Source organism: Hyla sarda, chromosome 1, assembly GCF_029499605.1.
Source record: "Hyla sarda isolate aHylSar1 chromosome 1, aHylSar1.hap1, whole genome shotgun sequence".
Classification (NCBI taxonomy): Eukaryota; Metazoa; Chordata; class Amphibia; order Anura; family Hylidae; genus Hyla; species Hyla sarda.
The window spans coordinates 11,272,778-11,416,956 of NC_079189.1; the positions used below are offsets into that span (position 1 = coordinate 11,272,778).

General features: G+C 43.2%; 1 protein-coding gene across 1 annotated transcript; it reads right to left on the reverse strand.

Annotated features, from left to right (window-relative positions):
* Window positions 1–18,699: 18,699 nt before the first annotated feature.
* Window positions 18,700–80,177, reverse strand: LOC130283800 (vomeronasal type-2 receptor 26-like). Its single transcript, XM_056537208.1, has 5 exons — window positions 80,146–80,177; window positions 77,386–77,677; window positions 44,689–45,711; window positions 39,154–39,277; window positions 18,700–19,622 (listed from the first exon to the last, which is right to left on the reverse strand). Exons 1-5 carry the CDS (start codon window positions 80,175–80,177, stop codon window positions 18,700–18,702), a joined length of 2,394 nt encoding a protein of 797 aa, XP_056393183.1.
* Between the last annotated feature and the right edge of the window lie 64,002 nt (window positions 80,178–144,179).

Here is a 144,179-nt window from a genome sequence, read left to right on the forward strand (position 1 = left end):
AAGAAATGATCCTTCCGAGCCTGTTTGTGGCTGATGAAAGGGAGACCTCCTGTGCATTCCTACACAAGCCCAATTGCTGACTACAAAGCCCAGCTAGCGTTTGTCAAGGCTCATAGTGTGGCAAGCTTGTGGGGGTGTAGGGTATATGGGGTGTAGCTGTGCAGTGACTAAAGAGTGCTTGGTTAACCCTTAACACTCGTGACGCCAGGGTGGGGCTCCTCTGTATATACTTGTCCTATCGCCACCCATTCCAAGAGCGATAGGGAGGGATAATAAATGATTGTCCACAACCGGAGGTTTCAGAAAACTGTCGGAACTTTTACTGCAGGTTTTATGCAGGGTTAAACAGGAACAGTCTTTGTACAAGAAGAGTCTACTAGGATCCTGAGAGTTGGTTGGGACCTTTGTGAGTTTTAAGCTCTTGAGATTTATATGCGCTGTTCCAGTGGATTTTGGGGATTGAGTTTAGGTCCAGCGGTCACGCAGACTTTAGCAGGGAGTTGTATTGTAACTCACGATTTGGTAAGTTGCGGTATTATCAGGCTTTGTCCTGGTCTTGTCTTTGAAAGTTGCACGGATCTCTCCTCTCTGCTAGTCCGGAACCCAAGAGAGCAAGGATTGGCTGGCAGCTCCCTTATATGGGCAGGGGCTGGCCTTGAGCTCATTGGTCCATACCATCTTGTCAGTCACTTTACACAAGGGATTATGGTCTAAACATGTGACCACACACGTGACCTAGGAAGGTCCTTTAGCATACTCTAAGAGAATTAACATTTAATCACATGACCGAAGGTCCTGTGACCCTATATATACACAATTAAATATACACACACACAAGCATCACAAAATTAAAGAAGGAAGAGGTGACTAGGGGCTATCCCACCAGGAGAACCCTAGCTGAACGGAGTAACTCTGGATTTGGGGATCACCATAAAAGGTACGGTATACTATACGTTACCGGGACACCACAATAGAAAAAAAAAAGACCAGAACTAGTACTAAACAGAGCAAAGCTGTGCTGAGGCAGACCTATCTGCTAGAAAAATCTATGCAAAGTGCCCAAAACGCAGCATAGAGCCTTCACCCACCTCTTAGCAGACTAAAAAGCATGTGCAAGTAAAATGCATCAGCCTTATATAGATACTGTGGGGGATGTTTATCAAAGGATTTAGACTGGTTTTTCTTGTCTAAATTTGTCGCACAGAAAGTCTGTCTAAATATGTGCGACTTTTGCTCTAGAGGATTTTTAGAACATGATGCATTCTAGTCTATTTTAGACAGAAATGCATTGAAAAATGCATTGGTGCTGAATTTATCAAAATCGACTTTTCAGCAACAAGTCGCATTGGCTGAAAGTACGCCAAAATGTCAGACCATGTTGGAGCAGGTTTAAATACAGTCTAAAGCATAGATCCTGAAATCTGTGCGCAGAATTTATCAAGAGCCGTGCACCTTTTGATAAATTAGGCGCACAATAGACCGGACTAACCCTCTGTAGTTTGGTCTTTATTGATGCCGGACATAGACAACTTTGATAAATAGCCCCCTGTACATTTAATTTCCTGGTTCAATTAAACACGTATTATATCTTCCTAGTTGTGTCATAACAGAAAAGTAATAAGCGCCTTCAAGTCACACTAAGAAAACTAACCCCCAAAGCCATGTTTAGCTAAGAAAATGTTGGACAGTGTAGAGAACAGAAGACCCATGCCATGTCCTCTGCCAGTAAGAATGTTGGTGCTAGTACCAGCACCAGTATAGGTGGCAGCCAGGTTCCTGGTGGTAGTAGGAGCAGCCAAGTTCTCACTGCCTGACAGAGGTAATGTGGTTTCCCAGGATAATCTGGCTTTTCTGGACTGGATGAATCCTCAGTATTCTGAGGAGTCTTACCATATAGAAGGCTTGATTCACTGCTGCTGTTATTGATGCTCCTTCAGATCCTTAATCACCAAACAAAAAGCGGCTATATGTGGTTTATCTATGGCCACCCAATCAACACCAAAAATAAGGCCACAGAAAAAGTGATATATCAAAAAGTCTCACTATCTCTATTGAACGTGTAAAAAATACACACAATGTTAAAATATAATAGAATACACAAATGGAACAGCAGAAAAACAAAAGAAAAATAGAGGCGGCATATCATACAAATAATTAGTAGTCAGAGATCACAGATGAGTATAATAGGTAGAGATGTACACATCACTGCAAGTTAATATAATAAAGTGTGTAAGAAACTGGATAACCATACACTGCTATGAATATACTAATATGAATGAATGGACAAAGGAATAACATACAGTAAAGCTGTGCAATCTGCCGGGAGATACCTCATCTCCTACCCTGAATGCACATTTTCACCCTTCACTTCATCAGGGGGCGTGTACCAAACATAGGACTGAGGAGGTTATATATCTACAAAGTAGCCAATCTCGTTACTCATCCACTGGATAGACGTCTCTATCCACCAATCACACACACACACACACACTCATTCAGTGTCAGCTGTGTTCCATATAAGGTTACCTACAAACAGGTGAGCAGGTATCATTGCTCACATAATGCAGCCCTGTCCACAGATTGCTTGACATCATCACTCTGTGTCTCGAGATGCCGGAACGGCATCAAAGCAGTGGCGCTGTTAGAGTGCGTCAGTGACAGAGAGGGAAACTGCTGCGTCGCCGTCACGTGACTGCAGGTCACATGACGTGCGTACACTGTGCGCCATCACTCTAGTGCGGGCGGAACTAAGAGTCGCTCAGAAGGCCAACGGGCAAAGGTGCATCACCTGGGAACCGTCATCAATATGTGATCATATGACCAAACAACATAGTGGCCATCTGATCGACCGTGCTATCAAAGTGAGCAAGCCGTGAATAGAAGGTATAGGAGATAGGCTAATGCTGCGCAGTTTTGACCCTACAAAATAGAGAAATAGAAGTATAACACCCAACCATATTGATAAAACGGATCAAAAAAGTAAATATAGGAATGGCCATAATTTAGACAGACAATAGAAGACTCAGTAATAATTAGATTTTGCTGAGAAAAGACAAACACCCAGCGCATAAGTGCAATAAATAAAAAAATTAAAAAAGTACAAAAAAGCAAAGTGACACTTACCCACCACCAGTGCAGCACAAAGGAGTCAAAGTCAGATCCTTCCCAACTGTCTAGCAGCCAGGCCTCGTCCACAGGCAGCATTTTATCTGTCTTGACCTCATCATTGTTGTCTCCTCCTTCCTAATGCAGGTGAATGACGATTTTTTCCAGCCAGTGTGACTGTCAGCTGAGGGATTGGCAGCTAATCAGGAACACCAGTCACATGTCCAGACCTTTTGTGATGGCTACCAGCTTTGTCAGCAAATAGAACAGTGAAATTAGTAATAAAATGCCGCTGATATTCCTTTTAGAGCAAATGCTAAAGGTGATGATTGAAGGAAGCATGGAGGAGAGTTCCCATCTGGCTGGCAGCAGTACGGATGTTCTCCTCAAGGAGGATGACTTGGATGAGGAGGTAGAGAAAGTTGGACCTGGGAGGAGGAGGAGGATTTGGTAATGGACTCTCTGGAAGGGATAGGGGATCAAGACCCCTCGCAAGGCGGCATGATGATGAGGAGGACCACGACCAACCTTGGCAGTATGGAATGGAACAAGGATGGTAGCTGGATGCTTTCTTGTGTGTGCAGAGACAGCCATATTGTCATTTTAAAGGAAAGAATTTTCCCGTAATCTGAAAAGGAGGCTGAATTGGAGTTCTTTAAAAAGAAGCTACACAGCCAATTTGCACATCTTTCCAGTACTAAACACCTACCGAACGGGAGTCAAGTCTCCGCTCTCCACTGAGTTAACCCCAGCAAGAGAAAGGAGCAGTAGCAGCAGCACCAGCAGCATCTTCATACTGTGTGAATAAGCCTAAAAATCTGCCAGCTCATTTAAGAAGCTGATAGTTACCATGGGTTACTGCCTGTTGCCATAACAGCCATAGAAACTATTAAAATATATTCCTAGCAGTGTTGTACAGGGCCTTAGAGCTGATAGGCAGGGTTACAAACATGTTTGTGGCTTACTTCAATTGCTGGTTTGCGTCAAACAAAGCCGATTTGAACTGACAATTTTGAAAAAGTTGCCAAAACTGGTGTGTCGAACTTTTAAAAAGTTCGCTCAACTCTAATCATTATCATCAAACTCCTTATTGTCCCCGACACTTCTCTCTGTAAGATCTTCTAGGGCTCCTTGCTTCCCTTCAGTATAGCCACCATGACACCTTACAGTATCCCCAAAACATCTACCACCACCAGTCTTGCTAGTGTTATGCTCAGCCATAAATTCAACCTCCACCACCTCGGCAACACACTCTAATGGTTGTCTGTCCTCAAAAAATCCTCCTCTTGGCTAGTGCTATTCTTCTGCATAGCAGTAGAGGGCTCAGAAGCAAATACAGAGATGAGGAAAGGAAACAAACTGTCTACAATGGACAACTCCACCACACCATGTAATTGTAGACGATGAGGAATGCACAGCTGGTTCACCATCATAATGTCAGACTCTTCTTCTTCCTCCTGAGAAGACCTTGAATGAGTCAACCAGTCCATGTGGGCCTTACTATCCTGTGAAACCAGACAACCCCTGGCAGACAGTGATAACTTTGGATGACTGACATGGCTGATACTACTATCATCAGACACCTGGCTGCTGCTGCTGCCTTTACTGGTGTTGGTACTGCCACTTACATTCTTAATGGCGGAGGACATGGCAGGGGTCTTATGTCTCCAACAATTCCTTCACCAGATATATTTTTTGAGGTTATTTTGATGAGGTGGTTTTTCACTCACCTACTATTTAACTTTAACTTGGAACTGCGTTTGTTATCACACATTAAAATGCTAATGCTTGTTAAATTTTGGCGATTTTAATTGTCCTGTTACCTTACAACCAGGTAAAATTAATGTACATGCAATTTTAGAATGTTAATAAATATTAAATGTTCCTTGATTTTTATTGTGCTGTTAGCTTAAAAACGGTGGATATACTGTGTGTGCGCTTAAACCCTGTAAATGCAAGTAAGTTGCTTTTGTTGGCTATGCTGCATTTATGAAGATTTAAATACTTATTGCTATAATAGGTCAGCCCACAGATTTGCTCAGTTGGACAGATATTTATATGTGCCTGTACCAATGCTGGCTGGGATTTATAGTGCACAATAAGGCTTCTGCTGCAAGCGACAGGGGTTCCTTGAGATCAGCCCACAAATCAAGGCTGCGCTCAATTTGCTGTGGAATTATATAGCCCATGGTTTGTGCTCAGCCAGCTGAGGAGGTTATTGTGCGATGAGAAGGCTTTTTGGGATTCTGCAGGATCTCTGGTTCCTGCTCACACCATCTGTCTCTCTCCCTCTATCCAGAATGCTGCAGTGGCGCGCAACAAGCCTTCAAAAATGTGTAAAAGTCCCTTACCCCTTTGATGTCTCCCATTATCCTGGAAGTTGATTGACACACAAACCATCAAATCATTGTAAACCTCTTGCTATCGTGTGATAGTTGCAAGGAATGCGGGTCAACCTGATGCCATTTCACTGCACCTGTTTTTCCTTATTCCTCAGGGCACCAAAATGTCATGTCTTCCTCATCCCTCATGTTAATGATTTCACAAATTTTCTGGTTCATCCGAATGGAACTTGGAAATGTTCAACAGTTCTTCCTCGGTTTGCTAATATCTAGTATGAACATTCATACTATGGAACCCCTACTTGTAAGAGCAGTCACATTATGGAGCCTCTACTGTAAGAGTAGTCACACTATGGAGCCTCTATTGTAATAGCAGTCACATTATATTGTAAGAACGGTCACACTGTGGAGGCTCTACTGTAAGAGCAGTCACACTATGAAGCTGTTTCTGTAAGAACAGTCACACTATGGTGCCTCTACTGTAAGACCAATCATAATATGGTGTCTCTACTATTATAAGGGAATATACATTACGGAGCTCTGCTTTAATAGCAGTCACACTATGGAGATCTCCACTGTAAGAACAGTTACAGTATGGAGCCTCCACTGTAAAGCAGCCTTACTATGAAGTCTCTACTATAAGTGAAGTCCCACTATAGAGCCTCTACTTTAAGAGTAGTCATGCTATGGAGACTCTACTGTAAGATCAGTCACACCTTGGAGTCTCAACTGTAAGATCAGCCACACTATAGAGCCTCTACTGTAAGAGCAGTCACACTATGGAGATTCTACTGTAAGAGCAGTCACAGTATGGAGTCTCTTCTGTAAGAGCAGTCACAGAATGGAGTCTCTTCTGTAAGAGCAGTCACACCATGGAGTCTCTACTGTAAGATAGTCACATTATAATGTCTCTATTGTAAGGGCAGTGTGCAGTAGTGCCAAAAGTGGCCACAATGCTGCAAGATGTCTCTCCAAAGAGGTTGGAAAACCATTCAGAACACACACAAATTATATTGTAAGATCAGTCACACTCTGGAGCGTCTTCTGTAAGAGCAGTCACACTATGGAGCCTCTGCTGTAAGAGTACTCACACTATATTGTCTCTACTGTAAGAAGTCACTCTATGGAGTGTCTACTGTAAGAGAAGTCAAACTATGGACCCTCTATTGTATGAACAATCATAATGATGACTGAAGATTATCAGTAACTTGTCCATAGCTCATTACTGTTAAATGAATACATGAGCAGCATTTCCTATGACCTGTGATATCATGCTTGTTACTATTATAATAACCTGCACTATCTCCTCTGAAATCAGACAAATCTTTTTTTCTTCTTTGCCAACCCTGGACCCATAAAACTCTTCATTTATTACTGGGACATAAACAGAAAAGTCTGAACTGTGTCTATAGATCTGTGAAGCTTTGTCTGCAGCAGTCACATTATTCTCATCACTCTTCCTATAGACAATACTTACATGAGATATGACTTACTGCATACATAGTATCCCTCTCCAAGATGTCCTTTGATTATTTCTAGATTCTAAATGTTTACATATTGTGATCAACTCCCCCAATCATAAGTTCTTTATTCCGGTAACATTCCTCTATGCCATGAACCTCTTTTATCAAGCGATTACAAGCTGACTGTGTTGAATGAAGCCATGGAAGAACCAACATAAGAAGGAAAAGATATGTCTCCTTACAGTGATGGGTCGATAAATTATAAAGTATTCTAAGTAATATATGATGAATGGAAGTAAGAAGAACTATAGCGAACTACAGAGAAAATGATGGATCATAGTATCGGTGATATTATGGTGACTGCTCACATCTCTCCTCTTCTTAACCCCTTAAGGACCAAACCCATTTTCACCTTAAGGACCAGGCCAATTTTATTTTTGCATTTTTGTTTTTTCCTCCTCGCCTTCTAAAATCCATAACTCTTTTATATTTCCATCTATAGACCCATATAAGGGCTTGTTAATGAAACCTCTCATGTTACCATAAAATGTATGGCGAACCCCCAAATTTTTTTTTTAGGAAGGAAATTTAAATTAAAACCTCAATTTTGCACATTTTGGAGGGTTTCGTTTTCACACTGTACAATTAAAGGTACAAATGACATGTGTTCTTTATTCTGTGGGTCAATATGATTAAAATGATATCCATGGCTAGATACTTTTTATATTTTTGTACTGCTTAAAAAAAATGTAAAACTTTTTGTACAAAATCGGTAATCTAAAATCGCCCTATTTTGACCACCTATAACTTTTTTTCATTTTTTCGTATATAGGGCCGTATGAGGACTCATTTTTTGTGCCATCATCTTTACTTTTTATCGATACCACATTTGCATATATAAAACTTTTATATCCTTTTTTTCATTTTTGGACTCTTTATTTTTTTACGTTTACGCCGTTCACCATACGGGATCATTAACCCCTTAAAGACCAAGGACATACCAGTACATCCTGAGTCCTTTCCCTTTCTATAACGCGGGGCCACGACGTGGGTCGGGCCCAGCCTCTAACAACAGCCGGGACCCGTGGCTAATAGTGCACGGCAGTGATCGTGGTGCCGTGTGCTATTAACCCTTTAGACGCGGCGTTCAAAGTTGAACACCGCGTCTAAAGTGAAACTGAAACCATGCCAGTTAGCTCAGGGAGCTGTTCGGGATCGCCGCGGTGAAATCGCGGCCTCTCGAACAGCTGTTAGACATGAGGAGGGTCTCCTACCTTGCCTCCTGGTGTCCGATCGCCGAATGACTGCTCAGTGCCTGAGATCCAGGCATGAGCAATCAAGCGGCAGAATTCCTATTAGAAACCAGTGATCAATGTAAAAGATCAGTGTGTGCACTGTTATAGGTCCCTATGGGAGCTATAACACTGCAAAAAAAAAAAGTGAATGAAGATCATTTAACACCTCCCCTTTTCCCATTTTCCCAAAAGTTTGAATCACCCCCTTTTCCCATTTAAAAAAAAAAAAAAAACTGTGTAAATAAAAATAAACACATGTGGTATCACTGCGTGCGAAAATGTCCAAATTATAAAAATATATAATTAATTAAACCGCACGGTCAATGGCGTACGCGCAAAAAAATTCCAAAGTCCAAAATAGTGTCTTTTAGGTCACTTTTTATATCATGAAAAAATAAATAAAAAGTGATCAGCAAGTCCGATGAATACAAAAAGGATACCGCTAAAAACTTCATATCACGGCGCAAAAAATTAGCCCTCATACCGCCCCATATGCGGTAAAATTAAAAGTTATAGGGGTCAGAAAATGACAATTTTAAACATGTAGTTATGATTTTTTCAGAAGTGCGACAAAATCAAACCTATATAAGTAGGGTATCATTTTAATCGTATGGACCTGCAGAATATAGAGAATGTGTGTCATTTTTACCGAAAAATTTACTGCGTAGAAACAGAAGCCACCAAAAGTTACAAAATGGCTTTTTTTTTTTTCAATTGTCTCACAATGATTTTTTTTTTCCGTTTCGCCGTAGATTTTTGGGTAAAATGACTGATGTCATTACAAAGTAGAATTGGTGGCACAAAAAATAAGCCATCATATGGATTTTTAGGTGCAAAATTGAAAGGGTTATGATTTTTTAAAGGTAAGGAGGAAAAAAGTGCAAAAATGGAAAAAACCCTGGTCCTTAAGGGGTTAACATTATATTTTCATAGTTTGGACATTTATGCACGCGGCGATACCAAATATGTTTGTAAAAAAATGTTTACACTATTTGGGGGTAATATGGGAAAAAACGGACCATTTTCATTTTTATTGGGGGAGGGGATTTTTAAACTTATTTTTACATTTTTCAACTTTTTTTTTAACAATTTTTATGTCCCCATAGGAGACTATCTATAGCAATCATTTGATTGCTAATACTGTTCAGTGCTATGCATTTGACATAGCACTGATCAATATTATCGGCCATCTCCTGCTCTGGTCTTCTCAATCTCAGACCAGAGCAGGAGACACCGGGAGACGGACGGTGGCAGGTGAGGGGACCTCCATCCGCCGTTACAGGTGATCGGATCGCCGCGGCAGCGCTGCGGGCGATCCGATCATCAATTTTATCATGCGCATTGCCGCAGATGACATGATCTGTACAGATCACGGCATCTGAGGGGTTAATGGTGGACATCCTTGCGATTGCGGATATCGGCCCTTACCGGCGGGTCTCCGGCTGCTGATAGCAGCCGGAACCTGCTGTGTATGACACGAGCACCGCTCTAATACTCGCGGTCATACACAGGGCGTAAATGTACGTCCTGGTGTGCGAAGTCCCGCCAAACCAGGACGTTCATTTATGTCCGTGGTCGTTAGGGGGTTAAACAGTATGATGGGATCTATTTTTACATTGTCTGACCTCCTCACACATTATTATGGATCTGCTCCCAGATGGTTGAGATCTGAAATGTCTTGCAGAAAAAGAAGATAACTTTTCTTACACTTCTTTCTTTCCATATTCCACATTTTCATACAGAGATTATCCCTTGTCACATAAGCCTCTGTCTCCAGTAAGCCTGGGTTCTCACATAGTATTTTGGTCATTGTTTGGTCAATATTTCGTAAAAAACTCCAAATTATTATATGTCAACCCAGATTAGGAGAGGAAAGAACCTCCTGAAACTCTGTTTCCCAAAATCAATCGGTTGGCTACAACTACCTGCAACTCTTTTGCAACTCTTTTCTGCCATATTAGAGGCTGGCTTTTAGATTCTAAATGGTTTTCCAACCTCTCTTTGGAGAGACATTTTGCAGCGTGGCTGCTTTTGGCACTACTAGACACCAAGTACAAATATCTATCACACCGTGTGATCTTACCTGGTTCTCATGGATACCATAGGAGCTTGGAAAGCTATCAGAAAACCCTACTGGTTCCCTTTTTGTGTATCCAAACATATACCACTGTGTGATCTTCCATCCTTTCCTCAAGGACACCAAAATCAACTTTATGCCACGTGGCGAGTCTGCTTCATATGTTGAGTAGGGGATCTTAATAACGATGTAGAGGAGAACACTCTCTCTCCTGAATTGATCTAGGTACCCTCCTCCTTATTATTTCCAAAACACCCAGCTTCACTCCAACTGCAATTTCCTGGTAAATTGAGTTGCGGTGGTAGTAAAAGAAAGGACTGTTCGATAGCAGAGATGTCATAAATCACTCTCTGATTTATATAGGCTCACTGCGGATAGAGGCACTGAAACAGGACTTTTCAAATCAAAGTTCAGTGTTTTATTCACACTTGGCAAACCGCAAAGCAGCAGTCTTAAATGCAGATCAAAGAAAAAGTAGCAAAAGTCCAACTGCGTTCCTTAGGTGTTTGTTCACACCCGAGTCAATGCAATGCAGCATGCCTTTAAGTGGTCTCTGATGCACAGTTTGCCCATCTAGAACAAAGGACTGGGGAAAACAGGAGTGAAAGATAAATTAATACCGGGCCTCTCCGAAATATGTAAATCTATGGTAAACAAAAACTAGAGGGGAATATATCTTAAGATTTTACACAAAGCATTTACTTCATTAAATGCTTTTAGATGTGACCTTCGACACTGGCTACAACCTACTGTCCCTTTCGTGTCGGAAATTATTTACACATTCAACACCTCTTATTTTTGGACAGGCTAGACAACCTTAGTTCCCTAACCAAGTCCACCTTCTAGGAAGGGTATGCCTGGAAAGATCAGGGGAAGTTGTAATTTTGCCTCTTCAAATTCAATCTCACAAAAGAGAAGTAGTGAATCTGGCATATCACATCTCTGGATCTTGAGCTTGGAGGCCAAAGAGCTCTGCGAGCCCTATCAATTGCAATCAGAGACTGTGCAGCCCTGCCAAGGACAAAGTTAAAATGTCCCTCTGTGGAGGCAGGTCTCTGCATAAAAAGGCGGGTGCTACACAGTATAGGGGACCCAGGTGTCTCCACCTCAGGTAGGGGAGCAGGGAGGGAGGCCCCTGAAGCACCCCAGTCTCCATGACAGGAGGAGACTACTTTATTGGACAGGATGTCTAAGAGGCCAAGCATGGAGGCTCCATGGCCCAGGGTCCTTGGCGTAGATGTTACCAAGTGCTCAGCTCCACAATAAGGAGGGTTTTTATAGCAGGATGGAGGCAGTATGCTGCATCCTGGGCACCTGGAGTAAAAAGCACAGTTGCCAATGAGAGTAGAGCTGGGGATGTCGGGCTGAGAGCAGACTCCCCCAGAACCAGATCTATCAGGAGGAGGGGAGCAAAGGAAGGCCGGGGTTCTCTGGTCCTACCCCACCATTGGCTGCAGAGCTGGAGCCTGGAGAGACGTTCACTGGCGTAGGGCTGGTGCAAGGATTATTGCCACCCTAGGCAAAAACTAATTTTGCCGGCCCTTTGACACATCCCGCCTTACTACTGGAGTGTCACACTGTAACAAACCTCTGCATGTAATCTCCTTACTACTGAGGTGAAACACTGTAACAAACCTCCTCCTCATATAATCACCTTACTACTGGGGTGACACACTGTAACAAACCCCCTACTCATGTAATCTCTATACTACTGGGGTGACACACTGTAACAAATGTCATCCTTATGTAATCTCCTTACTACTGGGGTGACACAATGTAACAAACCCCCTACTCATGTAATCTCTATACTACTGGGGTGACACACTGTAGCAAACCGCCTCTTCATGTCTTCATGTAATCTCCTTACTACTGGTGTGTGTGAGAAGGTAAAGGGCATTGTGGTTGATGGTTGGTTTGTGTCACCAGTGCCCCTGGCCTTGGTAAAGTAAGAGCCGATAATTGTCCACTGTGCTGTGATGCAGACTGACACTGTTTCTGTAGTATGGCTGGAAAGCCAATCAGAGATGGCTCTTACTGGGAGTGGTCAAGTGTTCGGTGGGGGCCATTCCCCACAATCCAGGCCGCCTTTTGTTGGCCTTAAAGGCAGACTGCTCCGCCAGCTGAGGGGGATTTGTATGTTGCAGCTCACACTGCCAGGGAGCTGAGTTTTGAGATCTTCCTTGTGGAGTGTGGAAGCTGGTGAGCAGACTGCCTGGAGGCTTGGAAAAGACTTGCTTGATGCTGCATTGCATTGACTCGGGTGTGAACAAACACCTAAGGAACGCAGTTGGACTTTTGTTACTTTTTCTTTGATCTGCATTTAAGACTGCTGCTTTGCTGTTTGCCAAGTGTGAATAAAACACTGAACTTTGATTTGAAAAGTCCTGTTTCAGTGCCTCTATACTGCAACCACACCTGTCTGCAAGAGGGAGTCATCACAGGTGAAGCACTGTAACAAACCTCCTCCTCATGTAATTTCCTTACTACTGGGGTGACACACTGTAGCAAACCCCCTCCTCATGTAATCACCCTACTAGGGTGACACACTGTAACAAACCCCCTCATCATGTAATTTCCTTCCTACTGGGGTGACATGTCTTTGCATTACGTGCAGAAGCATACACGCTCATGATTTTTAAAGGAGTTCTCAACTGCCCTGCCTTCCGGAGCTCCGCTCGCAGCATCTGGAAGTTTATTACTCCGAACGCTGTGTGCGGGCTTCCAGCTTCAAGGCCGCCTCCACGTGACGTCACGCCCGCCCCCTCAACGAAAGTCTATGGGAAGGGGGCGCGACCGCTGTCACGCCCCTTTCCCATAGACTTTCGTTGAAGGGGCGGTTGTGACGTCACGAGGGGACGGCCTCGAACCTGGGAGACCGCACTCAGCGTTCGGAGTAATAAACTTCCAGACGCTGCGAGCGGAGCTCCGGAAGGCAGGGCAGTGGAGAACCCCTTTAAAGGGCCCGAGCCTGCATAGTGTGTGTGTGTGTGTGTGTGTGTGTGTATGTGTGTGTATATATATATATATATATATATATATATATATATATATATATATATATATATATATTTATTATATGAAAATCATAAAATGTTGCAGTATCTTGTAATACCTTTTCTATTTAAACAGAATTTTGTAGAGAAGCTTTCGGGATTCCTCCCTTTACCAAGTCTAAAGAAAATCTAACCTCACTAGCAGAAGACACAGGTTACATCTCACAAATATGCAGGGGTTAAGACAATAGATGTGGAGAATTCACACTAAGATGGGCCATAAATTGCCCTGCTATAGGAACATAGACTAAAAGGTACTACAAGATACTGCAACATTTTTTTATTTGCATCTGCATCACTGGACTAATACGGCTACTCAATTTTACTACTATATAGTGTGGTGTCAAGGGGGCTGCTAGGGCCCCTAAGGCTATGGAGGCAAGGTTGTGATAGCGATCACTGCAATTGCGACTGCTGCCATCTCTATAGCTATGCCACTGGCTGGAGGCACTCTGGGGAACACTGTTGTATATGTGTGTGTGTGTGTATGTGTGTATATATGTATATATACAGTCTTCCTCAACCAGGGTGCATCCAGCTGTTGCAAAACTACAACTCCCAATTGCAGTTTTGCAGCAGCAGCTGGAGGCACCCTGGGAAGCATTGGTGTATAATTATATTTATTTATATATATTTGTACACATAGACACTTATGTACACCCCCATCCCCACCCCAGGCAGGGCCGTGATAAGGGAAACTTAGGGTGCGCTCACACAGCCGCCTGTTCCCGTTTTTCTATCCCTGTTTCGGTTCCGTTCTTGCACCCTGTAAAAATATATATATTTTTTTTAACATGGGAGTCAATGGGAACCGTACAGAACCGTATGTGCGTACGGATCCATACGGTTTTTGACTTTGCACAGTTATTTTTCTTGAAATTTCAATCAAACAAGTGAAACTTGGAGGGAAAAGTGGAAAACGTATACGTTTTTTTCTTAAAAATCTGATGCAACTGGACATCATTTTTCAAACCGTATACGGTTTTTAACCATATATGGGTTGAAATTTGTACACACATTTTGATACAGTTTAGTCAGGTTTTGAGGAATCCGTTCTTCATCAAAAACTTGATACGGGAACTGTATTGCAAAAACGTTTGTTTTCACCCTATACACGGTAAAAATTAACTTTCCTTTTTTTTTTGTGGGTCAAAACGAATAAAATGATTACATGCTTTTCTATTATTGTACTGCTTTTAAAACAAACTTTTCACAAAATAAGTAAGTTTAACATCTTAAGGACCAAAACAATTAGGTCTGGACGCCCCTTAAAGACCAGGCCTGTTTTTTCAAATTGGGGATGTCTGACTTTATCAGAGAATAACTCTGGTAACATTTTGCCAATCACGATAATTCTGACATCGTTTTTTTTGTCATAAGTTTTCCTTCATGTACATAGTAAAAGTAAACCGATATGATTTGTAGTTTTTTTTTTTTTTTACAATGCCAAAAAATCACGACATTTAAAAAAAGATCTTTTACCTTTTTTAACACTAATAGGTTGCATATATTCATACTTACTGACCAAATAGTTTATGAAACTTATACTTTCAGATGTCTACTTTATTTTGAAAGCATTTTTTATTAACATTTTAAATGAATTAGAAGCCTAACAATTTTTTACTTGAAAATGTCAAAATGTTGAAAATTTGAAAAGTACATATTTTTTTTACAGTATGTGCTATGCAAGGTTTGCAGAAATTTGAAGGTGGTAGAACATAGGACCCCCCTCCCCCCCCCCCCAAATGAGGCTGGGTTCACATCACGTTTTTCAACTACGGTTTCCGCATACGTTTTCATTAGTGAAAACGTATGGAACGGTATTGAAAACAGTATACATAGGCAAAGCATTGCAAACCGTATGCACCCTTATGCATACGGTTTGCTTGCAATACGGTTTTTAACAGTACTCCAAACCTTGTTCAACCACGGTTTTGACTCCAGTTTAAAAACCGTATTGCAACAGCATACCTTTTTTTTTAACATGAACGTCAATGGGAAACGCACATTTATACGGTTCCATACGGCAAAACCGTATGCGTTTTTTCTTTGCACATGCGCATTTGCATCCTAAAGTCCCCACCCAAGACCCCTCCCATTAAAAATGGACAGAATTTTCAAAAACGTATGTTTTTTTTATAATAAAAACGGACGGAACTTTATGCACTTTTTTTTAACCTTTTCCCATACTGTTCCATCCGTTTTTTTCCCATACGCTTTTTGATAGAAAACGTATGCAGGAACTGTAGTTGAAAAACGTGATGTGAACCCAGCCTGACCCCATTTTAAAAACTAGACCCCCTCAAGGTATTTGCTAGGGGGTACAGTGAGTATTTTAACACCATAGTTTTTTGTCAGGAATTATTAAAAAGTCAGTGTTAAAAAAAAATTCAAAGTTTGCTTTTTTTCACAAATGCATCATTTGTGGGACATATTTTTTGTACATCACTTCTGATATTGCAAGAAATGCACCCTATATTTTATTGAGCTGCTCAGCCCGTGTTTGGAAATACCCCCACTTAGGCCATATTTGATTCCTTGGCTGCGTGGTAGGACTCAGAAGGAGAGGAGCGCCATTTGGCTTTCAGGACATCATTTTAGGGCGAATGGATTATAGTCCGCACTTCATGCCTGCAAAGGGTTTTAGCTGCCAGAACCATACAGAACCCCCACAAGTGACCCCTTTTTGGAAACTACACCCCCTAAAGTATTCATCTAGACCAAAAGTGAGTACTTTCAGTCCTTTTTGAGTGGCTGGAATGGTTATAAAGTCAGTGGAAAAAATGAAAATTTTCTTTTTTTTGTTCATAAATGCATCATTTGTGGCACATATTTTTTGTACATTGCATCTGAAAAGTGGAAAATGCGCCCCATATTTTATTACTCTATTCGTCCCATGTTCCGTAATACCCCCACTTAGGCCATATAGGGTTGCATGGCCACATGGTTGGACCCAAAAGGAGAGGAGCCCCATTTAGCTTTCAAGATATCATTATACACATTATAGGTTGCACTTCATCTTGCAAAGCTTTCTGTCAGAACAATACTGCACCTCCAGAAGGGACCCCATTTTTGAAACTAGACCCCCTAAAGTATTCACCTAGGGCAAAAATTGAGTATGTTGAGCCCTTATTGTGTGACTAGAATAATTTCTATTATATTCGCTTTTTTTCCCCACAAATTCTTTTAGTAAGTTGCTTTTGAAATGGAGGAAACGTGCCCCATGTTTTATCACGCTGTTCATCCCGGGCTAGGCAGTACCCCATATCTGGTTGCCTGACTGCCTGGCTTTCAGGACATCATTATATAAATTATAGACCCCACTCCATGCCTGCACTGATGTATATACACCTATTCATATTTCCAACAGAGAGCTGTGATTGGCTGGAACCATCTGGCCAATCACAGCTCTGTGGGAGATATGAATAGGTGTATATATACGTCAGTGCAGGGGACCATAGGAGAGCGGCCGGCCACATCTATAAATTATACAGGAGGATCGCAAAGGGGAGATCTGTCAATTAGTACATGTACTACTACTCCCATCAGGGAACAGTGTGTTCCATGCTGGGAGTAGTAGTACTACCTTACAAATTGTAAAAAATAAAGGAAAAAAGTGAAAAACACACACACACTACATTTTTTTTTTTTTTTTTTTTTTTTTGGATACATTTTTAGGTCCCCGGCCGCCCACATAAATTGATCCCTGTTTTAAAAATTTATAAAAAGAAATGTTTTATGAAAAAGATACATTTTGTTAGATGCAATTTTTTCCTTCACAACTGTATCTTTTTTTTTTATGGTACCCTACAAAATTTTATTAAAAAAAGGTATCTCCATCACTTTTTTGGATCGCTAAAGTCCAAAAAAGAATAAAAAACTGTTACGCCGAGCGCTCCGGGTCCCTGCTCCTCCCCGGAGCGCTCGCAGCGTTCCTCTCTCTGCAGCGCCCCGGTCAGACCCTTCTGCTACGTCTGACCTTGCCTCTGTCTAGTCCTACTGTGCCACGCCTTCTCAGCAGTCAGCGAGGTTGAGCCGTTGCCGGTGGATACGACCTGGTTGCTACCGCCGCAGCAAGACCATCCAGCTTTGCGGCGGGCTCTGGTGAATACCAGTAGCAACCTAGAACCGGTCCACCGACACGGTCCACCGACACGGTCCACGCTAATCCCTCGCTTACACAGAGGATCCACATCCAGCCTGCCGAATCGTAACAAAAACCCACATCGCTTTTCTTGGCGTTCTTTTTTTCACTCCCATAGACTTCTATGGGAGAAAAACGCCACGTTTTTGACTAAAAATCGCCAGTGGCTCAACATGCTGCGATTTTGGAAAACTGCCAAGGAGCTGAAAAACACCAAAAAAGAGTGAAAAAACGCCAAAAGGGTATAAAAAAACACGCCAAAGTGAAAAACGCCAAGTGAAATAAGAATTTTGCGATTTCTCATTGATTTACAGCTAACATCTGGCCGCAACGTTTTTTGCCCGAAAAAAATAAATATAAAAATAAAAAGAATTTAAAATTTTTATAGAAATTGTGATCAGTCATTTGATGTTCAAATAAATGCAGAAAATACTGGAGATAATGGAATAATAATCCTACAATTCAATAGTTTTCACTAATATTTAGTCTTCATTACTATTGCCCAGATTTATAAAAATGTGTGCGAGAAAAAGTGGAGAGATTTTCCCACAGCAACCAATCACAGTTCAGCTTTCAAAGTTTGCTAAAACTGGGCCATATGGTTTCTACATGTGTAAGGTTTGGGTCACACCGTGTTTTTTCAGGCCAAATTATTTCCACATTGTTAGGCCTCTTTCACACTATGAAATATCTCCGTTTAGGAACTTCCATCAGAAGTTACGTCACTATATCGACAAAAAACGGCCGTTACAAAACCCCTGACGGCCGTGACTAAATTGCATTGCAGCCTATGGGGTTTTGTAACTGCCCGTTTGCACCCGCATATGCCCGTAATTCATTACGGGCGTTATATAGTGACGGGACATCGTGGCGTAAAAATTACTGCATGCAGTAATTTTTCCGCCACGATGTCCCTCCATTATTTAACGCACGTAATGAATGGGCAGTTACAAAACCCCATAGGCTGCAATGCAATTTAGTCACAGCCGTCAGGGGTTTTGTAACGGCTGGGTTTCGCCGATATAGTGACGGAACTTCTGACGGAAGTTCCTAAACTGAGATATTTCATAGTGTGAAAGAGGCCTTAAGATTAATGTGCACACAATATTTTAAAATAGTAGGCACTTTTTATAAGTGAAAGACTCCTGCAAAAAAAAAAAAAAAAAACCTCTGGATTAACATATACAAACATTCTCAATCACTATTATCAATGATGGGGATTAATATTTCCTAGTCATTCCTTCCTTTTTCCCCAGTAGGTCAGTTTTTCTGTTCATTTCAGATTTAAACAAAATGATAAAACATTTTGGAAAAAACACACACCCTAGAAGTCCAGTACTGGACGCCATCACTGCAAAGATCTCCACAGCCACCATGGATTTCCCTGTGGTGCTCAGATAAGCCGGGATCATGGCGATCCAGACACTGCAGAACAGCAGCATGCTGAAGGTGATGTACTTGGCTTCATTGAAAGTGTCCGGTAATGTCCTCACCATGAAAGCCAGAACAAAGCTCACCGCTGCCATGAACCCCAGATAACCCAACATGGAGTAGAACCAGATATCTGAACCTGTATTACACTGAATGATGATCTTCCCAGGATAAGACTGAGTGTCCAGGTCCTGGAATGGGGGAGAGATAGACAACCAGATAACACAGATTACAACTTGAATGGAAGAACACAACAACACTATGGTATAGGGCAGCTTCACACTCAGCCATTTTCTCCAGGGACTTCCAGGCTTGGTGGACTTAAAAGCAACACAAACCATAACAGTCTTGGCAAGAAGTGAAGAGACGGCGACTGAGAAGAAGACTCCAAAACTGGTTTCACGTAACCTACAAGTGACATCACTGGGACGACCAAGAAACAAGAAGACAGAGAGGAAGCTGAGGAGGATGGAGACCAGGAGGAGATAACTCAGGTTTCGGTTATTAGCTTTAACAATAGGAGTGTCCCGGTAGGAGATAAATATTCCAAATATGGAGCCAGTCACAAGACATCCGAAGATGGAGACACATGAGAATACAGAAGCCATTGTGTCATTTTGGTAAGAGATAAAATCCATGACTTTAGGCAGGCATCGGTCTCTCTTCTCATTTGGCCATTCATCACTTGGGCATTTCATGCAGAAGTCAGAGTCTGTAGGAAGATTTTATATTACATATTAAAAGGTTATATTATCTATCTATCTATTTATCTAGACAAAGAATAAGTCAGCAAGCACTTTAGTTGATACCAAACTATTATGGATGCAGGCCAGGTCCATATAATAGTTTGGTATCAACTAAAGTGCTGGCTGACTTATTCTTTGTCTGTATTACACATAGGGTGAGTGGCTACCTCCATGTTGGCCTTGCACCTCACCCACCTCTATCAGGTGTGTATATAAGGTGTCTTGGATGTTCCAGACCCTGCCATGCTTACTGAACTGTTCACACAGAGGCATATTCACAGTGTAGGGTCCGTCCCAATGAGGCCACCTTATCGCGGTGGGATGGTCCAAGCTATTTGACCGCCGGCGGAGACAAATTTGCGAGCTAAGTGCCTCACTATCTTATAGTTTCACATTTGCATCTCTTACACCATAGCTGTATAGCTCTCCATGTTTTATCTGCATGTTCATGTTTCACCTATATCCTTGTGATGGCAGTGTGCTGCTGCATTCTTCTGTTGCTATCTATTTATCTATCTAGATTCAAAGCAAAAGGACGACTGCAACACAGCAGAGTATAAAAAAAAATAGGGTCGCTTTAATCCAACAAAAGACAGACAACATTTCTGGGGTCTCACTTCACCATTTTCAATTGAGTTAAGAGTGGAGGAGTGTTGTTCTTCTGTTATTTTGTACTAGCTATTCTTTCTATCTATCTATAAGCCGAAGGGAGCAGCACATCCTTACAATAATAGTAAAGGTGCCAGAAGGTCAAAGAGGCCTCAGTCCAAGGCCTAAGTGCAGATCCAAGCAAAAAGGTGACTGCAGCACATGGGAGTATCAAAAATGTGCAAGTAACTTTTATTCCATGAACAGGCAAGTGCGACATTTCGGTGTTCTCACAACACCATTCTCAAGCCAATGATAGTGATCACAGCAAAGTATATTTAAGAGAGAGCATCAATAAATGCATAATTACAAGTATAAAGACATTATTATCACATAAAGATGACCGTGTGTAGATAAATATATACAAATGTAAAACTGTGAATAAAGGGGACACATCATGTCCAATACATATGTGCGTCAGATTAAAACATGAAGTACATAGATTACAGATAATGCAGAGAATGGACAACCATAGTTAATAACTAGTTAATAAATCCCGTCAGCTGAAATCAATATAAAATCAAATACTCAAGGCGGGTGTATGGCAAGACTCACCAGAAATAAGTAGATGCCACTCCGGCACCTGTCAGCATGCGCGCCTGAGTCGTATCTAGTTCCGATCACGTGACCATATTGTCATCAGTCACGTGAGCCCAGTTACTCGGAATGTGATCGGTCAGTTTAATTCTGATGCAGTACACCCTGCAATGCAGCCGCAGTGACTATTTTCCCACGTTTACCAGCACCATGACAGCTGTATTATGATTATTTCTGGTGAGTCTTACCACATACACACCTTGCCTATTTGATTTTATATTGATTTCAGTTGACGTTAGTTATTAACTAGTTATTAATTATGGTTGTCCATTCTCTGCATTATCTGTAATGTATGTACTTCATGTTTTTAATCTCACGCACATATGTATTGGACATGATGTGTCCCCTATATTCACGGCTTTACGGCTTTACATTTGCATACATTTATCTACACACTGTCACCGTTATTTAATAATGGTGTCTTTATAATTGTAATTATGTATTTATTGATGCTCTCTCATATATATACTTTGCTTTGATCACTATAATTTGGCTTGAGAATGGTGTTGTGAAATCTCTGTAACGTCGCACTTGCTTGTTCATGGAATAAAAGTTACTTGCACTCTTTGAAACTCCTGTGTGCTGCGGTTGCCTTTCATCTATCTGTCTATCTCTCATATTTCTATAATAAGGTCTATGTATTATTTGATTAATTACGCAGAAGGCCAGCTTTCTTGGTGATGGTTGGGTGGTGCCGGGGCTGCCGTCAAGGGGGTTCAGCCAGTACTCCAGTAAGCCTGGGCCCCTGCTGCACCCTTTTACAGCAGCCCCAGCACAGAAGCAGAAGACCACTGTTTAAACAGCGATCCCCTGCTTCTGTACCTACAGTCAGGGCTGTCATTAAGGCCTGGATACAAATTAAGATGGTGGGGCTGGGTCGTCCACCACATTATGTAGAGGAGCCGGAAGGAGATCATTTGCCCAGGCAGCCACTATGGCCATTTAACCCCTTAGGGACTCAACCCATTTTTACCTTAAGGACTCGGCCCTTTTTTGCAATTCTGACCACTGTCACTTTATGTATTGATAACTCTGAGATGCTTTTACCTTTTATTTTGATTCCGAGATTGTTTTTTCGTGACACATTCTACTTTAACATAGTGGTAAATATTTGTCGTTACTTGCATCTTTTATTGGTGAAAAATCCCCAAATTTCATGAAAATTTAGAAAAATTTGCATTTTTCTAAATTTGAAAATCTCTGCTTGTAAGGAAAAATGGATATTCCAAAAAAAATTAGATATTGATAAACAGATACAATAATACAATAATATTTTACTTTTTGAAATACATTAGAGGGCTTCAAAGTAAATTAGCAATTCTCCAAATTTTCTCGAAAATTTCAAAATCTGACCCCGTTTTAGAAACTAAACCCCTCAAAGTATTAAAAATGACATTCAGAAAGTTTTTTTAACCCTTTAGGTGTTTCACAAGTATAGCGGCAAAGTGGAGGAGAAAAATCTAAATTGGCATTTTTTTACACTAACATGTTCTTGTAGCCCCATTTTTTTTGGGGTGTATAAGTGGTATAAGGAGAAATAGCCCCCCAAAATTTGTAACCCAAATTCTCTCAAGTATGGAAATATCTCATATGTTAACATAAAGTGCTCTGTGGGCTCACAACATGGCTCAAGAGGGAAAGAGCAACTGTGGTATTTTTGAAAACGATCTTTGCTCTGGAAATGGAAAATTTGATTTTTAACACTAAAATGATGGTGTTACTCCAAATTTTTCATTTTCACATGATGTAATAGGAGAAAATGGACCCCAAAATTTGAAGCCCAATTTCTCCCAATTAAGAAAACGCCCCATATGTGGATGTTAAGTGCCCTGCTGGCGCACTACAGGTCTCAGAATAGGAGCACCATTGGACTTTTGGAGAGAGAATTTTGCTGGAATTAAAGTCGGGCCATGTGCATTTACAAACCTCCCATGGAGCCAGAACAGCAGAAACCCCTCACATGTGACACCATTTTGAAAACAACACCCCTCCAGGAACATAACAAGGGTTATAGTAAGTACTTACACCTCACAGGTTTTTTGAACAGTGGGCCGTGAAAGTGAAAAATTAGATTTTTCGCACTATATTGATAGTGTTACCCCAAATGTTTCATTTTCATATGGGGTAATAGGGCAAAAGGCCCCCAAAATTTGTAGTACAATTTCGCCTGAGAAAGAAAATACCCCATATGTGGATGTAAAGTACTCTGCGGGTGCACTGCAATGCTCAGAAGAGAAGGAGCGTCATTGGACTTTTGGAGTGAAAAGTTTGTTGAAATTGAAGTCGGGGGCCATGTGCGTTTACAGAGACCCCATTGTGCAAGGACAGCAGTAACCCCACACATGTGACACTATTTTAGAAACTACACCCCTCAAGAAACGTAACGAGGGTTATAGTGAGTACTTACACCTCACATGTTTTTTGAACAGTGGGCTGTAATATTGAAAGAATTGTTTTTAAACACTGAATTGCTGGTATTAACCCAAATTTTTTTAGTTTCACACGTAGTAAGAGAAAAAAAGCTCCATAAAATTTGTAGCCCCATTTCTCCAGAAAACGGAAATACCCCATATAAGGCGGAGAAGCACTGTGCAGGGGCAAAACAGGGCTTAGGAGTGAGACGGCGCCGATGAGATTTGAGGCCTAAAGTGGTGTTTTGCACTGCAATGGTTGAGATTCTGACATAAAATCTAAAAAAAAAAAACCCGGCAAGAGACCACAATTTTGAAACTGCACCCCTCAAGGAAGGTAACAAGAGGTACAATGAGTACTTACACCTCACAGGTTTTTTGAACAGTGGGCCGTAAATTAAAAAATTAGATTTTTTTACACTTAAATGCTGGGATTAACCAATTTCTAAAATTGTCACAAGGGGTAATGGGAGAAATTGGGTTACAAATTTTGGAGGTTTTTTCTCCTGACTATGGAAATACACCCACATATGGAGTAACGTGCTGGGTGGACGCACAACAAGGCTCAGAAGACATAGAGGTCTGTTTGCATTTGAGGCCTATGGCATATCAGTAGCTGACTTTTACATACATTCAGAGGAAAATACAAAAATGAAACACCCACATGTGGCACCATTACAGAAAGTACCCACCCTGAGGAATGGGTATAGGGGTAAAGAGGACATTTTGAACGCACAGGTGTTTCCTACATTTTTTTTCCAGGAATGGATGAAGTGGAGCTTTTGAAAATTGCAATTTTCAACCTATCCTCTACTTCATCATTCTATGAACAACTAACATGTGACTCCGAATTGTCGCCTGGAAATACGACAGAGCTCCTGAGCGAGTACTCTTCACATTTAAGGCCGATGTTTCTTACAGACCTAAAAGTTACATACATTCAGAGGAAAATACAAGAAAGGAACACCCACATGTAAGCCTATTACAAACAGTACACCCCCTAGGGAAAGTGTATAGGGGTGAAGCGGAGATTTGGAACAGACGGGTGTTCCCTAAATTTATTTTCCAGGAATGGATGAAGTGTAGTTTGGTAAAAATGAAAATTGCAATGTTAGTACTGATATGCCAATTATATTCCTAATGCTGTTGACTCTGTGTCCCATGACCCTTTTTTTTTGGGGGGGGGGGGGGGGGGAGATATTATCAGGAGTATTGAGAATTTTTTTTTCTTTTGGGGGGGGGGGGGGAGGTTTGGTTTTAGAATCGAATTCTGGGGAATTAAAATCAGGAAAAAGGATACAAATTTAGTGCTCCATGGAAGTGTGGTACTCCCTGAAGCAATTAACCCCTAACGACCAAGGACGTATATTTACGTCCTTGGCCGGCTCCCACGATATATCGGGTCGGTCCCGGCATGTATCTGAAGCCGGGACCTGGGGCTAATAGTGAACGGCAGCGATCGCGGTGCCGCGCGCTATTAACCCAAAGTTGAATTCCGCGTCTAAAAGGAAAGTAAAAGCTGCCCAGCTGCTCAGTGGGGCTGATCGGGACCACAGCAGTGAAAATGCGGTGTCCCGATCAGCTGGGACACGAGCGGAGGTCCTCTTACCTGCCTCCGGCGTGTCCCCTTGGCGATTGATTGCTCGAAGCCTGAGATGCAGGCTTGAGCAATCGACCGCCGATAACGCTGATCACTGCAAAGCGCTGGCAATTAGTGTTTGCAGTGTTGTAGGTCCCTATGCGAGCTATAACACTGCAAAAAAAAAGGTGTAAAAAAAAAAGTTAATAAATGTGATTTAACCCTTTCCTTAATAAAAGTTCAAATCACCCCTCTTTTCTCACCATGTAAATAAAAATAAATATAAACATAGGTGGTATCGCCGCATGCGTAAATGTCCGAACTATAAAAATATATAATTAATTAAACTGCACGGTCAATGGTGTAGGCGCAAAAAAATTCCAAAGTCCAAAATAACGTAAAAAAATTCCAAAGTCCAAAATAACGTAACTGTTTCAGCAGTATCAGGTTAATTGGGCCCTGTCTATTGGTATATCTGTTCTACTGGATCCCTTTCGGCTTCAGATCCTACCACATTCGGCCCTGAAACCATACAGTATTAGAACGAAGATGCTGTAATGTTCTAGGAGGGTACATTGCTGGATTCTTATATTTCTGTTTTGGGTGGCCGTCTGGGGCTTCATAGGGGCCTATCATCACTGAAAAAATGACCTATACTTTTTGTGCTGCTAAAGTATAGGAAAAAAAGCTGCGATGGCGCTCCCGAGGAAGTAACCCGAAGTCGTGGGTATTTGATGAAGAATAAATAATTTATTTACAGCATAAGAAATCAAAGAAAATAATAAATAAAGCAAGACGAGTTTCGGGAGTCACAGCTCCCTTTCTCAATTGCAGGTGGTTGCAGCAACCATCTGCAATTGAGAAAGGGAGCTGTGACTCCCGAAACACGTCTTGCTTTATTATTTTCTTAGATTTCTTATGCTGTAAATAAATTATTTATTCTTCATCAAATACCCACGACTTCGGGTTACTTCCTTGGGAGCGCCATCACAGCTTTTTTCCTATACTTTTGCATTACTCTACGGACTCTCCCCTGGGCTCCGTCCACACGCTGCTGGCCTGCATACCAAGCTACCATCACCGGCAAGGGATACGCTACCCCCACCCGGGTACTCACCTACACCGGCTCAAGACCTACACCGCACCTGGCGCCACCTCCGCTTTTTTCCTTCATATTTTGCTTTTGTGCTGCTAGGCTTTCCTACTATGTCGAAGTTTGCGCAAAGAAAGCATTTTTAATGTGATTTTACACAAATCGCAGCAGGACTGCAGCAGGGAGGACATTCGTCAAGGTTTAAGCAGACTTTGCATGACATTTGACTTGTGACTATGATGTCTCTACAGGTCCTACAGAGTCAGTATGAGAAGAAGCTATAGCTGGAGGTGGTGGCATTGGAGATGTGCCCGTGGATATACAGATGAAGAAAGGAAGGGATCCCGGCACAGCTTATCTTTTTTCAAATTCTCTTTAAATCTTTATTTCAACATAGCAGTATGCAAAACGCGTTTCGGCTATTCACTTTTTTCAGTTGCATAAGGTTACAGATCAATAAACAGTATATATACACGTCACATCCTAGGTTCAATTAGGATAACAGCTGATAATAAATCCTGATTGACATGTACAACGTCATGGTGACCGGGAGAAGCCCGAGGGGGAAAAAAAGGCAACATTAAAAAAATACACGTGGATCACATAGTAAACAGTGCAATGAATGAATGAGCAGAACATAAACAAAAACTAAGACAGATTAATAAAAGCACTTTTGATAATATGAAAAAACGACAAAACTTGAATAAATAAACAGTTACATAAAAAAAAGCAGATGTGGGCACTCAGAAAAAGACCTCTAAACAACAGTTTCTTATGAGTAAAAAACATGGTGCTTTTCCTTGTAACAGTGTGCACAGTGCACCAATATCATTAGGGGGGGGGGGGGGGGACAGTCAATACCAGTGAAAGGTTTTTTCACCTGCAAAAGTAGAAATGTGATATATGTTATCAAGTGTCTGTTAGTGCTGGGCGGTATGACCAAAAATGCATATCACTGTATTTTTGTACGTTATGGCTGTTCCACAGTATTTAACGGTATACCCCCCCTCCCCCCGTCGCTGCACTTTAAATGAATGAGATGCCGGTGTGAGGTTGCAAAATTCCACCTCACACCAGCCGCGGCGCTGGAATTGATTAAGTTGCGAGCCGGAAGCTGTCACCTCCTCCTGCAAGCGCTAAAAGCCAGACTTTTAGCGCTTGCAGGGGGAGGTGACACCTTGCTGCGGCTCGCATCTCATTCATTTAAAGCTCCGCGGTCGGCAACTTAACCATTTAAAGCGCAGGCGGCTGGCAAATTAACGATTTAACCCCTTAACGACAATGGACGTAAATGTACATCAAGGTGACGTGGTACTTAACGCACCATGACGTACATTTACGCGCCGACATGATCGCGGGCACCGGAGCGGTGCTCTCAGCAGGTCCCAGCTGCTATTAGCAGCCAGGGACCCGCCGTTAATGGCGGACCCTCAATACAGATCACGGCATCTGTGCAGTGCGGTATTTTGAATGAATGATCGGATCGCCCTCAGCGCTGCCGCGGGGATCCGATCATCCAGCATGGCAGACGAAGGTCCCCTCCCCTTTTTCCACATGTCTCCTGGGGTCTTCTGCTCTGGTCTGAGATTGAGCAGACCAGAGCAGAATATCACCAATAATACTGATCAGTGCTATGGTTTAAATAATTTTATTAGATTTTCTTTTTTGAGAAATTTACAACAAAGGAAAGATTGGCCAAAGAAAACAACGTGGCCAAGGAACAATACATAACAAATATAACACATTTATATAAATATTACTAAAGCAATCACTCAGCTGTATGTAGAAATATTAATTTGCAGATTCATGTCTTTGGATGTTGCGGATATTATAGACATATCCGGTAGATCATTATAGGTCATCTTGAAAAATAAAAACGTCACATAAGCAGTTTTAAAGTATTTTATAGTCATTTTTTGTCACATTTTATTCCACAAAAAATTGATTAAAAATGTATAAAAAGTAACACCTAAGCAAACGTGGTACTGATAAAAACTACAGATCATGGCGCAAAAAATGAGCCCTCATATCGCCCCATATACGGAAAAATGAGAAAGTTATAGGTGGTCAAAATAGCGCAATTTCAAACATACTAATTTTGTTAAAATGATTTGAGATTTTTTTTAAGTGGTACAATTATAGAATAGAATATAACATGGTATCATTTTTTTTTTTTAAATAACTTTATTTTCAATTTTTCAAGACGTTTTACATAAACGTAAAATATAATAACAAATACAGTAAACAGAAAGATATACTGATAACGATGGTCTCCATTATATGCAGCTTCATATCGTATTCGAAGACTAGGCGACAGAAGCAAATCTAGAAGGATAGCTAGAGTATCAACTATTAAATATGCAAGAAGTTATTAACTAACAATTAAAGTATGATATCTAAGAGATAGTAGCGAAATTGTTACATTAAAGTTGCAATTAAATTAAGTAAATATGATACTTAATTTGGGAGAACAATGAAAATGAAATGTAAAATATGGAAAATCATAAGGAACAAGACATGAGAGAAGACGAAAAAGAAGAGACGAGAAGGAAAGAGGAAAAAAGGATTAACACAAGTACAAAGAAAAACACGGATGAGTGTATCCATGTCACGGCCGCATCTCCAGCACAAGGGAGATACATTGGTTAAAAACCTGTTTAGTTTAACTGGCGTTTGATACCAATGCATCAACAGTTTAAATTGGTATTCTTTGTGAGCAATACAGGACGAAGACATCATATGGAACACCATTGATCAAAGTCAAGTGATCTGCCTACATATGCCTCCCATTTTGTCATGTATGAATGGTATTTGGAAGTTTCATAGTTCGGTGTCATTAGTAAATTGTAGATATCTGAGATCAATCCTCTTGTAGACATACTACTCCTACATATATGTTCAAATGTAGTCGGAGGGGGAAAGGTAAACTCACTTGTATGTAGTGATAGACTATTTATCAGACTTTGGTAAAAGGGGTAGGATGAGTTGGGCAAAGCATATTTACTTTGTAAATCTGTGAATTGCATAAGGACCCGCCTCAATGGGTCTATTATGTCAGCTAGATGGAATATTTTAGCATTAATCCATGGAATGATAGTTGATGTATCTTCGCTATATAGAATTTGTGGATTGAAAAGCAAAGGGGTGAGCAATGAGGTGTTTGATTTTAAGGGGAATTGGGAAATTGCTTTGTTCCAAATAGAAAGTGTGAGTTTTATAGGACCCAATAGGTTATTAGAAATTGCATGTGGTGTATTATTAAAGAAGAAGGATGTACGGGTTTAAGCCACAGTTTTTCGATCTCTACCCATTTGTTGAAGGCTAAAAAGGATGTCCAAGAGGTAAGTCTACGAAGGTTTGCGGCTAAATAATACTTGTGGATATCTGGAAAAGCCAGGCCATCATATTTTTTTAGGGAAGTCAAGACTGACAATGATATTCTATGACCCTTGCCTCCCCAAACAAATTTTTAACATATAAGTTTGTATTTTTTTATGTGAACCTTTAGGGATGGGGATAGGAAGGGTTTCGAAAAGGTAGACCAGTTTCGGCAAGACAGTCATTTTCAGTGCATCAATCCGTCCCATAAAAGAAAGAGGGAGTGAAGACCATTTGTCAAGTATGGACTTAATTTCATGTATAATATAGGGAATATTATGTTTAAACAATAGTCCATACTTGGGGGTGATCCTAACCCCTAAATATTTCAAAGTTACTTCTTGCCATTTATATGGATAGTTGGTCTTCAAGTTTTGTAAAAGGGGATTAGGAATGTTGATAGGTAAGGCCTCTATTTTACTAGCGTTTATTTTATAACCCGACAACTTACTGTATGTGTCTAGGGTAGAATGTAAATTTGGCAGGGATGTATGCGGATTTGAGATGGTTAAAAGTACGTTGTCTGCGAATAATGAAACTTTAAACTCCCTATCCTCAATTTTTATACCTTGAATGTCAGGATTGGAACGAATAGACCTAGCCAACGGTTCGATACGGAGTATAAACAGGAGGGGTAATAAAGGGCATCCCTGTCTCATACCGTTAGAGATCACTAATTTAGGGGATGTGGCGTGAGGCATTCTTATTTGAGCTGACGGTGAGGTGTACAGGGCGGAGATAGCAGTGAAGAAAGGTCCCACTATTCCATTTGCCTTCAAGACAGACAGTAGGAATGACCAGTCGAGCCTGTCAAAAGCTTTTTCAGCATCAAGATCTAATATCAGGCCAGATGATTTTGTTTTGTTAATTACGTCTATCAGGTCAATATTTCTCCTAGTGCTGTCCCCAGCCTGTCTAAATCGAACGAATCCCACCTGGTCTTTGTGTATGAGGCCAGGGAGAACATTGCTTAGCCTATTTGCCAAGATTTTGGTGAAAATGTTTAGGTCTGTGTTTAATAAGGAGATAGGCCTGTAGCTGGCGCAATTCGTAGGGTCCTTTTCGGGTTTCGATAATACTGTTATATATGAATTTAACATTGTTGGTGGAATAGGCGAGCCTGATCAAAATTAATTGAACAAAGTGGTGGGGGTTAAGTAAATCAGCAAATGTTTTGTAGTAAAAATATGGCAGGCCGTCAGGCCCTGGGGATTTTCCCTTAGGGAGATTTTTCAAAGTGTTAAGGAGTTCCTCAGATGTTATGTGAGTATTTAGTAGATTAAGCTCTTGTCCATCAACTTTGGACAAGCAAGGTATGTATTTATTTGGGTCAATTTTTCTGCGTCACTCATGGAGGGTGATGAGGGTAAATTATACATTTTAGAGTAAAATTCATGGAATGAGTCCGCAATCTTGGTTGGATCATGTGTTAGGGACCCATCGCTCTATTTAATCGCAAAGGGGTTTGTTTTAGACAATTGAAAATTGAGTTGAGAGGCCAATAAAGAAAGAGGTTTGTTCGCATTTGCGTAATACCTATGTTTTGAATAGGAAACTAGTTTTTATGCATGACCTATAGCAAGGTCTTTTAATTGAGTGCGTATATAAGTAATGCGTCTTAATGTGTGTAAATTGGGGTGTGATATCATTTTAGATTCTTAAGTTTTAAGTTTAAGTTCAAGATCTTTGGAATGTTGAAGGTTGTTTTTTTTTATATGAGATGCTAGTTTTATACAATGGCCTCTCAAAACTGTTTTATGAGCTTCCCAGAGAGTGGAGAACGATGATACTGAACCTAGATTAAAATCAAAAAATTCTTTAAGGCACGCTCCCAGGTCCTCTCTATACATATTCTTTTTCAAAAGTGATTCATTCAGTCTCCAGTGACAATGTCTCCGTGGAGTACTGGAATCTAAAAGATCTAAAGTCACAGGTGCATGGTCTGACCACGTAATAGAGTGTATCGTGGTTTTGGTCCACCGAAGGCCAGGGAGATTGCCAAAGAACATGTCAATTCTCGAATGAGTCGTATGTGGATTGGAATAGAATGTGTATTCCCTGCTATTTTGGTTTGAGATTCTCCACAAATCAAATAGATGGTATTTTCTAATTAGTTGTCAGAATTGGGATGAAAGGCGATGAGCTGAAGGGTAAGGGTTAGGGTGCTCAACCAAAGCTCTATCTACTGATGTGGAGAATGGCAAGTTGAAATCTCCTCCTATCAGTAAGGTAGTAGGAAGTAGTTTAGCTAATTTAGCAAACACCCTCGTTAAGAAAGGAATTTGGGAGTTGTTAGGGGCATATCTGTTACATAAAGTTACAGGGACATTGGATAATTTGCCAGTAAGTATGATGAATCTACCACCTGAGTCTATGTATGAAGATGTCACTTGAAAGGGACATGTACGTGAAATAAGGATCGCCACACCTCCCCTCCTTCGATCTTGATTCGCCACATATACCTCAAGGAAGAATCTATGTGCAAACTCAAAGGACCCAGAACTGTCATGATGGGTCTCTTGGATGAACGCAATGTCAATTTTCCGCATACGCAGCTCCTTGAGCAACAGTCTGCGTTTGACATCCTTGTTCAGCCCTTTAACGTTAAATGAGAGTAGGCACGCCATGACAGGTCATAAAGTGTGTATGTGCGCAATAAAGATAAGTCCTACCAGTTTCCAGAGTGTAGCTGGAGGATAGGTATTGCTGCCCTCCCCTCCGACTGGGGTGTTTGTGAAGGTAGGGACAAAGGAAATAGGGGTTCCAGAGTCGAGATATGGTTTTGAAGCTCCGAAAGTATTGGAAACCATGTGGGCGAGAGAAAACAAAGAGATTAGTTAAGAGACAAAACATAAAATAACACAATGACATGATAAACTATTGATTAGATTAGTTCCAGTTAGGGACGAGAACCCCTGCAGGATGTAACGAGAGTCTAGAGAAAGTGTCCGCTCCCTAGCTAAAGGAGGAAATAAGATTCTCTAGTACTGGAGAAAGAGGCTACAAGCCAACAGGAACGGCCTGTCCATTCCAACCCCCTGCTGGGACTTAAAAATGTAGAAGTAAAGGGGGGATAAGATACCCTAGATAGAATCATAAGAAGTAATACTATCACTTAACACTTCTATATTATACTAGCGGTCTAAATCAAACTATTAAGTAGATATCAGTAAGTTAGGACCTGCTAAGCCCTACTAAGCATTGAAATGATATGATAACACAACATATCTAACGCATCTATTATTCATCCAGGTATATTCAGTGGATTAGGGTCGTTGCGGTCTGGTGTGCGAGGTTGATGGCTTCTTCTCCTTCTAGGTGAGACCCTTGTCTAAATCGGTGATGGGGAGGGAGGGGGAGGTAACCGCACCCAATTGGATAATTTCGGAATAGGTATTCCCAATAAGTCGCAGAATTTTTGTAAGTCCTGTGAGGATCTGAGTGTAGCAGATTTCCCATTATGTCTAGCTGAGAGGCTAAATGGGAAGCCCGAGCAATAGGTGATGTCATGGTCTTTTAGGGTTTGAAGAAGGGGTTTCCATTGTCGCCTCTTCTGGAGTGTTAGCCAAGACAAATCTGGCATCAGTTGGAGGATGGCACCATCAAAGTCTATGGATCTCATGTTTCTGGCTTTGTACATAATTTTCTCTTTTACTTCGCAATCCGTAATACAGCATATTATATCTCTAGGGTATGAGGTTGATCCCTTAGGCTTAAGCGCTCTATGAGCATGGTCCATTTTGATTTTGTTTGTTGGTGGGACCTTCAGGACCATATTGAATATGGCCTCTAGAGTTATTTTCAGGTCGTCTTCTTGGGTCGCTTCAGGTAAACCTCTAATTCTAATATTGTGTCTTCGTCCACGATTATCCAAGTTTTCTAGGTGCCTCTGATAGTCGCATAAGGTGTTATGCTGAGCCGTGATCGTTGTTTGAAGTGATGAAATATACTGACGAGTATGGTCATGATCTGATTCAAGTGAGTCAACCCTCTGATTCACTTCTCTAATATCTTGACGAACTGTGGCAATTTCTGTTTTCAATGTGTATTTCATCTAATTTTTCATCTCAGACAGCAAGCTTTTAAAATCTTCTATAGTGGGAAGATGACATAGATATTCTTTCAGTGACTTGTCCTCCACATGCGCTGACCCTTCCATGTCTGGGTTTGGTGTCTCCATGGACCATGAAGAATGCTCTTGTCGCTTACGCAGCGGTGAGGAGGAAGTATCTGTGGGGACTCAATCCCAGTCTGAAGAGGTTGATAGGGTCCTTTTTATTTTTTGAGTGTTTGTCTTAGGCTCTCTTTTGTCTTTAGGGTTGTCAGACGCGGGGGGGGTTAATGTCTGATTCGCCTGGATTTTTTAGGAACTCTGAAGGAGAAAATTCTGCCAAATCCGTGTTCGTGTCAGTCGTTTTCTGAGTGGGAGCCATGTCTAGGTTGCGAACAGTTCGTTTTTATGTGAGGGTTCAGGTAGAGACTCAGTCGGTTTATATTTCCTTGTTGGTGATGATGGTACGCTGTGAGAGATGCAGGGTGAGTTATTTATAATAGATGAATTTTCCCGTACAGAAGAGGAGATGGATGCTGACCTTGATCTACATGGTATCATTTTAATCATATTGACCCACAGAATAAAGAAAACATGTAATTTTTACCGGAAAGTGTACAGCATGAAAACAAAACCTTTTAAAATTTGCTAAATTGCGGTCTTCTTTTCAATTTGCCCACATAAATATTTGTTTGGTTGCACCGTACATTTTTTGGTAAAATAAGTGATGTCATTCCAAAGTACAATTGGTGACGCAAAAAACAAGCCCTCATATGGGTCTGTGGATGGAAATATAAAAGAGGTATGATTTTTAGAAGGCGAGGAGGAAAAACAAAAATGATAAAATAAAATTGGTCTGGTCCTTAAGGCCAAAATGGGCCTGGTCCTTAAGGGATTAAAGCGCAGGCGGCCGGCAACTTAACCATTTAAAGCACAGCGCCCAGCAACTTAACCATTTAAAGCGCCGGCAGCCGGCAACTTAACCATTTAAAGCGCAGCGGCCTGCATCTCATTAATTCGAAGCGCTAATGGCTCACAGGAGGACGGGGAGAACATATGATTATTTCCCCGATGTGGGGACAGCCGCTGCGGCTGATAATTCATTCATTCATCTGAGGGGGGAGGGGCCCGACCGGTATTGCGGTATAGGAAAATTTATAGGAAAAATTCATATCGGCGCTCTTGAATCATTGATGCACTATTCTTCCTTGAAAGGAAGAGGGAATATGAAACCCCAACTTAATCTTTATTCAGCAATAAAAGCAGGTACAAAATAGTCACACACCATCAGATAGACATCTGGACGCGTTTCGGGTGGGTATACCACCCTTTATCACAGATAGTTTTCAAACCCCCAAAGGCTCCTTATATTAGGAGAAAATTCCAGGGGGTGGAAACTTCCTGTCTAACAACTTCACATGTGAACACAATGATGAAAAATTGCTTTAAAATGAACATATAAAAACACCACATAGAATAGTGAATAAAATACCAACATAATAGTGAAACTGTAGTTTTCTCACTTTATTTTTCAATACAACATGTATTTTGGATTAGTCTGGAACCATGGATATTAATTTATATCAATGTTTATAATCCAATAAGATTGCGGTAATCCGGCAAGAATTCCAACATACATGCCGATAGTTCGGCAAAATAAAAGAATTTTTCATGTATAAAGATATAAATGATCTAAAATATTTTTGACTTATACTATGATTAAACTATGCCATGATGACATGAATGAAAAACCAAATCATATCAATAATGCAACAGGAATTCTTGTCTGATGTTGAAACCAGCAGGGGCATGCGTTTTTAACACAAACTACCAATACGCTTCTCTATTTACTAATTTCCTTTGTGCATTGCCCCCTCTCGTACCTACAATTATTTTTTCAATTGCATAGGCTACAAACGTATGGTGTGAACCATGATGAACGTCTATAAAAGGTTCCTTTCAAGATTGATTGCGCACCTGGGTCAGTGCGAGTCCGAGCATAGAATTTGTGGGTCAGTAGAGCTGGTCTCAACCTTGCTTGTATATACGCACTATTCTTCCTGCCTGGCTTGGCCCTGTGTAACGTCCCCTTCATAAATATTCATGACCTGATCTCAATTCTATACAGGGAACATATAACTCTAGATCCTTCTACTGCTGTCACATGATCATCGTCATCACAGGTCCTTCTGCCACATTGTCCTTTATCCTGCTTTACTGGTCCCATTATTGTGACATCATCACATGTCCTACTGTGGTGTCTTGGAACGGGCTCACTTTTTGATACTCTGAAGACAATTTGGGTGGCTGTTGCCTCAAAGTGTTTTTCTGTGTCTTTTTATGTTTTTTGAATGTGCTGAGCCCTATGTAAGTGTAAGGGGTTAACACTTTCTACCTAAAAGTCTGTGTTTACTGTAAAAGTTCTGGTAATACTGTTTATCACATGTCCACCACTCAGCCAATGAGAGTTAAGGGCAGTCCTGTCTCCACCCCCACTCCCAAGGGAGAGGGGGAAGATCCAAAAGTAAATGTTCAGTACAGGATCTTGCTAGAGTTAGTTCTGGCCTAGTCGGCAAAGGAGTAAGAACACATCCTGCATCTCTCACACCTTCGGTTCACCCCAAGAAACAACATTCCAGCACACGGCATCAAAGCTGGGACCTGTTTAATGTGTACCGCTACAGGAGTATTACCATCACAAGTGGTAGCATTGGAGGTAATGCAGTACCAACGGATTCAGTTGCAAAGTAAGGACTAAGGTGTGGGTATCCTTTAGGGCCCGTATCGCCTCTGGCATCGTAGCAGATACAGAGCAAGACCTGGTCGGTCAATCACTGCTGTTGTGTTGTATGTATCTCTGCCCCTCAGTGACTGTATGACCAGGACTGGCTCTGTATCTTCTACATGCTGGAGATGTAAGACCTGTTATGATGTCACAATCATATGACCAGTATGTGTGGGGGCTGAGCTCAACAGTGTAGGATAGAAGAGAATGTGGCTGAAGGACCTGTGATAATGATCATGTGACAGGAGTGGGCGGAGCGGATCTAGAGTCACATATTCCCTGTAGAGAACAGAGCTCATGTCCTTTAAGAAAAATGAAGGGGGCATTACACAGGGAAGGGCAGAAAGATGAGTGCATCAAGGGACTGGGAACGCCCCCAATGCACCAAATCATTTCATGTGCACATTTAGATTTTTGGCCATAACTTGGGAACGGGGCCACATAGGAGAAGAAGGTTCAACAAGGTTGGAAACACGCACACTATAACCCTGTACCAGCAGGGAGCGCAGGTTACGCTGATGACAGATTCTCTTGAAATATAATGTTATATATCCTACATGATAAATGCCCCTTTATTACTGCTATAGTTATGGGGGGGACAGGTTCTGTGAACAGCCTGAGTCACTGCACTGAGAGGGTAAGGATATTCAGGAGTCTAGTCTGGTTTAAAATAAAATTATTAAGATTATCTTGCCTGGGGTCTTATTCATTTGACTGCAATCGCACATGGTTATTTTGTTTTGTAAAACTATCACTGCAGTTTTTCAGCCAAAGCCAGAAGGGGAACCATGATGACTTATGCATTTTAAATCCACTCTTAGTTGTGGCTCAAAAACTGCAGTGGCACTTTAAAAAAAAAAAAAAAAAACTTGTTTGTGGGCTGGCAGCCTTATCTGGTCTGATACATTTAACCCCTTAAGGACCAGGGGTTTTTCCGTTTTTGCACTTTCATTTTTTCCTCCTTTTAAAAAATCATAACTCTTTCAATTTTGAACCTAAAAATCCATATGATGGCTTATTGTTTGTGCCACCAATTCTACTTTGCAGTGATATCAGTCATTTTACCCAAAAATCTACAATAAAACTGAAAAAATATCACTGTTCGACAAAAAAGAAGAAACGCCAATTAGTAACTTTTGGGGGCTTCCGTTTCTACGCAGTACATTTTTCGGTAAAAATGACACCTTATCATTATTCTGTAGGTCCATACGATTAAAATGATATCCTACTTATATAGGTCTGATTCTGTCGTACTTCTGGAAAAAATCATAACTACATGCAGGAAAATGTATACGTTTAAAATTGTCGTCTTCTGACCCCTATAACTTTTTTATTTTTCCGCATATGGAGTGGTATGAGGGCTAATTTTTGTGCCGTGATCTGAAGTTTTTAGCAGTACCATTTTTGTATTGATCGGACTTTTTGATCACTTTTTATTCATTTTTTCATGATATTAGCCACGGGTTTCGACGATTGTTAGAGGCCGGGCCCAACCCGCTATGACACTGTTAAGGACCAAGGCCATCTATAGAATGGGAGCGGACCCATGGCGTACAGGTACGCCCTTAGTCCTTACCAGGTTAAAGCGTGCCCGTCAGATCCAACAAAAAAACATTTTTTTACTATGTAACTCAGTACCTAATCCTTACCATATACATTTAATTTTTATGTGTATAGCACCTTTATTTTTTTTTATTACACTTTTAATTTAGTTCACTAGTCTGAATTCCTCTCAAAGGGAGGGGGTGTGGCCTCACTGTGCAGGTCTCCGCCTCCTCCCTCAGTATGCTGTATGCTCACAACTCCCCTAGCATCAGCAAAACTACAACTCCCAGCTTGTCCTCAATGACAGTAGTGGGACACAAGCTGACAGTGGGAGGATTTTTCCTTCAGTTGTGAGCCCTGCGCTCAAAGCTGTCAATCAAGGAAGTGGGTCCATGACATAGGTGATGATGCATGGACACAGCAGGACTAGTATGTGTCCAAGCAGGCAGGGGGGGCAGTTGTTTGACTCGATTTTTCAGTATGAAATACAGAAAATGTTCTAATGAAAGCAATTGCAAAACCTATTGGTTTTGCTTGCTTTACAAAATATCGAACATTATTGTATCCAACAGTGCCCATTTAAGTAATCTGCTCTGGGTTCTGGTTCTTTTAAAAAAGTAATCTGGGATCTGATAAATTTTGTGGGTCCGTCCCCATCATGTGATTGTTTTCGCTGTGATTCCCTCTATGTGATTGTCTTTGCTATTTGCACACATGAAAGATAGTATGGGAAGCCGCTGCAGCCATACTTTTCGTCTGGATATACTGTCAAAGATTGTTGTTGCTCAACCCTTTAAAGGTGAGTTTTTCTCATGACCCCTTGAACGCTACCACCTGTATTGAAGATTCTGCCCAGGGGAGTGCTCTTGGGAATTTTTTGTAATTTCTTAGGAACTTTGTCTGCTGCCAGACAAATATGGGTGGCCTGAGATCTGACAGGAGTTGAGTCTGAGGGCTAATTTATTTAGAACTTTTACCTTAAATTATTAAAAAAGGTCTGGAGTCAGAATAGATTTAGGGATATGGAGCAGTTGCCCACAACAGCCAATCATGGCTTCTTTTATTTTTCAGAGGCTTTTTTTTAAATATTAAAGAAGCAATGTGATTGGTTGACTTGCTATGGGAACTTGGTCAACTCTTCCTCTGCACAGGTTTTGATAAATCTCCCCGATAGTCTGGTCTGGAGATATTAGAGATATGGTCTGGACCCTTATTAGTTTACAGATTCTGGGAAATAATTAATTAATGTCAGGGTAATAATTATTTATAGGTCTGAATAAATTCACCAGGATTGGTCTGTGGTTTGAATGTCTTATATTTATGGACTTGGGTCTGAATTAATGTAAACAAATATATACTGTATAAGGAATTAGACATAATCCTAATGGTAAAACTCTTACTACCATATACCGGTTATATTGGATATCTCTCCCTCAGAACATGGGACACAGTCATAGCAGCAGGTATGGATTGTTGGTCTCATCTTTTTCCAGTAACCAGGCAAACATTGGTCTGTGCACCGGGATACTGGGACCTGAATGAAAAGACAAGAACTTTTAGTGGAATGACAGATTAAATGTACTGTATGATAAAAGTGACGGGGTGAACAAGGAGACCTCACCTACAAAAAGACATTAAAGGGGTATTCCAGGAAAAAGCTTTTTTTTATATATCAACTGGCTCCAGAAAGTTAAACAGATCTGTAAATTACTTCTATTAAAAAATCTTAATCCTTTCAGTACTTATGAGCTTCTGAAGTTAAGGTTGTTCTTTTCTGTCTAAGTGCTCTCTGATGACTCGTGTCTCGGGAAACGCCCAGTTTAGAAGAGGTTTGCTATGGGGATTTGCTTCTAAACTGGGCGGTTCCCGAGACACGTGTCATTAGAGAGCACTTAGACAGAAAAGAACAACCTTAACTTCAGAAGCTCATAACTACTGAAAGGATTAAGAAGATAGAAGAGCAGCACATCCAATTGAAAGGTTATCCGTATGGGGGTGCACGCAGATCCTGGATCCTCGGTTAGAGGACCTTTAAATTATTAATACAGCAAAAAGAATCTTGTCCACAGCACCAATTCCAAAAAAGTAAAAAATTTTATTCCATAACAGGTGTCAAAACAGCAGCGACGTTTCAGTCAGCTCAACCTGACCTTTCTCAAGCAGTCTGCTTGAGAAAGGTCAGGTTGAGCTGACTGAAACGTCGCTGCTGTTTTGACACCTGTTATGGAATAACATTTTTTACTTTTTTGGAATTGGTGCTGTGGAAAAGATTCTTTTTGCTGTACTGAAAGGATTAAGATTTTTTAATAGAAGTAATTTACAAATCTGTTTAACTTTCTGGAGCCAGTTGATATATATAAAAAAAAGTTTTTTCCTGGATAACCCCTTTAAGAAATAGAGCAGGAGAAAAGGAAGCATTACATTAGGAATGAGCAAATATGTGAATTTTTGACATTTACATGACATGAACACGTAGGCACTGTGATTAGTAAAATGTAAAAATAGTTTAAAAAAAATTATCCTTTTTTGGTGCCAGATGCCTGATGTGTATCTTGTGTAAATTTAGAAAACTTGACCCCATAATGATAACAATGATGGTATAGTTTTTGTACAATGCTGTGGAATATGATGGGGTTGTATAAAGCAAGAAATAATTGTAATTAAAAAATCACTTTTAGGCTCAGTAACACTAAGACAGCGTTAGTAGAGTACAATTGACAACAACAGGTACAGTCTGATTATTTTGCTTTCCAAAACTATAAATGCTCCAAACATTATCACTTTTGGGAAACCAGTAAAAGGTTTGATGTTATTTAAAAAAATAAAAAGATATTGATATTACCCACCAGATCCACGGCCAAAACTACATGTACCTGTGACAGTGTCCTTGAAAGTGAAAAAGCTATTGAAATTGAGTCTGACTAGTAATCAGCCAGCAATATGCTTACTAGGATGCTGCCTACCATGTGTAGGATCGTGTCCCAAGACCCAGTTGGTTCTCTCTGCGACAATCGTGACAAGAATCAGGTTCATGTTTGTGAACATCATCTTTATCACCATGTTGTCTGGCTAAAGAAGTGTGCCCCTCCTCCCGTAGGTGAGCTTAAGAGAAGTCCATGTCCCCATCATCCTTTCTCTCACCCAACTTCTACTTCTTTTTCATGTCCTCCTCCATGTGATTGGGTTCAGCTAAAGGTGGAAGCTGTCCTTCTTCTTCCATCCCTTGTTCCATCATAATGAGAGTCTACTATAAGATAAAGATTAGTAAGATGACATTATTTATCCCACGGTGGTCCAAGCTGATAAAGTTTGGTTGCCTCTTTGAAGGACTGTACGTCCCCGACAATGTGCCGCTGCCTGAGCTCAGAATAGCAGTCGTTGTTGCCCTATTTGTAGCTCTGATGTATAATATACTCATTGACTGCTTTCTGCTACTTGTACAGAAGATCCAACATGTGCAAGGAGGAATTCCAGCTGGTGGCAAAGTCAGTTATTAATTTGGTGCAATAACAGGCCATCCACCAGTGAATTTTTTGCCTTATAGGAATGGTTGAAATGGTGATCATGCCTTCCTGGTAGTGGTCATTAAGTTGTCCATGCCTTTATAGGTTTTTAGAGACTGTTGGTAAAACAAACTAAACTCATGAGCCATACTAGGCGCAAAAGACTTTCGGTCCAGACATAATGCAGCAAAAAAAAAAAAAAATGTTTCCATTGTTTTGCTCATGATGGTGCCAAGTTGTGAATTGTGAGAAGACATTGGGATATTTGCTGTTTGATACAAAATAACAACAGACAGCAGATTTAAATACACTATTTCTAGGGATAAGTTTCATAAAAATTTCAAAATCCATCCTAACTACATTATGTTTTTGGTGGGTGGGCCAAAACTATAATTTATTTAGTACTTGTTGAATTCCTGCTGTTGCCCGGTCTTCCTATCTAAACCTTGTGGGAAAGGAAAGCAACAAACTATATACAGTCATGGCCGTAAATGTTGACACCCATGAAAATTTTCTAGAAAATGGAGTAACATGTGATTTGCTATACACATATTTATTACCTTTGTGTGTATTGGAACTAAACCAAAAAAGGGAGGAAAAAAAGAAAATTGGACATAATGTCACATCAAACTCCAAAAATGGGCTGGACAAAATTATCGGCTCCCTTAACTTAATATTTGGTTGCACACACTTTGGAAAAGATAACTGAAATCAGTCGCTTCCTACAATCATTAAAGGGTACCTCTCATCAAAAAAAAACTTTTGATATATTATAGATTAATGTATGCAGAATAACTTTACATTTGCATGTTATTAAAAAAATATGCTTCTTTCTATTTCATTTTACACTTTGAAGAAATGACCACTAGGGGTCTCCCTACCAGTCCTGGTAGCAAGCATTTCTGACTCATGCTGGAGTCCTAAACACTACGAGCTGCCAGTCTGCTTTGTTCACAAAGGAGAACACTCAGAGCTGCCAGCCTGCTTTGTTCACAGCCTGTTTGGCTGTGAACAAAGCAGGCTGGCAGCTCTGAGTGTTTAGGACTCCAGCATGAGTCAGAAATGCTTGCTAACAGGACTGATCGGGAAAAATACAATAGAAAGAAGCATATTTTTCATTAACATGCTATTGGAAAGCTATTCAACATTCATTAATCTAAAATATATCAAAAGTTTATTTGATGAGAGGTTCCCTTTAATAAGATTCTTACACCTCTCAGCCGGAATTTTGGACCACTCTTCCTTTGCAAACTGCTCCAGGTCTCTTTTATTGGAAGGCGCCTTTTTCCAACAGCAATAAGATCTCTCCACAGGTGTTCAATGGGATTTAGGTCTTGACTCCTTGCTGCCACTTCAGAACTCTCCAGCGCTTTGTTGCCATCCATTTCTGGGTGCTGTTTGATGTATGTTTTGGGTCATTGTCCTTCTGGAAGACCCAAGATCTCAGACACAATGGGACCCAAAATCATTTGGTAATCCTCAGATTTCATGATGCCTTGCACACATTCAAAGCATCCAGTGCCAGAGGCAGCAAAACAACCCAAAAACATCATTGAACCTCCAACATATTTCACTGTAGGTACTGTGTTCTTTTCTTTGTAGGCCTCATTTTGTTTTCAGTAAACAGTAGAATGATGTGCTTTACCAAAAAGCTTTATCTTGGTCTCATCTGTCCACAAGACGTTTTCCCAGAAGGATTTTGGCTTACTCAAGTTCATTTTGGCAAAATGTAGTCTTGTTTTTTTATGTCTCTGTGTCAGCAGTGTGGTCCTCCTTAGTCTCCTGCCATTGTGTTTCATTTTATTTAAATGTCGACAGATAGTTTTGTGCTGACACTGATGCTCCCTGAGCCTGCAGGACAGCTTGAATATCTTTGGAACTTGTTTGGGGCTGCTTATCCACTATCCGGACTATCCTTCATTGACTGCTTTCATCAATTTTTCCGTCCAAACCCAGGGAGACTAGCTACAGTGCCATGAATTGCAAACTTCTTGATAATGTTACACACTGTGGAAAAAGGCAAATCTAGATCTCTGGAGATGGACTTGTAACCTCGAGATTGTTGATATTTTTCCAAAATGTTGGTTCTCAAGTCCTCAGACAGTTCTCTTCTCCTCTTTCTGTTGTCCGTGCTTAGTGTGGCCACACACAGACACACAATGCAAAGACAAAGTGAACTTATCTCCTTTTTATCTGCTTTCAGGTGTGTTTTTATATTGCCCACACCTGTTACTTGAAACAATCTTATTTTTCCACAATTTTGAAAGGGTGCCAAGAATTTTGTCCAGACCATTTTTGGAGTTTGGTGTGACATTATGTCCAGTTTGCTTTTTTCCTCCCTTTTTCAGTTTAGTTCCAATACACACAAAGGGAATAAACATGTGTATAGCAAAACATGTGTTACTGCAATCCTTTTCCATGAGAAATACTTAATTTTCTTGAAAAATTTCAGGGGTGCCAACATTTACGGCCATGACTGTATGAAAAACTCATGGTATGTGTTTTTCTGCCACCGGACCAACATCACGGTAAGGTATGGTTTAACTATTTGGGCTCCACTGCTTTACTCTGGGGATGCAGAGGTTGTTGATATCGGGACATCCGCATGAGACTTTATTATTTTAAACAGCTTGATGATCCGTTCGTGTATGGGTAGCTGTCACTTTCACTTTTGTAAAGCTTACAAGAGGTTGAAGACAGTTGTTGGAAGGAGGGACTTCAGAATGGGCCGACAAATCAGAAATAAAATAAATTAGCTAATTTTGTACAAACAACACTGACCTCACCCACATTAGTTTTTCTTACCACTTGTGTTGGTTATATAATTTCTTTAGGACTGGTGCGGCCATCACTAAGCTATCCTAAGCACTGACAATACCTATTGGACATCTCTTCTTTTCTATACACAGAACTAAATAACTTATTTAGTAGCTCTATCTTTTCTTAATCCATTGTGACTCTCCATTAACAATATATGTGGCCCTGCATGTGCCGACCTTGTCTTTTTACTTTTAGATACTTTAAAGGGGTACTCCACTGGCCAGTGTTCGGAAGTAAATGTTCTGAAAGCTGTTTTACACGCTGCGGGGGTCGGCCACACCCCTCGGGACATCACGACCATGCCCCCTAAATAGACTTGCATTGAGGGAGCATGGCTGGGATATCACGAGGGACGTGGCCGACCCCCACAGCACGAAAACAGAGTTTGGAACATTTACTTCTAGAACGCTGGCCAGTGGAGTACCCTTTAAGATTTTAGGTTTTTTTTTGTGCTTGCTTTCTTTGGCCCCTAAATTTTATTTTGCATTTTATTCACTTTGTGAATGATAATTTCAGAACAGAACAACTGAATGTCAGCACTATATACAGTAAGAGTAAAAATTTTTATAAAAATCATAATGTTTAAAGGCAGACAGAGGCTTTGACCACATACATACCTTACCTTTGTGTGTTTCCATGTTATAGACTGGGGATTCATAGAAAGCTTTTGGCCTGTGACGGCCCAAGGTGTAAAATTTCCTACTTCGACCTTACGTATGTTTTTATGTTTTTTTTCATCCCTAAATATCCACTGTATTATCTTATATGGATGTACGGCTTCTCCTTGGTCAGTAAAGTAATATGAAGGTCTCATTGGATCCAGTGAACTCTTCATCATCTGTATGTAGCGCTGTAACTTCCGTCTGTGTTGTATAAGTCCAGTTATAAAATTTTCTTGATGATTTATAAATGAGAAGATTTCATGTAGAGACTTTGCCAGGATTTCTACTGCATCATACAAGCTTGGAGAGACACTAGATGAGAGGTAATTCCTCAGGCTTGGTCTAGTAAACGTTGCACTGGTTTTACTGATTTTAAAAGAAACAAAGGAATCTTTATCCCCAGATCCTGATATTAATTGTAAAATTGTCCAGAAATCCATACCATAGTAAATATTGGGGAGTTTTCTGTAGTTTTTCACAAAATTTTCCAATCCCGGAAAAAGATGTCGTGAAAAGTCCAATGCTAGACTTCCATTTATTTCTGGAAAGTGGAGATCTGTAATGATTTCACTAAAAGCCCAAGATGGTGGAAGGATGATAATTCTGTCCAAAAATAAATATTCATGTTTAAGTAGTAAATCAAGTCCATAAACAGAGTAGGTCCCGCACATTATGATGATACTGACACGTTGATTGTTTAAAAGATTTAATATCTGGACATTACCACCAATAGTGTTCTGTTCTGTAAGTTTTATGGTGAAGGCGGCACAGATCCCATGCTCTTTCATGTATTTTGTTAGTATCTGTAGCTCATTCTCTCCGGCATCATCATCCGATACTAAAATACCAACCCAAGTCCAGCCAAAGTACTTCAAGAGTTTGGTCATCACCATATTGTGGACGTAGTGACTTTGGACTGTGCGGAAAACATGTGGGTAGAGGCGTCTATCAGATAGTGTGGGGTCAGTGGCTCCGTAGCTGATCTGTAAAACAAGAAAAAAAAATTAACAGACCGATTCTAGTCAATAGGTTTATAGGGAAGTTCTGGGTAATCCAACTACTGTGTGAAGGCAGAAGGTGAACCCTACTACTGTTTGAGGCCTTAATTATTTATTATGACTGGAGATGAGCGAACAGTAACTGCTAATCCCGATTTCGCTCAGAACTTTACCTTAAATGATGTTCGGCACACAGTAGGACATCTATGTTTGTGCAAACCAGGATACAGCGCTATTAGGAGAAGCGATGAAGAACAAATGGTATTTTTGAGCCATATCAGCATAGGATAAGGAATTAGCAACACTAAAAGTAGCCCAGAATACTGTAGAGATCACATGACCACAGCTTAACAAATCATTGTTTGCATACAGCTCCCAGGCCAATCAGGAGACAGCACAGGGATGGGTCTAAAGGACTGATAAAACCCTAAACACTATGTTGCAGCTGCCATCTTAAAGAGTGAAACTAAGCAGTGAGCACACACAAAACTGCTCATTGTAAAACTACAGAGCCCAGCCATAGAAACATTTTACATTACAACTACAACACAAAGCAAAGTATTGTACCAGTTCAATGGGGCAGTAGGCTGACCTGTATATTACCTGGTATTTCTGGGTTAATAAAAAACGGAGCATTTCTAGCTGTGAAAGTGAAAGTTGACTGGCAGTTTCTCCTTCACTTGACTAGTTGGTGAGTGACAAATCATCCCAAAAACAAAAAAAATCACCTTAAAATCTTTTCAATAAAACACAATGTCTGGAAAAAGAATTGTTGTCAGGGAAAGGAATAAAGGAAAGAGTACACCTGCCATGCCAGTAAGCATGTTGGTGACAGTAGCAACTTTGTGGGCACATCCATTTGCCCACGCTCAGTACAGGTAACAGAAGCAGCCCGGTGCCTGGTGGTAGTAGTATCAGCAGCATCAGCAAGCAAAAGTTGCCTTTGTCTTTTAGGGGTTGTGTTGTTTGAGATGGTAATATGGCCATTGTAAACTGGTTGACTTGTTCTCGGTCAGGTCAGGAGGTGGATGAATCTGACCATATGACGGTGAGCCAAATGTTAGTTAATTTATTATAGGTGGTTTGCTCTATCGTCTCTATCTTTGCTTTCCCACTAATGCTAAGCTAAGGATATCATTAGCCACAAGGAAGAGTTGTGTGTTGAGGACAGTCAGACTTTGGAGGTTGTTGCAGAGGTGGTAAAAGTAAAAGCAGTGGCTGAGCATAGCCCTAGTGGGACTCGTGGTGGTAGGCGTGATAGTGATATACAGTGGTCCCTCAACATACGATGGTAATCCGTTCCAAATGGATCATTGTTTGTTGAAACCATCGTATATTGAGGGATCCGTTCAATGTAAAGTATAGGACAGTGGTCTACAACCTGCGGCCCTCCAGATGATGCAATACTACAACACCCAGCTTGCCCGGACAGCTGTTGGCTGTCCGGGCATGCTGGGAGTTGTAGTTTTGCAACATCTGGAGATCCGCAGGTTGAAGACCACTGATATTGGAGGTTGTCCTCATGTGTCCCCGCCGCTCCGGACCGTCACCGCTCGTCACCGCTCATCACCGCTGCCCTGGATGTCGCCTTCCATCGCTGTAGCCACGTCCCCGGGGTGTCCCCGACGCTCTGGCAAGGCCTCTGCTTCCCTGGCATCCTCGCTCTCCGTTGCCGCCATCACGTGGCTACGCACACCGCTCCTATTGGATGACGGGATGGCATGCGCAGCGACATGATGACGACGATGGAGAGCGCCGACGATGCAGGAGATCCTGAAGAGGATGCGCCGGAGCCCTGAGGACAGGTAAGTGATCGTCAGCGGACCACACGGGGCACCGTAAACGGCTATCCGGGGGCAGCTGAAGCAGTCTGCGCTGCCGGATAGCCGTTTATGCGATGGCCCCGACATACAAAAGCATTGTATGTTGGATGCTGCCTTCAACATGCGATGGACTCTGAGAGGCCATCATATGTTGAAATGATCGTATGTCGGGGCCATCGTAGGTCAGAGGGTCACTGTAGTAATGGGGGATATGCTGAAGGGAAGCAAGAAGCCCATTATCCGATATCAGAAGTTTATACTAAGAGGAGTAGTGGAGATGATGAGAAGGATTTTGATGATAAAAAGGTAGTTTTAGATGTGGATGTGGCAACCTGGTGTCAAGGAGAAGTTTTCAGTGCAGGAGGGTAGTGTTGGTACTGTTAGCAATGAAGAGTGGAACCGAAGTAAGGCCAGAACATTTGTCAAATGTACCAGATATAGGCTTGCTGATCTGATCAGCTGAAATGCATGTTACTGTGATACCTAAAGAGGGGCACAGTTGGGTGGTGGTATGCCTATCTCATTATTCTGCTGCAGAGAAATTCTTTTTACCTTACCAGAATGGGAAAACCAGGCACAGTTATGTCTTTTCAACAGAAATTAATTTATGACCAAGGCCCGAGTTTAGAGATTACGACTAGAGATGTCTCGAATTGTTCGCCGCCAAACAGTTCCCAGCGAATTTAGCATGTTCGCGTTCGCATTGCCGGGCGAACATATGTGAAGGTTGAACCGCCCCCTATACTTTAACATTGCGGTAAACTTTGACCCTGTGAGTCAGAGTCAGCAGACACATTACAGCCAATCAGCAGCAGTCCCTCCCTTCCAGACCCTCCTACCTCTTGCACGGACGCCATTTTACCCTCATTCGGCATGCTGCAGGCTTAGGAAGTGGAGGGTCAGAGAAGCTGCTCCTGCTGTATAGTGTATAGCGAAAGAGATAGCTAGGTTGCTGCTAGGTGGTGTATTCAGGGTCCAGTTTACTCCTAAAGCACTAGTGTAACATCTGCTTTAAGGAGAGCACCCAAAAAAAGTCCTTTTTAGGGTTCAAATATCAATCCGTGTGTCTTGCAACAGCTGGAGGCACCCTGGTTGGGAGGGAACCGCTGGTTAAAAGGGGTAATCCAGAATAAAACTTAAGTTCCTTCAAGCAACTAACTACTACAGTATTCAAAGGGCGGAAATATATCAGTCCGTGTGTTTTGCAACAGCTGGAGGCACCCTGGTTGGGGACCACTGCTTAAAAGGGTAACTCCGCTGGCAAGCTTTTTTTCTTTAAAGCAACTAACTACTACAGTATTCAAAGGGCTGAAATATATCAGTCCATGTGTTTTTCAACAGCTGGAGGCACCCTGGTTGGGGACCACTGCTTAAAAGGGGAACTCCGCTGGCAAGCTTTTTTGCTCATTGTCACACTAGTGCAAATCACATTTGGTGTGACCCTTTGCAAAAAAAATTTAAATACCTTTTTTGGCTGTTAAATAAAACCAGTCACTGTCAGTTCACGTCACAGTTGCCTGTTGTTTTGCCTGCAGGGCAAATTGTGTCACCCTAGTGCAAATTGTGTCACCCTAGTGCACAGCTGCGGCTGGGACAATACCCAATTTTTCATCCATGTGTACATGCCTCATTTTTCTAGCCTCTGCTGCTGCACTTGTTATGGCGCTGCAATTTTTCTGGCCGCTGCTACAGCTGCGAAAATACAACATTTTCCAGCCAGGTGTACATGCCTAATTTTTCTGGCCTCTGCTGCTGCACTTTTTCTGGTGCTACAATTTTTCTGGCCGCTGCTACAGCTGCGGCTGCGACAATACCCAATTTTTCATGCATGTGTACATGCCTAATTTTTCTGGTACTCTCTGCTGACATCTCTGTCCATTTTAGCAACCGTGGATATTAGATGTATGCTAAGGGTAGCATGGTGGCTCAGAGGTTAGCACTGCTGCCTTGCAGCGCTGGGGCCTTGGGTTCAAATGCCACTATGTGCTGCCTCAAGGGGGGCTCTAACTATATGCTTCCTAATATGTGGGAATCTTATGTGCTGCCTAAAGGGGAGCTCTAACTATGTGCTGCCTACCATGGGGGAATCTATGTGCTGCCTAAAGGGGGGATCTAACTATGTGCTGCCTAAAGGGAGGCTCTATGTGCTGCCTAAATTTATGCCCTTTATGGATTAAAATCAGACTCTGCATCAACTATGTATTTTTCCATGGGAGTTTTGCCATGGATCCCCCTCCGGCACGCCACAGTCCAGGTGTTAGTCCCCTTGAAACAACTTTTAAATGACTATTGTGCCCAGAAAGAGTCCCTGTGGGTTTTAAAATTTGCCTGCCCATTGAAGTCAATGGCGGTTCGCCGTACCAGGACCTGCGGGTCACGTGACTGAATAAACTCCATGGTATTCTGCTTAAGGACCTTCGGAGGCCCTGTGACGTAAGCAATCCCATTACTCTATGTAATGGTGAATGACAAGTGCTCGGACCAATCAGATTCACCCCGCCCCCTGCCCATATAAGGGAGCGGCAGCCATCTTATCTCTCTCTTGTTCCTGCTCCACCAAGGAAGAAGCATCTCTACAGCTGTGCTCGCAGTGAGTTAGGCACGAGCCTTGCGGCAATGGCCGGATCATTTCAAATCTTGAGTGTATCAATCCCCAGACACTCTGCAGCATCACCGAACCTAATTATACCCCTAAATCTGGACTGATCTGCAAATATATCCCTAAATTCAGAGACTGTACCTATATCAAGGTCCGCAGCAATTGTCAGTCACTACGCAACTTAAAGGACTGTTCATATTAGATTGTAACTGTGCCTTGGTTGTATCGCAACCACTTAAGTAAAGTTATTCAAGTTCAAGTTCAACTTCTTTGTGGACCTTCAGTCACTTCATGCACCTATCGTTACTGGGAAGGGCGGCGATAGGCCGGAGCATAGCCTCAGCATAGCAGCCTGGCATCACGAATTTTAGGGTTAACATCAACCCCTCATATACCGATACCATACCACCACTACCATACACCCCCCCAAGGTCTACCACAGCAACATCACTAATTACGACTCTACGGAAGCACATAGAATAACAAGACCTGGTAACAACTATCATATCACAACTGCCTCATTATATCACAACTGCCTGCTGTCCACTGGCTACAAATAACACTAGTCCACGACCCTTGCTGTCTGCTGGCAGCCAATCCACCACTCCTGCTGTCCACTGTCTACTACAACTACGACCCGTACACCAGAGCCTGCTGTCTGGCTGCAGTTAACGGGGGTCCTAGGAGAAATATCTGATCACATTGTGATGCCCGGGCACAGTTATTCTATACACAGTCCAAAGTTGGAGACAGCTTCTCCTGGGCCAGACACGGGGAGTAAATGAACACACCGATGTCAGGTTACAAATAACTGTCTTTACTGAGCTGGGTGCAGATGATATAGCACAGACAGTAGGTTTCAGGTGAGAGGATGCAGCGTAACCTCTTGGGAGCCCTGTTGCCTCACTGGGACTTGTAGTCCTTTCACCAAATAAATTGATACTGACTTGTGAGATGGGTAGATAGGGTTCTACAAAGATATATAAGCCTTTTCCGCGGGGCATGAACTTCCTCTGTACGAGTGATCCTTGCAGAATGACCAGATTAAGTAGATTTGTTCTGGGCCTTCCCTTAAGCTCTCCACACACAACATGCCTTAACCACACTGTAGCTCAGGAGCAGCACTAGGCTGAACTGGAGTAACTTATCCCCCCACTACAGTGTATGGGAAAGAATTTAGGGGTTCCTTATAGGCAGGAAGGGTCACATGGGGAATACAAAGCTCCTCTCTTAAGAGTACAATAACATGTTTTAAATCACACATAGGAACAACATTAAATAATTATTTACCCCTTAAGGACCAGGCAATTTTCACTGTAGGACCAGAGTGTTTTTTGCACCACTGTCACTTTAAGCCTTAATAACTCTGGGATGCTTTTACCTTTCATTCTGATTCCAAGAATGTTTTTTCGTGACATATTCTACTTTATGTTAGTGGTAAAATGTTGTCGATACTTGCATAATTCCAAAATTTGATGAAAAAATTTGAAATTTAGCATTTTTCTAACTTTGAAGCTCTCTGCTTGTAAGGAAAATAGACATTCCAAATAAATTATATTTTGATTCACAAATACAATATGTCTACTTTATGTTTGCATCATAAAGTTGACATGTTTTTACTTTTGGAAGACATCAGAGGGCTTCCAAGTTCAGCAGCAATTTTCCAATTTTTCACAACATTTTCAAAATCTGAATTTTTCATGGACCAGTTCAGGTTTGAAGTGGATTTGAAGGGCCTTCATATTAGAAATACCCCATAAAAGACCTCATTATAAAAACTGTACCCCTCAAAGTGTTCAAAATGACATTCAGTAAGTGTGTTAACCCTTTAGGTGTTTCACAGGAATAACAGCAATGTGAAGGAGAAAATTCTAAATCTTCATTTTTTACATACGCATGTTCTTGTAGACCCAGTTTTTTTATTTTTACAAGGGGTAAAAGGAGAAAAATCCTCTCAATTTGTAACCCAATTTATCTCGAGTAAGGAAATACCTCATATGTGTATGTCAAGTGTTCGGCAGGTGCAGTAGAGGGCTCAGAAGGGAAGGAACGACTGGGATTTTGGAGAGTGAGTTTTTCTGAAATGGTTTTTGGGGGGCATGTCACAGTTAGGAAGCCCCTATGGTGCCAGAACAGCAAAAAAAAAAAAACACATGGCATATCATTTTGGAAACCACACCCAACAAGGCACGTAGCAAGGGGTCCAGTGAGCCTTAATACACCACAGGTGTTTGACGACTTTTCGTTTAAGTCGGATGTGTAAATGAAAACATTTTCTTTTTCACTAAAGTGCAGTTTTTTCCCAAATTTAAAATTTTTACAAAGGGTAATGGGAGAAAATGCGCCCTAAAATTTGTAACCCCATCTCTTCTGAGTATGGAAACACCCCATGTTAGGATGTAAAATGCTCTGTGGGTGCGCTACAATGCTCAGAAAAGAAGGAGTCACATTTGGCTTTTGGAAAGCAAATTTTGCTGAAATGGTTTTTGGGGGGCATGTAACATTTAAGAAGCCCCTATGGTGCCAGAACAGCAAAAAAAAACAAAAAAAAAAAAACACATGGCATACTATTTTGGAAACTACACCCCTCAAGGAACGTAGCAAGGGGTACAGGGAGCCTTAACACCTCACAGGTGTTTGACAACTTTTTGTTAAAGTTGGATGTGTAAATGAAAAAAAAAAAAAAAAATCCCCAAATTTTACATTTTTACAAGGGGTAATAGGAGAAAATGACCTCCAAAATTTGTAACCCCATTTCTTCTGAGTATAGAGATACCCCATGTGTGGACGTCAAGAGCTCTGCTGGTGCACTACAATGCTCAGAAGAGAAGGAGCACCATTGAGCTTTAGGAGTGTGAATTTGTTTGGAATGGAAGTCAGGGGCCATGTGCATTTACAAAGCCCCCCGTGGTGCCAGCACAGTGGACCCCCCACATGTGACCCCGTTTTGGAAACTACTCCCCTCACAGAATTTAATAAGGGGTGCAGTGAGCATTTACACCCCACTGGCATTTGACAGATCTTTGGAACAGTAGGCTGAGCAAATGAAAAATTACATTTTTCATTTTCACGGACCACTGTTCCAAAAATCTGTCAGACACCTGTGGAGCGTAAATGCTCACTGCACCCCTTATTACATTCCATGAGGGGTGTAGTTTCCAAAATGGGGTCACATGTTGGGGGGTCCATTGTTCTGGCACTATGGGGGCTTTGTAAACACACATGTGGCCTTCAATTCTGGACAAGTTTTCTCTTCAAAAGCACAATGGCGCTCCTTCTCTTCTAAGCATTGTAGTTCGCCCACAGAACACATTACATCCACATATTGGGTATGTTCTTAGAAGAAATGGGGTTACAAATTTTGGGGGGCATTCTTCCTATTTTCCCTTGTGAAAATGAAAATTTTAGGGTAACACCAGCATTTTTAATTTTTTTTTCATTTTCCCATCCAACTTTAACGAAAATTTGTCAAACACCTGTGGGGTGTTAAGGCTCACTATACCCCTTGTTACATTCCGTGAGGGGTGTAGTTTCCAAAATGGGGTCACATCGGGGTATTTATTTTTTTGCGTTTATGTCAGAACCGCTGTAAAATCAGCCACTCCTGTGCAAATCACCAATTTAGGCCTCAAATGTACATAGTGCACTCTCACTCCTGAGCCTTGTTGTGCGTCCGCAGAGCATTTTACACCCACATATGGGGTATTTTCGTACTTTTACCGCTTGTGAAAATAAAAAGTATGGGGCAACACCAGCATGTTAGTGTAATTTTTTACATTTTTTTACACTAACAGGCTGGTGTAAATTTGTAGTGCAATTTCTCCAGAGTACGGAAATAACCCATATGTGGCCCTAAACTGTTTCCTTGAAATACGACAGGGCTCCGAAGTGAAAGAGCGCCATGCGCATTTGAGGACTAAATTACGGATTGCATAGGGGTGGACATAGGGGTATTCTACACCAGTGATTCCCAAACAGGGTGCAGCTGTTGCTAAACTCCCAGCATGCCTGGACAGTCAGTGGCTGTCCGAAAATGCTGGAAGTTGTTGTTTTGCAACAGCTGGAGGCTCCGTATTGGAAAAACTGTCGTACTATACTTTTTCATTTTTATTCGGGGGGACGACAACTGTGTAAAGGGTGTATATGTAGTGTTTACCCTTTATTATGTGTTAGTGTAGTGTTTTTAGGGTACATTTGCTTCGGCGGGCATTTCTGGTGAGTTTCCCGCTAGGAGTTTGCGATGCAGTGAAAAATTTGACACAGCTCAAACTTCAAGCAGGAAACCTACTGTAAACACGCCCGTGTGAATGTACCCTGTACATTCATATGGGGGGGGGGCAAACCTCCAGCTGTTTCAAAACTACAACTCCCAGCATGTACTGACAGACCGTGCATGCTGGGAGCTGTACTTTTGCAACAGCTGGAGGCACACTGGTTGGGAAACCTCCAGTTAGTTTCTGTTACCTAACTTAGTATTTTCCAACTAGTGTGCCTCCAGCTGTTGCAAAACTAAAACTTCCAGCATGTACTGATCGCCGAAAAGCATGCTGGGAGATGTAATTATGCAACAGCTGGAGATACGCAACTACATCTCCCAGCATGCCGAGACAGCTGTTTGGGCATGCTGGGATTTTCAGTTTTGCAACATCTGGAGGGCTACAGTTTAGAGACCACTGCACAGTGATCTCACAACTATGGCCCTCCAGATGTTGCAAAGCTACAAATCCCAGCATGCCCAGACAGCAAACTGCTGTATGGGCATGCTAGGAGTTGTAGTTTTGCAAGATCTAGAGGGCCACAGTTTAGAAATCACTGCACAGTGATCTCCAAACTGTGACCCTCCAGCTGTTGCAAAACTAATAATCTCAGCATGCCCAAACAGCTGTCTGGGCATGCTGGGAGTTGTAGTTTTGCAAAATCTGGAGGGATACAGTTTAGAGACCACTGTATAGTGGTCTCAAACTGTAACCCTCCAGACGTTGCTAGGCAACTCACCGGCTTCCGTAGGATCCAGGGATCCGTCCTCTGCTGCCACCGATCCCCGCCGCTGATCGTCGCCTCCGCCGCGGTAAGTGGACTCCGGCGCTGGTCCCTGTCGGTTTCATTGTGGGTGGACAGAACGGGGAGGCCGAAAGTTAACCCCCCCCCCCCCCCCCGCCCCCGATCTGCTATTGGTCGTCGCTTATAGACGACCAATAGCAGGGATAGGAGGGGTGGCACCCCTACCACCTCACTCCTATCCTTTCACGGGGATCGAGGGTGTCTTGGACAACCCCAATCCCCCTTATTTTCTGGGTCACATAGACCCGTATGACCCGAAATCGCGCAAATCGCCGGTGTGAATTCACCGGCGATTTGCTGCGTTCCCCGACATGGGGGGGTCTGATGACCCCCCCCCCCTGGGCATTTGCGCGGGGTGCCTGCTGATCGATAACAGCAGTCACCCCTGCCCGGTCCCTGCCTCGCGTACGTCATTGGTCCTTAACTACCAGGGAGCTTAGACGTACGTCCATGGTCCTTAAGGGGTTAAAATACATTAACTCTTTATAAAGTGCTGATACATAATAAACACAGCAAGAAGTTTTTAGTGGGCCCAACACCTTGAACTACAGGGCTGCCCGAAGTAATCTGAAGCCACAGGACAGCTATTGGTGCCGGGACACCACACTAGTCCACCACTGCCTGCTTTCCGTGGGCTACAACTAGCATTAGTCCACCACTGCCTGCTGTCCACTGCCTACAACTAGCACTAGTTTACCCCCCCCCCCCCTGCTGTCTGCTGACTACAACAACTACCACCAGTCCACCACCCCTACTGTTCACTGGATACTGAAACTAACACCAGTTCTCCACCCTTGCTCCTGCTGCTTCCAGCTAGGCCTACACAAATACAACCCAAAAGACGCCCAAAAAAGGAAAATGTTGGCTTTTTCTTCTTGACTTTTATGAGACACCAATCCTGATGCAACTCCCAAAAAGGGAGACTTTTTGGAAAGCTTTTTTTTAAAAAGCATGGCATCTTTTACCCTCTGTGTGCATAAACAATCCTATAGTGCAGTGTGTTTTTAACAAACTGTTAGTTCCTATAGGTTACCGCATGTCGCCATAACTTTGACATTTACTTAGCCTTAAAACCACTTTAAAACTACTTGATTCCTTGGTGACCCAAGCAGTGTTATACAGGGCTCCAGAGCTCTTAAGCTGTGTTATACACGAGTTTTAAGTGTTTGATTTTGGTTAGAACTTATTTGCCACAAACTAACCTTTTCAAAAATTTCTCAACTCTAATTATGTCTCTGTGTGGTACCAAGAAAGGCAATGTTACTGTTTGAGGGTTAATGAACAGAAGTTGTATAGAGGTAGCGTAGATGCTAAAGAACAGGGCTACTGTCAGGGGGGGTACAGGGAGTACTAGGGGTTATTACATTTCAGGGGACTCAAGCCAAGAAAGCAATGTTGCTTGCCTCCCTCCAGGGACATCCAGGGACAAAATAGATCTTTTCCAGGGATGTCCTGTCATGCCGTCATGGGCCCGTGGCCACTTTAAATGCTTGGACCCTGCCTAGACCAAGTAATGCAGGTGGCTGACCTGTCAGGAAGGTAATTATGCATACATAGGCCCCCTCTGTGCCCTAATAGGCCCCTCGGAGCAGTGGTAGGTGCACCGAAGTGGGGCATTACACAAACATACTGCCTGCAGCCATATATTGTAGGAGCCTACAACTATATATGGGAGGCACAGGGGACCTACAACACAATATATGGGGGGCACAGAGGGTTTACACCTACAGTCATGGCAATAAATGTTGGCACCCCCGAAATGTTTCAAGAAAATTAAGTATTTCTCACAGGAAAGGATTGCAGTAACACATGTTTTGCTATACACATGTTTATTCCCTTTGTGTGTTTTGGAACTAAACCAAAATAGGGAGGAAAAAAGCAAACTGGACATAATGTCACACCAAACTCCAAAAATGGTCTGGACAAATTTATTGGCACCCCCCTTCAAAATTGTGGATAAATAAAACTGTTTCAAGCATGTGAAGCACCTTTTAAACTCACCTGGGTCAAGTAACAGGTGTGGGCAATATAAAAATCACACCTGAAAGCAGATAAAAAGGAAAGAAGTTCACTTAGTCTTTGCATTGTGTGCCTCTGTGTGCCACACTAAGCATGGACAACAGAAAGAGAAGATAACTGTCTGAGTACTTGAGAACCAAAATTGTGGAAACATATCAACAATCTCAAGGTTACAAGTCCATCTCAAGAGTTCTAGATTTGCCTTTGTCCACAGTGCGCAACATTATCAAGAAGTTTGCAACCCATGGCACTGTATATAATCTCCCTGGGCATGGACCAAAGAGAAAAATTGATGAAAGGTGTCAACGCAGGATAGTCCGGATAGTGGATAAGCAGCCCCAAACAAGTTCCAAAGATATTCAAGCTGTCCTACAGGCTCAGGGAGCATCAGTGTCAGCACGAACTATCCGTCGACATTTAAATGAAACGCCATGGCAGGAGACCCAGGAGGACCCCAGTGCTGACACAGAGATATAAAAAAGCAAGACTACATTTTGCCAAAATGAACTTGAGTAAGCCAAAATCCTTCTGGGAAAACGTCTTGTGGACAGATGAGACCAAGATAGAGCTTTTTTTTATAAAGCACATCATTCTACTGTTTACCAAAGACAGAATGAGGCCTACTAAGAAAAAAACTAAGTACCTACAGTAAACTATGGTGAAGGTACAATTATGTTTTGGGGTTGTTTTGCAGCCCCTGGCACTGGGTGCCTTGAAAGTGTGCAAGGCATCATGAAATCTGAGAATTACAAATGGATTTTGGGTCGCACTGTACAGCCCAGTGTAAGAAAGCTGGGTTTGCATCCAAGACTTGGGTCTTCCAGCAGGACAATGACCCCAAACATACGTCAAAAAGCACCCAAAAATGGATGGCAACAAAGCGCTGGAGAGTTCTGAAGTGGCCAGCAATGAGTCCAGATCTAAATCCCATTGAACACCTGTGGAGAGATCTTAAAATTGCTGTTGGGAAAAGGCGTCCTTCCAATAAGAGAGACCTGGAGCAGTTTGCAAAGGAAAAGTGGTCCAACATTCTGGATGAGAGGTGTAAGAAGCTTATTGATGGTTATAGTAAGCGACTTATTTCAGTTATTTTTTCCAAAGGGTGTGCAATCAAATATTAAGATAAGGGTGCCAATAATTTTGTATAGCCCATTTTTGGAGTTTGGTGTGACATTATGTCTTGTTGTCTCCTTAGATATTCATGGCTGTTTAGATAAGACAGATGAGGGGGCTAATTACCTTCTCTAGTCTGTACTGGTACATTTTACCCAAGTGAAGGGGGGTTGAGATAAGAAATTGTGAAACTTATAATTATTTCTTATCTGAACGAACATTAGTTACTGATATATAAAGTAATCAATAGGACATATGATATTGTCATATTGTCAGGATCCGGATGGGTATACAGTGAGGATACTGGTGGTGGATCCTCTGTGTCAGTGGGGTGATGACGTGGGCCGTACCAGGGGAATGGAATCTAAGGGGTTACTGGTTTTCACCAGAGCCCGCCTCAAAGTGGGATGGACTTGCAGCAGCAGGTAACCCCCAGGTCGTTCCACCCGATAGCGACTCAACCCCAGCTGACTGATTAGGCAAGAGCAAGGTCGGACGTAGCAGAAGGTCAGGGCAGGCAGCAAGGATCGTGGTCAGGGGCAATGACAGAGGGTCTGAAACACTGGCTTGGAACATACACAAGAAACGCTTTCACTGGCACTAAGGCAACAAGATCCGGCAATACTAGGAAGGGGAAGTGGGTTTTTATAGAGAGGACACAGGTGAAAGTGCTGATTGGGCCAGGCGCCAATCAGTGGCGCACTGGCCCTTTAAATCGCAGAGAGCCGGGGCACGTGTGCCGGGACTGAGCCAATGGAGGACAGGACAGGTGAGGGGGTTAGGATGCGAGCCGCGAGCGGGCGCGGGTCACATCCCCGCCGGTGACACTGATGCAGCGCTCCCGATCAGCGGGTCTGACCGGGACGCTGCATGGAGGTGAATGCCGCGAGCGCTCCGGGGAGGAGCAGGGACCCGGAGCGCTCGGCGTAACACATATACTGTTAAGTATTGTAAATGTGATGTCCCGGTACCGCATCCTATACGGTACCTGCATAGAGGTCCCCATAGCCAGAGTCCCTAGGACGTCGGGGTCCTTTTTCTCTAGTCTGCCCCTTGTCACCTCTCATCTAGATATCAGTTAAACTAACAGTTTATTCAGGATTTATATAAGTATAATTGTACAAATGTATATAATTGGTTAATTACCTGTACTGAGCGTAGCAGGACCTGCGGGTCACGTGATCAGGTAAACTCTATGGTTTTTGCTTAAGGACCTTTTGAGGTTTCTATGATGTATTGCACCCATCATTCCTTGTTGTTAGCTCTTCTCTTGTTCCTGGGCTGTTGACAGGGAAGGATCTGCGCTGCTGTCATCAGTGAGTTTAGAGTTTTATCTCTTCTAAGCCGTCAGTGTATCAATCTCTAAGCACTCTGCAAGATCACCGGACCTAATCTATCCCCTAAATCCGGACGGATCTTCACAATTAACCCTAAATTCAGAGACTTATAGCACAAGTCAAGTTCCGCAACAACTGTCAGTCACTGAAGTGTATGGAGACTGTTTGAATGAGACTGTTACTGTTCATTGGATGTATCGCAAGTCTTTAAGTAAAGTTTATCCAAGTTCAAGTTCAACTATCTTGTGGACCTTCAGTCATTATTTGCAAACACCTATCGTTACTGGGAAGGGCGGCGATAGGCCGGAGAATTACCTCAGCATACTAGCCCTCAGCCTGGCGTCACGAACAATAGGGTTAACCTTAACCCCTGATATACTGAAGCAATACCCTGACTACATTACCCCTACCCCAGAGGCCTACCCCAAAGCCTTTTTGGCGTCGCACGAACAGGATTCGGGTGTGTGCCTACTACAGTCGCCACTAGTGAAAGTGTACTCCCCCCCCAGAAAAAAAACTTTATTCATGTACTGTGACTTATACTCCAGAGTAAGGGGTTGCGCGCACGGTGCTGTGTGGAGGAAGCGCGCATGTAAAGTAAGGGGAAGGTGAACAGCACAGCGGAGTTACAAGCTGTGAAAGGAAGAACTGAAGTTAGCGCGGGGCCTTCCTGTGAACGTGATCCAGAGACCCCGCCCACCGAAGCCATCGGTGCCGTGGCGGCCATTTTGTTGGAGTCTAGTGCCAAAAACCAACAAAGAGAGAGAGTTCAGCATGGGAAAAGGCACAGAGTGCGACAACGGGTTGGAAGCTGTAAGGAACCGGAACAGTACGGGACTCTGAGACACCAGATTGTCGAATTGAAATCCTATATAGAGTCACTCCAGCTGCCGATCAACGCACTCAAACGTCAATTAAAAGCTATTGAGTTTCAAGTCACCGCTCTCAAATTTGAAATCTATGCTCTCAAATTCCAGATTAGAGAACAATGGCGTATCTCCTCGGGACCTAGGAATTCAAGATCTATTTAAAGGGCCAGCATACCAAACACGAAGATTTCAGAACCTGCAGCGCCACAGTCCCCATCTGAACAGCAAGGGGGCGATGCTCCAGTGGCCCCATCAATGTGGTCTCCACCCCAAGTCAGAAAGGTGTTGCCGCCTTCACTAACACTTTCTACCTAACAAAGACATGCTCTACCTGTGATTCCAACAAGACCTCCATCACATGCGGAGCAGGACCCAGCAAGTCCACCTCCAGTCTCTTCCTATGTGTTGGGAGCCCCTGTTGCTGCACCTGTCTTCTTGGGGAATCCTGTGCTTCCCACCTACAATGGTGACCCTTTTACATTGAGAGACTTTAAAGAAAAGTTTTACAGCCTCTTTGGATTTTATCCATTACCCCCTCACCAACAGATACAGCTGCTTCTGGGACATGCAGTAGCTTTACAGAGCGCATTAGAGGCGGTACAGAAGTTGGACAGCATCACGCCCAATCAGGGCAACCGAGTACCGATGGACCATTTTATAGAAGGGGCACTGAATAAATGGGACAAGGCCCAACTAAGGATGCTGGCTGTGCAAAATCCCGATATGGCTTTCCCAGCTTTTAAGAGACTAGCGGTTAAAGTGATAGAATCAGGACCTCAGAAAGAGGAGGCTAGTGTTCCCGCTACAGAATCTCTGGGGCCCTCGCCCCAGCCGCTCGTCCCTTCTCAGTCTGCCCCGCCAACACCTTCTTCTAGCCCTTGGACAGCTGACCTACAAGACCTTAAACAGGACATTGAGCAGTTAGCCAAGGCCTTTAAAGAAATGGCGGTAAGGCCAAACCGTTCTAGATCTGCAACCCCGCCACCGAAGAAACCTGACCCCCGCCCTGCTGGTCCACCTGATAACCCTCCTGTGAGACCACCTGGAAGTCAGAGACCAGTCTGTAGTTATTGTAACAAGAATGGACACTGGAAGAGCCAATGTTGGGCTTTAAACGGGCGTCCCCTGGGGTCGAGGACCGCACCCCAGGAGTAGCAGCTGAAGGTCCAGAATCAACCAGCGGCAAGAAGGGACTGTCTATGTATGTAGCTTCTTGTCCTTATGTACAGGTGATAGTTGAAGGTATCCGGTTACAAGCTCTGATAGATACGGGGTCTCAGGTGTCCACTATTCCGCAGGGGGTTTTCTATAAGTATTGGGGCCCAGAAAGGTTGTGTGAGCCTCAGGAAGCGGAGTTTAGAGTAATTGCAGGGAACGGGAAACCAGTACCCAGGCATGGCTACTGGGAGCCCACGGTGAAGGTGGGAAAGCATGTGTTAGAAAGGCAGGGTGTGATTGTCACCAATTTTAGGGATGAAGGGGCAGCTGATTTAATCTTAGGCATGAATATTATGAGACAGTTTTGATTATATTGTCTGTGTACTGCATGCATCCCTCCCTCACTTGTCACTTCCAGGCCGGCGAGCTGCCCAACACCACCTCAAAAATCGTCCAAGCAGAACAGAAGTTTGTGAATCATCAAGAAGAAATCTGTCGAGTAAGGATTCAAGATATACGAGCCGTTAGTCTACAGTCACAGAAGGAGACAGTTATTTGATGTTGTGCCCGACCCGATGTGAAGAATCAAGATTATCAAGCGCTCTTGGAACCCATCCTACTGGAAGATTGTCCCTTGGTGCAAGCCGCTAGAAGCCTGGTAACAGTACGTAATGGGAAAGTTCCGGTGAGACTTATTAATCTCTCTCAAGTTGCCGTCCGACTACCCAAGTATACCCGGTGGCTACCCTGCACCATTTAGATGTCAGAGATGTGGTCTCGAAGTCGCAAGTGGCTCAACGAGAACCTGACCAGAATCCTGTGGTACCTTGGTGGAGCCAACTACAAATAGGAGGCGAAGATACCCCCAAGGAACAGGTGGAAGGAGTCATCCAGGTAGCTAAGAAATATCAAGAAGCTTTCAGCAAGTTCCCTACAGACTTTGGCAGGACCACCATGATCAAACATAGGATTCTCACAGGGGACAGTCCACCCATTAAGGAGAGACATCGCCCTGTGGCTCCTGGGATGTATCAGACCATAAAGAAGATGCTCGTGGAGATGAAAGAGGCTGATGTCATCCAAGAAAGCCAGAGTCCTTGGGCTGCACCTTTGGTCCTGGTGAAGAAAAAAGATGGGACTATCCGCTTTTGTGTAGATTACCGGAAGTTGAACGGCATAACTCATAAGGATGCCATCCTCTTCCTCGTATTGAAGAATCCTTGACTGCATTGGGGTCTGCCGCCTACTTTTCCACACTGGATTTGACGAGCAGTTACTGGCAGATGCCAATGGTGGAGGAGGATAGAGAAGACCGTGTTTGTGACCCCTAGTAGACTCTTTGAATTCAAAAGTATGCCCTTTGGACTGTGCAATGCACCAGCCACTTTCCAAGGCTTAACCCCTTCACGATGAGTGACGTACATGTACGGCGCCACAAAGTGTCACTTGGCGCGCGGCGACGTACATGTACGTTGCGGGGTTCCGGGAGCGTCGCGTCACCGCTAGCGGTGATCGGGCCGGGATGACTGCTGTTATTTAACAGCAGGCATCCCGGCACATCACTGATGGGGGTCCTGAGACCCCCCCATGACGGCGATGGGCGCAAATCGCAGGTCAATTCAAACCTGCGATCTGCGCGATTCCGGGTCATACGGATCACTGGTGACCTGGAAAATAAGAGGGATCGGGGGTGTCCGAGACACCCTCGATCCCCCTGAAGGGACAGGAGTTTGGTGGCAGGGGTGCCACCCCTCCTATCCCTGCTTTTGGTCGGCCGGAGCGACCGACCGAGAGCAGACCGGGGGAGGGTGGGTTAAAGTTCGGTTCCCCCGCTTTGCCCACCTATCGGTGTCCGGGCAAAACGGGGGGAACTGCCCAGGGACCGGCGCCAAAGGTCCCTTACCTGAATCCCCGAGCGCGATCCTCCATGCGGGGATCCCCCACGTGCGGCGGCGGCGGCAGCAATTCATTCGGGTCCTGCCAGGTGAGTTGTTGCCTAGCAACATCCGGAGGGCCACAGTTTACAGTGGTCTCTAAACCGTGGCCCTCCAGATGTTGCAAAACTACAACTCCCAGCATGCCCAGACAGCTGTTTGCTGTGTGGGCATGCTGGGACTTGTAGTTTTGCAATATTTAGAGGGATTCAGGTTGTAGATCACTATGCAGTGGTCTCAAACTGTAGCCCTCCAAATGTTGCAAAACTACAACTCTCAGCATGCCCAGACAGCAGTTTGCTGTCTGGGCATGCTGCGAGTTGTAGTTTTGCAACATCTGGAGGGCCACAGTTTAGAGACCACTGGACAATGATCTACAACCTGAACCCCTCTAAATCTTGCAAAACTACAACTCCCAGCATTCAGGAACAGCATAAGGCTGTCTTGTAATGCTGGGAGTTGTACTTGCGTGCCTCCAGCTGTTGCATAACTACATCTCCCAGCATGCCCTTCCGCAATCAGTACATGCTGGGAGTTGTAGTTTTGCAACAGCTGAAGGCACACTGGTTGGAAAATACTGAGTTAGGTCATAGAACCTAACTCAAGGTTTTCCAACCAGTGTGCCTTCAGCTGTTGCAAAACTACAACTCCCAGCATGCATGGTCTATCAGTGCATGCTGGGAATTGTAGTTTTGACCCCCCTCCCATGTAAATGTACAGGCTACATTCACACTGGCGGCAGATTACAGTGAGTTCCCCGCTTCAAGTTTGAGCTGCGGCAAATTTTCCGCCGCAGCTCAAACTCCTAGCGGGAGACTCAGTGTAATCTGCCTCCAGTGTGAATGGAACCTAAAAACACTACACTACACTAACATAAAATAAAGAGTAAAACACTACATATACACACGTACACTGCCCCCCCCACCACCCCCCTTCCCCAATAAAAATGAAAAAACGTATTGTACGGCAGTGTTTCTAAGATGGAGCCTCCAGCTGTTGCAAAACAAAAACTCCCAGCATTTCTGGATGGCAATTGACTGTCCAAGCATGCTGGGAGTTTTACAATAGCTGGAGGCACCCTGTTTGGGAATCACTGGCATAGAATACCCCTATGTCCACCCCTATGCAAGTCCCTAATTCAGGCCTCAAATGCGCATGGCGCTCTCACTTTGGAGCCCTATTGTATTTCAAGGCAACAGTGTAGGGTCACATCTGAGGTATCGCCATACTCGGGAGAAATTGCCTAACAAATTTTGGGGGGCTTTTTCTCCTTTTACCCCTTATGAACAGTTGGGGTCTACACCAGCATGTTAGTGTAAAAAAATAAACATTTTTACACTAACATGCTGGTGTTGCCCTATACCTTTCATTTTCACAAGAGGTAAAAGGGAAAAAAAGTTTGTAAAATTTGTAACGCAATTTCTCCCGTGTATGGAGATACCACAAATGTGGGTGCAAAGTGCTCTGGGGGCACACAACAAGGCCCAGAAGGGAGAGTGCGCCATGTACATTTGAGGGGATTTGCACAGGGGTGGCTGATTGTTACAGCGGTTCTGACAAACGCAAAAAAAAAAAAAAACATTTTGTAAACTACACCCCTCACGGAATGTAATGAGGGGTGCAGTGAGAATTTACACCCCAGAGGTGTCTGACGGATCTTTGGAACAGTGGTCCGTGAAAATGAAAAATTTTGCACAGCCCACTGTTCCAAAGATCTGTCAGACACCAGTGGGGGGGTAAATGCTCACTTTACCCCTCATTACATTCTGTGAGGGGTCTAGTTTCCAAAATGGTATGCCATGTGTTTTTTTTTTGCTGTCCTGGCACCATAGGGGCTTCCTAAATGCGACATGCCCCCCGAGCAAAATTTGCTCTCAAAAAGCCAAATATGACGCCTTCTCCTCTGAGCATTGTAGTTTGCCCGCAGTGCACTTCAGGTCTACTTATGGGGTACTTCCATACTCAGAAGAGATGGGGTTACAAATTTTTGGGGGTCTTTTCTGCTATTAACCCTTGCAAAAATGTGAAATTTGGAGGGAACCCCACATTTTAGTGAATTTTATTTATTTTTTTACATATGCAAAAGTCGTGAAACACCTGTGGGTTATTAAGGCTCACTTTATCCCTTGTTACGTTCCTCAAGGGGTATAGTTTCCAAAATGGTATGCCATGTGTTTTTTTTTTTTGCTGTCCTGGCACCATAGGGGCTTCCTAAATGCAACATGCCCCCCGAGCAAAATTTGCTCTCAAAAAGCCAAATATGACTCCTTCTCTTCTGAGCATTGTAGTTCGTCCGCAGTGCACTTCACTTCAACTTATGGGGTACCTCCATACTCAGAAGAGATGGGGTTGCTAATTTTGGGGGGTCTTTTCTGCTATTAACCATTTAAAAAATGTGAAGTTTTGGGGAAAACCAACATTTTAGTGAAATTTTTATTTTATTTTACATATGCAAAAGTCGTGAAACACCTGTGGGGTATTAAGGCTCACTTTATTCCTTGTTATGTTCCTCAAGGGGTCTAGGTTCCAAAATGGTATGTCATGTAGGTTTTTTTTTTTTTTTGCTGTCCTGGCACCATAAGGGCTTCCTAAATTCGACATGCCCCCCAAAAACCATTTCAGAAAAACGTACTCTCCAAAATCCCCTTGTCGCTCTTTCGCTTCTGAGCCCTCTACTGTGCCCGCCGAACACTTTACATAGACATATGAGGTATTTCCTTACTCAAGAGAAATTAGGTTACACATACAAGTATACATTTTCTCCTTTTACCCCTGGTAAAAATTCAAAATTTGGGTCTACAATAACATGCAAGTGTAAAAAATTACGATTTTGAATTTTCTCCTTCACTTTGCTGCTTTTACTGTGAAACACCTAAAGGGTTAAAACACTTACTGAATGTAATTTTGAATACTTTGGGGGGTGCAGTTTTTATAATGAGGTCATTTATAGGGTATTTATAATATGAAGACCCTTCAAATCCCCTTCAAACCTGAACTGGTCCCTGAAAAATAGTGAGTTTGAAAATTTTGTGGAAAATTGCTGCTGAACTTTGAAGCCCTCTGGTGTCTTCCAAAAGTAAAAACTCGTCCTTACAAGCAGAGATCTTCAAAGTTAGAAAAATGCTAATTTTTTTTCATCAAATTTGGGGATTTTTCACCAAGAAAGGATGCAAGTTATCACAAAAATTTACCACTATATTAAAGAAGAATATGTCACAAAAAACAATCTCAGAATCAGAATGATAAGTAAAAGCATTCCAGAGTTATTACTGTTTAAAGTGACAGTGGTTAGATTTGCAAAAAAGGGCTTCATCCTAGAGGTGAAAATGGGCTGCATCCTTAAGGGGTTAATGGAATGATGCTTGGGGCACCTTAACTTCCAGAGTGTTCTGTTATATTTAGATGATGTCATCATCTATTCCCGGACATATCAGGAACACCTGAAGCACCTGAAAGAAGTTTTCCAAGTCCGTATCCAACATGGGCTCAAGGTTAAACCTTCCAAATGTCACTTGCTAAAGCGACAAGTCCACTATCTGGGACATGTCGTCAGTGCTCAAGGAGTCCAGCCTGATCCGGACAAAGTGAGTGCTGTGAAAGAGTGGCCTACACCCAGGACGGTGTGAGACATCCAAAGTTTCCTGGGATTTGCCGGCTATTATTGATGCTTCATCCCCCATTTTCTCAAATTGCTGGGCCCTTAACCGAGTTACTGAGAGGGACTGCCCGGAAGAATTATAATGGGAGGCTACCCATACAGTGGGCTGAAGAACAAGAAGATGCCTTTCGAGTCTTGAAGTACCTCCTCGCGGAACCCCCCATTTTGGCGTAACCTGACTACAGCCTGCCGTTCCGTTTGTATACAGACGCTAGCTTCGAAGGTCTGGGGGCAGTCTTTTCTCAGGTGCAAGATGGCAAAGAGAGGGTGATTGCCTATGCCAGCCGACATCTCCGAGGTGCTGAGAAGAATGACGACAACTAGAACTCCTTCAAACTGGAGCTCCTGGCCCTTGTCTGGGCCATTACTGAGAAGTTTAAGGACAATCTGGCTGCTACTCCCTTCACGGTCTACACTGTTAACAACCCCTTGGCCCATTTGAACACTGCTAAGTTGGGAGCTCTTGAACAGCGCTGGGCCTCTCGGTTGGCCAACTATGATTTCAACATTAAGTACCGCAGCGGAAAAACCAATGTTAATGCGGATGTACTTTCTCGCATGGCCCCGGGAGGAGCACCTCCTGCTGACGATGTGTGGGAAGATGTGGAAATGCCTTCCTTCTACCGAAGGTTCGTGAGCCAGAGAGCTTTAACTGCCCAGGCGGGTGACGGACCTGAATCTCCCAAAGTCCCTGAAGATTTGTCTACATGGAAGACGCTTCAGGATGAAAGCCGAGTCATCGGGGACCTCTTAGACTATTGCCTCCACAAGAAAGTGCCCACTCGGGTACACAAGACACGGTGGGGACTTTGAATTGAAGCAGCGGTGGTGGCAGAGGAATCGCCTGTTCCTGCACAAGGGGTTGGTCTAGCGAAATTCCCTGGACCCAGTCTCCGGAGACTGCATACATCAGATTGTGGTTCCCAGAAGAGATGCAGCCATGGTCATGAATGCCTATCATTATCAATCCGGACACTTCGGGGTCCATAAGACAGAGGCCACCTTCAGAAGGAGATTTTACTGGATTGGGATGTGGGGAGACATCGAGAAATGATGTGCCAAATGCTCCGTGTGCAATGTGATCAAGAATCCCCGAAGGGACGCAAGAGCCCCTTTACATCCCATCTGTACGGAGAGGCCGAACCAGATTGTTGCCTTGGATCATGTGAAGCTGGCCCCCACTCGATCTGGCTACTGTCATGCTCTAACCATGGTGGATCATTATTCCAAGTGGGTGGTCGTGGTCCTTGTCAAGGATCTTACCGCCAAGACTGCTGCTCAGCTCTTCTATCATCATTGGATCCAACCTCTAGGATGTCCTTTGAGGCCCAGTTGTTCCAAGAACTTTGCCGGTTGCATGACTGCAAGAAACTCCGGACGACGGCCTACCATCCCCAAGAAAATGGGCTCTGCGAGAGGATCAATCAAGTGTTCATCCAAATGCTCAGAGCCGCCTCTGTCTCAAAGCATGAAGAGTGGCCTCAGCTGTTGCATGAACTTCTAGAAATTTACAACACCACTGTCCACTGCTCTACGGGGTATACGCCTTTTTCCTGATGATGGGCCGACACGGCCAATTGCCAATGGATCGGACCTTCGGGCTTCAGGTTTCCCAAGGTTGGGTGTCAGAGCATCAACGAAGAATTGAGGAAGCCAAAGACATTGTTGAGAAGAAAATGGATAAAGTTCATGAGTGCCAGCAGAAAGATTATAATCGACATGCTTCGGCTCAGCCCTTACAGCTTGGAGATAAGGTGTGGGTCTGAAAATTCCCTAGAACCCATAAACTGGACTCATTGTGAGAAAAGGAACCGTACACCATTACTGCGGTCCCTTACCCCGAAACGGACGTGTACAAAATACAGAAGGACGGGTTCGAGCCACAGGAATAGAATAAAAGTGTGCCTGAAAGAAGATATACTTGGCCCACCTCCTTCTACTCCTCCTGCTACTTCTACTCCACCTCCAACAAGGCCAGTGAGAGAATACGTGCCGGGAGAAGGAATTCATCCCACTATGGACGTTCCTTTGTTCCCATCTCAGCAGCCTACCATGTATTGGGGTATATCGTTTCCAGCTCCATCCAGCCAGCCGCCGCTGGTTGCTCCACCCAGACAGTTGCCAGTGGCCGTTCCACCTAGCCAGTTGCCAATAGCTGTTGCTCCCTGTCAACCACCATTGGTTGCTACACCAAACATCAGTCCTGCTCCTGTGACTGCTCCAGGTCTTGATGCCCCTACTCCACCTGTCTTTAGAGAACCCCCCAGTCCAACCAAAGATATTGCTTCTGTTTCCAGCCCTCCAGCTGGTCCCTCAGGAACTGAAGTTCTTGAAGAATCCCCAAGTGAAGGAACTCCTGATGACTCGGAGGTGGTGTTGCGGCGGTCTCAAAGGACTACACAGGGCAAACTACCCATAGTACCTTTGATAACCCACTTCAATGTGCTGCCTATAACTTTTCAGTACTTTTCAGTAGATTACTGACTTAAAGGGGTATTCCAGGCAAAAACTTTTTTTTATATATCAACTGGCTCCGGAAAGTTAAACAGATTTGTAAATTACTTCTATTAAAAAATCTTAATCCTTCCAATAGTTATTAGCTTCTGAAGTTGAGTTGTTGTTTTCTGTCTAACTGCTTTCTGATGACTCACGTCCCGGGAGCTGTCCAGCTCCTATGGGGATATTTTCCCATCATGCAAGGGATATTCTCCCATCATGCACAGCTCCCGAGACGTGACATCATCATTGAGCAGTTAGACAGAAAACTTCAGAAGCTAATAACTATTGGAAGGATTAAGATTTTTTAATAGAAGTAATTTACAAATCTGTTTAACTTTCCGGAGCCAGTTGATATATAAGAAAAAGTTTTTGCCTGGAATACCCCTTTAAATGTACTACCTCAAGTTTCTCTAGTACATACACCAAAATAAATATCTCACTTAAGAAAACACTTTAGGGATTGTAGCATATTGAAATTCAATTCCTGCTACTGTTAGGTACACTTCTTCTCCTTTGCATGTGTGAGATGCTCTACCTGGCCAGTAGGTGCTCTTGCGAGCTAACAAATTAAACACGGAATTCTTAAAGTAACCTAGGTAGGTTATGTGAAGTGCTCTAGGGAGAAGTAGCGTGTAGCCGATAGACCCTAGCAGCCAATCTTACTGTGACCTAGCTTCCGGCTAGCCAGTATACCTTATGTGTACTAACAGGAAACTCATTGTTGGCGAATAAAATGTGTGAGATAATAAAAATGTCTAGTCAGCTTGACGCTAAAGGTATATAGAGCTGTACTAATGTCTAGTTAGTCTCATAAAGATGTGTAGAGAGCTAATAAAATGTCTTAGGAGCTAGCATGTTAGATAGCTGCCTAATTATCTAGTAAGCTTTAAAATGTATAGTAAGCTTAATAAAAATGTCTAAGAAGTTAGAAACTAAAGGTTAGATAGCTTCATTAATGTCTAGATAGCATTAATGTCTAGATAGTACCCATGTCTAGATAGATTTCTATTGTCTAGTCTGGATACTAGTAAGAGTATCAGAGAATGTAAATGTGTTCAATGTTTACTTAGCATGTATAGCAAATTTATAAGTATCATCCTGGTCTAGTCCTAGTCCCTCTGTCTTAGGGGACAGGCGCCGAGGTTGACTTATCTTAAGTAAGGGGGTTTGTGGTGTCCCGGTACTGCATCCTATATGGTACCTGCAGAGAGGTCCCCATAGCCAGAGTCCCTAGGACGTCGGGTCCTTCGTCTCTAGTCTGCCCCTTATCCCCTTTAATCTAGATATTAGTTAATCCAATCACAAGAAGAAATGAATAGAGTCGCAACTCACCGCACTGTTAAACTTCAGGCTTTAATGCATAATGCCACAGGGTCCAAAGACAAAGACATCCAACATTGGCAGCAGGCCGGGGGGGGGGGGGTTGTGCAGGGGAACAACAAAGTTGTATATAGTAAACACAAACCTTTCCAAAAAAAACACCCATATAGTGCAAGTTAAGGTCAAAATAGGATCTAAACCTAGCGTACAGCGGTTATATGAACGATGAAAGATCATTCCTTTCATTAAGTCCCATTGGACCTATCGCATTTAGTCTACTTATCTAGTAGACTTCTCGCTGTGCAAGCCGTAGCTCCTTGTTCACATCGCTCATATTGTCAAACATGCGTTCTATGCCCGCAAAGTGAAGTGCTCTCGGGTCATTATTATGTACAGTACGCATGTGAGCAATAAGTCGGGATGCTCCTACTCCTGTTTTTAGAGAGTACAGATTTTCTCTAATACGTTTAAACAAATGTCTTTTTGTTTTGCCCACGTAGTATAACCCGCAGCTGCATATTATGCAGTATACTACGTGGGTGCTACGGCAAATTATAAACTGCTTTACATGAATATTATAGCCTCCTAGATTAAATGTACTTTTAGCTAAATTAAGGTTACAGTGGGAACAATTTCTGCATGGATAGTTACCATTTGGGACTATGTTGCTCAACCAATTCTTTTTTTTCCAGTCATTATTTCTTTGTCTTCTTTTAATAAAACCTCCTATAGTGTTGTTTCTTTTATAGGTAACGAGAGGTTTGCGTTTGGCTACTTCTTGTAAGTCAACATCATGTTCCAACAAAAAACAATTTTTATGTATGGCATTGCGAATTGCATTGTTCATATTGGTATTTTGGAAAGAAATTTTTTTTTTCTACAGTATTGGGGGCTCTTTTCTTAGGTCTTTTTATAATTTCTTCTCTGCTTTTATTATGAACCCTTTCCATAGGGTTCCATTTCCTTTTTTCCTAGCGTGCAATGCTAAGGATGAACTACAACTGCTGAGCCAGAAAGCATTGGAGTCCAAAATACTAACTCTAGCCGAAAAGGAGTTGAGGAGTTTCTGGACGATAAAATCGCTGATGGCATACACAGAGTGTGGAAGAGTACCAAGGGGTCTGCGGCCCTACAAACCACCCTCCCAATTTTTGGAGGACAAATTATTTATTAAGGAGTGGGATACAGCACATTTAATGCTTGCCAAAAATCTACAAATGATAGTGCTCAACAAAAACCGCAAGGAACATGAAAGTATTACTAATGCCCTTACCAAAGCGAAAACAGAACTAAAAGAATTGATAACTGAAAATAATATGAGGACTTCTTAAAGTTGTTGGATAACAAAATGATGCAAATACAGAAAGAGATTAAGGATATTAAACTAGACAAGTTTGTCCGAGATAAGAATGATTTCGATAGAAGCAGATAAAGCACCTAACTTCACCCGTACCCCTTTAGGAGGCGAACGAGAAGGGGGAGAAGTAGGAACAAACGAAGGCAAAAGATCCAAGAAGAGGAAATATGTAACCTGGCAGAGACGCTAAATGTGGACAATGTTGTTAATCTTACCAACACTGCACTGACAAAGGACTGTATCACGGCACTTTCCAAGGGACTTAATTTTGGACTGAATGAAAAATTTACCTATGAACAGTTTGAGGTGGATTTATATAAAGCACTACGCAAGATGAACCTGTTTAAGTTTTTCTTCTAAAATCCCACCTCAACAAGTGGCTAATAAGAGAGAGGGGGAAACCCCCTGTATAGCCACAGGATGGGACCCCCAAACACATGTAGATACCTCTCCCCAAAATCAAAAATCATTTTTTCAGGGTGGGAATCCTTCCAAATTCAATCCCAAAGCTCTCATATACCCCCCCATTAACAACAACATCACTTACACAGAAAAGAAGGCCCTATTGTGGCTGGCGGATCAACCTGATTTGATAGTTACTAAATCTGATAAAGGGGGAGCAATAGTTATTTGGGGTAAAGAGGACCATGATGGAGAGGCCACTAAGCAATTGAATAACAATACAGTGTATGAGCTTTTGAAAGAAAACCGCACGAAACGCATTATGGATAAAATGAGATCCATGTAATGTAAATACATTAACAAGAGGGTTATCACAGAAAAAATAGCTGATAAATTAATTCCCTTAGTCCCTAAACCTGCCAAATGGTACATAGTCCCTAAAATACATAAGACCCTCAAACAACCCCCGGGGAGACCAATTGTGGCGGGGATAGGTGCAGTCACGGAGGCACTGTCTACCTATATTGAGTGGCTTATCTCCCCCCTCTTGCCTAGCATCCCTTCTTACTTAAAAAATACAGGAGAACTGATAACCACCTTAGAGTCTTTTGAATGGCAAGATGGATATGCATTAGTATCCATTGATATTGAAAGCTTATGCACGCGCATCCCGAATGAAGCAGGAGTGCAAGCAGTTCGCAACCTCCTTATGAGTACAAATAAATCTACTGATTTTACTGATTTTGTCGCTGAAGCGATGACATTCATTTTGGAGAATAATACTTTTTCACATGGTGGCAAGTGGTACAAACAATTATTTGGGACAGCGATGGGGAGCCCAGTATCTTGCTCCAATGCAAACATTTTTCTGGCAGCTTTTGAAAATAAATTCATCCTGTCCCACCTGAATCCATACCTCCACCATGTAAAAAAGTATTTAAGATATGTGGATGATATCCTGATTTTATCGGATGGCCCAAAAGAAACCTTTACTGATTTTGTATAACACCTTAATCGAACGAACAATGTGAATATGTTTCTGACACATCAATGGGGAGCACCCCGCCATCCACAGACTCCGACACTGAGGCTATGTCCCGAGTAACTATTTACACCTGCTGTGCCAAAGCTATTCTTTGTTTGAACTATATTAGATATTAGTTGAACTAACAGTTTATTCAGGATTTATATAAGTATAATTGTACAAATGTATATCATTGGTTAATTACCTGTACAGAGCGTAGCAGGACCTGCGGGTCACGTGATCAGGTAAATTCTATGGTTTTTGCTTAAGGACCTTTTGGAGGTCCCTATGACGTATTGCACCCATCATTCCTTGTAACGGTGAGTGACAATATTCGGACCAATTAAAAACGGCCCTGCCCATATAAGGGAGCAACGGCCATTGTTAGCTCTTCTCTTCTTCTCTTGTTCCTGGGCTGTCGACAGGGAAGGATCTGCGCTGCTGTCATCAGTGAGTTTAGGCCCGAGCCTTGCGGCGACGGCTGATCTCTTCTAAACCGTGAGTGTATCAATCCCTAAGCACTCTGCAAGATCACCGGACCTAATATATCCCCTAAATCCGGACGGATCTTCACAATTAACCCTAAATTCAGAGACTTATAGCACAAGTCAAGGTCCGCAACTACTGTCAGTCACTGAAGTGTATGGAGACTGTTTGAATGAGACTGTTACTGTTCATTGGATGTATCGCAAGTCTTTAAGTAAAGTTTATCCAAGTTCAAGTTCAACTATCTTGTGGACCTTCAGTCATTATTTTCAAACGCCTATCGTTACTGGGAAGGCCGGCGATAGGCCGGAGAATTACCTCAGCATACTAGCCCTCAGCCTGGCATCACGAACAATAGGGTTAACCTTAACCCCTGATATACTGAAGCAATACCCTGACTACATTACCCCTACCCCAGAGGCCTACCACATAAAGGACATCAGCATATCTATTATCTTTATATATGATTCTTACTAGAAGTATTGCTTAGTTCTTGCATTCCTAAGATATGGTGGGAAGGTAACAACTTCTCAAGTATAGACTTTGATAATGAGTCTTTGTGCAAAGCTGTACCAGTCCTGTGTATGTTATTCTGACTAACAATTACCCATGTGAATGGACAGATAAACATTGACACATCTGTGTTGGAGAATCATCCATTGTAATATTATCTTTCCCATAAATTTGATAGTTTGGGAAAATGTCAACTGGTGCCTTCATGTCTATGGGGAACCATGTAAATTGTCAAAGATAATCCAGATACTTCTAATTTAGGGCTCCATACATCATTTGTGGAATGTGGATTTAAAATCAACTTTGGACAGTTAATGATGCTAATTGCTTATGCAATAGCACCCCCGAGTGTATGTATAGTTGTCATTATATGAACCAGAAATGCATTCTGGGTATTATGATATCATAGTCATTATCATATGTACACGCCCAAGCTACATTCATTGGGGAATTCCAGTTTAGGAGGGTGTGTCTAATTAAAAAGTCTGTTAAATCAGATGTTAGACACACAAAAACACAAAGAGAGACACACCTAGAGGAAAGAGTTTAGACAGAAAAAGACAAAGAAGTCTGCCCTGAAAGAGGTCCACAAAATGGAAGCCATGAAAGCCATGTGAGATCCTAACAAGCCGGACTCATCGCACGGTACAGACAATCGCTATCCATGACGATGCTATGATGGACCATCCAGCTTTCCTAAGAGCCGAAGAGAGATTCTTACATTGACTTGGAAAGAGACACAAAAATGGTATTCCATTTAATTAAGACTAATTTGGGTAAAGTGGATGGAAATATACCAGTTAGATTGGCGAATAAATTAATTAAAATAATTATCTCCATATTGAGATTATAGTCTTAGGATATTGTGAGACTTCTATAACCGATAAATCTGCATACTGTTATAATACCTGCGTATTATTGTAAATTGCAAAACTACATCCTTAAGCGTCAATGTCATCCCGTCGTAAAAATAACTTGATATCTGAGGAAATAGTCTGACTCGGACTCAGATGTGAATTGTATTGATTGGCTTTGTCTACAATTCACCAGGTCACAATTTTGATATTTGTAATCATTTTCTAAATTTTTTATTTTTCATAATTCATATTTTTTATCACCATACTCCATAATTGAGTTATTACCGCACAACACTTTAGGGGGTAAATCCTGGTGACAATTGCGCTTTAAAGAAGCTGTCTGATTGGTTGCTATGGGCAACTGCTCCACTTTTGTTCTGCACAGGTTTTCATAAATCTCCACAGTATGTAGGAATATTCACAAATTTTGGGGCCGATTTTCAGGGCAATATTACAGTAACCAGAATAGAGTATATAAGATTATAGCAAAATGTGCCAGTCCTTGAGCGGCGTAAGGAGCTCTGAAATTTGTGATGGCAGCCCTGCTGAAGAAGCAAGGTGAATCATATCTGGAAGAAGTATTGATGGAGGTCTAGGCCAGATAAAGAAGAAAGGGGAAAGTAAATGACTTCAATCAGAGAAGTTCCCTATAAATGTATAAAATAAATCATAAAAATGATTTTAACCCCTTAAGGACAGCTTTCTTTTTTTCTTTAAATTTTGCACTCCCCCCCCCTTCTCTTTTAAATGCCATTACACATTTTCCACCTACAGACCCATATGTTTTTTTTGCGCCGCCATTTTTACTTTGTTAACACTTAATTTAAACACAGTCTACGACACCATCTGGATGAGAATTCGATTTATATGAATGCATTATGACCCTAGTAAAGACAGCAATATCTGTAATGATTGCACCTGTCCAGGCATCACATGCTGCGCTTTGGCCACTTAGGAGCTGCAGCAACCAGGCCAATCAGCTGCAGCTTTAGCCCTCACACCCTTAGTTGCATTATATTTAAAACCCTGCCCAGCCTCCAGGCCTTGCTTCTGTCACTAGTGTTTGTTCCTGACCATTTTGCTTTGTGTATCTCCCTTCTGTTAGCCCTTGACTATGCTTTGCATGCTGTTCTGTACCTTGTAGTACTCCTGGTTTTATACCTGGCTTGTCTGATTTTTCTTTGATTGTATGTTGTTACCTGCTTTGTGCTTTATTTAACTCTTTGTTCTTGACTTTTGCACTGTCTGCTTATGTTTTGGACTTTGCTACACCCTGTATGTTACTCAGAGTAGGGACCGTCATCCAGTTGAGGGTCCATTGCTCACAGTTGATTGTCAAGAAGGCAGGGGAAGTGGCTGTTGGTGAGTGCAGGGTTGCACTAACCCCTGCTTGACATGTCAATATCCATTGTTTTGTGTTGTTCATGACTAGTTTCGTAAAGTTAAGTTCCATCACCTTTACCTTTTTTTCATTCTATATATATGAGATTTAAGACATTCCTCACACACATTAGACATATGTTACAAACAATTCACACCTATCATTCATTCTACAGACATCACTCATATATTCCTCTTTATTCCTATTGCAGCACTTATAGTAAAAGACAATATCTAGAGTATTCCATACCTGAGGATATCCATACAGTCCAAGGATTTGCGCTGCTGGGATAGTGGTAGATGAGTAGCGATCTCCAATAATACCGGCCAGCCGGCCATGCCTCTTACAGGAGTAATTTGGTATCATCTTATCCGAATTGGACACAAGATGTAAAACACCTTTTACTGCCAATCTTACATCTAAGCACGAGTTATAAATATGATATCCCAGGGTAATATTGGGTAAAATGTCAGGATTCTTGTTAATATTATTAATGGCAAAGTAAAAAATCAGAGAATGTAGGAATCCCTGAAAATCCGGCCTATAAATAGATAAATGTATATACAGATGAGTGACTGACTAGAGATCTGGTCTCTATTTATGACACTGCCTGAGGCCCGGTTCACTTCACATTCACACTGCAGTTTCTCCATAGACATAAATGGAGGGGATGTGGCGTGACATCACGTCTCCAGTCCCAGAAAGAAAGAGCTTTTTCGAGACTGGAGACGCAGCCCCGCATAGAATGCAGGTGCTGCACGGGGATCATCGCTGTGACCCCCGCGATCAGACATCTTATCCCCGTCTTTGCCCAGATAACCCCTTTAACCTCGTGTCAAGTAAGGCTTTGCAGTTCTTGTGTGTGTGTTTATAGCAGCTGTGTGCAGTTCTTATATGTGTGTATATTAGTTGTAGGTGGTTCTTGTGTGTTTGTGTATAGTGACTGTGTGCAGTTCTTGTGTGGGTGCGTATGGCAGCTGTGTGAGGTTCTCGTGTGTTTATAATGGCTGTGCACGTTTCTCGTGTGTGTTCTTTGTGTACGGTACTTGTGTATATAACAGCTGTGTGTTGTTCTCATGTGTGTAACACTGCTGTTTGGCTAACACCAGCGTACCATGTGCCCAGGGTCTTACCAGCACCATGCAACATTCTGGGTGCCATGTTCCTGTTTTATTGTCTGGTATGATGTGTGTCTTGCTGTTCTGTCCACTAAGGGCCGCACACGAGCATTGGCTTTGTCTTATAGGGCTGATGTGTGCTCCCTAGTGGTTCCCCTTCCAATCGTTGGAAGGCAATGCCTATTTAAAGAGGCCACACCTGTTGTTCTGGGCCTCAGCAAGATTGTGCATTCTGCTTTTGTTTGTCTGCATTGCTAGGTCTCTGCCTAATCTGTCTGCTGTACCTGGTTCCTGATCCATGCCTGTTTATTGGACTCTGTATGCACTTTGTAAATAAACTCCTTAAAGTGGTATACAGGTTAAATCAGCATAGTGTCCATAATGACACTCGGATACATCTTCCTTCTCATTTGTTTATTCAACTATCGTCATCATATAATGTATTCAGACATAGTTGTACCGATATTCATACAGTGCAAGATGTTAAAACAGCATACCTCGGTCAGATGGAGAGAGACATGGGTACAAACCTGCCGCGCTATGTTTCGGAGGCACTCCCCTAGTCATGCACACAAGCTTGGAACACCAGTGGGTTTAAGTATAGTAGCGGTCAGACACAGGAGAGCTTTTAACTCTTCATATTCTGCGCACAGTACGTGTTACCTTTTTCAATAACCGTCCAACTACCACTAACACACAGTCAAATCCACTACTACAAATAGACTTTAAAATAAAAAAAAATTTGCTAAGCCCTTTCGGTTCCAATGATTCTAACTCTACAATCCAAAATGTTTCCCACTTCAGCAAATTCCTCCTGTTCACATCCACATTAGTATTTACCTTCACTTCCCTGATCACTTGCCATCTCAAACCAGATGCAAAATGCCTGCATTCTTTAAAATGCTTGTCCACTGTTATACACGTTATACACACAATGAATCTGTAGCGTGTGTTGGTACCCCAATATGGAGAGACAACAATGGCCAGGCATTTTAAAGGACGCGGACATGTAGCATCTGATTTGAGATGGCAAGTGATCAGGGAAGTGAAGGTAAATACTAATGTGGATGTGAACAGGAGGAATTTGCTGAAGAGGGAAACATTTTGGATTGTAGAGTTAGAATAATTGGAACCGAAAGGGCTTAACGAAAATTGCAATTTTAAAGTCTATTTGTAGTAGTGGATTTGACTGTGCTAGTGGTAGTTGGATGGTTATTGAAAAAGGTAACACATACTGAATATGAAGAGTTTAAAGCTCACCTGTGTTCGACCGCTACCATACTTAAACCCACTGGTGTTCCGAGCTTGTGCACATGACAAAGGGGGCATGACCCTGAAATGTAGCACGGCAGGTTTGTACCAGTGTCTCTCTCCATCTGACCGAGGTATGTTGTTTTAACAACTTGCACTGTATGAATATCGGCACTATTATGTCTGAATACATTATATGATGAAGCTATATGAATAAACAAATGAGAAGGAAGGTGTATCAGAGTATCATTATGGACACTATGCTGATTTAACCTGTCTGCAGTTTGAACACCATGATCAATTAAGTGCATACAGTTCTTTTGTGTGTACAACAGCTGTGTGCAGTTCTCATGTGTGTATAGCAGCTGTGTACGGCACTTATGTGTGTGTATACCGCTTGTATGCAGTTCTCGTGTGTGTGTGTATACAGTGATCCCCCGACCTACGATGGCCCCGACATACGATCATTTCAACATATGATGGCCTCTCAGAGGCCATCGCATGTTAAAGACAGCATCAACATACAATGCTTTTATATGTCGGGCGTTGGAATAATCGGCTATCCGGCAGAGCAGACTGCTTCAGCTGTTGCCGGATAGCCGTTTAATGTGCCCCGTGTGCTTCGGTGAATGTCACTCACCTGTCCCCGACGTTCCGGACTGTCTTCTTCATGCTCCGCTCATTCGTCGTTATCACGTCGATGACGGCGATGGAGAGTGACAATCCAGGGCAGCGGTGGGGTCAACATGGGGACGTGATGACGGCGATGGAGAGCAACGATCCAGGGCAGAATTACCATCGTATGTTGCAGGATCACTGTATAGCATCTGTGTGCTGTTCTTTTGAGTCAGTGTGTATAGCAGCTTTGTGCAGTTCTCGTGTGTGTATAGCAGCTTTGTGCAATTCTCATGTGTGTACAGCAGCTGTGTGCAATTCTCGTGTGTGTGTACAGAAGCTGTGGGCGGTTCCCGTGTGTGAATAGCAGCTGTGTGCGGTTCTCGTGTGTATAGCAGTTGTGTGCGGTTATCGTGTGTGTATAGCAGCTGCATGCAGTTCTTGTGTGTATAGAGCAGCTGTATGGGGTTCTTGTGTGTTTATAGCAGCTGTGTACAGTTCTCGTGTGTGTGTATAGCAGCTTTGTGCAGTTCTTATGTGTGTATAGCAGCTGTGTGTGGTTCTTGTGTGTATATAATAGCTGTGTGCAGTTATCATGTGTATATAGCAGCTTATGCGGTTCTCGGGTATGTATAGAAGCTGTTTGCGGCTCTCGTGTGTGTATAGCAGCTGTGTGCGGTTCTTCTTCCAGGGCCAGAAATATAAGTTCTTAATTTCAATGTCATGTTTCTACTTCTAATTCTGACTAAAATGCACACAGACAAAATAGCAGTCTCTCTAAGTTCTGCTTCCAGTAAGTCCTTTTTTGTACTGGTGCATAAAATTACACTGCATATTCAAGAGCTCCACAACAATACAACACACATTTTTCTGCAACATTAAGTAGGCAGCAGTTCCCCCACATTGCGTGGCAACTTAAGACCCCCACATAAGTAAGGAAGCAGTCCCCCCACAATAGGTAGGCAGCAGTTCCCACACATTAGGTAGGTAGCACAGGTCCCCCATATAAGGTAGGCAGAAGTTTCCCCACATTAGGTAGGCAGCATAAGTCACCCACATTAGGCAGGCAGCAGAGGTCCACCACATTAGGTAGGCAGCAGATGTTCCCCACATAAGTAAGGCAGCAGTTCCCCCACATTAGGTAGGCAGCAGAAATCCCCCACATTAGGTAGGCAGCATAAGTCCCCCACATAAGGTAGGCAGCAGTTTCCCCATATAATGTAGGCAGCATAAGTCCCCCACATTAGGCAGGCAGCATATGTCCTCCATATTATATTATGCCAGAACAAGTAAGTAGGGTAGGACAAGTGTCACTATTAAAAGCAAATAATGCTGTACAAAATATGTTTGCCAACGTTTGGTGAACTCCTCCACCATATACACAACCAATAAATAATGGAGCCACTTACAGATATATATATATATATATATATATATATATATATATATATATTTAATCTTTATTAGGAAATACAGTAAATCACAAAAATAGTAAAATTTATGGAATGTATCTGTATATACAAATAAATAATATTGGTACAGGTGAATCACAAAGTAGAGCAGCAATCCATATATTGCATATAGAGCACATATAGAGGCATTTAAATAAAGAGTAAGGAAAGGATTATACCTAGGGGCTGTCAATATGCACAGCCGGAGAAGCATATTGAGGGACATTTATCAATGTTTGCCTATGTATTCTTTTTTTTAGTAATTTTTTCCTTACTTTTTTTTTGCTTATGTGTGACTTATTTATCAACTGGTTTCAGCCTATTGATAATTTTCTTTCACATAAGCAATTTTTCCTTTTTTACTTTGGTAGTAGCTTTTTCTGTTCCATGTTTGAGCTGGAGTAAATTTAGTCAATTTTTAACCCTGTTTTTTTGTGCAGTTGCGACTGTCGCAGTTAATAAATACCTGACTACCCGTAGTCCATTTTAAAATTATTACTACGTAGTTAATTTTTTGAAAACTTGCTTTTCTCGCTTTCCAGTCAAAATGTTGCACGAAAAATCGCGTAGTCGCATTTTGCGACAATTATAGTAAAGAAAACCTGACTAAACCCGTTGATAAATGTCCATAATTGTGACTACATAGTTACCACATGGCAAAATACTGCAAGCTATACAGACCACAACAAGTAAGGATAGTGAAACAAAGACCTGAGACACTCCAACATACATTTCAGCATGTTAACATCTTCTTCTGGGAGCTGAAACATACGTTGGAGTGTGGGGTCCCGGTCTCAGCACTTTGTTTTACTATCCTTACTTGTTGTGGTCTGTATAGCAATATTTTGCCATGTAGTTAGTAACTATGTAGTCATAATACACTTCTTGGGCTGTGCAATACTTCTTTAGAGCCCCTAGGTATTATCCTTTCCTTACTTATTATTTAGATAATAGTAGGCAGCGGTGTTCCTTATAGTGGGCAGCAGTTTCCCCATAGATGCCAGAACTTCATCCATAGTGGGTAGCAGCCCTGCCCTCCAATGTAGGCAGCAGCTTCTTCTATACAATCCAGCAATTTCCCCATACAACCAGCAGCCCTCCCCCCCCATAGTAGGCAGCATTACCCCCCCCCATAGTAGGTAACAGTTTTTCCATAGTAGGCCACATTTTCCCCAAATTATCCAGCAGTTTCCCCATAGTAGGCAGCAGTTCCCCCATAGAAGCCAACAGTTCCCCTATAGAAGCCAGCAGTTCCCCCATTAAAGCCAGCAGTTCCTCAATAGTAGGCAGTAGTTCCCCCATAGAAACCGCCAGGAGTAATGCCCTCCTCCCTCCGACCTACTTACCTTCTACTGGTCTTCTTCCCGCCGGCTTCTGTGGCTCCCTAAACGCGGCCTCTTCTCTGACTTCCTCTTCCTCTGTGCTCCAGTGTTTGATGATGTCACTCGTGCACCGAAGAGTTTGCTGGCTAAATACAGCCAACTAACACAAAAGTGATTGACTTGGTGAGGAGCCAATGGCTCTTTACCCTCTCAAATTTCCCACAAGCTCCACATTTAACTGTAGGTGCCTCATTAAGAGGATGTACTTTTATGCGGGAATTTCGGAGGCCTTCCGGGATGACGAGACATCACCCCAAAAGCGGGAATGTCCCATGGGATCCAGGACGGTTGGGACATACAAAGTAAAAAGAAAGAAAAAAAAAAGGTTAAAAAAAAAAATGTGATAAAGCCCCTCCCCCAAAAAGCGCAAAAAAATAAATAAATTAATAAACAAATTTGGTATTGCCGCGTGCATAAATGTTCAAACAATTAAAACATAATGTAAATAATCGAAGTAAACTTAAAGTTCAAAATTGCTGTGTTTTGGACACATCACATTTAAAAATAAATAATACATTTAACCGGTTGCCGACGAAGGACAAACCGGCTCGTCCTGAGGCAGCAACTGTTGTATGAAGCGGGATCCTGACTGGAGCCCGCGTCATACCGCACGGCCCCTAGCTGATTCCTAGCTGGGGGCCAGCATTAATAGCCAACATGCCATGATTGCCGCAGCTGGTTATTAACCCTTTAGATCGCCGCTGTCAAAGTTGACAGCTGCACCTAAAGGGACATTTAAATGCTCCCTGGTGGTCCAGTGGGGTGGATCCACTACTGAGGTAGCCTGAAGGCTTACCTCTCCTGCTGCGGTGTCTCCGGCGCACAGAATGATAAAGTCTGTCAGGGCCAGGCTTTATCAATCGAGCGCAGAGCACACAGATCAATGTGGTTGTATGAAACCACATTGAACTGTATGGGGAATCTAATGATTCCTTCTAAAAGTCCCCTAAGGGGACTAAAAGTGTTAAAAAAAAAAAAAAAAAGTTAAAAAAGTTTAAACACACACACATTGACCCCTTCCTTATTAAAAGTTTAAATCACCCCCCTTTTCCCAAATTCCATATAAAAAATGTGACCATAATAAAAAAAACATATGTGGTATCGCCACGTGGGTAAATATCCGAACTATAAAAATATATTGTTAATTAAATCGCACGGTCAATGGCATACACGCAAAAAAAATTCCAAAGTCCAAAATTGGTCACTTATTAGATCATGAAAAAATTAATAAAAAGCGATCAAAAAGTCAGATCAATACAAAAATGGTATTGTTAAAAACTTCAGATCATGGCGCAAAAAATGAGCCCTCTTAATTGAAAAGTTATAGGGGTAAGAAGATGACAATTTTAAACGTATACATTTTCCTGCATGTAGTTATGATTTTTTCCAGAAGTACAACAAAATCCAACCTATATAAGTAGGGGATCATTTTAATTATATGGACCTACAGAATAATAAGGTGTCATTTTTATCGAAAAATGTACTGCGTAGAAACAGAAGCCCCCAAACTTACAAAATTGTGTTTTTTCTTTAATTTTGTCGCACAATAATGTTTTTTTTCCATTTAGCGGTCGACTTTTGGGTAAAATGACTGGTGTCATTACAAAGTAGAATTGGTGGCGCAAAAAATAAGCCATCATATGGATTTTTAGGTGCAAAATTTAAAGGGTTATGATTTTTAAAAGTAAGGAGGAAAAAACAAAAGCGGAAAAACCCTGCGTCCTTAAGGGGTTAAATAATCACATATGTACAAAAGTAGTACCAAAAGAAAAGTAAACATCATGGCGCAAAAAAATTTGCCCACATGCAGACCCGTATACAGAAAAATAGGGAAGTTATAGATGGTAAAAATAGGGCAATTTTAAACACACATATTTTGTGAATAAGTTTGAGTTTTTTTTTTTTTTTTAAAGCAGTACAATAATAGAAAAGTATGTAACCATGATCATCATTTCTTAAATGCTTATACGCTGTTGTTCAGTTTGTTTCTGGGGCACATCTACCTTCCCTTGTTTATACGAGAAGAAGAACAAAAGGACCTCTGGAATCCCGGCACTGTCAATCAACACATCTAGACGGTGTATTATAAAGGAAATCCTGGGCAGGATTACATTTATTAAAATAAAAAATGCAGCATACAGCATACAAGTAGATTACACGTTTTGAAGGGAAACCCCTTCTTCCTCAGATCAGTTGCATACTGATCTGAGGAAGAAGGGGTTTCCCTTTGAAACGCGTAATCTACTTGTATGCTGTATGCTACATTTTTTATTTTAATAAATGTAATCCTGCCCAGGATTTCCTTTATAATACGCCGTCTAGATGTGTTGATTGACAGCGCCAGGATTCCAGAGGTCCTTTTGTTCTTCTTCTCCTGCACTTACCCAGGACTCCGTCTATATACGTGGTCCGGTGACCTGATCCCGGCAGCAGCTATCCACATCAGTGTACCCCTTTAGTGGGGCAATACGCTCTTTTTATTCTTTTCTAAGGTGAGCACAGATCTGAAGGGATGGTACTGGTCCCTGAAGACAGCATATTGCTGTTAGTTCTGCCAGCCTACCAAGGGTAATACACGAGGCGCCGTATGCGGTTGTCTTTTCTCTATCTCTATACTTGTTTATACAAGGCCAGTAGTTCATAGTTCATTAGTATAAGGTGGGAAAAAAAGTGTTGGTTTTCACATGGGTATACGGGCATATAGGAATGTATATGTGGGGATAATACATGTGTAGGTACACAGGGCACGTATACAGGGCACATACGTATAAGAGTATGGGTAACGTGTATATAGACATTGCTTGGTCAATGTTTTATTATTATGTCTTTTACCCACAGGTGCACGGTCAGCGTCTTATATCCTCTGTCTTTTTCCTGGCAGGTTAAGGTTTAAGGGTGCGTGAATCTTGCATATTTTATGTTTCCTTTGTAAAGTAGCAGGTGGTTATTTTATTGAATCAATTTTTTAGGTGCTTTCCATATAAAACCGCACCCTTATTCGTTACTATAGCTGTCGCAAAGTGTCTTTGACTTCATCTACTGCTCTGGGTGCTTAATATTGGTTTTACGGGCATGTTTCTGTCATACAGGCATACATATGTCGCTATTTTACAAGTCATAACCTTCAAACCTTTGTTCTACCATCACACCAAAGTTCCCAATAACCAGTGCATACATATTCAGCAAGCAGTCTGCTACTCTCTCTCTCAAACTGGTTGCTATTCAAAGTGTCAAAGCTTAAACGTGTCACCAATACAGGCACGTTGGTTACGTTTAGACCTGTCAAGATTACAGGCACGTTGGTTATGCTTAAACCTGTCACAACTACAGGCATGTTGGTTACGCTTAAACCTGTCACGACTACAAGCACGTTGGTTACGCTTAAATCTGTCATGACAACAGGCATTTTGGTTACATTAGACCTGTCACGACTACAGGCATGGTGGTTATGCTTAAACCTGTCATGACTACAGGCATGTTGATTACGTTTAGACCTGTCACGACTACAGGTGCATTGGTAACGCTTAAACCTCTCATGACTATAGGCACGTTGGTTACGCTTAAACCTATCATGACTACAGGCATTTTGTTTACGTTTAGACCTGTCACAACTACAGGCACTTTGGTTACAGTGATACCTGGTATAACTTCATGCATGATGGTCACACTAGGTGTCATATCCACAGCTTTATTGCTCACAGCATGTCCCACATCGGCTCTAAGTCTTAGATGGGTAGCTTTAGTTGTTCACAGGTGACAATGGTATTTAGCGGTTTCCTCGACTCAGTCTACCATAATCTCGATTGGCCCCTTTTCTTTCTCTGGTTTGTCTACAGTTAGCATGTCTCACATATCAGACATAGAGGAAACTGCGTCTCTGCCAGATAGCGTGGATCAGCAATCCAAGCATGACAGCATACCGTCTCTTAGAATGTGGACCATTCCCAAGCTGATGGCACAGTTACACAGAAGACACATTCCATACCCCACTGCCGCTAGGAAAGCTGAACTTTTCCGTCTCCTGTCTGCAGACATGGCAGGTCCCAGCCAGGAGCACCTCTGGACACTAGTCAGACATCCTTATCACAGTTGGAGGCAGTTGAGAATAGAAATACACCTACTCCAGTTTCACAGGCCAACCCCATTCCTAGTACCTCTCGGACTAGCATGCCAGGTGGGTTGGGCGGTTTTTTGAATGTTGCTCCATCACACTTTGTTCCTAGTAACATTTTAAAAAGAGATACTTGAAGGCAAGCTGGTTAGCCTGGCATCCCTGCTGGTTGCGTCACATGAAGCCCCAGACAACAAGACCATAGCATGTGGCGAGGTTTCCATCATCTTAAAGTCCAAGGATGCCAGGTGGAACCGCAAACTCACCCTACCGGAATTTGTGCTGGCCTTTAGTTTATTTTGGAACATTATCTGTTCTGCCAGTCCAAACAGGAGGGAGGAGACATACGTATGCTCCATCTGCTGCTGTTGTCCCTAAGGCAGCACTAGCCCTGGATAAACTAGGCCGCCCCATCAGGTACCTAGGCAGGTCACAGATCTGCAACAATTTCAATTTCACCTCCTGCCTGTCAGGGACCGATTAGGGGGACAGGGAGAGTGAGCCCTAAACTAACCCTAAAACCGCTCTCCCTGCCTACATGCCCATCCACTCTAACCAGTGGATCCACAACTGGGCGCCGGTCCCTTGCTGTGCTAAAGGGCAGTGGTGTAAAAACACATAATATACATAGTCGGTCACACCAGAAAAGAAACAGAAAACTACTAGACAACCAGATATACCAGACAGTATACATATACTAACAGGGCAGAATATAAACTCACAAACAGCAGAATATAGTGAATTAACAAACAGTTCATAAACTGGATATCAGATAAACGGCAGACATGATAAAATGAACAAGACTAGGCATGATATGAGTATACAGCAGAATCCAGGGGATGAAAGGAAAAACAGAAGAACTGAGTGCCAAAGCACTAAACTGAACAGGTAACATAGGACAATGTTCACCAACAGGTACAAGGACAAAGGACAAAGATCAAATCAACCAAACAGGATATAAATTTAGGACACTGTTCACACTGGGACACAGAACATACAAACTGGACTCCCCACTCCCCTATAGGAGTAGCCATTAATAATATAGCCAAATAGGCTACTGGCCAGCGGACACACTCCAACGTGTGGACAAAATGCTGGCCCAGTAAGAAACGGAAATATAATACATGAAACACTAAACTAGAACCGGATGAGTCTGAATAGACTTCAGAACAGGAATATAACATACAGGGCATTGGTAACAAGCAAGACTCAGACATAGTGTGAACACCGACAAAGCTGAACAGACATGTCCTAAAACCGACTAATGTAACACTAAAATACAAGGAGCATGCTATATAACCATGGCTAAAAACCCAGATAAAATGACAAGATAAATACAAGGTTAAATGCTGAAGCAGACATAGTCAGAAAATTAGCACAAACAGACATAGTAGTATTGCACTCAATAACCAGCACCAGAATGCAGGAGAACTCTGGCTAAATAACTCCACCCGAGTTCTCATTCGTTCAGAGCATTAACTATTTCCCTATCCAGGTAGAATAGCAAACTGCTCTGAACAAACTAGTGTGTGAATACGCACCTAAACAGAAAAATACAAAAACTGATAAATGGACATTACAGTACCCCCCTTTAACCTCTTCAGGACATAGGGCGTATGGATACGCCCTGCATGCCGAGTCCTTAAGGACCGAGGGCGTATCCATACGCCCGTGGGAATTCCGGCCCCCACCGCTAGCCGGTTGGGGACCGGAGCCGGATGCCTGCTGAAATCGTTCAGCAGGCATCCCGGCATATCGCCCAGGGGGGTCATTATGTCCCCCCATGTCGGCGATCGCCGCAGATCGCTGGACAATTCAGTCCAGCGATCTGCGGCGATTCCGGGTCAATCGGGTCTCCAGTGACCCGGTGACCCGGAATTACTGGCTGTTCGGGGCCGTCTCTGACGGCCCCGAACAGCCAGAGCCTGCAGGGGTGAGGTGGCACTGGTGCCACCTCACGATCGCCCTGATTCGTCGGCCGGATTACCGGCCGACCAATCAGGGCGGCAGGTGCGGGTGTCACTCCCGCACCCGCTCCGCCCCTCTTCCGGAGGACGTGAGCGGGTGCGGGACGTGCACCCCGGGTGCTGGGGACCCCGATCCCCGGCGCCCCTGTTGGGATCGGGGCCCCAGGAGCAGCTGCGGCGGCGGAGACGACGAGGGACTGACCTGTGCGGCGAGGATCGTTGGAGGTGAGTGACAGCCTCCTGCTGTTGCTTAGCAACAGATCCCAGCATGCAAAAAGGGCATGCTGGGAGCTGTAGTTATGCAACAGCAGGAGGCAGACCACCACAACTCCCAGCATTCCCTTATGGGCATGCTGGGACTTATGGTTTTGCAACAGCTGGAGGCACATTCTTTCTATGGAAAAGTGTACCTTCAGCTGTTGTATAACTACAACTCCCAGCTTGCACAAACAGCTAAAGTGCATGCTGGGAGTTGTAGTGGTGCATCTGCTGGTTGCATAACTACAACTCCCAGCATGCCCGTTGGCTGTCGGTGACTGCTGAGAGTTGTAGTTTTGCAACAGCTGAAGGCACACTGGTTGTGAAACTCAGTTTTTTTTTTACCTAACTCAGTGTTTCACGACCGGTGTGCCTCCAGCTGTTGCAAACTACAACTCTCAGCAGTCACCGTACACCATGCACCGTACATGCTGGGAGTTGTAGTTTTGCAACAGCTGGAGGCACACTGGTTGTGAAACACTGAGTTAGGTCACAAACTCAGTGATACATAACCAGTGTGCCTACAGCTGTTGCAAAACTGCAACTCTCAGCAGTCACCGACAGCCAACGGGCATGCTGGGAGTTGTAGTTATGCAACAGCTGGATGTCCCCCCCAATGTGAACGTACAGGGTACACTCACATGGGTGGAGGATTACAGTAAGTATCTGGCTGCAAATTTGAGCTGCCGCAAACTTTCTGCTGCAGCTCAAATTGCCAGCGAGAAACTACTGTGAACCCCCGCCCGTGCGACTGTACCCTAAAAACACTACACTACACTAACACAAAAAATAAAATAAAAAGTAAAAAACACTACATATACACATACCCCTACACAGCCCCCCTCCCCTCCCCAATAAAAATGAAAAACGTCTGGTACGCCACTGTTTCCAGAACGGAGCCTCCAGCTGTTGCAAAACAACTCCCAGTATTGTCGGACAGCCGTTGACTGTCCAGGCATGCTGGGAGTTTTGCAACAGCTGGAGGCACCCTGTTTGGGAATCACTGGCGTAGAATACCCCTATGTCCACCCCTATGCAATCCCTAATTTAGGCCTCAAATGCGCATGGCGCTCTCACTTTGGAGCCCTGTCGTATTTCAACGCAACAGTTTAGGGCCACATATGGGGTATCGCCGTACTCGGGAGAAATTGTGTTACAAATTTTGGGGGGTATTTTCTGCTTTTACCCTTTTTAAAAATGTAAAATTTTTGGGAAAACAAGCATTTTAGGTAAAAAAATTTTTTTTTTTTTTTTACATATGCAAAAGTCGTGAAACACCTGTGGGGTATAAAGGTTCACTTAACCCCTTGTTACGTTCCCCGAGGGGTCTATTTTCCAAAATGGTATGCCATGTGGGGGTTTTTTTGCTGTCCTGGCACCATAGGGGCTTCCTAAATGCGGCATGCCCCCAGAGAAAAATTTGCGTTCAAAAAGCCAAATGTGACTCCTTCTCTTCCGAGACCTGTAGTGCGCCAGCAGAGCACTTTTCACCCCCATATGGGGTGTTTTCTGAATCGGGAGAAATTGGGCTTCAAATTTTTAGGGGTATTTTCTGCTATTACCCTTTTTAAAAATAAAAAAATTTTGGGAAAACAAGCATTTTAGGTAAAAAATTATTTTTTTTTTTTACATTTGCAAAAGTCGTGAAACACCTGTGGGGTATTAAGGTTCACTTTATCCCATGTTACATTCCCCGAGGGGTCTAGTTTCCAAAATGGTATGCCATGTGGTTTTTTTTTGCTGTTCTGGCACCATAAGGGCTTCCTAAAGGTAACATGCCCCCCAAAAACCATTTCAGAAAAACGTACTCTCCAAAATCCCCTTGTTGCTCCTTCCCTTCTGAGCCCTCTACTGCGCCCGCCGAACACTTTACATAGACATATGAGGTATGTGCTTATTCGAGAGAAATTGGGCTACAAATACAAGTAAAAATTTTGTCCTTTTACCCCTTGTAAAAATTCAAAAATTGGGTCTGCAAGAACATGTGAGTGTAAAAAATGAAGATTGTGAATTTTCTCCTTCACTTTGCTTCTATTCCTGTGAAACACCTAAAGGGTTAAAACGCTGACTGAATGTCATTTTGAATACTTTTGGGGGTGTAGTTTTTATAATGGGGTCATTTATGGGGTATTTCTAATATGAAGACCCTTCAAATCCACTTCAAACCTGAACTGGTCCCTGAAAAATACTGAGTTTGAAAATTTTGTGAAAAATCGGAAAATTGCTGCTGACCGTTGAAGCCCTCTGGTGCCTTCCAAAAGTAAAAACACATCAATTTTATGATGCAAACATAAAGTAGACATATTGTATATGTGAACCAAAAAAAAATGTATTCGTAATATCCATTTTCCTTACAAGCAGAGAGCTTCAAAGTTAGAAAAATGCTAAATTTTCAAATTTTTCATCAAATTTACGGATTTTTCACCAAGAAATGATGCAAGTATCGACAAAAATTTACCACTATGTTAAAGTAGAATATGTCACGAAAAAACAATCTCGGAATCAGAATGATAACTAAAAGCATTCCAGAGTTATTAATGTTTAAAGTGACAGTGGTCAGATGTGCAAAAAACGCTCCGGTCCTTAAGGCCAAAATGGGCTCCGTCCTGAAGGGGTTAAAGAGGGGCCAGCAAAACCTCTAAAAAACACCAAACAAGCATAAAAACATACCAGATTTTTTTTTTTACAAAAAATACCTGGGCGCCCAGGTGGCTCCACGATTGCCACCTGGACGCAGATGCTTGGCTCAGGAACGGAAGAACGCCATACTGCAGCAGACAGGCTGAAGAGATCCTTGCATCTGGTCCACTTGAAAATGGAATCAGAAAGTGGAAACAGAGCAAGTGGTTTGGCTGGTTATTCTGTCAGGGACTGACCAGGGGGCAGGGAGAGTGAGCTCTAAACTGACTCTAACACCACTCTCCCTGCCTACATGAGATAGGGTAAACCTAATAGATGACAATATGCTTTTAGTGTTCAGCTCGCCCTAGCTGGCTGGCTACTATTAGCTTTTCAGTTGTACACACCAGTGCTGCCCCCCCTTCCCCATGTCGGCAACTCAGATCGGTGATTTGCGGCGATTCCGGGCTGATTGGGTTTCTGGTACCCGATTGCCCGGAAAATAGGGATGATCAGAACTGTCAGAGACAGCTCTGACCATCCTAAAGGCTAGCAGCAATGTGGAAGGGGTGCCACCTCCTCCTATCCCCTGCGATTGGCGGGTCATGATTGACTGGTGAATCCTAGGGCAAGTGCGGGGGTGATAGTTAATTTCCCCTGCTCTGCCTACCCCTGGAAGTCCAGGCAGAGCAGGGGAAAATGGCGACAATGGCTGCGGGGGCCGGCGCAGGCAGCGGAGGACCAGAGCAGGCAAATGGATGCAGCTGCGGAGGCAGTGTCAGATGCAGCAGTGAAGATAGCCATAAAGTGTTCTTCATTGCTACTTCTAGGTGTTTCAAATCTACAACTCCAAGCATGCCCAGACAGCCTCTGGCTGTCTGGGAATGCTTGAAGTTGTTGTTGTGCAACATCTGGAGGACCACAGTTTGGAGATCACTGTGCAGTTGCAAAACTATAATTCAAAGCATGCTGGGAGTTGTAGTTCGGCAACATCTGGCCCTTCAGATGTTGCAGAACTACAACTCCCAGCACGCCTGGGTAGTCTGGGCATGCTTGGAGTTGAAGTTTTGCAACATCTGGAGGGCTAAAATTTGGACACCACTATTAAGTGGTCTCCAAACTGTTCTCCTCCAGTTGTTGCATAACTACAACTCCCAACATGCCCTTCGGCTGTCTGGGCATGTTGGGAGTTGCAGTTTTGCAACAACTGGAGGCACACTGGTTGGGAAACATTGTCTGTTACCTAACTCAGAGTTTTGCATCCAGTGTTCCTCCAGCTGTTGCATAACTATAACTCCCAGCATGCTCGGACAGCCAAAGGGCATGCTGGGAGTTGCAACAGCTGGAGGTTTGCCCCCCCCCCCCATGTGAATGTACAGGGTGCATTCACATGGGCGGGTGTTTACAGTGAGTTTCTCACTGCAAGTTTGATATGCAGCAAATTCTCCGCTGCAGCTCAAACTCCCAATGGGAAACTCGCTGTAAACCCCCGCCCGTGATAATGTACCCTAAAAACACTGCACTACACTAACACAGAATTAAAAGTAAAACTCTACATATACACATACCCCTACACAGTTACCTCCTAGCACCCCCCCCAACCCCCACCCACAATGAAAATGAGAAAACGTCTCATACGGCAGTGTTTCCAAAGCAGAGCATCCAGCTGTTGCAAGACCCCAACTCCCAGTATTGCCGGACAGCCATTGACTGTCCAGGCATGCTGGGGGTTTTGCAACAGCTGGAGGCACTCTGTTTGGGAAACACTGCCATAGGGTAATTTTGGTATTGAAGGTAAGTCTAATTCTTGCATCCGGGTCCGTCCCTATGCAAATACCTAATTTAGGCCCCAAATGCCCATGGTGCTCTCTCACTTCAGAGCCCTGTCGTATTTCAAGACAGTTTAGGGCCACATATGGGGTATTTGCATACTAGGGAGAAATTTCCTTACAAATTTTCTGGGGCTTTTTCTCCTTTCACCCCTTATGAAAAAGTAAAGTTGGGGTCTACACCAGCATGTTATTGTAAAAAAAAAAAACATTTTTTACACTAACATGCTGGTGTTGCCCCATACTTTTTATTTCCACAAGAGGTAAAAGGAAAAAAAGACCCCCAAAATCTGTAATGCAATTTCTCCTAAGTACGGACATATCCCATATATGGACATAAAATGCTCTGCGAGTGCACAACATGGCTCATAAGTGAGAGCGTACTATGTACATTTTGGAAACTACACCCCTCACGTAATGTAATAAAGGGTGCAGTGAGCATTCACACCCCACAGGTGTCTGACAGATTTTTTTGAACAGTGGCCTTGAAAATTAAAAATTTTATTTTTCATTTGCACAGCCCACTGTTCCAAAGATCTGTCAAACGCCAGTGGGGTGTAAATGCTCACTGCACCCATTATTACATTCTGTAAGGGGTGTAGCTTCCGAAATAGGGTCACATGTGACATGCTCCCCAGAAACCATTTCAGAAAAACTCACTCTCCAAAATCTCATTGTCGCTCCTTCCCTTCTGAGCCTTGTAGTACACCCACAGAGCACTTGACATACATACATTGGCCCTCATTTACTATTGCAAACCCGACATGTTTTGTTGGGTTGTGTGTCAGATTCTGTTGCATTGTGCCAGAAATTCTGTCTGCGTCAGATTTTGCGCCAGAATTGAAAAAAAAAACCTAACCCTCCATTTTGTTAAGAAAACCCGAAAAAGGGGCGTGGCTGCCGGGAAAAGGGGACGTGGTCTCCAAAAAGGGGTGAGTTTCGGTCATTAGCACAAAAACCCAACATATTTACTAAGGTTTCCACATAAAATGTGATGGCTTTGAGCTGAGGAAAACCCGACAGATCAGAACATGTGTTAAAAAAAGAAAAATGTAGGGAAAGGGGAAAATGTAGGGAAACCTTAGTAAATACAGTGGAAAATAAATTGTAGGGAATTAAAACCCACAAAGAAAGCTACACTCCACTATTAGTAAATAAGGGCCATTAGGTATTTCCTTACTCGAGAGAGATTGGGTTAATAATTTTAGGGAGATTTCTCTCCTTTTACCCTTGTAAAAATTCAAAAACGGGGTCTACAAGAACATGCAAGGGTAAAAATGAAGATTTTGAATTTTCTCCTTCACATTGCTGCTATTCCTGTGAAACATCTAAAGGGTTAATACACTTTCTAAATGTCATTTTGACTACTTTGAGGGGTGCAGTTTTTATAATGGGGTCATTTATGGGGTCATTTACGAACTGGTCCCTGAAAAATTCAGATTTTGAAAATTTTGTGAGAAATTGGAAAATTACTGCTGAACTTTGAAGCCCTCTGATGTCTTCCAAAAGTAAAAACATGTCAACTTTATAATGCAAACAGAAAGTAGACATATTGTATATGTGAATCAATATATCATTTATTTGGGATGTCCATTTTCCTTATAAGCAGAGAAAAGTAAAAAAAAATTCAAAATGTTCTAATTTTTCATAGAATTTTGGAATTTTTCACCAAGAAATGATGCAAGCATCGACAAAAATTTTACATAAAGTAGAATATGTCCCGAGAATATAATCTCGGAATCAGACTGAAAAGTAAAAACATCCCAAAGTTATTAATGCTTAAAGTAACAGTGAACTACAAAAAGGAGCGCTCCATGGTGCAGGTTAACGATGATGATGGAAATGTAAATGGTAAAGATTGTGCTTACCAATATAAGTTGTGCAAAGGCCAGCACAACTTGGAAAAAGGCATATGTGTGGATCCCTCTGCTGCCGCTCCACAATAAATGCAATAAAACCAACGACCTCCAAACCAGAGGACAATGAGGTGCTGAGGGACCAGGCGATGAGTAGAGCAATCAGTTTATTCCCAACATGCAACGTGTTTCGCGCAAATGCGCTTCATCAGGCATCCTGATGAAGCGCATTTGCGCGAAACGCGTTGCATGTTGGGAATAAACTGATTGCTCTACTCATTGCCTGGTCCCTCAGCGCCTCATTGTCCACTGGTTTGGAGGTCGTTGGTTTTATTAAAGTAACAGTGGTCAGATTTGCAAAAAATGCCTGGGCCCTTAACCTGTGAACAACCATTGACATCTATACTCTTCCATGTGCCGTTAACGGGGTATGGCACCGGCTCCTGACTCGAGCCCACGTCATACCGAACCGGCGTTAATAGCCAACATTGCTGCGGCCGGCTATTACCCATTTAGATCGCCGCTGTCAAAGCTGACAGCGGCATCTAAAGGTGCCTTTATCCCGTCCCTGGTAGTCTAATGGGGTGGATCGCCCCCCCTGCAGTGCAATCGCAGGGGGGAGGGGCGATCCACTTCTGAGGTAGCCTGAGGGCTTACCTCTCCTTCACTGCCTGCTCCTGCGCTGACAATGATAAAGCTTGGCAGGACCAGGCTTTATCAATAGAGTTCTATGTAACCACATTGATCTGTATGAGGAATCAAATAATTCCTCCTAAAAGTCCCCTAGAGGGACTAAAATTGTAAAAAGTAAAAAAAAAAAAGTTTAAAAACACACACAATAACCCCTTCCTTATTAAAAGTTTAAATCACCCCCCTTTTCCCAAACTCCATATAAAAAATATATAAACATAATAAAAATTTACATTTTGTGGTATTGCCGCATGCCTATATGTCCGAACAATAAAAATATATTGTTGATTAAACCGCACGGTCAATGACGTACGAGCAAAAAAATTCCAAAGTCCAAAATAGCGTATTTTTGGTCACTTTTTTATACCATAAAAAACTAATAAAATGCGATCCAAAAGTCTGATCAAAACAAAAATGGTACCGATAAAAGTTTTACATCACAGCGCAAAATATGAGCCCTCATATAGCCCTGTACGTGAACAAATAAAAACGTTATAGGGGTCAGAAGAGGACAGTTTAAAATGTATTAATTTTCATGCATGTAGTTATGATTTATTCCAGAAGTAGGACAAAATCAAACCTATATAAGTAGGGTATCAGCATAATCATATGGACCTAAAGAATAAAGATAAAAATTTACAAAATGGCGTTTTTTTCTTCAATTTTGTCATACAATGATTTTTTTTTTTCATTTCCCCATAGATTTTTTGGGTAAAATGAATGATGTCATTACAAAGTAGAATTGGTGGTGCAAAAGAAAAAGCCCTCGTGTTTTTTTAGGTGCAAAATTGAAAGGATTATGATTTTTAAATGGTAAAGTGGAAAAAACAAAAGTGCAAATGATTAGTCCTTAAGGGGTTAAGGTGACAATGGGCTGGGTCCTTAAGGGGTTAAAACAGTATTTGTCTACAACACCAGCAGGTGTGTACTTTTGGCTGGCCTTTCACAGTATCTAGGGCCTTAAAGGGGTACTTCGGTGAGCGCTCCATTTTTTTTGTAGTTCACTGTTACTTTAAGCATTAATAACTTTGGGATGTTTTTACTTTTCAGTCTGATTCCGAGATTATATTCTCGGGACATATTCTACTTTATGTAAAATTTTTGTCGATGCTTGCATCATTTCTTGGTGAAAAATTCCAAAATTCTATGAAAAATTTGAACATTTTGATTTTTTTTTACTTTTCTCTGCTTATAAGGAAAATGGACATCCCAAATAAATTATATATTGATTCCCATATACAATATGTCTACTTTCTGTTTGCATTATAAAGTTGACATGTTTTTACTTTTGGAAGACATCAGAGGGCTTCAAAGTTCAGCAGTAATTTTCCAATTTCTCACAAAATTTTCAAAATCTGAATTTTTCAGGGACCAGTTCGTAAATGACCCCATAAATGACCCCATTATAAAAACTGCACCCCTCAAAGTAGTCAAAATGACATTTAGAAAGTGTATTAACCCTTTAGATGTTTCACAGGAATAGCAGCAATGTGAAGGAGAAAATTCAAAATTTTCATTTTTACCCTTGCATGTTCTTGTAGACCCCGTTTTTGAATTTTTACAAGGGTAAAAGGAGAGAAATCTCCCTAAAATTATTAACCCAATCTCTCTCGAGTAAGGAAATACCTAATGGCCCTTATTTACTAATAGTGGAGTGTAGCTTTCTTTCAACACACACTGCTGTCTGTCATTCTCTCTCTGCAATAGAACGCTCATGTGAGTGGCCGCAATATGGCTGCTGATTACATAGGGCTGTGACATCACAGCGGTGGCTGGCTGCGGATAGGCTGCAGGCTGCATGTGATTCAGGATCATCCCGCCAACCCTTGTTCCCACCTTCCCAGGATTCCTTGCCCCATGTCCTCACATGTGGATCCACCATTTTAGATGCCCAGCTCCAGGAGCCTGGACCACACTAAATGGAGTTTAATTAAGCTATTTGCATGATCGAATCGCGGCTATATTCGCATTCGTTACAAATTAAAAAGATTCTAAAATTTGTAACGAATTCGGATTCGTCAGATTAGATTCGCTCATCTCTAGTTCCTAACTTCTGTGATTTGTAGTTCTACTATATTACTACTGCAGTAACTAACATGAGTTTACAATACTTTAAAGAGTACCTGTCATCAAACCATATTTTCCAAACTAACTCAGGTTACTATATATTCCCTAACTACCCCTAGCATCCCTCCTGCCCTTAAAAAAAATTCCGAGCTCTAAAAAGCTGTGTATAATACCTTTCCCCATGCTCACATTGTATGAGCTCCCGGCAGGAGAAAGTCGGCGTTCCCCAGCAGGCGACGTCACTGAAGCCTGTGAGAGCTGTGCCTCACCATGCCCCGCATGCACTTCCTGAGTTTGGACGTCTGCAAGTCCAGGTGGAGGCCAAACTAACTGTTTGACTTGTGGTAGGAAACGGAACAGAGCCACCTAGTGGCCGTTTTTTCAATCACATTAAAAACATATAAAGGTTGAGAATTTTAATAGCAAAGTGTCTTATAGTTACATAAGGAACAATATATAAAAAGTTTAGTTTAGTGACAGGTACTCTTTAATAATCTTTAGATATATTCACATCTTACTGATATTATATATAATATGTATCACCTTAGGGACCAAGGGCGTACCTGTATGCCCTGGTCCCGCTCCCCTGCTATGAGGCGGGGTCACAGGCTGACCCCTCTTCATAGCTGTGTAGTCCCAGCGGCTATCTGCTGCCAGGACCAGTGTCTAATGCCAGACATTACCGATCGCGGTGATGCCTGGCATTAACCTCTTAAAAGCGGTGATCAAAATTGATCGCCACGTCTAAAGTGAAACTAAACTGTTCCCGGCAGCTCAGTCGGGCTGTTCGGGACCGCCGCATGATCCTTACCTGCCTCCTCTCTGTCCCATCGGCGATCTGCTGCTCCATGCCTGCTCAGCAGGCTGAGCAGCAGAGTGCCAATAACACTGATCAATGCTATGCTATGGCAAGAAATGGTGTAAAAAAAGTAAAAAAAAAAAAAAAAAGTTAAATGTAATTTAACCCCTTCCCTAAAAAAAAAAATTGAATCACCCCCCTTTTCCAATTGAGAAAGAAAAATATGTAAACAAAAATAAAAATAAACATATGTGGTATCGCCGCGAGCGTAACTGTCCGAACTATAAAAAATATAATGTTAATTTAACCAAACGTTCAATGGCGTATACATAAATTATTTCGTATAATTAAAAAACTAATAATAAGTCATAAAAAAAGATCCATCAAAACAAAAATAGTACAGATAAAAACTTTAGATCACAACGCAAAAAATAAGCCCTCATACATCCCCCATATGAGGAAAAATAAAAGGATATAGGGGTCAGAAGACCATTTTAAACAAACTAATTTTGGTGCATGTAGTTATAATTTTTTTAAAGTAGTAAAATAAAATAAAACCTAAATAAATTAGGTATCCTTGTGACTGTAGGGAGACATACAGAAAAAAGATAAGGTTTCATTGTTACCGAAAACTGCACTGTGTAGAATTGGAAGCCCCCAAAAGTTACAAAATTACGTTTTGTTCTTTTTACAATTTTTTCCCACAAATATTTTTTTTCTAGTTTTCCATACATTTTGTGGTAAAATGATTGATGTCATTACAAAGCAAAATTTGTGGCACAAATAAATAAAGAAAAAAAAACGAAAGTGCAAAAATGAAAAATGGCCGGTCCTTAAGGGGTTAAATATCATTGTGTTTATTAATTTTAACCAATAAAATTATTGGTTTATAATACCTGTATATTATTTTATGTTGCAAAAATACGTTCATAGCATTACTGTCATCAAAAAAACCTAATAGATCTGAGTAATAGTCAGCTCAGATGTCAATTGCATTGCTTATATTTTGGGCAATTTATCATGTCATCATTTTTATAATTTTTGTTGACTATATATCATAATTCATAACTGAGTTATGATGTCCCGTTAAAATTGCTGACAAATAACACTATGGAGTCGATACTGTAAGAGAAGTCACACTGTGGAGCTCTCTACTGTAAGAGCAGTCAAACAATGGAGTCTAAACTGTAAGAGCAGTCACAGTATGGAGCCTCTACTGTAAGAGAAGTCACACTATGGAACCTCTACTGTAAGAGCAGTCAAACAATGGAGTCTACACTGTAAGAGCAGTCACACTATGGAGCCTAAACTGTAAGAGCAGTCACACTATGGAACCTCTACTGTAAGAGCAGTCACACTATGGAACCTCTACTGTAAGAGCAGTCACACTATGGAGTATCCACTGTAAGAGCAGTCACACTATGGAGCCTCTACTTTAAGAGCAGTCACAATATGGAGAGTCTACTGTAAGAGCAGTCACACTATGGAGTCTATACTGTAAGAACAGTCACACTATGGAGCTTCTACTGTAAGAGCAGTAACACTATGGAGTCTATACCGTAAGAGCAGTCACACTATGGAGCCTCTACTTTAAGAGCAGTCACAATATGGAGAGTCTACTGTAAGAGCAGTCACACTATGGAGTCTATACTGTAAGATCAGTCACACTATGGAGCCTCTACTATAAGAGCAGTCACACTATGGAGTCTATACTGTAAGAACAACCACACTATGTAGTCTCTACTGTAAGAGCAGTCACACTATTAAGCCTCTACTGTAAGAGAAGTCACACTATGGAGAGTCTACTGTAAGAGCAGTCACACTATGGAGTTACTACTGTAGGAGCAGTCACACTATGGAGTCACTACCGTAAGAGCAGTCACACTATGGAGCCTCTACTTTAAGAGCAGTCACAATATGGAGAGTCTACTGTAAGAGCAGTCACACTATGGAGTCTATACTGTAAGATCAGTCACACTATGGAGCCTCTACTATAAGAGCAGTCACACTATGGAGTCTATACTGTAAGAACAACCACACTATGTAGTCTCTACTGTAAGAGCAGTCACACTATTAAGCCTCTACTGTAAGAGAAGTCACACTATGGAGAGTCTACTGTAAGAGCAGTCACACTATGGAGTTACTACTGTAGGAGCAGTCACACTATGGAGTCTCTACTGTAAGAGCAGTCACACTATTAAGCCTCTACTGTAAGAGCAGTCACACTATTAAGCCTCTACTGAAAGAGCAGTCACACTATGGAGAGTATACTATAAGAGCAGTCACACTATGGAGTTACTACTGTAAGAGCAGTAACACTATGGAGTCACTACTGTAGGAGCAGTCACACTAAGGAGTCTTTACTGTAAGAACAGTCACACTATGGAGTCTCTACTATTAGTGCAGTCACACTATGGAGCCTCAACTATAAGAGTCAGACTATTATCTGCCCTTTTAGTATATATGAAGTTATCACTCACTTATTACACCATATACTTGAGTAAGATTGTCCTTCTAACATATCTTCTGTCATATGATCCATTGTGAACAATCCTCCGATGATAAGGTCTCCATCCTGGTAATGTTTTTCCATATGATCTCTAACTTGTCTTATCTTGAGATCACAGATTAGTTTTGTTGAAGGAAGCCATGGAAGAACCAACAGTATAGGGAAAATGATCATCTTGTTATAGGAATAAGATGGTAAAGAAGAGAACTTTATCTAAGTAACACTTTGTTAATGGAAGCAGCAGAAACATCAGTGACACGGAGAAGACGGCAGCTCATAGTATCAGTGATATTATGGTGACTGCTCTCATCTCTCCTCTTCTTATACAGTATGATGGGATATATTTTACATTGTCTGATCTCATCACACATTATTCTGGATCTGCCCCCAGATGATTGTGGCCTGAACTGTCTTTACAATAGAGAATTGTGGAACAAGATGAAAAAAATAGAAACATGATCAGCTGTGCTTGTGTTATACAGATTTAATTTTGTTCCATTCTTCACAATTGAATTCATGGATTATCATCACTCACATTGACCACTGTCTCAGTAAGGCTTACAATATACACTAAACACATGCACACTGGGGTCAATTCCATGGAAAGCCTATCGACCTATCAGTATGTTTTGGAATTTAAGAGGATATAGCCCTAACAAACTCCTTGGGAGTTGTCCTTAGTCCAATGTAAACTGTTAAGGACACAGGGCAAACAGGTATGCCCCTGCATCCCGGTCCTCAAATAGTATCTATCGTAAACGAATCTGTCCCTGACTCCTGTAGACCCTAATTCTACCTTTTTTAAAGAAAATTAAAATTGTCCTATTTACCTTATTTCAGGCCTGTCAGCCTGCTAAGTCACTGTGGCCGCTGTTAGAGGGTGGAAGGGAGTGTGGCCAAGCAGGCGCAACATCATCTGAAGCCTGCTGGGGCTAACTTCCGCCCTTCTTCAGCTATGCTGCCTCAGTGTATCAGGAGGCAGAGGCAGGTGGTGGGGATATCCAAATCAGGTGCACTGCATTTCCCGAGTTTGTACTTCTGCCCAGCCAGCAGAAGTCTGAACTCAGTGCTCGCGAGGGGGTAAAAATGCAGTCTGAACCAATAGGGAAACCCCTAGTGGCTGGGATTTCAAAGTTAAAATAAACATATAAAACAACATATTTTTTAAATAAAATATATTAGGAAAATGTTTATATTCTGATTATGAGTGTCTTATTAAAAGTTTATTTTAATAAGAGTGCCTATTTAAAGATGCAGGGTGTACCTGTATGCCCTTGTCCCATTACCAGGGTTTAAAGCATACTCACTAGCTGAGCACTCTTCAAACCCAGTGGGTCCCGACTGTGTCAGCAGCCAGGACCCGGGATTAATGCCAGGGACTGCCGATCGGACTGATAATACTGATCAATGCTATGCTATGACATAGTACTGAAATCAAATGGTTGCTTAGTATAGTACCCTATGGAGACAAAGAAATAAATAAAGTGTTTAGAAAAAAGGTAATACAAGTGAATTAACCCCTTTCTAATAAAAGTTTGAATCCACCCCTGTTTTCCCATTTTTAAAATAAAATAATGTAAAAAAAAACATTAATCATATTGTTACGCCGAGCGCTCCGGGTCCCTGCTCCTCCCCTGAGCGCTCGCGGTGTTCTCTTCTCTGCAGCTCCCCGGTCAGACCTGCTGACCGGGAGCGCTGCACTGTCACTGCCGGCGGGGATGCGATCCGCGTAGCGGGACGCGCCCGCCCGCGGGTAGCATCCCAGTCCGCTCACCTGTCCCGTTCCCTGGGTGTCACGTCCCCGCGCGCGCGGCCCTGCTCTCTAGGATGCGCGCGCGCCGGCTCTCTGTGATTTAAAGGGCCAGTGCACCATTAATTGGTGCCTGGCCCAATCAGTGTCAATCACTTCTCATTCCTATAAAAACCCACTTCCCCTTCCTGTCCTCGCCGGATCTTGTTGCCTTAGTGCCTTGAGAAAGCGTTTTAGTGTGTTCCCAAGCCGGTGTAACCAGACCTTCTGCTGTTGCACCTGACTACGACTCTTGCTGCCTGCCCTGACCTTCTGCTACGTCCGACCTTGCCTTGTCCCTGTGTACCGCGCCTGTCTCAGCTGTCAGTGGGGTTGAGTCGCTATCGGGTGGAACGACCTGGGGGTTACCTGCCGTTGCAAGTCCATCCCGCTCTGGTTAAAACCAGTAACCCCTTAGATTCCGTTCCCCTGGTACGGCCCACGCCATCACCTCACTGACACAGAGGATCCACCTCCAGTGTCCTTGCTGCATACCAGTCTGGATCCTGACAGTAGATCCGGCCATGGATCCCGCTGAGGTCCCACTGCCTAGTGTCGCTGACCTAACCACCGTGGTCGCCCAGCAATCACAACAGATCGCGCAACAAGGACAGCAGCTGACTCAACTGACCGTTATGCTGCAACAGCTTCTGCCGCAACTACAGCAATCATCTCCTCCGCCAGCTCCTGCATCTCCTCCGCAGCGAGTGGCTGCTCCCAGTTTCCGCCTGTCTCTACCGAACAAGTTTGATGGGGACTACTTCCCTACTGAACGGTCTAAGGTGGCTTTCGTGGTCAGTCTCCTGTCTGGAAAGGCCTTGTCATGGGCCACACCGCTTTGGGACCGCAACGATCCCACCACCGCTACAATCCAGTTGTCAGGATTCGGCAGGCTGGAGGTGGATCCTCTGTGCCAGAGAGGGATTGGCCTGGACCGTGTCGGGGGACCGGTTCTAAGTTGCTACTGGTTTTCACCAGAGCCCGCCGCAAAGCGGGATGGCCTTGCAGCGGCGGTAGCAACCAGGTCGTATCCACCGGCAACGGCTCAACCTCTCTGACTGCTGAGATAGGCGCGGTACAAGGGAGTAGACAAGAGCAGAGTCGGACGTAGCAGAAGGTCAGGGCAGGCAGCAAGGATCGTAGTCAGGGGCAACGGCAGGAGGTCTGGAACACAGGCTAGGAACACACAAGGAAACGCTTTCACTGGCACAATGGCAACAAGATCCGGCAAGGAAGTGCAGGGGAAGTGAGGTATAAATAGGGAAGTGCACAGGTGAAGATACTGATTAAAACCCATGCGCCAATCAGTGGTGCACCGGCCCTTTAAAATCGCAAAGACCCGGCGCGCGCGCGCGCCCTAGGGAGCGGGGCCACGTGCGCCGGGACAGCACAGACGGGGAATGAGTCTGGTAAGCGGGTTGGGATGCGCATCGCGAGCGGGCGCGTCCCGCATCGCGAATCACATCCCGGCTGGGGACATTATCGCAGCACACCTGGTCAGCAGGTCTGACCGGGGCGCTGCGAACAGGAGAACGCTGTGAGCGCTCCGGGGAGGAGCGGGGACCCGGAGAGCTCGGCGTAACACCAGTCCTTCTTCTCAGAAGTACGTAGTGTTTTTGAGGAGCCAGCCCGGGCCTCCTCAGCCGAGACTGCTTTGCTGAACCTCGTCCAAGGGAGTTCTTCTGTGGGTGAATACGCCATCCAGTTCCGTACCCTCGCCTCTGAGCTATCCTGGAATAATGAGACCCTCTGCACGACCTTCAAGAAAGGCTTATCCAGTAACATCAAAGATGTCCTGGCCGCACGAGAAATTCCTGCAATCTGTCTGAACTAATCCATTTGGCCACCCGTATCGACATGCGTTTCTCGGTAAGATGCCAGGAACTTCGACAGGAGAAGGATCTTGTTCGCACCAGGCGGTTTTTCTCCCCGGCACCTCTCTTCCAACGTCCTTTGCAATCTGTTCCTGTGCCTTCTGCCGAGGTGGCTATGCAAGTGGATCGGTCTCGCCTGACCCTACAAGAGAGGACTCGCCGTCGTAATGAGAATTTGTGCCTGTACTGTGCAAGTACCAAACACTTCCTAAAAGACTGTCCTATCCGCCCTCCGCGTCAGGAGAAACGCACGCACCTACTTCACAAGGGTGAAAGACTCTTGGTGTGAATTCTGCCTCTCCACGTCTGACTGTACCTGTGCGGATTTCTCCTTCCGCCAACTCCTCCTTCTCAGCAGTGGCCTTCTTGGACTCAGGTTCTGCAGGACTTTTTCTTGGCCTCTTTCATTAATAGTTTCAGTATCCCAGTAACCCGTCTCGTCAAGCCGCTCTTTATCTCTTCTGTTAACGGAGAGAAATTGGACTGCACTGTGCGATACCGCACTGAACCCCTGCCCATGAGCATTGGACTTCACCATGAAAAAATTGAATTTTTCCTTCTTCCTAACTCCACCTCTGTAGTTCTTCTCGGCCTGCCGTGGCTCCAACGTCATGCTTCTACCCACGATTGAACCACCGGGGAGATCAAAAGTTGGGATCCTTCTTGTCACAACGATGCCTCACATCTTCTCCCACTTGTCAAACCCCTGAGGCTTCACCTTTACCGGGCCTTCCCAAGGCTTACCAGGACTTTTCAGATGTTTTCTGCAAAAAGCAAGCAGAGATCTTACCTTCTCATAGACCTTTTGATTGTTCCATTGACCTCCTTCCTGGTATCACTCCACCCCGTGGCAGGATTTACCTTCTGTCAGCCCCAGAGACTCAAGCCATGTCGGAGTATATCCAGGAGAACCTAAAGAGAGGTTTTATTCGGAAATCCTCATCCCCTGCTGGAGCGGGGTTCTTCTTTGTTTCTAAAAAGGATGGATCCTTACGTCCATGTATTGACTACCGTGGTTTAAATAAAATTACCATCAAAAACCGCTATCCCCTGCCTTTGATCTCCGAACTCTTTGACCGTCTACGCGGAGCAAGTATCTTCACCAAACTGGACTTAAGGGGCGCGTATAATCTTATTTGCATCCGTAAAGGTGATGCGTGCAAGACCGCTTTCAATACCAGAGATGGACATTTTGAATATCTAGTTATGCCCTTTGGGCTCTGCAACGCTCCTGCAGTCTTCCAGGACTTTGTTAATGAAATATTTTGGGACTTATTGTATACCTGTGTTGTATTTTACTTGGATGACCTCTTGATTTTTTCCTCTAACTTAGAGGAACACCATCGTCATGTCCGTCAAGTGCTCCAAAGACTTTGTCAAAACCACCTGTACGCTAATTTCGAAAAATGTCTCTTTGAATGCAACAATCTTCCTTTCCTAGGTTACCTAGTCTCTGGCCAAGAGCTTCAAATGGATCCAGATAAACTGTCGGCTGTTTTGGATTGGCCACGCTCTTCTGGACTCTGCACTATCCAACGCTTCCTGGGATTCGCCAACTATAACCGACAGTTTATTCCCCACTTCTCCACCATTGTGGCCCCTATTGTGGCCCTGACCAGGAAGAATGCTAATCCTAAGTCGTGGCCTCCACAAGCGGATGAGGCCTTCAATTGCCTCAAAGCTGCCTTCGCCTCTGCACCAGTTCTGTCCAGACGTGATCCATTTAAACCATTCTTCCTGGAAGTAGACGCTTCCTCAGTCGGAGCTGGAGCCATACTTCTGCAAAAAAACGCTACCGGACGTAACATTACTTGTGGTTTTTTCTCAAAGACTTTCTCCCCGGCGGAAAAGAACTACTCTATTGGAGATCGTGAACTTCTGGCCATCAAGTTAGCACTCTAGGAGTGGAGGCATCTATTGGAGGGTTTCAAACACCCCATTGTCATTTACACTGACCACAACAATCTCTCGTACCTCCAGTCCGCTCAGCGTCTGAATCCTCGCCAGGCTAGGTGGTCGTTGTTTTTTGCCCGCTTCAACTTGAGATGCACTTCCGCCCCGCTGACAAGAATGTCAGAGCTGATGCCCTTTCTCGTTCCTCTGATGCCTCCGAGTCTGAAGCCCCTCTGCAGCATATCATTCACCTGAGTGCCTGGTCTCCTCTTCTCCAGCCTCACTGGGGCAAACCCCCCCCCCCCCCTGGAAAGACTTTCGTTCCCCCACGCATTCACCTCAAGATCCTCAAATGGGGGCATTCTTCTCACCTGGCTGGTCATGCTGGCATTAGTCCATTCAGCTCGTCTCCTGTCTGTATTGGTGGCCTACACTAGAGGGTGACGTTACTGATTTTGTTCGGGCCTGTACTGTTTGTGCCCGGGATAAAACCCCTCGCCAGAAGCCTGTCGGACTCCTCCTTCCTTTGCCCGTCCCTGAGCAACCATGGTCCCAAATTGCCATGGATTTCATTACTGATCTTCCCGTATCCCATGGCAACACCGCCATCTGGGTGGTCGTTGATCGTTTTTCCAAAATGGCTCACTTCATTCCGCTTCCAGGCCTTCCTTCTGCGCCACAGTTGGCGAAGCAATTTTTTCTGCACATTTTTTGTCTTCACGGGCTTCCCACGCATATCGTCTTGGATAGAGGCGTTCAATTTGTGTCAAAATTTTGGAGAGCTCTCTGTAATCAATTCAAGATCAAATAAAATTTCTCATCCTCCTATCACCCCCAGTCCAATGGACAAGTGGAAAGAGTCAATCAGATTCTTGGTGACTACTTGCGACATTTTGTCTCCCCTCGCCAAGATGATTGGGTCGACCTTCTGCCCTTGGCTGAATTCTCGTACAATTTCAAAAATTCTGAATCCTCATTCTTTGTGGTGTACAGCCGTCACCCTCTGCCCCCCCCCCCCCCCCTCCCCATTCCCACTTCTTCTTGAATTCCTGCTGTGGATGAAGTAACCCGGGACTTCTCCGTTATCTGGAAGGAAACTCAAAAGTCGCTCCTACTGGCCTCGTCTCATATGAAGAGACATGCAGATAAAAAGAGAAGAACTCCTCCTGTCTTCGCTCCTGGTGACAAAGTGTAGCTCTCTGCCAAATATATCCGGTTTCGTGTTCCTAGCTACAAGCTACACCTTGGACCATTTAAAGTCAAAAGTCAAATCAACTCCGTCTCCTACAAGCTTCATCTTCCTCCTTCTCTTCGTATTCCTAACTCCTTTCATGTTTCCCTTCTCAAACCTCTTGTTCTTAACCGCTTTTCCCCCAAGGTCACCGTTCCTGCTCCTGTCTCTGGTTCCTCTGATGTCTTTGCAGTAAAAGAAATCCTTGCCTCCAAGTTTGTCAGAGGTAAAAAAAAAATTCTTGTTGACTGGGAGAATTGTGGCCCCGAAGAGAGGTCTTGGGAGCCCGAGGACAATATCCTCGACAAGGAGCTCATCCATAGGTTCCTGGGCTCCAAAAAGAGGGGGAGACCAAAGGGGGGGGGGTACTGGGGGGCATTCTCTTCTCTGCAGCGCCCCGGTCAGACCCGCTGACCGGGAGCGCTGCACTGTCACTGCCGGCGGGGATGCGATCCACGTAGCTGGACGCGCCCGCCCGCGGGTCGCATCCCAATCCACTCACCTGTCCCGTTCCCCGGCTGTCATGTCCCGGCACGCGCGGCCCCGCTCTCTAGGGGGCGCGCGCGCTGGCTCTCTGAGATTTAAAGGGCCAGTGCACCATTAATTGGTGCCTGGCCCAATCAGTGTCAATCACTTCCCATTCCTATAAAAACCCACTTCCCCTTCCTGTCCTCACCGGATCTTGTTGCCTTAGTGCCCTGAGAAAGCGAATTAGTGTGTTCCCAAGCCTGTGTACCCAAACCTTCTGCTGTTGCCCCTGACTACGACTCTTGCTGCCTGCCCTGACCTTCTGCTACGTCCGACCTTGCTCTTGCCTTGTCCCTGTGTACCGCGCCTGTCTCAGCTGTCAGTGGGGTTGAGTCGCTATCGGGTGGAACGACCTGGGGGTTACCTGCCGCTGCAAGTCTATCCCGCTTTGCGGCGGGCTCTGGTGAAAACCAGTAACCCCTTAGAAGTCCAAATTTGTGCATTTTTGGTCACTTCATATACCATAAAAAAACTAATAAAAAGCGGTCAAAAGGTCCAACAAAAATAGTACCGATAAAAACTACAGACCACGACTCAAAAAAATGAGCACTCATATAGCCCTGTATGTGGAAAAATAAAAAGTTATCGCGGTCAGAAAAAGATAATTCTATACATACTGGGGGAGATTTATCAAAACCTGTGTAGAGGAAGAGTGGTGTAGTTTCCCATGGCAACCAAGCAGCTAGCTTCTTTCATTTTTAAAGAGGCCTGTGAAAAATGAAAGAAGCAATGTGATTGGTTGCTCTGGGCAACTGCACCACTTTTCCTGTACACAGGTTTTGATAAATCTCCCCCACTATATTTAGCGCATGTAGTTATAATTTTTTTAAGGTTGTAAAATAAAATAAAACCTTCATCCATGCACTCAGAGAGAGAGGACGGACTGCGTGTGTGTGTGTGTGTGTGAATTGCTTATACCACAGCGTACCACTTGCAACTGCTAGTCACTAGTGTTGAGCGGCATAGGCCATATTCGAATTTGCGATATTTTGCGAATATATGGATGAATATTCGTCATATATTCGCTAAATTCGCATATTCGTAATATTCGCGATTTATTTTTGCATACGCGTAAATTTGCGTATGCGAAAACTAGCGTATAAAAAATTAGCCTATGCTCAAATTCGCATATGCAAAAATTCGTCTATGCATATTTTCGCATATACGAAAATTCGCCTGGCAGTCTCACACAGTAGTATTAGAGCCTTCTTTACACCACACAAGCTGGAAGCAGAGAGGGATGATCACTGTGATGTGTACAGTGGAAAAAAAATATTCGTAATTGCGAATATTCGCGAATTTGCATTGCGAATATTCGCGAGCAACACTACAGTCACATCAGCATTGTGGAGTGACAGAAGTGCAGTGCTTTGGTTGTTCTCACTGACAAGGATTTTACGCCATAAACCTCCTATTCACGTTATTGAGCATTTCATCAGAGAGGGGCAGATAGCTTTTCGTTGCCTCAAACATATCAACAAGCTACCTGAACTTTATGAACCATCTTATCACCTTATTTTTCAGCGCAATTCTGTGCTTTTTTTCCCCACAAGTAATCATCTGCTGCTTATAATTGTGTGTAGATGGTATAAAAAAAAACTGTGCACACCATTCTTAACACTCTGTGACAGAGTGCAATTTAAGGTTTAATCCCTGTTTTTTTTTTTTTTTTTGGTGGTGCTGCACTGTTGTGTCCTGCTGCTGTTCAAAAATATGTTTTTTCAGCGGACTGTAGTGCATTTGTCTGCCTTCATATGTGCATATTCACATACCTACATCAAAGCAGTCTACTATTTTGAATCTGTAACAAGTTTAGATACAGGGAACGTCCTGGCAAAAGTAATCACCGGCTGGTGTTTTACAAAAGAAGTGAGTTTTTTGGCGTATTCTTGCGCATTTTATTGCCCTCATACGTGCCTACCACATACGTACATCTAATTAGTGTACCATTTTGTACCTGTTAATCTATCAAGGGCCTACATACTGTGAAAGTCCAAGCAATAGTACTCACCGGCTGGTGCTTTACAAAAATACAGAGTTTTTCTGCGTATTGTTGCGCATTTTTTTGCCCTCATACGTGCATACCACATACCTAGATCTAAGTAGTGCACAATTTTGTACCTGTTAATCCTATCAAGGGCCTACATACTGTGAAAGTCCAAACAATAGTACTCACCGGCTGGTGTTTTACAAAAATTACAGAGTTTTTAGCCTCATTGTAGGGCATTTTTCTGCCCTCCCAAGGGCATAACGCATACGTACATCTAATTAGTGTACCATTTTGTACCTGTTAATCTGTCAAGGGCCTACATACTGTGAAAGTCCAAACAATAGTACTCACCGGCTGGTGTTTTACAAAAATTACAGAGTTTTTCTGCGTATTGTTGCGCATTTTTTCTGCCCTCATACATGCATACCACATACGTACATCTAAGTAGTGTACCATTTTGTACCTTTTAATCCGTCAAGGGCCTACATACTGTGAAAGGACAGCCAAAAGTAATCACCTGCTGCTGTTCTAGACAAATACTGTTTAAAGAGTAGTGAAGCGTATTGTAATATCCTCATAAACGCACTAAGTATGTCAGGCAGAGAAGTGCCAGGACGTGCACAGAGGAGTGGCAGAGGCCTAAATACTTAAGGCAGAGGTCGCAGCAGACTAGGGGCGAGTGGCAGCAGGAGTCGCAGCGAGAGGCCTGAGCTCCCGTTATAAGCCAACGGTCGTGTCTCGACCAGTAATCCATCTGTCGTCGTCGATTGGTTAACACGCTCATCCACTTCATCACAAGTGACATCTGACACCCCCAGTTAACAGTCGGTGGGTTCCTCAGACACAACCCTCAGCCGATCGCAATTGGGATCCGGGTGCAGAAGGGGCTTCATCATCATCAGGAGAAGAGAGTTGCAGGTTGCCCTTGAGGCAGCAGCTGAGCCAGCAAGGCGGTAGCATGGTTGGCAGTCAGCATGGTGGCAGAAGTGGAAATTCTGGAGCCAAACGTGCCCCGGGGGAGACCACCTGCTTCGCGGCAGCCTACCTTTCCGGGAGGTAGTGGAACGGGTTCCTGGAGACATCGCCAGTAGCAGTCAATTGTGTTTGGCAGTTTTTCTTCAGGCATCCGGAGGAGGTTCACGTAGCCACATGCAAGATATGTCGGTAGAAGCGTGGCCCTGTGTCAACACATGCTTCGCCACCATAAAGCGGCCTGGGAAAACCGTGGCTCCGATGTAGTGGTCCAGCCTGTTGCATCACCCAGTGGCCAGCCACTCCCTCCTTCAGCCAGCCAAGGCTCCACCACCTCAGCCGAAGGGAGCTGTGTGTCAAACCCTCCTTCTGTCACTCCAGATGCTCCTGCTTCTCCCACTTTCAGTCAGCCATTCTGCCAACAGTCCATCGGCGAAACCATGTCCAAGAGACAACAGTATGCGCCCACTCATCCAACAAAGCAGAAGTTGAATGTGCTCCTGTATAAGTTGTTGGTGCTGCAGTCCCTCCCTTTTCAAGTGGTGGACATTGCACCTTTCAGAGAATTGATGGCTTGTGCCGAGCCGAGGTGGAGAGTACCAAGCTGTCATTTCTTTGCGAAGAAGGCAGTACCAGCCCTGCATAATTTTGTACAAGAGAAGGTGGGCCAGTCCTTGCGCCTGTCGGTGTGTTTAAAAGTGCACGGCAGTGCAGACGTGTGGAGCTGTAACAACGGGAAGGGACAATACATGTCTTTTATGGCCCACTGGGTAAATGTGGTTCCTGCAAAGCCACAACAGCAACTTGGACAGTTCACACCGCTTCCTCCTCCACGCTCTCGCTCTCAGGCAGTTGGTCCTGGTACAATGTGCGACTCCGCCTCCTCATCCTCCACCGTGTCCTCGGCCTCCACTGCACGTCCAAATCTCGGTGGCCCTTCATCGTACCATGTGTGTAGGGCACAGCGGTGTCACGCTGTTCTTCACATGGTTTGCCTTGGCGAACGGAGTCACGCAGGGGAGGAACTGCTAAAATTCATTCATCAAGAAATCCGAGTATGGCTTACTCCATGAAATCTGGAAATGGGAACTATGGTGATCGACAACGGGAAGAACATTGTGTCCGCGCTGCGATTCGGAAGTGTGAAGCATGGCACACGTGTTCAATCTGGTTTTCAAGCACTTCCTGAAGTCTTCACCCCATTTGCAAGACATCCTAACAATGGGAAGGAAACTGTGCAGGCACTTCTGCCACTCGTACACCACAAAGCACACCCTTCTTGAGCTGCAGCGTCAGAACGATATCCCACAACATAGTCTTATTTGTGACGTACATGTTGGAATTCCACCCTCCATATGTTGGACAGACTATACGAACAAAGAAAAGCCATCACCGATTTCTTGATGATCCAAGCAGATAGGGGTACTCCCCTGTGTAACTTCAATGGGAACCAGTAGCAGCTCATACATGACAGCTGCCGTTTGCTGAGGCCCTTTGAGGAAGCCACATTATTTGTAAGTCGCCTGGATTATAGGATGAACGACGTAATTCCCCTCCTACATTGCCTACAACAAATGATTGAAACGATGGCTGGTCACGGCAATGGAGACGTTGCGTCTACATCTCACGGCTACATGAGCCCTGTGGGGACTGAACTGGAGGAGGAGGATGAGGGGCAGAGTGGAGCACAATTTAGGTTGGATGAGATGGGCGGTGTTTCTAGTCATCGGACAAGAGGAGGAGCATGATCAGCTAGAGGGTTATTATGAGGAAGGCGAGACAGAGGACCCAGACACACCATGGCAGTATGCAGTGGAGATGGAGGTAGGGCGTCCCTCTGAGTCACTGGCGCAAATGGCACGATGCATGCTCAGTTGCTTGCGTAGTGACCCCCGAATTGTCAAAATTCGTCAGCGGGATGACTTCTGGTTCTCCACCTTATTGGACCCTCGCTACCGTCACAGAATGGGGGCCTTTTTTACACCCACTGAGAGGGAGGACAAACTGAACTACTACAGAGAGATCCTACGTAGTCAGTTGGTCGATGCCTATTGGTGACATGGTCCATCCACTCGCAGGTCTGACTCGGGGGGCCCTCTGCGCTCACCTTCCACTGCCATGGCTGCTGGGGAGGGGTGGCAGGAGCAGTATCAGCTCCATTATAAACAGCCTAAGTCTACAGTCGGTGTTGAGTAGCTTTCTTCACCCGCATAGTGAAGCAACTCATCAGCAGCAGGTAGACATGGAGCAGGACCTGAACCAGCAGGTGTTGGCATACCTTGACATTGCCATGCCAACAAACCTTCAAGATCCGCTGGACTTCTGGGCAGCCAAACTTGATTTATGGCCGCAACTAGCAGAGTTTGCCCTGAAAAAGCTGTCCTGTCCGGCCAGTAGTGTGCCATCAGAGCGGGTGTTTAGTTTGGCTGGGGCCATAGTCACTCCAAGGCGAACTCGTCTGTCCACGAAAAATGGGGAGAGACTGACCTTTGTGAAGATGAATCAGGCATGGATCAGCCAGGATTTCCAGCCACCAATGCCAGATGCCTCAGAGTAGATTGACCATGCTGCTACATCAACACTTCACAATTATAGTTATGAAACCCTCTTGGTTTATCAATTAGGGTTATGAAACCCTCTTGGGTACTGTGAATGCATGCTCCTGACTCATCCTGTGTCTTTCAGGAACTAGATGCCTCACTGATGCTTCTGGCCTTGGGCCTTTAATTTTTGGATGTTTGCACTAGCTAAATACATGCTTAATTGAAATTTTCACATTGATCTTGCAATGTAAAGGTGTTATGAAACCCTTGGGTGTACTGTTGATGCCTGCTCCAGTGTCTTTCAGGAATTACTTGGCTTACTGATGCTTCTGGGCTTGGGCCTTAAATTTTTGGATTGTAGCACTACCTAACATGCATCTCCAATAGAGATTTCAACGTTCACCTTTTAATTTTAGGGGTTGTGAACCCCTCTTGTGTACTCATGCTGCTTCCTGCTGCACTCTGTCAGCCCGTTGGTCCTGTGATAGTGTGCGACTCTTCCTCCAAATCCTCCACCGTGTCCTAAGCCTCCACTGCCCGGAGAAGGGTCAGTGTCCCCTCAGCATACCATGTGTGCAGGGCACGGCGGTGTTACGCTTTTCTTCACATGGTTTGCCTTGGCGAAAAGTCTTGGAAAAATGGCCAGTCAGGGCAATGGAGACATTGCGCCTACATCTCATGGCCACATGAGCCCTGTGGGGGCTTGTTAGATTGGGTCCTTTGTACCCACACGCCATGGGTCCGAGACACTCAAACTTTGATTTAAATAAAAAAAAAAAATCACACATTTCAATGGTCTCCTCATGCTTCAGCCAACTCCAGGCTGTGTCATTCAGGCAATATATGGTTTACTGATGCCGCTGCTGGGCCTGGGTCTGCGAATTAAAATTTTATGATAGGTAGCACCAGCTATCCAAAATCTTCATTTAAAATTTCAAAAATTCTTGTGTTTTTTTTTTTTTGGGGGGGGGGGATTGTGACGCCCTGTTGTGTGTACTCATGCTTCAGCCAACTCCAGGCTGTGTCATTAAGGCAATATATGGTTTACTGATGCCGCTGCTGTGCCTGGGTCTGGGAATAAAAAATTTGTTATGGTAGGCAGCACCAGCTATCCAAAATCTTTGGTTTAAATCTCTAAATTCATCTTTTAATCTTAGGGAATGTGAAGGCCTAGTGCCTACTCATGCTGCTGGCATCTCTGGGCTGTGCCATTCAGCCACCATATGGTCTCCTCATGCTGCCAACACCTCCATGCTGTGTCATTCAGCCACTATATGGTCTCCTCATACTGCCAATACCACCACGCTGTGTCATTCAGCCACTATATGGTCTCCCCACACTGATGCCACCTCCAGGCTTATTGTGCCGCTCTGCAGCAGTGATTGTAAAAGTGATCCATTCACTTCAAGCCAGCATTCGTTCTGGCTACAGAGAGAGCAGACACTGAGTGGTCACTAATCAGTATTACTGACAATACAGATTAGCCAATTGAGTTTAGTACTGGGAACAATCCCCATTCAAAGACTGTAAGCAACCATTGTGCAGACAGGGACAGTTCAGAGAGAGAGAGTACTGGGGCATATTACTCTAAGAAAAGTTAAATATATAGCAACATCTGGAGGGCTAGAGTCTGAGACCACTATACAGTAGTGTCTAAACTGTAGCCCTCCAGATGTTGCAAAACTACAACTCCCAGCATGCCCAGACAGCTGTTTGCTGTGCGGGCATGCTGGGATTTGTAGTTTTGCAACATCTGGAGGGCCACAGTCTGGAGATCACTGTGCAGTGGTCATTAAACTGTATCCCTCCAGATGTTGCAAAACTGCAAATCCCAGCATGCCCACACAGCAAACAGCTGTTTCGGCATGCTGGGAGTTGTAGTTGCGTACCTCCAGCTGTTGCATAACTACATCTCCCAGCATGCCCTTCGGCAATCAGTACATGCTGGGAGTTGTAGTTTTGCAACAGCTGGAGGCACACTGGTTGGTTGGTAAAATACTGAGTTAGGTAACAGAACCTAACTGAAGGTTTTCCGACCATTATGCCTCCAGCTGTTGCAAAAGTACAACTCCCAGCATGCACGGTCTGTCAGTAGATCCTGGGAGTTGTAGTTTTGAAACAGCTGGAGGTTTGACCCCTATGTGAATGTACAGGGTACATTCACACGGGCAGGTTTACAGGGAGTTTCCTGCTTCAAGTTTGGGCTGTGGCAAATTTTTCGCAGGAAACTCACCATAACCCACCAGTGTGAATGTACTCTAAAAACACTACACTACACTAACACATAATAAAGGGTAAAACACTACATATACACCCTTTACACTGTCCCCCCCAATAAAAATGAAAAACGTATTTTACGGCAGTGTTTCCAAAACGGAGCCTCCAGCTGTTGCAAAACAACAACTCCCAGCATTTCCGGACAGCCACTGACTGTCCAGGCATGTTTTGAGTTTAGCAACAGCTGGAGGCACCCTGTTTAGGGATCACTGGTGTAGAATACCCCTATGTCCACCCCTATGCAATCCCTAATGTAGTCCTCAAATAAGCATGGCGCTCTCACTTCAGAGCCCTGTTGTATTTCAAGGAAACAGTTTAGGGCCACATATGGGGTATTTCCGTAATCGGGATAAATTGCACTATAAATTTTGGGGGCTTTTTCTCCTTTTACCGTTTATGAAAAGGAAAAGTTGGGGGCTACACCTGTTGGTGTAAATTTTTTTAATTTTAACACTAACATGCTGGTGTTGCCCCATACTTTTTATTTTCACAAGCGGTAAAAGCAAAAAAAGACCCCCCAACATTTGTAACACAATTTCTCCTGAGTATGGAAATACCCCATATGTGGGCGTACAATGCTCTGTGGATCGCACAACAAGGCTCAGGAGTGAGAGCGCACCATGTACATTTGAGGCCTAAATTTGGTGATTTGCACAGGGGTGGCTGATTTTTCAGCGGTTCTGACATAAACGCAAAAAAAAAAATATCCACATGTGACCCCATTTTGGAAACTACACCCCTCACGGAATGTAATAAAGGGTATAGTGATCCTTAACACCCCACAGGTGTTTGACGAATTTTCATTTAAGTAATTTTCATTAAAGAGTAAGAACATACCCCATATGTGGATGTAAAGTGCTCTGCGAGTGCACTACAATGCTCAGAAGAGAAGGAGCGCCGTTGGGCTTTTGGAGAGAAAATTTGTCCGGAATTGAAGGCCAGGTGTGTTTACAAAGCCCCCATAGTGCCAGAACAATGGACCCCCCCCTCCGCACATGTGAACCAATTTTGGAATCTACACCCCTCATGTAATGTAATAAGGGGTACAGTGAGCACAGGTGTCTTACAGATTTTTGGAACAGTGGTCCGTGAAAATGAAAAAAATTATTTTTCATTTGCACAGCCCACTGTTCCAAAGATCTGTCAAATGCCAGTGGGGTGTAAATACTCACTGTACCCCTTATTAAATTCTGTGAGGGGTGTAATTTCCAAAATGGGGTCACATGTGGGGGGGGGGGTCCACTGTTCTGGCACCATGGGGGGCTTTGTAAACGCACATTGCCCCTGACTACCATTCCAAATAAATTCTCTTTCCAAAAGCTCAATGGCTCTCCTCCTCTTCTGAGCATTGTAGTGCGCCAGCAGAGCACTTGACGTCCACACATGGGGTATTTCCATATTCAGAAGAAATGGGGTTACAAATTTGAAGGGGCATTTTCTCCTATTACCCCTTATAAAAATATAAAATTTGGGGGAAAAACTGCATTATAGTGAAAAATTTTTTTTTTCATTTACACATCCAACTTTAACAAAAAGCCGTCAAACACCTGTGAGGTGTTAAGGCTCACTGTACCCCTTGTTATGTTCCTTAAGGGGTGTAGTTTCCAAAATAGTATGCCATGTGTTTTATTTTATTTTATTTTTATTTTTTTTTGCTGTTCTGGCACCACAGGGGCTTCCTAAATGCTACATGCCCCCCAAAAGCCATTTCAGCAAAATTTGCTTTCCAAAAGCCAAATGTGACTCATTCTCTTCTGAACATTGTAGTGCGCCAGCAGAGCATTTTACGTCCTAACATGGGGTATTTCCATACTCAGAAGAGATGGGGTTACAAATTTTGAGGGACATTTTCTCTCATTACCCTTTGTAAAAATTGTAAATTTGGGGAAAAAAACTGCACTTTAGTGGAAAATTCTTTTTTTTCATTTACACATCCGACTTTAACAAAAAGTCGTCAAACACCTGTGGGGTGTTAAGGCTCACTGGACCCCTTGTTACGTGCCTTGTGGGGTGTAGTTTCCAAAATGGTATGTCATGTGGGATTTTCTGCTGTTCTGGCACCATAGGGGCTTCCTAAATGTGGCATGCCCCCCAAAAACCATTTCAGCAAAATTCACTCTCCAAAATCCCATTGTTGCTCCTTCCCTTCTGAGCCCTCTACTGTGCCCGCCGAACACTTGACATACACACATGAGGGATTTCCTTACTCGAGAGAAATTGGGTTACAGATTTTGAGGGGGCTTTTTCTCCTATTACCACTTGCAAAAATTCAAAAACTGGGTCTACGAGAACATGCGAGAGTAAAAAAATGAAGATTTTGAATTTTCTCCTACACTTTGCTGCTATTCCTGTGAAACACCTAAAGGGTTAACACACTTACTGAATGTCATTTTGGATACTTTGAGGGGTGCAGTTTTTATTATGGGGTCATTTGTGGGGTATTTCTAATATGAAGGCCCTTCAAATCCACTTCAAATTTGAACTGGTCCCTGAAAAATTCTGATTGCAAAAATTGGAAAATTGCTGCTGAACTTTGAAGCCCTCTGATGTCTTCCAAAAGTAAAAACTTGTCAACTTTATGATGCAAACATAAAGTAGACATATTATATTTGTGAATCAATATATCATTTATTTGGAATATCCATTTTCCTTATAAGCAGAGAGCTTCAAAGTAAAAAAAAATTAATATTTTCTTTTTTTTCATCAAATGTTGGAATTTTTCACCAAGAAATGATGCAAGTATCGACAAAAATTTACTAGAATATGTCATGAAAAAACTATCTTGGAATCAGAATGAAATGTAAAAGCATCCCAGAGTTATTAATGCTTAAAGTGACAGTGGTCAGATGTTCAAAAAATGGCCGGGTCCTTAAGGTATAAATAGGCTGGGTCCATAAGGGGTTAAGGTGGCCAATGTGGTAACCAATGGTAACTAACAGCCGCGCGCTATTAGCCACGGGTCCCAGCACTTGTTAGAGGCGTGGCTCTGTGTTATAGAAAGGGAAAGGACTCATGACGTACCGTTCCAGTACTTATCAGCTTATCAGCTGTGTAGTTCTCTCCAGACTGACCACAGTGCTCTTTGCTGTCACCTCTGTTCATGTCAGGAACTGTCCAGAGCAGGAGAGGTTTGTTTTGGGGATTTGCCTCTACTCCGGACAGTTCCTAGCATGAACATAGGTGTCAGCAGAGGGCACTAAGGTCAGACTGGAAATAACTATACAACTTCCTCTACAACAGCTGATAAGTACTTAAAGGATTAAGATTTTAAAATAGATGTAATTTACAAATCTGTATAATTTTCTGGCACCAGTTGATTTGAAAACATTTGTTTTCCACTGGAGTACCCCTTTAAGGACACAGCCAATTTTGGCCTTAAAGGAGTTATCCAGGAATAGAAAAACAGGGATAATTTCTTTTAACCCCTTCCAGCAAATGGATGTTTATGAACGTCCATTTTTCCTGTCACTTAAGGCAAATAGACATTCATAAACGTCCAATACATTTTCTATCACCATGTCCGTTGGCTTGGTGATAGAAATGTAATCGCAGCTATTCTGAACAGCTGACCAATGACACTATGCAGCTGGGGACCAATCAGAATGGACCCCTGGTGCTGATCGTTGTCATTGGTCAGTCAGTTAGTGACTGACAAATGACAAGGACTTGCTGGGTTCCGGGCTGATCTGGTCTCTGGTGACCTGATAGCCCGGAAAATAGGGATTATCGGAGCTGTCAGAGACAGCCCCGATCATTCTAAGGGATACACCTCGCTCCTATCCCCTGCCATTGGTCGCTAGGACTAACCGACCAATGGCAGGAAGGGGGTAGGAGGTTAAAGTCAAAATCACCCCAGGATGTCGGGGCAGAACGGGGGGAAGATGGCGGCGGGTGCCAGGACCGGCTATCGCATCGGGACTGGCGATGGCAGCGGGACCGGCCGCGGGATCGGCGGCAGGCAGCGGCGGAAATGGCAGAGGCAAGAGTAAAGATCAGCGGTAAGTGATCTTCACTGCTGCCTTCCAGGAGTTGCCAAACTACAACTCCCAGCAAGACCAGAAAGCTGTCTGGGCATGCTGGGAGTTGTAGTCTTGCAACATCTGGAGGGCCACAGTTTGGAGACCACTGTGCAGTGGTGTCCAAACTGTAGCCCTTCCAGCTGTTGCATAACTACAAGTCCCAGCATGCCCTTCAGTTGTCACTGTATGCTGAGAGTTGTAGTTTTTGCAACAGCTGAAGGCACACTGGTTGCGAAGTTGGTTACCTAACAAAGTGTTTCGCAACCAGTGTGCCTCCAGCTGTGGCAAACTACAACTCCCAGCATGCACTGAAAGAGGGTACATGCCGGGAGTTGTAGTTTTGCAACAGCTGGAGGCTCACTGGTTGCAAAACACTGAGTTAAGTAACAAACTCTGTGTTTTGCAACCAGTGTGCTTCCAGCTGTTGCATAACTGTTGCATAACTGTTGCATGCATGGACAGCCAAAGGGCATGCTGGGAGTTGTAGTTTTGCTACAGCTGGAGGTTTGTTTCCCCCCCCCCACCCCCATGTGAATGTACAGGGTACATTCACACGGGCGGGTTTACAGTGAGTTTCTAGAGATGCAGCAAATTTTCCGCCGCAGCTCAAACTCCCAGCGGGAAACTCGCTGTAAACCTCCACCAGTACGAATGTACCCTAAAAACACTTCACTACACGTACACAAAATAAAGGGTAAAACACTACATATACACATACCCCTACAAGGTCCCCCCTCCCCCAAATAAAAATAAAAATTTCTATGACACTGTTTCCAAAACGGAACCTCCAGCTGTTGCAAAACAACTCCCAGTGTTGCCGGACAGCCATTGACTTTTCAGACATGCTGGAAGTTTTGCAACAGCTGGAGGCACCCTGTTTGGGAAACACTGCCATAGGGTATTTTTGGTATCGGAGGCAAGTGTAATTCTTGCATCCGGGTCCGTCCCTATGCAAATCCCTTATTTAGACCTCAAATGTGCATGGCGCTCTCTCACTTCGGAGCCCTGTCGTATTTCAAGGCAACAGTTTAGCGCCACATATGGGTTATTTCCATACTCAGGAGAAATTGCCTAACAATTTTTTTGGGGGGCTTTTTCTCTTTTACCCCATATGAAAAGGTAAAGTTGGGGTCTACTCCAACATGTTATTGTAAAAAAAAAAAAAAAATTTTACACTAACTTGCTTGTGTTGCCCCATACTTTTCATTTTCAAAAAGACCCCCAAAATTTGTAACGCAATTTCTCCTGAGTAAGGAAATACCCCATATGTGGACATAAAATGCTCTGCGGATGCACAACAAGGCTCAGGAGTGAGAGCGCACCATGTACATTTGAGGCGTAAATTGGTGATTTGCACAGGGGTGGATGATTTTACAGCGGTTCTGACATAAACACAAAAAAAAACACCCAGATGTGACCCCATTTTGGAAACTACACCCCTCACGGAACGTAACAAGGGGTATAGTGAGCCTTAACACTCCACAGGTGTTTGTCAAATTTTCGTCAAAGTTGGACGTGAAAATGAAAATTTTGTATTTTTTCACTAAAATACTGGTGTTATTCCACAATTTTTCATTTTCACAAGGGTTATTAGGAAAAAAGCCCCCCAAAATTTGTAACCCCATTTCTTCTGAGTATATAAATACCCCATATCTGGATGTAAAGTGCTCTGCGGGCGAACTACAGGGCTCAGAAGAGAAGGAGCGCTATTGGTCTTTTGGAGAGAGAATGTGTCTGGAATTGAAGGCCATGTGCGTTTACAAAGCCTCCATAGTGCCAGAAAAATGGGTCCCCCACATGTGACCCCATTTTGGAAACTACACCCCTAAAGGAATTTAATAAGGGGTGCAGTGAGCATTTACCCCACATGTGTCTGACAGATTTTTTGAACAGTCGTCCGTAAAAATGAAAAATTTAATTTTTCATTTGAACTGCCCACTGTTCCAAAGATCTGTCAAACGCCAGTGGGGTGTAAATGCTCACTTCACCCCTTATTACATTCCGTGAGGGGTGTAGTTTCCGAAATAGGGTCACATGTGGGGGGGGGGGGGGTCCATTGTTCTGGTAGCACAGGGGGCTTTGTAAACGCACATGAACCCTGACCCCGATTCCAAACAAATCCTCTCTCCAAAAGCCCAATGGCGCTTATTCTCTTCTGAGCATTGTAGTTTGCCCGCAGAGCACTTTACATCCACACATGGGGTATTTCCATAATCAGATGAAATGGGGTTACAAATTTCGGGGGGCATTTACCTCTTGTAAAAATGGTAAGTATGGGAAAAAAACTGAATTTTTGTGAAATAAATTTTTTTTCATTTACACATCCGATTTTAACGAAAAGTCGTCAAACACCTGTGGAGTATTAAGGCTCACTGTAACCCTTGTTACGTTCCTTGAGCGGTGTAGTTTCCAAAATAGTATGCCATGTCAGGGGTTTCTGCTGTTCTGGCACAATAGGGGCTTCCTAAATGTGACATGCCCCCCAAAAACCATTTCAGCTAAATTTGCTTTCCAAAAGCCAAATGTGACTCCTCTTCTGAGCATAGTAGGGCGCCAGCAGTGCATTTGACGTCGACAAAATGGGGTATTTCCATACTCAGAAGAGATGGGGGTTACAAATTTTGGGGGGGATTTTCTCCTATTACCCCTTGTAAAAATTTGAAATTTGGTGAAAAACCAGCATTTTAGTGAAAAAAAAATGTTATGTACACATCCAACTTTAACAAAAAGTCGTCAAAAACCTGTGGGGTGTTAAGGCTCACTGTACCCCTTGTTACATTCCTTGAGGGGTGGGGTTTCCAAAATAGTATGCAGGGGTTCCATTAGGTCCACTGAGTTACCGGCAACTTGTTACTTTTATTTTAGATGCTGTGATCAGCCTTGATCACGGCATCTAAAAGGTTAAATGAGAGATCGCCACTGCCCAGCATAAGCATTGGATGTCTGATTACTGACATTAGCCGACACTCACTGCTCTGAAACGAGCTCAGCTCCTGCACTCACTTCAAATCCACTTAAAGGGGTACTCCGGTGAAAAACTATTTTAAGTATCAGGACACAAGGGCGTACCTGTATGCCCTTGGACCTTAGCAGGTTAATCCCAGCCACAAATGCTATATGTTTGATAAAACCCGGAAAATACAGGCAATATGGTCTAAAATGCCTATTCCACGTTCAATCTCATTGCTTTCAACATGGATTTATGTTTAACTCCTTAAGGACCCAACCATTTTACACCTTAGGACCCGGCCATTTTTTGAACATCTGACCACTGTCACTTTAAACATTAATAACTCTGGAATGTTTTTACTTATCATTCTGATTTCGAGAATGTTTCTTCGTGATATATTCTTCTTTAACATAGAGGTAACATTTTGTGGTAACTTGCATCCTTTCTTGGTGAAAAATCCCAAAATTTGATGAAAAATTTGAAAATTTTGCATTTTTCTAACTTTGAAGCTCTCTGCTTGTAATGAAAATGGATACACCAAAAATTTTTATTTTTTATTCACATATACAATATGTCTACTTTATGTTTGCATCATAAAATTGATGTGTTTTTACTTTTGGAAGACACCAAAGTTCTTCAAAGGGCTTCAAAGTTCAGCAGCAATTTTCCAATTTTTCACAAAATTTTCAAACACTATTTTTCAGGGACCAGTTCAAGTTTGAAGTGGATTTGAAGGGTCTTCATCTTAGAAATACCCCACAAATGACCTCATTATAAAAACTGCACCCCCCAAAGTATTCAAAATGACATTCAGTCAGCGTTTTAACCCTTTAGGTGTTTCACAGGAATAGCAGCAAAGTGAAGGAGAAAATTCACAATCTTCATTTTTTACACTCGCATGTTCTTGTAGATCTAATTTTTTTATTTTTACAAGGGGTAAAAGGATAAAATGTATACATGTATTTGTAGCCCAATTTCTCTCGAGTAAGCACATACCTCAAATGTCTATGTAAATTGTTCGGCGGGCGCAGTAGAGGGCTCAGAAGCGAAGGAGTGACAAGGGGATTTTGGAGAGTACGTTTTTCTGAAATGGTTTTTGGGGGGCATGTTGCATTTATGAAGCCTCTATGGTGCCAGAACCGCAAAAACCCCACCACATGCCATACCATTTTGGAAACAAGACCCCTCGGGGAACGTAACAAGGAATTAAGTAAGCCTTAATACCCCACAGGTGTTTCACGACTTTTGCATATGTACATTTTTTTTATTTTTTTCACTAAAATGTGCGTTTCCCCCCAAATTTCCCATTTTTGCAAGGGTTTGTAGCAGAAAATACCCCCAAAATTTGTAACCCCATCTCTTCTGAATATGGAGGTACCCCATAAGTTGACCTGAAGTGCACTACGGGTGAACTACAATGCTCAGAAGAGAAGGAGTAATATTTGGCTTTTTGAGAGCAAATTTTGCTCGCGGGGCATGTTGCATTTAGGAAGCCCCTATGGTGCCAGAACAGCAAAAAAAAAAAAAAAAAAAACACATGCCATACCATTTTGGAAACTAGACCCCTCGGGGAACGTAACAAGGAATTAAGTGAGCCTTAATACCCTACAAGTGTTTCATGACATTTGCAGATGAAAAAAAAAAATGTTTTCATTAAAATGTGTGTTTCCCCTCAAATTTCACATATTTGTAAGGGTTGATAGCAGAAAATCCCCCACAAAATTTGTAACCCCATCTCTTCTGAGTTTGGCGGTACCTGATAAGTTGACCTGAAGTGCACTACGGGCGAACTAAAATGGTCAGAAGAGAAGGACTAGTATTTGGCTTTCGCATGTCGCATTTAGGAAGCCCCTATGTTGCCAGGACAGAAAAAAAAAAAAAAAACACATGGCATACCATTTTGGAAACTAGACCCCTTGAGGAACGTAACAAGAAATTAAGTGAGCCTTAATACCCCCCCCCCCCCCCCCAGGGGTATCACGACTTTTGCATATGTAAAAAAAAAAAATTATTTTCACTAAAATGTGTGTTTCCCCCCAAATTTCACATATTTGCAAGGGTTAATAGCAGAAAATACCCCCCAAAATTTGTAACCCCATCTCTTCTGAGTATGGAAGTACCCCATAAGTGAACGTCAAGTGCACTGCAGGAGCGCCACAATGCTCAGAAGAGAAGGAGTCACATTTGCAAACTTTGCTGAAACGGGGGGGGGGGGGGGGACATGTCGCATTTAGGAAGCCCCTATGGTGCCAGAACAGCAAAAAAAAAAACAATATGGCATACCTTTTTGGAAACTAGACCCCTTGAGGAATGTAACAAGGGGTAAAGTGAGCCTTGATACACCACAGGGGTTTCACGACTTTTGCATATGTCAAAATATTTTATTTTTTTTCACTAAAATGTGGGTTTTCACCAAAATTTTACATTTTTTACAAGGGTTAATAGCAGAAAAGACACCCCACAATTTGTAAATACATTTATTTGGAGTAAGGACATACCTTATTTTTTGATGAATTTGGCATGGCGGGTGCACAGCAGGTCTTGCTTGAGTGGGAGCGCAGTCAGGGACCTTGAGCTTGATATGGAGCCAGGATGTGGGACCCCCCCTCAAAGAGCATTAATGAGGGGAGCACTGAGCCCTAAAACAGGGGGACACTATGGGGGACAATGGGCCGTAACTGGGGTAGACAGGTGGGGTACAGAGGCCCGTTATATGGGGTACAGTGGGCCAGAAAATTATAAATCATAATAAAAAAAAGGATATATTCCCAGAATGATGACCCAGAGCATAGCCAAAACTAAAAAAATATGCCCGCCCCAAACCCTATGCTCTGAGTCATCATTCTGGGAATGTGATGTGTGTGGCCGTCCCTAACCTGTTGCCTGAAATGCGCACCCGCTCAAGTGGAGAGAGAGCACTGCACATTTCAGGCAACATAAAAAGTCCCTGATGATAGTGACTCAGTGACCTATGACCCATTTCTGAAAAAACACCCCCAGAGGTCTTATCAGGTTTTTTTTTTTTTTTTCAGGTTTTTCTGGGTAATTTAGTGATTTATGTGGGTCAAATTTTGGAATGTACTCTGGACTTGGTACATTGGTCAAATTATGGAAAATTAAACTGAAAAGGGAAAATTTAGGGCTCCATGGAAGTGTGATACTCCCTGAAGCAGCCTATGCAGAGGCCCGGATTATCTGGGCAAGTGTCACATTGATAACTCCAGACCCTTGGGAAGTCCGGCCTGATCTTTCCCAGTTGCCAAACATCAGGACCTTTAGGACTTCTTCTTGGTACTGGAGGAATGTCCCTGTGTTGCCAGCGTACTGGGATAGTACAAAAGCGTTGTACATGGCAACCTGTACCAAGTAGACCGCAATTTTTTTGTACCATGCCCGTGTTTTCCATGTGGCGTTATATGGCTTGAGGACTTGATCTGAGAGATCAACTCCCCCCATATACTGATTGTAGTCCAGAATACAATCGGGCTTGAGGACCGGTCCCACGGTACCTCGCACAGGGACAGGGGTGCTGCCTTTCCCATGAATAGTGGTGAGTATAAGGACATCCCTCTTATCCTTATACTTCACCAACAACAGGTTATCATGGGTCAGAGCATGGGACTCACCCTTGGGGATAGGCGTCTGGACCAAATTTAGAGGGAGGCCTCTCTGGTTCTTAAGCAACGGTCCCACAAGCGAACGTGGATCTCGTGGAAAGGGATCTGAACAGAGGGATGCTGGTATAAAAATTATCCATGTATACGTGGAAACCCTTATCCAGCAATGGGTGCACAAGGTCCCAAACGAGTTTCCCGCTAACACCCAGAGTGGGGGGACATTCTGGTGGTTCAATACGGGAATCTCGTCCCTCATATACTCTAAACTTGCAAGTGTACCCGGAGGTACTCTCACAAAGTTTGTAGAGTTTCACGCCATACCGCGCCCGCTTCGAGGGAATATACTGGCGGAAGATGAGTCTCCCCTTAACCCCTTAAGGACATAGGGCGTATCCATACGCCCCCGTTTCCATGTCCTTAAGGACCGAGGGCGTATGGATACGTCCTGAGCATTTCCGGCCCCCGCCGCTAGCCGGATGCCTGCTGAAATCGTTTAGCAGAAATCCCGGCATATCGCCCAGGGGGGTCATTATGTCCCCCCATGTCGGCGATTGCCGCAGATCGCTGGACAATTCAGTCCAGCGATCTGCGGCGGATTCCGGGTCAATCGGGTCTCCAGTGACCCGATGACCCGGAATTACTGGCTGATCGGGGCCGTCAGAGACGGCCCCCAACAGCCAGACCCAGCAGGGGTGAGGTGGCACTGGTGCCACCTCACGATCGCCCTGATTCGTCGGCCGGTTTCCCGGCCGACCAATCAGGGCGCTTGCTGCGGGTGTCACTCCCGCAACCCGCTCCGCCCCTCTTCCGGAGGACGTGAGCGGGTGCGGGCAGAAGACCCTGGGTGCTGGGGACCCCGATCCCCGGCGTCCCTGTTGGGATCGGAGCCCCAGGAGCGACGGCGGCGGCGAGGGACTGACCTGCGCGGCGGCATCGTGGAGCAGCAGCAGGAGGTGAGTGACAGCCTCCTGCTGTTGCTTAGCAACAGCTCCCAGCATGCAAAAAGGACATGCTGGGAGCTGTAGTTATGCAACAGCAGGAGGCAGACCACCACATCTCCCAGCATGCCCTTATGGGCATGCAGGGACTTGTAGTTTTGCAACAGCTGGAGGCACATTTTTCTATGGAAAAGTGTACCTTCAGCTGTTATATAACTACAACTCCCAGCTTGCACAATCAGCTAAAGTGCATGCTGGGAGTTGTAGTGGTGCATCTGGTGGTTGCATAACTACAACTCCCAGCATGCCCGTTGGCTGTCGGTGACTGCTGAGAGTTGTAGTTTTGCAACAGCTGAAGGCACACTTAGTTAAGTAGCAAACCAGTGTGTCTCCAGCTGTTGCATAACTACAATCCCCAGCATCCCCAGCCAAAGTAGTATGCCTCCGGCTGTTGCATAACTACAAGACCCAGTATGCCCTTCCGCTGTCCGTACATGCTGGGGGTTGTAGCTTTTGCAACAGCTGAAGGCACACTGGTTGCAAAACACTGAGTTTGTTACCAAACTCGGTGTTTCACAACCTGTGTGTCTCCAGCTGTTGCAAAACTACAACTCCCAGCATGCACTGATAGACTGTACATGCTGGGAGTTGTAGTTTTGCAACAGCTGGATATCCCCCCCCCCCCCCCCCAATGTGAACGTACAGGGTACACTCACATGGGCGAAGGTTTACAGTAAGTATCCAGCTGCAAGTTTGAGCTGCGGCAAATTTTCTGCCGCAGCTCAAGCTGCCAGCGAGAAACTACTGTGAACCCCCGCCCATGTGACTGTACCCTATAAACACTACACTACACTAACACAAAATTAAATAAAAAGTAAAAAACACTACATATACACAGCCCCCCTCCCCTCCCCAATAAAAATGAAAAATGTCTGATACGCCACTGTTTCCAGAACGGAGCCTCCAGCTGTTGCAAAACAACTACTCCCAGTATTGCCAGATAGCCACTGACTGTCTAGGCATGCTGGGAGTTTTACAACAGCTGGAGGCACCCTGTTTGGGAATCACTGGCGTAGAATACCCCTATGTCCACCCCTATGCAAGTCCCTAATTTAGGCTTCAAATGCGCATGGCGCTCTCACTTTGGAGCCCTGTCGTATTTCAAGGCAACAGTTTAGGGCCACATATGGGGTATCGCCGTACTCGGGAGAAATTGTGTTACAAATTTTGGTGGGTATTTTCTGCAATCACCCTTTTTAAAAATGTAAAATTTTTGGGAAAACAAGCATTTTAGGTAAAAAAAATATATATATATTTTTTACATATACAAAAGTCATGAAACACCTGTGGGGTATAAAGGTTCACTTAACCCCTTGTTACGTTCCCCGAGGGGTCTAGTTTCCAAAATGGTATGCCATGTGTTTTTTTTTTTTGCTGTTCTGGCACCATAGGGGCTTCCTAAATGTGGCATGCCCCAGAGCAAAATTTGCTTTCAAAAAGCCAAATGTGACTCCTTCTCTTCTGAGACCTGTAGTGCGCCAGCAGAGCACTTTTCACCCCCATATGGGGTGTTTTCTGAATCGGGAGAAATTGGGCTTCAAATTTTGGGGGGTATTTTTTGCTATTACCCTTTTTAAAAATGTAAAAATTTTGGGAAACCAAGCATATTAGGTAAAAAAAAACTTTTTTTTTTTACATATGCAAAAGTCGTGAATCACCTGTAGGGTATTAAGGTTCACATTACCCCTTGTTACGTTCCCCGAGAGGTCTAGTTTCCAAAATGGTATGCCATGTGTTTTTTTTTTTTTTTTTGCTGTTCTGGCACCATAGGGGCTTCCTAAATGCGGCATGCCCCCAGAGCAAAATTTGCTTTCAAAAAGCCAAATGTGACTCCTTCTCTTCTGAGACCTGTAGTGCGCCAGCAGAGCACTTTTCACCCCCATATGGGGTGTTTTCTGAATCGGGAGAAATTGGGCTTCAATTTTTTTTTGGGGGGGGGGGGGTTCTGCTATTACCCTTTTTAAAAATACAAAAATTTTGGGAAACCAAGCATTTTAGGTAAAAAAAAAAAATTTCACATATGCAAAAGTCGTGAAACACCTGTAGGGTATTAAAGTTCACATTACCCCTTGTTACGTTCTCCGAGGGGTCTAGTTTCCAAAATGGTATGCCATGTGTTTTTTTTTTTGCTGTTCTGGCATTTTTTTTGCTGTTCTGAATCGGGAGAAATTGGGCTTCATATTTTGGGGGGTATTTTCTGCTATTACCCTTTTTAAAAATGTAACAATTTTGGGAAACCAAGCATATTAGGTAAAAAAAAAACACATTTTTTTTTTTACATATGCAAAAGTCGTGAAACACCTGTAGGGTATTAAGGTTCACATTACCCCTTGTTATGTTCCCCGAGGGGTCTAGTTTCCAAAATGGTATGCCATGTGTTTTTTTTTTTGCTGTTCTGGCACCATAGGGGCTTCCTAAATGCGGCATGCCCCCAGAGCAAAATTTGCTTTCAAAAAGACAAATGTGACTCCTTCTCTTCTGAGACCTGTAGTGCGCCAGCAGAGCACTTTTCACCCCCATATGGGGTGTTTTCTGAATCGGGAGAAATCAGGCTTCAAATTTTGGGGGGTATTTTCTGCTATTACCCTTTTTAAAAATGTAAACATTTTGGGAAACCAAGCATATTAGGTAAAAAAAAATATATTTTTTTTACATATACAAAAGTCATGAAACACCTGTGGGGTATAAAGGTTCACTTAACCGCTTGTTACGTTCCCCGAGGGGTCTAGTTTCCAAAATGGTATGCCATGTGTTTTTCTTTTTTGCTGTCCTGGCACCATAGGGGCTTCCTAAATGCGGCATGCCCCCAGAGCAAAATTTGCTTTCAAAAAGCCAAATGTGACTCCTTCTCTTCTGAGACCTGTAGTGCGCCAGCAGAGCACTTTTCACCCCCATATGGGGTGTTTTCTGAATCGGGAGAAATTGGGCTTCAAATTTTTTTTTTCTGCTATTACCCTTTTTAACCCCTTAAGGACGGAGCCCATTTTCACCTCTAGGACGAAGCCCTTTTTTGCAAATCTGACCACTGTCACTTTAAACATTAATAACTCTGGAATGCTTTTAGTTATCAATCTGATTCTGAGATTGTTTTTTCGTGACATATTCTACTTTAACTTTGTGGTAAAATTTTGTGGTAACTTGCATCCTTTCTTGGTGAAAAATTCCAAAATTTGATGAAAAAATTAAAAATTTTGCATGTTTCTAACTTTGAAGCTCTCTGCTTGTAAGGAAAATGGATATTCCAAATAATTTTTTTTTGGATTCACATATACAATATGTCTACTTTATGTTTGCATCATAAAATTGACAAGTTTTTACTTTTGGAAGACACCAGAGGGCTTCAAAGTTCAGCAGCAATTTTCCAATTTTTCACAAAATTTTCAAACTCGCTATTTTTCAGGGACCAGTTCAGGTTTGAAGTGGATTTGAAGGGTCTTCATATTAGAAATACCCCATAAATGACCCCATTATAAAAACTGCACCCCCCAAAGTATTCAAAATGACATTCAGTAAATGTTTTAACCCTTTAGGTGTTTCACAGGAAAAGCAGCAAAGTGAAGGAGAAAATTCAAAATCTTCCTTTTTTACACTCGCATGTTCTTGTAGACCCAATTTTTGAATTTTTACAAGGGGTAAAAGGAGAAAATGTATACTTATATTTGTAGCCCAATTTCTCTCGAGTAAGCACATACCTCATATGTCTATGTAAAGTGTTCGGCGGGCGCAGTAGAGGGCTCAGAAGCGAAGGAGCGACAAGGGGATTTTAGAGAGTACGTTTTTCTGAAATGGTTTTTGGGGGGCATGTCACCTTTAGGAAGCCCCTATGGTGCCAGAACAGCAAAAAATATCCACATGGCATATCATTTTGGAAACTAGACCCCTTGAGGAACGTAACAAGGGATAAAGTGAGCCTTAATACCCCACAGGTGTTTCACGACTTTTGCATATGTAAAAAAAATAATAATAATTTCACTAAAATGTGGGTTTCCCCCCAAATTTCACATTTTTGCAAGGGTTAATAGCAGAAAAGACCCCCCAAAATTTGTAACCCCATCTCTTCTGAGTATGGAGGTACCCCATAAGTGGACCTGAAGTGCACTACGGGCGAACTACAATGCTCAGAAGGGAAGGCGTCATATTTGGCTTTTGAGAGCAAATTTTGCTCGGGGGGCATGTCGCATTTAGGAAGCCCCTATGGTGCCAGAACAGCAAAATAACCCCCACATGGCATACCATTTTGGAAACTAGACCCCTCACAGAATGTAATGAGGGGTACAGTGAGCATGTACCCCCCACTGGTGTCTGACAGATCTTTGGAACAGTGGGCTGTGCAAAATTTTTCATTTTCACGGACCACTGTTCCAAAGATCCGTCAGACACCTGTGGGGTGTAAATTCTCACTGCACCCCTTATTACATTCTGTGAGGGGTGTAGTTTTCAAAATGGGGTCACATGTGTTTTTTTTTTTTTTTGCGTTTGTCAGAACCGCTGTAACAATCAGCCACCTCTGTGCAAATCACCTCAAATGTACATGGCGCACTCTCCCTCCTGGGCCTTGTTGTGCGCCCCCAGAGCACTTTGCGCCCACATATGGGGTATCTCCGTACTCGGGAGAAATTGTGTTACAAATTTTGGGGGGCGTTTTTCCCTTTTACCTCTTGTGAAAATGAAAAGTATAGGGCAACACCAGCATGTTAGTGTAAAATTTTTTATTTTTTTACACTAACATGCTGGTGTAGACCCCAACTGTTCCTTTTCATAAGGGGTAAAAGGAGAAAAAGCCCCCCAAAATTTGTTAGGCAATTTCTCCCGAGTACGGCGATACCCCATATGTGACCCTATTCTGTTGCCTTGAAATACGACAGGGCTCCAAAGTGAGAGCGCCATGTGCATTTGAGGCCTGAATTAGGGACTTGCATAGGGGTGGACATAGGGGTATTCTACGCCAGTGATTCCCAAACAGGGCGCCTCCAGCTGTTGCTAAACTCCCAGCATGCTTGGACAGTCAATTGCTGTCCAGAAATGCTGGGAATTTTTGTTTTGCAACAGCTGGAGGCTCCATCTTAGAAACACTGCCGTACAATACGTTTTTCATTTTTTATTGGAGAAGGGGGGTGGGGGGGCAGTGTACGTGTGTATATGTAGTGTTTTACTCTTTATTTTATGTTAGTGTACTGTAGTGTAGTGTTTGTAGGTTACATTCACACTGGAGGCAGATTACACTGAGTCTCCCGCTAGGAGTTTGAGCTGCAGCGGAAAATTTGCCGCATCTCAAATTTGCAGCGGGGAACTCACTGTAATCTGCCGCCAGTGTGAATGTAGCCTGTACATTCACACGGGAGGGGGGTCAAAACTACAACTCCCAGCATGCACTGACAGACCATGCATGCTGGGAGTTGTAGTATTGCAACAGCTGGAGGCACACTGGCTGGAAAACCTTGAGTTAGGTTCTATGACCTAACTCAGTATTTTCCAACCAGTGTGCCTCCAGCTGTTGCAAAACTGCAACTCCCAGCATGTACTGATTGCGGAAGGGCATGCTGGGAGATGTAGTTATGCAATGGCTGGAGGCACGCAAGTACAACTCCCAGCATGCCAAGACAGCCTTATGCTGTTCCTGAATGCTGGGAGTTGTAGTTTTGCAAGATTTAGAGGGGTTCAAGTTGTAAATCACTGTCCAGTGGTCTCAAAACTGTGGCCCTCCAGATGTTGCAAAACTACAACTCTCAGCATGCCCAGCCAGCAAACTTCTGTCTGGGCATGCTGAGAGTTGTAGTTTTGCAACATCTGGAGGGCTACAGTTTGAGACCACTTAGTGATCTACAACCTGAACCCCTCTAAATATTGCAAAACTACAAGTCCCAGCATGCCCACACAGCAAACAGCTGTCTGGGCATGCTGGGAGTTGTAGTTTTGCAACATCTGGAGGGCCACAGTTTAGAGACCACTGTAAACTGTGGCCCTCCGGATGTTGCTAGGCAACAACTCACCTAGCAGGACCCGGAAGCCGCCGCCGCCGCCACCGCCGCCGCCACCGCCGCACGTGGGGGATCCCCGCATGGAGGATCGCGATCCGGGATCCAGGTAGGGACCTTCGGCGCCGCCCGTCCCTGGACGGTTCCCCCGTTTTGCCCGGACACCGATAGGGGAAGGGGAACTTTAACCCCCCCTCCCCGGTCTGCTATCGGTCGGTCGCTCGGCCGACCAATAGCAGGGATAGGAGGGGTGGCAACCCTGCCACCAAACTCCTATCCCTTTAGGGGGATCTAGGGTGTCTCGGACACCTACGATCCCTCTTATTTTCCGGGTCACCGGGTCACCAGTGACCCGTATGACCCGGAATCGCGCAGATCGCAGGTCTGAATTGACCTGCGATTTGCGCGCATCGCGGTCATGGGGGGGGTCTCAGGACCCCCCTCGGCGATGTGCCGGGATGCCTGCTGTTAGATAACAGCAGTCATCCCGGCCCGATCACCGCTACCGGTGACGCGGCGCTCCCGGAACCCCGCGACGTACATGTACGTCGCCGCGCGCCAAGTGACACTTCGCGGCGCCGTACATGTACGTCGCTCGTCGTGAAGGGGTTAAACATGTAAAAATTTTGGGAAACCAAGCATTTTAGGTAAAAAAAAATAAAAAAATTTCACATATGCAAAAGTCGTGAAACACCTGTGGGTATTAAGGTTCACATTACCCCTTGTTACATTTCCCGAGGGGTCTAGTTTCCAAAATGGTATGCCATGTGTTTTTTTTTTGCTGTTCTGGCACCATAGGGGCTTCCTAAATGCGGCATGCCCCCAGAGCAAAATTTGCTTTCAAAAAGCCAAATGTGACTCCTTCCCTTCTGAGACCTGTAGTGCGCCAGCAGAGCACTTTCACCCCCATATGGGGTGTTTTCTGAATCGGGAGAAATTGGGCTTCAAATTTTGGGGGGTATTTTCTGCTATTACCCTTTTTAAAAATGTAAAAATTTTGGGAAACCAAGCATATTCGGTAAAAAATAATATATTTTTTTTACATATACAAAAGTCATGAAACACCTGTGGGGTATAAAGGTTCACTTAACCCCTTGTTACGTTCCCCGAGGGGTCTAGTTTCCAAAATGGTATGCCAAGTGTTTTTTTTTTTTTGCTGTCCTGGCACCATAGGGGCTTCCTAAATGCGGCATGCCCCCAGAGCAAAATTTGCTTTCAAAAAGCCAAATGTGACTCCATCTCTTCTGAGACCTGTAGTGCGCCAGCAGAGCACTTGTCACCCCCATATGGGGTGTTTTCTGAATCGGGAGAAATTGGGCTTCAAATTTTGTTTTTTTCCTGCTATTACCCTTTTTTTAAATGTAAAAATTTTGGGAAACCAAGCATATTAGGTAAAAAAAAAATTTTTTTTTTTCATATGCAAAAGTCGTGAAACACCTGTAGGGTATTAAGGTTCACATTACCCCTTGTTACGTTCCCCGAGAGGACTAGTTTCCAAAATGGTATGCCATGTGGTTTTGTTTTTGCTGTTCTGGCACCATAGGGGCTTCCTAAATGCGGCATGCCCCCAGAGCAAAATTTGCTTTCAAAAAGCCAAATGTGACTCCTTCTCTTCTGAGACTTGTAGTGCACCAGCAGAGCAATTTTCACCCCCATATGGGGTGTTTTCTGAATCGGGAGAAATATGGTTTCAAACCAAGCATTTTAGGTTAAAAAAAATGTTTCTTACATATGCAAAAGTCGTGAATCACCTGTAGGGTATTAAGGTTCACTTTACCCCTTGTTACGTTCCCCGAGGGGTCTAGTTTCCAAAATGGTATGCCATGTGTTTTTTTTGCCGTCCTGGCACCATAGGGGCTTCCTAAAGGTGACATGCCCCCCAAAAACCATTTGTCGCTCCTTCCCTTCTGAGCCCTCTACTGCGCCCACTGAACAATTAACATAGACATATGAGGTATGTGCTTACTCGAGAGAAAGTGGGTTTCAAATACAAGTAAAAATTTTCTCCTTGTTATCCCTTGCAAAAATTCAAAAATTGGGTCTACAAGAACATGCGAGTGTAAAAAATGAAGATTTTGAATTTTCTCCTTCACTTTGCTGCTATTCCTGTGAAACACCTAAAGGGTTAATACACTTACTGAATGTCATTTTGAATACTTTTGTGGGTGCAGTTTTTATAATGGGGTCTTTTATGGGGTATTTCTAATATGAAGACCCTTCAAATCCACTTCAAAACTGAACTGGTCCCTGAAAAATAGTGAGTTTGAAAATTTTGTGAAAAATTTCAAAATTGCTGCTGAACTTTGAAGCCCTCTGGTGTCTTCCAAAAGTAAAAACTCATAAATTTTATGATGCAAACATAAAGTAGACATATTGTATAATATGTGAACCCCAAAAAATTATTTTGAATATTCATTTTCCTTACAAGCAGAGAGCTTCAAAGTTAGAAAAATGCTAAATTTTCATTTTTTTCATCAAATTTGGGGATTTTTCACCAAGAATGGATGCAAGTTACCATAAAATTTCACCACCAAGTTAAAGTAGAATATGTCACGAAAAAACTATCTCGGAATCAGAATGATAACTAAAAGCATTCCAGAGTTATTAATGTTTAAAGTGACAGTGGTCAGATGTTCAAAAAATGCTCTGGTCCTTAAGGTGAAAAAGGGCTCGGTCCTTAAGGGGTTAAAGCTGATGAGAGACTAATCTACCGAGAGGTCCCTGAGCGGTACATAGGCCTCCAAAAATTTTGCCTCGGGGCGGACATGCATAATGCAGGCATTTCCCAATCGCCTCGTACCGCTTCCGTGTCATCGCCATACTGTAAAGCGGGGTCTGATAGAGGACGTCCCCGTTCCAGTAATGACGAGCACTTGGTTTTTTGACCAGGCCTATATGCAGCGAGAGGCCCCAAAATGTCCTCATTTCCGCTGCATCAATGGCGTACCATTCATTGGACCTGGCCAAAAACGAATCGGGGTGGTGGGCAGTGAACTGCTGGGCATACAAGTTCGTTTGCTCCACCATTAGATTGACCAGGCTGTCACTGAAAAAAAGGGGAAGTGTGTATGTGGTGCTTGGTGTAAACTTTATATAATAACGGTGTGTGATTTACAACCACACACCGTTATTAGAAACAAAAAAAAAACTGTGGCCAAAAAAAAAAAGGGGTGGCAAACGCAGCTCCCTGAACCCCTAATAGGACCCGGGGTAAGGGATCAGACCCTAATAGGACCGTGGGGGACCTATTAGGGGGTCAGGGGGGATTTTTTTTTTATTAAAAAAAAAAAAAAGCGGTTGGCGCACGCAGCTCCCTGAACCCCTAATAGGACCCAGGGTAAGGGATCAGACCCTAATTGGACCCTTGGGGACCTATTAGGGGGTCAGGAGGGGAGGGGGGGTTACTTTTTTTTTTACTTTTATTAATTTTATTGACACTTATTCACCTACCTGTCCCTACAAGAGTCTTCCCTATTCTAACGGCTCCTGAGGGGGCTCCGGAGCTCTGAGGGGGGATCCACTGTCCTCTCTGCGCTGCTGTACCCGCTTACTGAACGCAGCGAGCGGGTACAGCGGCGGGAATGACCGTTAACCCCTCCTCTGCCGCGCTACTATTGGCTGGATGATCGCCGGCCAATAGTAGCATTGCTGGGGCGGTGACAGTATTGCCACCGCTCCCTAGCAACGGCAGGTGATTGGCGGTGTATCGTACACTGCTGATCCCCCTGTATTTCACGGTCCTCGGGTCACAAGTGACCCGAATGACCCGAATCGCCGAAGATCGCTTGCGTGAATTCGCAAGCGATCTCCGGGGATCGCCGACATGCGGGGGTCCCGGGACCCCACTTGGCATATGCACGGCAAGCCTGTTGAAAGATTTCAGCCGGCCAGCCGTTCCAATCTCTGCCCGGGGCGCGGCAGAGACCGGAGAAACACCAGGACGTACTAGTACGTCCTGGGTCCTTAAAGCCCAGGGTGCCAGGACATTCTAGTACGTCCTGGGTCCTTAAGGGATTAAAGACAGGTCAGCTCACTGCACAATGCTTTGCTAAGCTATTATATATAGTTTGATCACTTTCTATAAGTTTGTTCTGTAGTCACACTGCTGGGATTTGTAGTGCAGCAACTGGACACAGTATTGCAAGTCACTAAGGTCACCCCTTGTAGTGTGATCCCTTTTTCTGGGCTCGTTCTGCACCAACTGAACACAGTAAGGCAGGAGAAAGGTCACTGAGGTCACCCCACTGCACAATGCTTTGCTTAAATTGCTTTTGTGCTTTTGTATATTTGAAGGCTTTCTGGGATCTGTAGTTACACAGTGAGTTTCTCTGTGCACTGCTCAGTTTTTTTTTTTTTTGCCAAGATGGAGACCACAAGGCAGTGCATAATTTTTTTTTTTTTCAAACTCTTAAACCCACCCCCATGCTGTCTCCTTATTGGCTTTGAAGCTGTATGTGAAATAAATGCAAGCGATGATTGGATAACTTGAGGTCATGTGATCTTGCTGCTAGCTACAAGGTACACTGGGCTACCCTGACACCATCTCAGTATTACTTCCTCATCCTATTATGCATTTAGGGGCCAAAACGCCATGTGTTCCTCATCCCTTTTCCTATAGTAGCGCTGTTTCCAGGCTTGTGTGACCAATTTTACCCCAAAGTGAGACCGGATTCACCGGACTCGCCTCACTAGTCTCTGTTTGTTTAAAATGGTAAGGCAAAACAAAAGTCGATTTAAATCCAGTTTCTCTGTAGTCATACTGACCTGCTGTATGAGGTCACTTACCATTATTACCTCACATCAATAAAAAATACAAATCCAACAGGCTTATTTATTTTTTTGTTACAATGCATATTTTATTGTATTATTTATTGTTTTATAGCCTGTAGTGTCCAGACCTTTATCTTTATTTATTATTTATTGTATTATTCATTGTGTTATAACCTGTAGTGTCCAGACCTTTATCTTTATTTATTGTATTATTCATTGTGTTATAACCTGTAGTGTCCAGACCTTTATCTTTATTTATTATTTATTGTATTATTCATTGTGTTATAACCTGTAGTGTCCAGACCTTTATCTTTATTTATTGTATTATTCATTGTGTTATAACCTGTAGTGTCCAGACCTTTATCTTTATTTATTATTTATTGTATTATTCATTGTGTTATAACCTGTAGTGTCCAGACCTTTATCTTTATTTATTATTTATTGTATTATTCATTGTGTTAAAACCTGTAGTGTCCAGACCTCTGTATAAAGGTCCAGACCTTTACGTTTATATTATTATTTATTGTATTATTTATTGTGTTATAACCTGTAGTGTCCAGACCTTTATCTTTATTTATTGTATTATTCATTGTGTTATAACCTGTAGTGTCCAGACCTTTATCTTTATTTATTATTTATTGTATTATTCATTGTGTTATAACCTGTAGTGTCCAGACCTTTATCTTTATTTATTATTTATTGTATTATTCATTGTGTTATAACCTGTAGTGTCCAGACCTTTATCTTTATTTATTGTATTATTCATTGTGTTATAACCTGTAGTGTCCAGACCTTTATCTTTATTTATTATTTATTGTATTATTCATTGTGTTATAACCTGTAGTGTCCAGACCTTTATCTTTATTTATTGTATTATTCATTGTGTTATAACCTGTAGTGTCCAGACCTTTATCTTTATTTATTATTTATTGTATTATTCATTGTGTTATAACCTGTAGTGTCTAGACCTTTATCTTTATTTATTGTATTATTCATTGTGTTATAACCTGTAGTGTCCAGACCTTTATCTTTATTTATTATTTATTGTATTATTCATTGTGTTAAAACCTGTAGTGTCCAGACCTCTGTATAAAGGTCCAGACCTTTACGTTTATATTATTATTTATTGTATTATTTATTGTGTTATAACCTGTACCAGGTCCAGACCTCTGTATATATTTTACAATTCTTTGTATTAGACATTACAGTGAATTGTACTGTAAATCAGATGAGAGATCAGAGCTGCAGCCATCTCGCTCCCCCACCCGTATTCGCTCCCCCGCCCGTACTCGCTCCTCGCTCCCCCGCCCGCACTCCTCACTACATGAATAGATCTGTAATACATCCAGGACTCACTCCCCCGCCCACACTCCTCACTACATGAATAGATCTGTAATACATCCAGGACTCGCTCCCCCGCCCGCACTCGCTCCCCCTCCCGTACTCGCTCCCCCTCCCGTACTCGCTCCCCCGCCGGTACTCGCTCCCCCGCCCGTACTCGCTCCCCCGCCCGCACTCGCTCCCCCGCCCGCACTCCTCACTACATGAATAGATCTGGAATACACCCAGGACTCACTCCCCCTCCCGTGCTCGCTCCCCCGCCCGTACTCGCTCCCCGTCCGCACTCCTCACTACATTGATAGATCTGTAATACATCCAGGACTCAGTTACCTGGATACATAATTACACAGAACGGACAATGAATCAAAGAAAGTGAAGTAAAAATAATCCAGGTGACAGGAGCGGCCCCCCTCCCCCTCCTCACCGCTCACGTGTAGAATTCCCCCGCCATATGCTGCTCATTCAGAGTCATAATCACAGGGGAAGAACCGTATTGTCCCTGTAATAACTTCTCTAGAGAACAACAGCAAAACTTCTAGTTATTTACAACCCAGAAACTTTCTGCACATTGGGAATTAGATGCTGAATTTATTCTTAACTCATCTGTAACATGAAAGAAATGAATAAAGATTTTACATTTACTATTATAGGAAAAACCATGAAACCAAAAACGGAATCATACATTGTACTAGAATGTGCAGTAATATAACATCATACATTACTGTGAGCTCACACACTAGACTATATAGGAATATAACACGTCATGTGACTGTAGAGGATAGCATGTGCTACATATTTATTACTGGATTGCGTTATTATTACCCAGACTGAGGTTGTAAAATGAAGCTATACAGTATGTATCACCACAGTACATCAGGTATATACATGAACATAGCAGCACATATATATAGAAGGATAGACCCGTCACATAGACTTTCCTACAACTCAGGTTGCAACACTTTTTGGGAAAATGTAATTACATTTTTTAGTTAGTCTTAGGCCCAGTTTACATCTGTGTAGGAGGTGTTTTGTTAGGTTTCTCAGGGGCAGATAAAAAAAAAAATATGCTGGGCATTAACCCTTTAACCCCTTAAGGACTTAGCCCATTTTGGCCTTAAGGACTCTTAATTTTTACGTTTTCATTTTTTCCTTCTCGCCTTCTAAAAATCATAACTCTTTTATATTTTCATCCACAGACTAGTATGAGGGCTTGTTTTTTGCACGACCAGTTGTCCTTTGTAATGACATAACTCATTATATCATAAAATGTATGGCGCGCCCCTTGGTCACTTGCACATTTACTACTTTGTATGTTTAAAATCTTTAATAAACTTTACTATTGAAAAAAAAAATGTATGGCGCAACCAAAAAACACTATTTTTGTGGGGAAATTAAAACGAAAAACGCAATTTTGCTAATTTTGGAAGGTTTCGTTTTCACGCCGTACAATTTATGGTAAAAATGACGTGTGTTCTTTATTCTGAGGGTCAATACAATTAAAATGATACCCATTATTACATACTTTTCTATTATTGTTGCGCTTAAAAAAAATCACTAACTTTTTAACCAAATTAGTACGTTTATAATCCCTTTATTTTGATGACCTCTAACTTTTTTATTTTTCCGTATAAGCGGCGGTATGGGGGCTCATTTTTTGCGCCATGATCTTTACTTTTTTTTGATACCACATTTGCATATAAAAAACTTTTAATACATTTTTTATAATTTTTTTTTTATAAAATGTATTAAAAAAGTAGGAATTTTGGATTTTTTTCGTTCACGCCGTTCACCGTACGGGATCATTAACATTTTATTTTAATAGTTCAGACATTTACGCACGCGGCGATACCAAATATGTCTATAAAAAAAATTACGCTTTTTGGGGGTAAAATAGGAAAAAACGGACGTTTTACTTTTTTATTGGGGGAGGGGATTTTTCACTTTTTTTTTACTTTTACTTTGACATTTTTTTACATTTTTTTTTACACTTGAATAGTCCCCATAGGGGACTATTCATAGCAATACCATGATTGCTAATACTTATCTGTTCTTTGTATAGGACATAGAACAGATCAGTGTTATCGGTCATCTCCTGCTCTGGTCTGCTCGATCACAGACCAGAGCAGGAGACGCCGGGAGCCGCACGGAGGAAGGAGAGGGGACCTCCGTGCGGCGTTCTGAATGATCGGATCCCCTCAGCAGCGCTGCGGGCGATCCGATCATTCATTCAAATCGCGCACTGCCGCAGATGCCGGGATCTGTATTGATCCCGGCACCTAAAGGGGTTAATGGCGGACCATTGCCGGTGGGTCCCTGGCTGCGATCAGCAGCCGGGATCAGCCGCTCATGACATGGGCATCGCTCCGATGCCCGCGGTTATGCACAGGACGTAAATGTACGTCCTGGTGCGTTAAGTACCACCGCACCAGGACGTACATTTACGTCCTGCGTCCTTAAGGGGTTAAAGACGCAGCCTTTGGTGTACACCCTATATAGTTTGTTAGGGGTTGGTTTCCTGTTGTTAGGGATTTATACGAGGTTTGAATGTAGGATAACACTTGATAGGAAGACAATCTTGGGGTACGTTCAGACGAGCGGATTTGCAACGTTCAGACTGCAGATCCACCGCTGAAGGACCTCTATATGCTAGCTTTACATGTGCCTGCTCGGAGCGGCAATACGCCGCTACGTGTAGACACACTAAAGCAATGTTGTGACGCATGCGCAGTGTACTCACGCACATCGCGGCCACTCCCCCTGCTCAAGGAGCTGCTGCGATGTGCGAGTATACTGCGCATGCGCACGGCGACGCGCACATCGCAGTGTGTCTGCTCGTAGCGGCGTATTGCCGCTCCGAGCAGGCACATGTAAAGCCAGCATATAGGAGGTCCTTCAGCGGCGGATCCGCAGCAAAATATGCTGCAAAAATCCGCTCGCCTGAACGTACCCTTACAATGGTAGGTAGGATCTTAGAGAGATAGGCAGGACATATCATAGCCTCCCCATTTAGAGTCCATCCTATTATCCCTAGGACTTAGGGGAACGTGAGTCTTGTCCACATTCCAATTTGGCTCCTGTTATAAGTATCCTTTCCCAGGGAATCAGTGTCCACACATGTTACCCCTTTTTCCCTACAGGCTTATTACCATTGTCCTATTTCTGCAGCATTTGGATATTGGTTGTTTATCCCTACCAGATATACTGTGTGGCATTTGTCCATTATTACAAGGGACTTGTTTTTGCCTTTTGCCTCAACATGGGTGTGTTCGATGGCCACCAGTTGCCATTTTATATATATATATATATATATATATATATACATTTATATATATGGTCTGCTGTATTAGTTGTGCAGAGAACATCAAAGTTTTTGGTAAAAATAAATAATACATTTAACCGTTTCAGGATGAGGAAATTTTCATTTTTCGGGGTTTGTTTTTCTCTCCTCGCCTTCTTATAGTCATAACTTTTTTTTATTTTACAGAGCCATATAAGGTCTTGTTATTTTTGTGTCACCGATTGTTCTTTGCAATGAATGTTCATTTTACCGCCAAATGAAACAAACTAAATATTATATGTGGTGCTAAAACGGAAAAAAAACTATGCAATTTTGCTAATTTTAGGAGCTTTCCTTTCTACGCAGTGCACTGCATAATGACACATTATCTTTATTCTGTAGGCCTTTAAAACGGCTTACGGCTTTTAAAAAAATTACGACTTTTTGTTAGAAAATTAGTATGCACACGTCCTGGCA

Bases quoted from the DNA above. Each gene is read 5' to 3' on its own strand.
- LOC130283800 (XM_056537208.1), bottom strand. From the start codon at position 80,177: ATGAAGAAGACAGTCCGGAACGTCGGGGACAG. The intron at 77,678-80,145 runs GTGAGTGACATT...ATCTATTTATAG, and splicing joins GTCCGGAACGTCGGGGACAG to GCCGGATTTTCAGGGATTCC. The intron at 45,712-77,385 runs GTATGGAATACT...CTTGTTTTACAG, and splicing joins GACTGTATGGATATCCTCAG to ATCAGCTACGGAGCCACTGA.